Source organism: Biomphalaria glabrata, chromosome 12 (genome assembly GCF_947242115.1).
Source record: "Biomphalaria glabrata chromosome 12, xgBioGlab47.1, whole genome shotgun sequence".
Lineage (NCBI taxonomy): Eukaryota > Metazoa > Mollusca > Gastropoda > Planorbidae > Biomphalaria > Biomphalaria glabrata.
The window spans coordinates 7000108-7122388 of record NC_074722.1 but is presented as its reverse complement, the minus strand read 5'-3'; the positions used below and the strand labels follow the sequence as shown (position 1 = coordinate 7122388).

General features: G+C 36.6%; 8 protein-coding genes and 1 pseudogene across 15 annotated transcripts; 3 read left to right on the top strand and 6 right to left on the bottom strand.

The window, feature by feature from the left end:
• Positions 1-2145: 2145 nt before the first annotated feature.
• On the top strand, positions 2146-9066 carry LOC106076900 (sulfotransferase 1B1-like). The gene is made up of 6 exons (XM_056006259.1): positions 2146-2356; positions 3192-3388; positions 4602-4725; positions 5346-5449; positions 7866-8061; positions 8895-9066. The coding sequence occupies exons 1-6, from the start codon at positions 2179-2181 to the stop codon at positions 9008-9010; spliced, it is 915 nt and encodes a 304-aa protein (XP_055862234.1). The 5' UTR covers positions 2146-2178; the 3' UTR covers positions 9011-9066.
• Positions 9067-9092: 26 nt separating this feature from the next.
• Positions 9093-18163, bottom strand: LOC106076374 (sulfotransferase 1B1-like). Its single transcript, XM_056006256.1, has 7 exons — positions 17948-18163; positions 16579-16791; positions 15342-15538; positions 14604-14727; positions 12654-12757; positions 11592-11787; positions 9093-10249 (listed from the first exon to the last, which is right to left on the bottom strand). The coding sequence occupies exons 2-7, from the start codon at positions 16766-16768 to the stop codon at positions 10137-10139; spliced, it is 924 nt and encodes a 307-aa protein (XP_055862231.1). The 5' UTR covers positions 16769-16791; positions 17948-18163; the 3' UTR covers positions 9093-10136.
• Positions 18164-21816: 3653 nt separating this feature from the next.
• Positions 21817-29155, bottom strand: LOC106060255 (sulfotransferase 1A1-like). Its single transcript, XM_056006265.1, has 7 exons — positions 29001-29155; positions 27901-28104; positions 26774-26970; positions 24062-24179; positions 23656-23759; positions 23006-23201; positions 21817-22045 (listed from the first exon to the last, which is right to left on the bottom strand). Exons 2-7 carry the CDS (start codon positions 28079-28081, stop codon positions 21933-21935), a joined length of 909 nt encoding a protein of 302 aa, XP_055862240.1. The 5' UTR covers positions 28082-28104; positions 29001-29155; the 3' UTR covers positions 21817-21932.
• Positions 29156-30255: 1100 nt separating this feature from the next.
• On the bottom strand, positions 30256-35855 carry LOC106060254 (sulfotransferase 1B1-like). Its single transcript, XM_056006257.1, has 6 exons — positions 35335-35855; positions 33740-33936; positions 32438-32561; positions 31888-31991; positions 30759-30957; positions 30256-30384 (listed from the first exon to the last, which is right to left on the bottom strand). The coding sequence occupies exons 1-6, from the start codon at positions 35513-35515 to the stop codon at positions 30269-30271; spliced, it is 921 nt and encodes a 306-aa protein (XP_055862232.1). The 5' UTR covers positions 35516-35855; the 3' UTR covers positions 30256-30268.
• Positions 35856-38097: 2242 nt separating this feature from the next.
• Positions 38098-53889, bottom strand: LOC106065333 (sulfotransferase 1A3-like). 5 transcript variants are annotated; one of them, XM_056006251.1, is made up of 7 exons: positions 53730-53889; positions 46930-47142; positions 46137-46333; positions 42570-42690; positions 42230-42333; positions 41671-41866; positions 38098-40593 (listed from the first exon to the last, which is right to left on the bottom strand). In XM_056006251.1, the coding sequence occupies exons 2-7, from the start codon at positions 47117-47119 to the stop codon at positions 40478-40480; spliced, it is 924 nt and encodes a 307-aa protein (XP_055862226.1). In that variant the 5' UTR covers positions 47120-47142; positions 53730-53889; the 3' UTR covers positions 38098-40477. The 5 variants fall into 5 exon arrangements, with proteins under 5 accessions (XP_055862226.1, XP_055862227.1, XP_055862228.1 ...); XM_056006252.1 differs by having other exon boundaries at positions 46930-47135; positions 53730-53882; XM_056006253.1 differs by lacking the exon at positions 53730-53889 and adding an exon at positions 53305-53360.
• Positions 53890-59248: 5359 nt separating this feature from the next.
• On the bottom strand, positions 59249-69930 carry LOC106068767 (sulfotransferase 1A1-like). Of its 4 annotated transcripts, none has more exons than XM_056006261.1 (7): positions 69778-69930; positions 66837-67032; positions 64813-65009; positions 63929-64049; positions 62273-62376; positions 60909-61104; positions 59249-59591 (listed from the first exon to the last, which is right to left on the bottom strand). In XM_056006261.1, the coding sequence occupies exons 2-7, from the start codon at positions 67009-67011 to the stop codon at positions 59476-59478; spliced, it is 909 nt and encodes a 302-aa protein (XP_055862236.1). In that variant the 5' UTR covers positions 67012-67032; positions 69778-69930; the 3' UTR covers positions 59249-59475. The 4 variants fall into 4 exon arrangements, with proteins under 4 accessions (XP_055862236.1, XP_055862239.1, XP_055862237.1 ...); XM_056006264.1 differs by lacking the exon at positions 69778-69930 and adding an exon at positions 69661-69747; XM_056006262.1 differs by lacking the exon at positions 69778-69930 and adding an exon at positions 69460-69606.
• A 5358-nt stretch (positions 69931-75288) lies between these two features.
• Positions 75289-105244, top strand: LOC106068766 (sulfotransferase 1A1-like). The gene is made up of 7 exons (XM_056006266.1): positions 75289-75426; positions 99015-99224; positions 101101-101297; positions 102061-102181; positions 103039-103142; positions 104312-104507; positions 104986-105244. The coding sequence occupies exons 3-7, from the start codon at positions 101130-101132 to the stop codon at positions 105099-105101; spliced, it is 705 nt and encodes a 234-aa protein (XP_055862241.1). The 5' UTR covers positions 75289-75426; positions 99015-99224; positions 101101-101129; the 3' UTR covers positions 105102-105244.
• LOC106068765 (sulfotransferase 1A1-like) lies at positions 87404-89134 on the bottom strand. Its single transcript, XM_056006739.1, has 2 exons — positions 88945-89134; positions 87404-87606 (listed from the first exon to the last, which is right to left on the bottom strand). Exons 1-2 carry the CDS (start codon positions 89132-89134, stop codon positions 87404-87406), a joined length of 393 nt encoding a protein of 130 aa, XP_055862714.1.
• A 15642-nt stretch (positions 105245-120886) lies between the features above and the next one.
• LOC106077484 (mitochondrial sodium/calcium exchanger protein-like) overlaps positions 120887-122281 on the top strand; it is a 12262-nt pseudogene continuing 10867 nt past the window's right edge.

Sequence of the window (122281 nt, the reverse complement as noted above, 5' to 3'; positions counted from 1 at the left end):
TCTGTTTCCTAAGGTCAACAAACATAACAAGTGATGGATGGCCGTCACCAAAAAGAGATAACAAAAAAAATATCAAAATTACTTTTAAAAAGATAAAGCTTATATTAAATGCAATTTTATCAATTAGTTTGGATCAGTCATGAAATTAAATGTGTAATAGAGCTAGACTTGCAAATAATAAATCTGTGCGTTGTTGACTGTCGTTGACGTGTAGCACCAAACTGCTAAACTGGTAGACAACTAACCAGCTGTGTTTTAATATGTTAACGTGTAAAACTTGAAACAACTTGAAGAACCTCTTAGAAAACAAAACCGAATACAACTTTTATTACAATATAAACAAAAGTAACTTGAGATGCACTGAAGTAAATGTAGTAGGCTTTAGTCATAATATAAAAATTGGATTGCGAACAACAAATAACACGTCGTTTCACTCTGGCAATCTGGAATCATCTCTTCTTTCTAAAACAGCTGACGACAACGCCGCCTATCTTGCATCATTCACACTACATAGCCACCAACCAATCGCTAACCTTTTCTCACCGTCACCATAGAAGCACACACACAATACTCCATGACGAATATTTTTTACCATTTGTTTTTGTTTAGCGCAATTTCATGTTTTTAACTTTCTAAATTACGCTATGATATTATAACTTGTCTGGACCAGTCGGGAAAAAAAAAGCTGCGTGGGAAGGGGGTATCTGGGTGAATGTTTCCGTATTAGCTTTTGAAATGTATTTTATATAAAAACAAATTAAATTGTTATGCGACTTGAATTTGAACTCGAGGATTCAAGCCCCTCAAGCTGATACTTTAACCACTCTGCTGGTAAAGTGTTTATCAAAATAGAAGATTTATGGTTACCATTAGTTTCAAACTTTAAAGTGGTGATCTAATACTCTACACAAAGTATAAAGGGAACTAATTTAATCTATAGCATCACATACTTTTCTTATTCGATAGAAAACAAAATAATTAATCACCAATATTTAATTATAATTGTTTTTTTTTTCATTGATTCTTATTTTGTCATCTAGAAATATTTTTGCAAAGATTGGGTGTGGAAGAAATAACATGGTACAAACTTTTTACCAGACACACAGAGTTGATAAAAGCTGTGTAAATAACGGTTCGAGTTTGGCATACGCCATCGCGAGCAAAGTGAAAATCCTAAAAAGCAATATCAACTTCAAAGTATTTTTTTCTTTTTGGTGATTTAATTATATTTTACTTTTTTTGTGGTTTCAATACTATAACAAAGTTGTTGAAGTTGACACAGAACGCAGTGGCTGAAAAAAAAATCTAGCCTTTGAGAGTAAATGTTACAGAAAGCTGCTGGGTATCAGATACCAGGAAAAAAGACAAAAGAGTTTGTACTTTTACTAGTCAACTCTGGCTGGCAAAAAGAAGGAAATCCTCAATACGGCGGAGAATGCTGAGATGATTCGGTCATATTGTAAGACATGACTCATTTCCAAAAGTGACAAGGTACAGTGAAAGTAGCAGGAAGAACGTTTGTAGGAAGAAAAGATGACAAGACAATGTAAAAGAATGGACTGGCGGGTCTCTTACTATCCTACTAAGAACAGCTGCTGTCAGGGAAAAGTGTAAGGATTTAGTGACACGCACTGCCACTGCACCGCTACAATGAAGTCAAAGGACAGGCGCGAGATGAGACCTGATTGTCAAAGCAATAAGAGTCCGCCGGGGGAGGGGGTATTCATTGTCCATACATTCTCAACGGTGGCGAAGTGGTTAAGCGCTCGGTTTCCCAACCTGGGGTCCTGGGTTCGAATCTTGGTGAAGACTGGTATTTTGAATATCGAGATTTTTGTGACGACACAGAGTCCACCCAACTCTAATGGGTACCTGACTTCAGTTGGGGAAAGTAACGCGGTTGTTCGTTGTTCTGACCACATGACACCCTGCTCGTTAACCGTTGGCCATAGAAACAGATCATTTGCTCCCTAGATCGCGAGGTCTTTACTTTTACATTCTCAACTGGAAACAGTTTTATCTTCCAATACTTAAATCGGTTAACTTCGTAAAAATGTGTTTTTGTTATTCTGAAATATTTGCTTCCCTTTAATCTGCCATCAATGTTGCGTTACTATTTTTTTAACAGGATTAACAAGACAATATTTGCACTTCTTGCTGACATCGGTATCAATTAGAATGTCTCATAACACTATTGATGATCCAAAACCGACTATGCTATCAACAACCGTTAAGGCGTACGGCTGGAAAATTGTGCTTTTGCCCGGCATGGAAGATCCCCAGGGCCTGGTGGAGAAAATTCGAAATTTTAAAATACGAGACGACGATGTACTTGTAGCGGCGTATCCCAAGTGTGGTATGATTTCGCTTTGTTTGACTAAGTGAGGTTTTAAAGAATGTTTTATGTTTATTATTTAATGTTGTTCGTCGTTTTTTTATTTCTAAAATAATGTCTAATAGCCACTAAATTAACATTAATATCTATCTATATATAGTGTTGCAGATCTTTAAAGCGTTCTCTTGGGGCACCTCTAAGTCAACCACCTTTCAGCTTTACATCAATATCTATATCTATATCAATATCTTTATGTATCTATCTATCTATCTATCTATCTATCTATCTATCTTATTTTATTTTATTCTATTTTATTTTATTTTATTTTATTTTATTTTATCTTATCTATCTATCTATCTATCTATCTATCTATCTATCTATCTATCTATCTATCTATCTATCTATCTATCTATCTCTCTATCTATCTATCTATCTATCTATCTATCTTATTTTATTTTATTTCATTTTATTTTATTTTATCTATCTATCTATCTATCTATCTATCTATCTATCTATCTATCTATCTATCTATCTATCTATCTATCTATCTATCTATCTATCTATCTATCTATCTATCTATCTATCTATCTATCTATCTATCTTATCTTATCTACCTACTATCTATCCTTCTATCTATATCTATCTATCGCTCGCTCTCTCTCTCATATATATATATATAGAAAAGAGACAGAGGACTTAAATCGACCACCGGTAGAGTAAGTTTATCTCTGCTCTGAATGTGGTCAAATATGTAGATTAGATCTAGGACTGAGTAGCCACATGAAATATTCTATAAATATTAGAATTCTAGGGCAAGCTTTATATTAAGTTCATAATATATTTTTCTCCTTTTAAGGAACTCATTGGCTATGGGAGGTAACTCAAATGTTAATGAGGAGAACATTGACGTATGAAAAGAGAGCCAAGGAATACACAATGTTAGAGGCTGTCCAGGGGCTGGAAAGACTAGAACTGGAGCCGTCTCAGAGGATTCTCAACTCCCACAATGTCGTTGCCCATCTGCCTAAAGAGATCATTGCCAAAAAAACTAAGGTCAGTGTTTGGAAATGTTCCAGAGTGATAAGTATGCTTTTTTTTGGTCAGATTTTATTAATGATTTTTTTTTTTTGATAGTTGAAAACAAAATGGAAAGACTCATTTATTCTGAGATAGGTGACTGTAGATTGTACAATATTGTTTGACTATAGATAGTGTATGAAATTGGTATTGCCAACTACGCTTTGGCTGTACACAAACGTAAATCTGCCTCTCCTATTGCCTCTTAATACCATTTAGAGCAGTATGCTTATAATCGCAATATGCTTATAAGAAGTGCATACTATTAGAGGCACATCCTTGGGTTTTTGAGTTTCTTCAGAAAGACTGAGACTTTAAAATACTTTGTCAGTGTCCTAGGAAATTGTTTTTGACTTTGTATGCAGGTCTCTATGAAGTACTTTGACTTTTCTCTGACCTAGTCATGTCTCTTCATCTTGTAATAGTTTCATTTCTACCTATCTTCAACTATTAGACCCTTTTGACTTTATCTGTTGGTATCAAACTTTCTTTCAGGATTGAAGATTCTTTAACACAAACCTCCCGAAGGACAGCAATGGATTGCTGCGGGCAGGATTCCATGAAACCATCGTGACTATAGTTTAAAAAGCATCACACGTGACCAGGCCACACCTCAAATAGACATTGCTTTTTATTTCCATCCTTTTCTTGACTTTCTGAACATCTGATCCATTTCTTTCCCCGGTCACTTCTCTCTCGTGTATTGTTCTTGGAGGGACAGTCTGTACTAGTTTCGAAGATTTTATGGCATTTTGTTACTATTTGAATTTTCGTTTCTTTGGCAATGATTAGAAGTAATTTTGATCTTGTCCTGAGCTTCCGCACATGTGATGTGGTCTTCATAAGGGATAATTAATAATTTAATAATTTAATTTAATAATTAATAATTTCCTTAAGTATCACCTCTGTATGGTTGAAACTTTCCATAGCAGCTCTTCTTGTCAGTAAAGTTCAAAGCTCACAAGCATAAATTATTGATATTTTTACCCAGGAATTTATTAAGCGATATCAGCTCTAGAAAGTCACGTGCTCTTGACCTGTATGGTCAATGCAATGCACAAAACAGCAGGGTGTCTCTCTTTAAACGAGAAGGTCTGAGCTTCTCAAGCAGCTACTCACTTGAATTTTGTGGATGATGACGGTAATCATGTGATATAAATATTTACTACTGATCATCTTTTCATTTTAGATTATTCATGTCATTAGAAATTCTAAAGACGCACTTGTTTCGTGGTTCTGGCATTGTCAAATCACCGATGGTTTAAAAGATGTGAAATTTGCGGACATATTTGAAGCAGTGCTATCTGACAACAGTAAGTAACAAATCCTTAGTTCTTATATTATACTAGGAATACTTGTATTAAAATATTTATATATGTGCATTTAAAACTAATATTTAAAAGATATTTATGTCGAACGGAAGTAGCTAATACATTCATTTATAAAGTTTTGCCTCATTGCTTTTTAGTAAAAAAAAAAATTTAATGTTGTTTCTCCACGGTTAAATGTTAAGTTAATCATGCAGCCTACAAATTTTGATTTTGACTTAGGTGTTTTATACTTTATTAGAGCTGGTCAAAATCGAGTTAAAATCTGGTCTGGTACCTAAATAACATTTAATTAAACTATTGTCAATATCAAATGAAATCTGCTTCGGAATTTGCCATGAGAACTAATGACTTAGCATAGTTTAAGTTTATAATAATTATTATGCACGGTTTGACTAACACATGGATTCGTGTAGGACGTAATTATCTTTTCGTTTAAAGGAACGTCTGTAATCTATAAGATAAGAAAAAACAAACTTCTGAAAAACAGCATATGAGGGCTACATTTAAACACAGTTTTTCAACTTGCAGAAACTTCAAATACTTTTAACAAACTTCCAAACTTCTGGTTAATCTTACTTTCTTTACTTCTTATGACTGACCAGTATCGCTACCATCACACCTGGACTATTTGTATCAGTGGTCAGAGTTTGAACAAAATCATCCTGATCATCCAATCAAGCACATTTACTTTGAGGACATGAAAAAAGTAAGAGCTTACAGTATTTTGTCATGACGTAACTTTCATCTATTTATAGAAATGAATCATTCACCATTGGACAGATCAACATTTCTAGTAGCTGATATGTGATTGTTACATTGGAAAGGGTTATGAACTTATGGATAGTGTTAATCATCCTGTTTTAAATTGGTGATAGAACATCCAAGCGAAGCAGGGTATGCTTTGAATAAAAGGAATAGAAAGTGCCCCCTTTTTCAGACACGATGATATAAAGGTCATATGTTTCTGTGGCCCACGGTTAACGAGAGTGTCATGTGGCCAGCACAACGACCAGCCGCCTTTACATTTTCCCAATTAATGTGTGGTATCCATTAGAGCAGGGAGGATTCAGAGGCATTCCAACGATCTTGAAAACCGGCCACACCCAGCTCAGCAGATAATTGCCTTACCACTCTCCCACCGCGCCTCCGTGATTAGAAGGAAGTATTTTTGGAATATAATTTACCTGAACAAAATCTAAATTGAGATACCCTGCAGTACAATATAAAAACTTGTATTATAGATAAATATGTGCATATGTTATGTCAAATAATTTTTCAATATATAACTGAATTGACGAAGTCAACAAAGTAAATAAATCTTATAAAATACAGATGTTGCTACAACAAAGCAGACGATTACGTCCTGCGCGTGTTCCAAGGTCAATCTAATCATGCATGCTAAGCAATGATTTAAACTCTGCCAAGTCATTAGTTTTCCTGACTGGTTCAGGTAACACATTCCATGCTCTAATAGCACCATGGAAGAAGGAGCATTTGTACAAATTTGTCCTAGCATATGGAACCGGAGTATGCCTTTATCTTTGAGTCTTTCTGAGTATTTTATTAAATTTTGTTTTTGTATTTGAAAATTATGGTTTTGTGTTTTATGTATAATTGCGACTTAAAGGCGCTTGGTTTTTATGCTGGCCACATAACACACCCGTTAACCGTGGGCCACAGAAACATATGACCTTTACATCACCTGGTCTGAATCACGATATACAATTGACATCGATATTAATACTTTTCCAACTACGTTTAGATGAGAAAATGTATGAATCGCAGCTGAAAGTTCCCGCAGCGGGAACAGGTAAGCCCTAGCCATATGTTTTCCCCACATGCATTATCTATGCTGTAAAGCTCTTGGGGGTCCTGGATACGAATTCTGTGGCTGGGATTTTTAATTTCGGGATCTTTTGGAGCCTCTGAGTCCACCCAGCTCTAATGTGTACCTGCGAAAAAGTAAAAGCGGTCGGCCGTTGTGCTGGCCACTCGAGACCCACGTTAACCACAGACCACAGAAACAGATATCGGGGGGGGGGGGGCGATACTGAAATGCGAGCGCCATGCGCATTACATTTAATGCAATTCTATTTCTATAATGCTTTTAATAAAACTAGTCGACTGGCGGCGTAGCATACACCGCTATTTTGCAGGGCCGGTCTTAGGCCACTGCAACCTATGCAACCGAAGGATCCGCACTTCCATGTCACCCGCGCTAATTCAAGGTGTATAAATTATTAAACTAAACCATTTTATAACTTAAAACAGATTTCGATTTACCAGGAGATCCTGGAAATCTCTCGAAATTGCAAAATATACGAAAAAGTCCTTAAAATATACGGAATTATACATTATATAGAAAACAAATGGTCATTTTGGGGTGTCATTCAATATGGAAAACGCCAATCCTACGCACTATAAATAAAAACGGCATTATGCATTAGCCGTAATTGTGTAATCAGGTGAAAGAAGCTTCTCGCGCCTCAAACTAATGAAGAATTACTTGAGGTTTACAATTCTCAAAGATAGATTGAAACATTTGGTAATTCTTGCTATTGAGCGTGATCTATGTAGGAAACAGAATTATTATGATATACTGTATGACTTTGCTACACGCAAGGCTCGTAAAGTATTTCTGTACGTAGTAAAGAATGAATAAAATGCATAGACGAATTTATTTTCTAATACAAACTCTTAAATTTCACTTATTGTCCGCTTCTCTACCCCGCGAAATGCGTTTCGAAATGGGCCCCATAATGGTTAAGTCCGGCCCTGAGATTTAGTGTTTGTAAAATGTTTTACATGTTTCGGATGTTCCATCAGAGTGACGATAGTTTACTTCCTTGTCCAAACCTCCCGCAAGACGAAGGGGGATGGCAGCGGGCAGGGTTTGACAGTCCAGCGTGCAACCATCCGTAGCGAGCTGTGAAAACGTGTTCTCCCCCCACCCCTCTTGTTTTTTTTTTCGTGGGGTGACTATCCGCAGAAATAAGAGAGTGATCTTTCCTTTACTTCTCGTTTAAACTGTTGAGGGAAGAAGAGAATTATATATATATATAGATTCTGCCATGGAGATCTAGACATTTATCATTCATTTTATTTTCAATGATTGTTTTAAGCAACCCGTCAAAACGATCAAAGAACTAGCCACGTTTTTAAATGTCCAAGAAAGTGAAACATTTTTTGAACAAGTGGCAGAAGCTTGTAGCTTTGAAAACATGAAGACATTTGAAGAGAATAAAGAAAAGATGTATCCAGAGGAAGTGAGAGCTGTTATTGACAAAATTAACGGAGAGCTGAAATATATACGAAAAGGTAAATACCCTTTTTAAAATAGATTTTTATTTTGTAAATAAAGGATATGTTCGGAAAATCGGCAGCTATGCCATATTCATATAAGCATAAAGTTTCATATCTGAACACTCTAATACAGTGTGCTCATCAAAAAGCAGACGTCAGATCAGTGTTTGGCTGTCAGACACCAGTGTATAATTGTCAAAGTCTAAACAGACGATGAACCAGTGTCTGACTGACAAATTCCATGCAGACGATGAATATGTGCACAATAGTTATATCAGGTCTAAAACGCTGAGCTGCGACGTCAAAACCTGTAGGCAGTGGAGGCAGTCCAGGCCTGTGATGTTGCGACGAGCTATTGGTCTCCACAACATCACAAGTCTGTACTGCCTCCACCGCCCACCGGTTGCGACCTTGCAGGTCTGTGTTCAGGAATTCTATAACGATTAGTCTCAGTATGACTATCACAGCTCACACATATCAATCCAATGAGAAAATCATGGGAGCCCACTGCCATTAGTCTAGTGATAAAATGAGTCAATCTAAGATTCGATGAAGAATAGCTTCCCTTTATAATTATATATATAGTTTTATAAACTACCTTAAAAGTCACCACACTCATACTCACAGATTATAATCTGCTCGTAATGGATTCCTGAAAGAATAACATAATCGCGGCTTATAATAACAGATCCAAATGCTCAACTTAAAAAACTTAACTAACACAAGAAGGGGGTAGAAGGGTGCACTATTCTTGAAGAGCTATAGTTTTACCCAATTAATCCTTCAAAAGAACAAAAAATATATTGAGACTGAGATTTATAAACGTTTAATTATTTACTTACTTACAGGAGAGATAGGAGACTGGAAGAATCACTTCACAGTTGCCCAGAATGAGCGGTTTGAAGAACGCATCGCCACATTTTTGAAAAACAAGGATTTGAAGTTTACTTTTGTTTACGAATAAAAAGAAAATATAAGACTGAGGGGAAAAAAATAAATGAGAAAGAAAGAAAAAAAAGAAGATAAAACAAAAAGTAAAAATGGAATTGTGTATATAACGTTTATTTTATTTTTACAATAAATTGTGAATATTTATTCAGAAACATACAATAAATGGATAAGCTTGAAACATAGCAAGCAATGCATAGATCTTTGAACTTTTTGAAACCGTACTAGCATGAGACCAAGTAGTCAAGTCTTATGAGGTTTTTGTGACATGTCCTCCGACAAAAAGAAATACGCCTATCAAGAGTTGCGATGACATGGAGGCCAATGCAAGATAAGTGTCCGACCCAGCGCAGCTGTCGAATGGTAAGCTGGGCTTCTAGACTATTCACACCCGCCTCCAGCAAAACTTCGTCATCGGTAAGGTTAGTGCTGCCAGCCTATTAGCTCTTTATGAAAGGGAGGTAACTCTGATTGAATCGTTTGAGGAGTCCTAGATGCGGAATACTTCGCTTTACCTGCCTACAAAAATCTGTGTCTACCTTCTGGCCGGGCTGCTTTATAGGAATCCTTTAATTAGCAATAACACAATACTGTTTCTGATTCATTTGTTAAGTTTTTTACTTTTAAAAATTACAGAAGCATACAAGGAATACCAAACGCAAACAAGTTTATTTAGATTAGTAAATTTGTTCTGAAGACGTGGTCAATCCAGAATACAGCAATCCACAATATGGAACCGTAAAAGCAAACATTAAGGAAAGGACATTTTGAAGATCACTTTATTAAGTGTACATAACTCAATCCTTTGTGAAAATTATTTCTTGAGGTTTTGAAAATATTAATTTTGAAATAATGATCAATGTGGTTTAAGAGAATCGAAGTTTATTGTAGCATTATAGTATCGAATGTAACAAAGAGTTTATCTTGGTCTTAGAGTATCGAATGTAACAAAGAGGTTATCTTGGTTTTAGAGTATCGAAGATAACAAAAAGGTTTTACAGTGGTCTTAGAGTATCGAATGTGACAAAGAGTTTATCTTGGTTTTAGAGTATCGAATGTAACAAAAAGTTTATCTTGGTCTTAGAGTATCGAATGTAACAAAAATGTTATCTTGGTCTTGAGTATCACAGAGAAACAAACGTTTATTGGTAAATGAATTTAAACTTTAACCCTTTCTCTCCTGCTCTGTTTATGATCATATCATATCTTTCATTCTCAGACACCGTGAAGTGATTCTTCCAATCTCCAACTACACCTGTCAGAAGAAAACAAAAACATAGAGTCGAAGCTAGGTGCTGAAACAAATGTGATACATACATATATTAAACATAAATGAATAACAGCACCAGGGACCAAGTTTGTAAGAGAGAAAGTAGTGAATTAAAATGCTACGAAAATAAGGGCATGCGCCGACCGAGGCGCGAACCTGTGACTCCGGATTCCGGACTCCGGGGGTGGGGGAGGGGCTGGCTGGGGCTTGTGACCTTTGACCACTGGGGGTGGTAATTTGCATACGGGCGAAATGACTCTGGATCAGAAGAATGTTTTTTTTGACATTCCGATGGTCTAGAGGTTAATTTCGCTTGGAGCGTTATCGCTAGGCGGTGGTGTCGAATCCGAGCCTCGGTCGGCGCAGTCCCTTATTTTCGTAGCATTTTAATTCACTACTTTCTCTCTTAAAAACTTGGTCCCTGGTGCTGTTATTCATTTAATAATAATATATGTATGTATCACAGAAGAAAACAAACAAGTTTTTATTTTTAAGTCTCAGAATCACTTGATTAAACTCCTTTTACATTATAGCTTTAGAACAAAGCTATAGTGCAATAAAATCTATGGAGCAATCTTTAGCACAAAATGGAAAGTCAATGTAATAATGCAATCTGTATATCAAAAAATACAAATCGAGAGATTTATCTAAAGAGCAATCTACAGCCAGTGTAGACTTCCGCACATATATATAGCTTTTGTACAGAATATCTTCCTATTTAAACAACAATTGTTAATTTCATGTTTTGTATTCTATATTTAGTTATTTAAGCCTATTCAAACTATTTCTTTTCATCAGACACCTTTGATAACGCTTTAAAACTTTTCAGACAGTTGCAAAGAAACAACAAAAAAACTTCCACCTTTTCTTCAGTTAAAATACATAAATACAGACCCGCCTCCAGAGGAGTTTGGATAAACGGGGCTCTACTCCGAAGCCCTAACAGAATGGGGGCCCCTTTATCCTTTTCTCACTCTGTCTGTCTGGTACAATTTATTGACAAGTTATTCCTTCCGATTCCTATTCTCGGATATATAGTTGAAACCTTACACAATTAGTGACTGTGCCAAGCCAAAAAAAAAACAAAAAAAAAACTCAACCAATAAAACAATTAGTTAATTAATGAGAGGTAATTTCTTATTTTGTTTGACATTGAAAAGTTGAATTAAATCTTACAGTATTGAGAGAAATGTTTTTAGTTGATGAATTATTCCCCTTAGATAAGCTTTTTTTAAATTTTTTTTTTTTAAATTTTGCTTGTTTATTAATATTTGTATTTAATGAACTAACAGTTTTCGCTCAGCGAGGTGGTCGCATGTGGTCTTACCTTTTCGGTAAATTTCTGGGTTCTTATGACCTGGCCCTCGTGACACAGAGAATTCTGCAGGGAACATTTTCTGTCCTGATTGGTTGATTACTTTCATGTTTTCAAAACTACAGGCGTCTGCAACTTTTCGGCAAAATTCATCATCTGCTGGAACTTTCAAAAACCTGGCCAGTTCTTGGATTACTTTGATTGGTTCCTTTCATAATTAAAAATGATATAATACCTATTTAGACATAGATGAGTACAGTTTTTATTCATTAATAATTGTAGACATTGTAACAATGTTAATTTTAAATCTGTTTTATTTTCACTTATTGTCTTCGTTCTAAGGAAAAAAAATCGTTAGTGTGGAAAATGTATCATAACTATGTCATAGTCACGTGATTTGCACTTTTGCTCATTGTTGAAATCAGAATTTATTAGATTTAGAATCAACATTAAAAGCCTTCAGGAGAGAAGACTCAAAAATAACCAATTTAACATAAAACACTTAGAGATAGTCTTTAAATACAAAAACAAAATCTAATAAAATACTCAGAATGACACAAAGATAACGGCACATTCCTCGTTCCATAGGTTAGGACAAATTTGTACAAATGCTCCTTCTTCCCTAGTGCTATTAGAGCATGGAATGGGTTGCCTGAGTCAACTAGGAGATCCAGTGACTTGGCACAGTTAAGTCATTGGTTTACATGCATGACTAGATGCATGAGGCGTAGGACGTAATCATCTTCTTTTTGAGGTAACGTCTGTATTATATAAGATAAGATTAAAAGTAATCTTCTGCATCTTAAGTTTGGAACTGGTGGTTGGGTACTAAAGCTCTTGACTTCTGAATCGAGGAGTCTCGGGTTCGAATCATGGTGGAGATTTTTAGCATCGTGATTTTTAGGACTCTAATGGGTACCTGGCATTAGTTGGAGAAAGTAAAGACAGTTGGTCGTGAACTTTCAGACACTGAAACAGAATATCTTTACACCATTTGTGGTACGTGCTAGCCCTACAGACTACATCTTAAATCTCTTGTCAATGGCATGTACTGACCAGCAAATATGCTATTACCTTTTTCATTTCCTCATAACACAAGTGTATGATAGGGTGGTCTGGGTGGTCCTCCTCGAACTTTGACATTTGCTGGAGGTACTCGAACTGGGTGTGGATTGTAACTAGAGATACAAGAGAGCTCTATAAATGTAAACAATTATTATTTCAAGAAGATTACATTAGACAGAGAGAATTTGGAACAATGGAAAAGTTTGGAAAGAACAAACTATATGAAAAAAAAATCATACAATAAAAATCAATTTTCCAGCAGATAGGATACTTTGCTTCAATCATGTAGGATGCAAATTCCTTGCCTCAATCATGTAGGATGCAGATTCGTTGCCTCAATCATGTGTGATGCAGATTTCTTGCCTCAATCATGTAGGATGCAAATTCCTTGCCTCTATCATGTATGATGCAGATTCGTTGCCTCAATCATGTGTGATGCAGATTTCTTGCCTCAATCATGTAGGATGCAAATTCCAAGATTTAATCATGTATGATACAGATTACTTGCCTCAATCATGTGTGATGCAGATTCCTTGTCTAAATCATGTAGGATGCAAATTCGTTTTCTCAAGCATGTAAGATTCAAATTTCCTGTTTTAAGCATAAACTCTTCCTGGACTCAATCTCAATAGTGCGAGACTCCCAGGGCTGTTGGTTTGCAGTGGTGGAGGAGAGAAACAAAGAGAATTCTGGGTGGATTTTACTGTTTTTTTTATTTTTTATTTATTGACATTTTAAATCGGAATTCGAACTTGTGGCACACGCCTGCCCGAGCAGACATGCTAACCACTCTGCTAGTCAGATTCTTATGACTCGAGAAGATTGTATAGTTGTAGTTTGTTTGTTTCAATTTACAGCGACGACCTACAAAGGGAACTAATTAAGCTTATAACACCACTTCAGTCAAGTAAAATTTCTTTCCCTTGTTTGAGATACCAAACAAAATAATTAACTACCAATAGTTAATTAACTAATTGGTTAATTATTTTTATTGATTCTTGTGTTCTTAGGTAAAAGAAATAATTGTGCGAAATTTCAACTTAATTCCGAGAAATAACGTGTACAGTCTTTTTACTAAACAGACATACAAAGTGAGTTGAGATGAGCTTTGTTACAAGAATATTATTTTTTGCTGGGTTACATTTTACATTCGCAGATATTTTAAATTGTATATAGTTTAGTGTGGCCATATTACAAGATCTTCGAGGCTCGCAAAAGCTTTCATTCAGGGAACAGTACCAGGATAAAGAAGAAGAGGCAGACAGAAAAAGCGATGGGAGGACAGCATAAAAGAACGGACGGGCCTGCCACTGAAAGAGGTTCTAACTAAGGCTAAAGACAGAGAGGAATGGAGAAAGGTGCTTGACGAATCTTGCATGTGGCCCCAACAGTCTAACAGACTAAGGGATAGGAAAGGTAAAAAAAAAATAAAAAATTAAATATGCTTTTCTTTATTAATAGTGAAAATTTTTTTAATGTGATGTTAAATTGTGAAAGCATGTTTATTTTTTGGTTTCAAATCAACATTGACCAAACAACTCACTCTTCTTGGAGCCAAGATCGCGAGCCAGCCTCGGCGACTTGCTCCCAATGTCTGTATGTGTCGTTCACCAGAAAACGCCTAGCATACGACACACGCCCCTGCTAACACTACATGGCGCTGTGTCCCGACTGCCCCCAAAACTCTACTCTATATAGGCTGAGACCCTAACCCACGCCTAAACTAACGCTACTAAATCGTCCGTGTCTATCCCATCCTACGGATATCGAGTCGCCCTACCAGGTAATAAATCTAAGTGTCACACTATTCCTACGTTTTGTCTGTCTTTACTCTGTAAAGTCTGTCGATGAGCCGTGGAAACACCTTACAAAATAATTAACTTTGCTCACACACACACACACACATATCTGTGACAACTTACATAACGCTATACAAACACAATGTTAGTACCTACTTACATTTATCGGCCATCGACGTCTCTAGAACATCAGAGAAGGTAAATCTGGAGTCCACAATGACACTTTTGTAATGATAATAAAAAGAAACTAAAGTATCTTTAGGATTTCTCCAAACGTGAATTATCTGAGGAAAGACAGCAAAGTGTCAGTTAAAGCATGAGTCTATTTTAGACATCTAATGAATTGTGGGTTTCGCAATGAATGCTTTCTTTGAACGAAGTCATTAGTCGGTACGTAACGTTTTGGCGCAGCCCTTTTGGCGCGAGACGTTTCGACGCAGCCGTTTTTTTGGCGCAGGGTACGCCAAAACGTCTTCCTTCGATAATTAGTCGCTTTTGATTCAGGTTACATCCTTACCACCATGAAATATTAAATTAGTGAGCACCATCATAACTACTCTGGTTCACACTTTTATTGTCTCTTTTTTTAAAAAGAGTTCCTACTCTTGTCTGTTACAGCGTACATTGTTTCGACATGTTACTTGTGTTGAAGCGTTACTAGGGTTGGTGTCACACGTTGCGTTTAACTAATTTTGTCTTTCCACTTTCCCTTTCCCAGATTCCTCTTCCCAACCAAACACAAAAAAAACATACCAAATTTTCGGGTATTTTGTTAATATCACTGATTTAAAATATCATCTGTTTTTCTTTCATTTGTTTTCATCCATTATAAGTGTGTATAATGCTAAAAAGGAATGATGTATGACGCAAGTCTAGTTTAGAAAATCTTGTTTTATACCTTGGACTTTTTGGCTATGATCTCTTGTGGGAGGTGAGCAAACACGAAGTGGCTGTTGATGATCCTGGGCGATTCCTCTTTCTCGCACCTGGCTATCCCGCCATTAGATTCTAACATAACCTGTTCCTTGCATCGCTTCTCGTAGTCCGTCGTCTGCCTGAGCAGCATGTGAGTTATCTCCCACACCCAATGTGTACCTGTTGAGGGACAAGAACAAAATGACACTTTCAAGACAACACAACACAAAATATTTTAAAGGCGTTGTATGGAAACACACACACACTAACACACACACACACACACACACACATCATACATATATATATATGAATAAAAAATCATCAAGTGAGGATTTTGATGTGCACGAGGCTTATAGGGTCTTATTATTAAACATAAGGGTGCTTAGGCTGAGTGGTTAAGCTCTTGGCTTTCGAAGCTATAGGCCCTGGCTTCGAATCCTGGTGAAGACTTGGATTTTAAAATTTTGGAATTTTTTGGGCGCCCTTGAGTCCACCCTACTCTAATGGGTACCTGACTCGTTAACCGTTGGCCAAAGAAACAGATGACCTTAACACCATCTGCCCTAAAGACCCTTAAGGTCTGAAAGGGGAACTTTATTTTTTTTTTCCTATTTGTTTTTTTAGCATTTCTCAAGCAATAAAATAAAGGGACATAGAAAAAAGTAATCGATAAGTGAAAAGTAAAGTTCACAATGACCAGCTGCCTTTGCATTTCCCCCAACTAACGTCAGGTATCCATTAGAGCTGGGTGAACTCAGAGGAACCCAGAGATCCCGAAATAAAAAATCTCAGTCTTCATCAGGATTTGAACACGGGACGCCGGTTCGGAAAGCCAGGCGTTTTACCGCTCAGCCGTCACGCCTCAACGGAGAAGTATGCAGAAAACAATTAAGGAAATTTTAATGAAAAAAAAAGAAAGATTGGAAGAGAATTTGAAAAAAAAAGAAAAGAAAATGAACTAAACAATGTCAATGACGTCAAGTCGAAAGCTCGTTAGTGCTAACTAAAAGTAAAAATTAGATTTAACTCCTGCTACAAATGAAAGAGCTTAGAAATCTGATAATACAAGAGCTAAAAATGTAACAATATAATTAGCTTAGACTTTTTAAAATGTATTGATGTCCACACTTTTTTTTTAATATACACCGGATACACCAGTCATGACATTAATTAGTTACCCAGCAGACTTTCTGAAATGTGTACTTCCTCCGACTTACCACACTTTGGGTACGCTGCCAGAATGACGTCATCATCCCTGATCTTAAAGCCTCTAATGTTCTCGACATGCTGTAGCGGGTCGGACAAGTTGGTAGGTCCGACCACTCGCCATCCGTATGCCTCCGGGCAAGATTCTTTTCTGATTAAACTAGCCAGGCCAGTTTCAGGCTCCTTATCAATAGTGGCCATTATGTGACCAGAGTTGAATGGTCCTTTAAAGATAAAATATAAGATGAATTCCAATACTAGAGCCAGTTTTCATTTGATAAAGTTCAAATTGTAAAGTTTAAAGAGGAAGAAATAAGGCGATGATCTAAGGCATTGATTCCTAAACCACGTCACGCGAGCCAAATCTGGTCCCCGAGCTACGAGGCACTTCGCCGAACGGCCCAGTTTCTCGTCAGAGGACTACGGGAGGATTAGTCCCTCCTGCTCTTTTTTCCAATAGGAGTTCATCTAAGGTCCTCGAAACATCTGTCCAGAGAGCTGAAACCACCGATGCACATTTCCATTGGCCTTTTTTTTTTAAGGTGATGGGGCCGCATCTAGTCCCCGAAATCGAAAGATTCTAGCTTACAAAGCCTCGTCGTGACGACTACATGGTAACGTCCCGAAGTGAAAACTGGAAAGACGAATATCGGGCGGCGAAACAGTTTCCGAGGTGTTATTAATTGACTAATTCGTTAATTTTTCTTATTGCTTCATGTGCAAAGTTTCAACTTGATCCAAGAATGGTTATGGGAGAAATAATGTGTACACACTTTTTAACAGACGGACAGAGTGAGTTGATAATACTGTTTGTAATAAAAAAAAAAAAAAATAGTTGCTTCAAATAAAACCCAGATACACTCGATAATATGAAAATGCCGATATTAGTTTTTTTATCAAATAACAGTTGGGTTTTTTTAACACAGCATCTCGTTTCCCTTAGAGTTAAACCACCTCGACGTTAGATCCCCATTCAATCGCTACATAACAGGCTCTTATGTTCTAGAAATGTCTGGCCCCAAAAGCACCTCTTTCAAAGAGAGACTGTATTGAAATCTGCCTGATCTAGAAACCACTGCGAGGAATTGAAGCTGGTTATGTGAACCCTTCAACACAATAAGAACGCAGACAAATATCAATCTGTCTGCGAATAAATAATAAAACTACTCTTTTCTAGATCTAGAGAATGAAAAGCTTAATCTCATTGAATATTAAATTTGTCTTTTGCAGCGGATAAAGCTTAAGCGACCAACTTTCCCTATTGTGTCTCGCTACGAAATAGTAAATCCTAATTTACACGCATACACTTTACCAGGATTTGAACTAAAGCTCAGCCAGGCAGACCACAATAGTGTTTACTTGACTTAGTGTCCTACTTACCGGTTGAAATCTAGTCCACTCTGGGAATCCTTTTTGTGTTTTTAATGTCAACAATTTTTACTTTTATTCAAACGTCTAGATATTGTACCATTGTGATTCTTTGAAGAATGAAGCGTTGGTCAATGTCTTCTTAACGTTATACAGATCGCACACTATAATCCCAGTAGTTTATATTGCTGTTATTAACTAGAACATTAAATGGTATCAACCAGAGCGTAATATGGTCTACATTCCAGTGAGATAAGTCTATATCTGTACGTGCATGTTATATCAAACCATATAATGTATTTGTTCTTCTCTCAACATGTATTACAGTTATCTCTAAGTGTGTTCACTAATGATAACACTAATTGTGTTCGCTAATGATATCACTAAGTGTGTTCGCTAATGATACCACTAAGTGTGTTCGCTAATGATATCACTAAGTGTGTTCGCTAATGATATAGCTAAGTGTGTTCGCTAATGATATAGCTAAGTGTGTTCGCTAATGATATCAATGTGTTCGCTAATGATATCAATGTGTTCGCTAATGATATCAATGTGTTCGCTAATGATATCGTTTAAAAGTAGTTCAAAAGCTTTCTAAAGATCAACGTAAATGAAATTTAATTATCTAGTGTTCCACAGTCCTGTTTTTTTTTAAATTGTATTTACTAAGTCTTTCTTTGAAATAAAGGCTGAAATGTCACAGTCCTCGAGATGTTTGTCTGACAAGGGGGCTCGAACTCTAATCCTCTCCCCGCCACAGGACCATAGCTTCGAGCAAGCTTCATCTTCACCTTAGTCTGCTGAACCGTTTGGGCTTAACACATGATATATTAACCATCTTTATCCATTCCTTTTTGTCTCTTTCAATGACAGGCCGGTCCATTCTTTTATGTTGTCTTCCCATCGCTTTCTACGTCTGCCTCTTCTTCTTTTGCCTGGTTCTGTTCCTTCAATGAAGTTCTTTGAGAGCCATGAGAACCTGTGCTAAGGCCTTAAAGTTTTAGTTTGCTTTTTTGTTTTATAGTAGTTAGCTGATCATCGTGGTTTCACGGATTGATACTGTGACCTAACTCGATCTGTTTATAGAAACCGGGGTCAGATAAAAGAAGCCACAGAACTTATAATCATCCAATCAGGGAAAGAAGTCAGTGAAAAAGGTCGCAAACGTAAGTTTTTAGAAGGTGATAGTTAATTAAATATTTAGAATAGAAGTTTTTTATGATTCTGGAAAATACGGTTTAAAAAAATATAAATTAGGGTAAAGCTAGTTACTCGGGGTCCTTATATAATAACGGGTCCTTTGCATAGTAACTGTCTTGGCGTTGTAATGAGTTCTTAAACGACATAAGGTCCATTAGTTGAATTAAAGTTGTATCATAAAGTTGTTTCAGTAATAAGTCATATCAGTTAAAGTTGTGTTAGTAGAAAGTTTAATATTATCACGAGATTTAAGTCAAGTTGTGATTGAATTGAAAATCTATGTATATTTTTAATTTGAGGAAGTTTAATAACGAAGGAAGAAAATAACATATATGTTTCTTTAGTGTGTGGTCAAGTTATTTATAGACATCTCCGTCAAGGTGATTCTGTTTGTCTCCTTGTTAATATAAGAAGAAAAAAATACAGCTAATTTAGAAATAATAATAATAATACATCATCGATAAATATCAGGCAATAAATAAACAGAAATAATCACACGTGACACCAAGTTGCTGTTGTCATCTTGTTTCTAATCTCTTAATGCAATCTAGGGTCCTTCAGTCGTATCACAATTCCACTGCTAAGATCCCCCTCCTCCTTGTAGTCAAGGTCCGAAATATGCATGCATTTAAGAATGTGCTCATTATCATCAGTCTAATTTTAGTGTCGAGGGCTGTGAGTTTGTCTTTACATATTCTTTTAAGTTTTGCTTAGTGCTGCTTAGGTTTGTGGTAACTTCACCTGAAACGGTATCTCCAAGAAGCTAAGCAAACTATTGCAAGAAAAAAAAGTAAAAAGTAGTTCCCCTTTCAGACCTTGTGGTCTATTGGGCAGATGATGTAAAGGTCATCTATTTCTGTGGCCTACGGTTAACGAGGGTGTCATGTGGCCAGCACAACGACCAACCGCCTTTGCTTTTTCCCAAATAACTATAACGTCCGGTATCCATTGGAGGTGGGTGGATTCAGAAGCGCCCAAAGATCCCGAAATTAAAAATCCCAGTCTACACCAGGATTGGAACCCAAGACCCCCGGTTCGGAAGCCAAGCGCTTTACCACTCAGCCTCCGTACCTCTCTCTAAAAAGAAGTTTTTATAAAAATGTTGCTATTTGATGTGCTTTGGACGACGGTAAATCGAGAGGTAGTTTTGATTAACTACATACATTAGATGTGGTTACTCTCGAAAACTTCCGTTATAAAAACCGAAAATGATAAAACTCTTTTGCTAACTTCAAAGTATTGCTGTAACTCAAATACTGCTTTAGTACAGAAAGAAAGTTCAAGAAGTGATATGTAGTGTTCTTTTTACGACGCTTATATCAACTAACTCTGTCTGTCTGTCTGTCTTTATGTCTGGTCAAAAGTTTGTACATGTTATTTCTCCCACACCCAATCTGGGATCAAGTTGAAGTTTTGCACAACTATTTATATCACCTGACAACACAAGAATCAATGAAAACAATATTAAACAGTTAGTTAATTAACTGTTATTGTGTTTGGTATCTTGAACAAGGGAAAGAAATCATACTTGACAGATGTGGTGGTATAAGTTGAATTAGTCCCCTTGAGCACACTTGAGCCCTGGGTGAACTTTTTTTATGCATTAAAAAAAATACGATCATGTAAACATTCACCAAGATACCCCCCCCCCTTCTTCCCTCCTCCTTTCAGAACTGGTCCAGACAGTGACAGGATCATAGCGCATTGAGAAATCTAAAAGCTAAACAAAAATAGTAAAAATATTTCTAATATTTCGCACAGACTATTATTAGGTTGGCAGTATACATAATTACATGACAGATCCAAACTAATTTATACAATGACACTATAAACTTATACATTTCTTTTTCTGGTTTCTTCTTGAAACAAAGATTGGATAACACACAGTCGCACACTAGGTTGTACTGACCACGCCTTCACATCGTATCCGCCGTATTTTTGTTAAAGTTACCGGTATGTCCTTGGAATGTAAATAAGACAGAGAACAAATCAAAATGTAAAAAAAACCGAGCAGATCAAGAGTTAAATTTGTAAGAATCTCGATAAAAGGTCGTTAAAGTTTGTGTTAAAAGATGGCGATCTGCCTGAGCAGGCACGTTAGGCTCTAGGGCATTTTACGTCTCGAGAAATGATCTTTTCACTTTAAAACATTTTGTGTGACTAAAGAGGCCAATGCTTGATGCACAGCTGCGTTCACAGGTTGGGTATATGTCGTCATCATGCGCCGTTGCATTTTCACCCTTCTTTCTGGTACATGACTAATAAATTAACTAATTTGCAATAAAATAATAAAACAATTAACTTTCAAAATTACAGCAACAGGGAATACTAAACACTAAGCATTTTCTGTACAGGAGAGATATGTTGTGACCCAAGGAATACAAAAATAATTACCCCCCTTTTAGACCTTGCGATGTATAGGGCAGATGATGTAAAGATAATCTATATTTTTAGGACTAAAGTGAGACAAGAAATGTCACGTGGCCAGCACAACGACTATCCGCTTTTACTTTACCATACTTGTGTAAAAAAAAAAAAGAATTTAGTTGACTCAGGGGAGTCCTAAGAATCCTGAAATTGAAAATGCCACTCTTCTTTTTCTCTGCATTCTAACCACTCAACCACCATGAGGACAAATAAAGATGAACAGCTCAGGTACAGAACAAAAAATAATTCAACGCTTTTTGAGAGTTTTTTCTTCAAATATTTATTTTGATACAATGATCAGTGTGGTCTTAGAGTATCAAGTGTAACAAAAATTGTATCTGGTCTCAGAGTATGGAAGAGAATCAAAAGTTTATTGATATATAAATTTAAACTTTAACCCTTTCTCTTCTGCTCTGTTTATGACGTCATCATATCTTTCATTCTCGGACACCGTGAAGTGATTCTTCCAATCTCCAACTACACCTGTCAAAAAAAAAAAAAAATTGAAACTCTCGTGACATAGTAAGATTTCTAAATAGACTATTTTTCAAGAGAATTTGTTTCTACAATGCCTATTTTTTTGTATGAAAATAATACTAACTTTAATAATAATTACTATAATAAAAAATTAATAATATTAATAATAATATTAACAATAGTAATACAGAGTAGCCTAATACACAAATCTCTTTCGAATCGCAACACTTGCAGAGACTTTGGAGATAGAGAATGTACAAAGTTCAAAGGGCACCAACTGACTTCCCGTTTCAAAACATTTTGTTTTGCATGCGAGAGTATTTTTTCCTATGACACATTGTAGACCTACCAAGACTGGGTGTTGGAGATTGTGACGATAACCTTATCAATGTCAAGGGCGCTAAATTGAGCTTCCGTTTCGTCAACGAAAAAAAAATTGTGCCTTATTTTAAACAAAAATATTATTGCATGTCAGTTCAACTATGTATTATATCACTATAGTTACCGCTAGTAAGTTGCCCATCGTTGAGTGAAATTCTAATGTTTCCTATTTATTTACATTTATTTATCTTATAAATATACAGACGTTACGTCGTACGCGTCATGCATCTAGTCATGCATGTTAACCAATGTCAATAAATTAGACTATCTGAATCAGCTGTGCTAATTAAGTGCAAAACAATATTATCATAAGCTTTTTAACAACAAGTCAACATTTCCTGTATTTTGTACACCTGATACACTAAAAAACGAACTATTTTTATTTTTTTCCACCATGTATGAAAATGGCCAATTTATACACATTTCTCAGGCAAAGTGAATCAAGAATGACAACTTACATTTTCTATATCAAGAGTAAACATAGAGTTAGTTCTCTTTACTTCAACCCCCCCCCCCCCCCTTTTTCCCTTGTTTCAACCAACATTTTTTAAACAGTAATAGTTTCCGCTCATCTAAATGTCTGACCTTTTCGGTAGATTTCAGGGCTCTTGACACCTGGCTGTCGTGCCGCAGAGAATTCTGGAGGGAAAGTTTTCTGTCCTGACTGGCTCATCACTTTCATGTTCTCAAAACTACAGACGTCTGCAACTTTTTGGCAAAATTCTTCAGTGGCTGGAACGTTCAAAAACCTGGCCAGTTGTTGGATTACTTTGGCGGGTTCCTTTGAAAATTTTAAAATGTTGAAGTTTAAATTTTGGGCTTGAATGCATACACACACGCACACGTACGTCCAGTGGCGTTCCCAGAGTGCCAGGTGCCCTGGGGCGTAACATCTGTCGGTGCCTTACCCCACCTCCCAATGTGTATTATTTACGTTAGCCTTGAAATAGTGAAATATAATATTTATGGAGCGTTCTGATACCCAATTAGGCGCCCCCTCTATCCTCTGGCACCCTGAGCCGCCCCCACCTTCCCGTCGCTACGCTACTGTGTTCGTCCATTATAGAATTAGAAAGTAATTTTAAGGTACATTTTATACTTGCTTCAATTCATGTTAGTTATAGGTAATAGAAAATAAAAAAGATCTTGGTGTGAAATCTGTATGTTAGATAAGATTTGAAACCATCGTTCGAACTTTGACCCTGACAAGTTCTGATTGGTGGAAATACTTCTACCTTTCTCATTTCCTCATAACACATGTGCATGATGGGGTGGTCTGCGTGGTCCTCTTCAAACTTTGAAATTTGCTGGAGGTACTCGAACTGGGTGTGGAGTCGAACTGGAACAGAATTTAACGTAAAGCTAAGAAATGTATTAATATAATAATGTATTAAAAATACTTTTAAAAGTATTATCTAATGGGAAGAACCGCAAAATCACTGACACATCTCTCAATACTGCAAGGATTAACTCTTTTTCTATTTAAAATAAATTAATTTATCACCACTTATTAATTAGAAAATTATTTTTTTTAATTAAAGTAAAGAACTAAAGTTCCCCTTTCAGACCTTGCGATCTATAGGGCAGATAATATATGTATATATAATTATGATGCTATACAAAGGGACGTAACTGACTTACGTTTGTTGGCCATTGAAAGCTCTAGAATATCAGAGAATCTGAAGCTCGAGCCCATGCTCGTGAAATGATGATAAAAGGAGACTAGAGTATCTTTAGGGTTTCTCCACACATGGATTATCTGAGAACAACAGCAACAGAGTCAATGAAACATAGTCCTGTAAAAGTGAATTCTAAACATCAAATTGTGCTGTGAGTCTTTGCACTTCTGGAGGGGAATGTGAGTCTCTTGAAGATTTTCTTTACAATGAAGTCTGAAATGTGTGTCACGTATAAATGGCTGATGACCATTTCTTTATTGCTTGTAGATGTTTCTTATTTTATCCTTCTCACAACCTAATACCATAAACTTAAAAAAAATCCAGTTTGGGGACACATCGAATTTATGTATGTAAAACAATGAATTTATGTATGTAAAACAATGAATTTATGTATGTAAAACAATGAATTTGTGTATGTAAAGCAATGAATTTATGTATGTAAAACAATGAATTTGTGTATGTAAAACAATGAATTTGTGTATGTAAAGCAATGAATTTATATATGTAAAGCAATGAATTTGTGTATGTAAAGCAATGAATTTGTGTATGTAAAGCAATGAATTTATATATGTAAAACAATGAATTTGTGTATGTAAAGCAATGAATTTGTGTATGTAAAGCAATGAATTTATGTATGTAAAACAATGAAATTGTGTATGTAAAGCAATGAATTTGTGTATGTAAAGCAATGAATTTATGTATGTAAAACAATGAATTTATGTATGTAAAACAATGAATTTGTGTATGTAAAGCAATGTATTTGTGTATGTAAAACAATGAATTTGTGTATGTAAAGCAATGAATTTATATATGTAAAACAATGAATTTGTGTATGTAAAGCAATGAATTTATATATGTAAAACAATGTATTTGTGTATGTAAAGCAATGAATTTGTGTATGTAAAGCAATGAATTTATGTATGTAAAACAATGAATTTGTGTATGTAAAGCAATGAATTTATGTATGTAAAACAATGAATTTGTGTATGTAAAGCAATGAATTTGTGTATGTAAAGCAATGAATTTATATATGTAAAACAATGAATTTGTGTATGTAAAGCAATGAATTTATGTATGTAAAACAATGTATTTGTGTATGTAAAGCAATGAATTTGTGTATGTAAAGCAATGAATTTATGTATGTAAAACAATGTATTTGTGTATGTAAAGCAATGTATTTGTGTATATGTAAAACAATGAATTTGTGTATGTAAAGCAATGAATTTGTGTATGTAAAGCAATGAATTTATATATGTAAAACAATGAATTTGTGTATGTAAAACTATGAAATTATGTATGTAAAACAATGAATTTATATATGTAAAACAATGAATTTACGTAACTAAAACAATGAATTTATAAATGTAAAACATTGAATTAATGTATGTAAAACAATGAATTTATGTAAGTAAAACAATGAATTTATGTATGTAGAACAGTGAATTCAAGAAGGTCAGTGTCCTACACCACACAACTCAGACATTCTTGAATTTCCTGTATATACGTTCGGTAGTTTATTAAATTAAGTATCTCATTGAGTGAAGTATTCTTAAGGAGTATACTAGTGGCACTAGTGCTAGAGATTCCTTTCTTCCTGTAGCCAAAAGACTGAACTGGGGCTTGGAGTTGCTCTCTAGCGATGCAGACCCTAGACAACGATCTTCACAACCACCCAAGTACATAGAGGCCGGTTTGTGACACCAGTGATGATCGATGCCATATTGAAAACTTCACACACAGGACCAGGGGGTGAATAGCTCTCAGTCTACTCCTGTCTTCTGAGACAGATCCTTCCCAGTTGCCAAATAAATTAAGGGGCGTATTGTCGCTCCTGTAAACAATCATATTCGAAGTAAGATACAAAACCTTTCATAATAATCACAAGCAAACATGCTGTTAAGTGGTGCAGTGGGCGTGTCTATCAACTCTCCCTCATGGCACTGATACGATGGTTAAGTAGAAACTTCAGATTGTACACTGAAAATGATACTTTATGATAAATACTGTGTGATGACTTAAAAAGGAAGGATGTGCTAATATGTTTAAATTGCGTCATCGTTTGTTGTGGATGTTTTGTGAGAAAGTACTTGAAAGGACGTGACGTTTTAAAATCATTGTTTTCAATGTCTTCTTATCTTATCTTATACAATACAGACGTTACTTGAAAAAGAAGATGATTACGTGATTACGTCCTACGCGTCATGCATCTAGTCATGTATGTAAACCAATGACCTAAATTCTGTCAAGTCACTGGTTTTCCTGGCTAGCTCAGGCATCCCATGCTCTAATAACACTAGGGAAGAAGGAGAATTTTTACACATATGTCCTAGCATATGGGACGAGGAATGTGCCTTTATCTTTGTGTCTTTCAGAGTATTTTATTAAATTTTGTTATTGTATTTGAAGATTATGGTTCAGTGTTTTATGTATAGTTGCTACTTTACTTTTTTCTTTCCTGAAGGCTTTCTAAATTTAGTGATTTTACTTATATATCAGCACAAAGTCTCTGTTAATTAATAATGTTTCATTGTCTACAGTAATTTATTCTCTGTGAAAACAGAAGATACTGTGTAAATATCTGGTATAGCTTACCGGTCACCTCCCTAGTGGAACATCGTCTTTGTTGAAGGTATATATAAATGTACATGGCCTATTTAGAAAGCCTAGACCATACCTTGGTCTTTTTGGCTATGATCTCTTGAGGCAGATGAACAAATACGAAGTGGCTGTTGAGAATTCTGGGTGATTCCTCTTTCTCGCACCTGGCCAGACCTCCGGGAGCTTCTAACATGATTTGTTCCTTGCATCGCTTCTCGTAGTCTGTTGTCTGCCTGAGAAGCATGTGAGTTATCTCCCACACCCAATGTGTACCTGTAGAGACATGTCAAAATGAAACAATGAACTAATACATGATTTGAACTAATTGTTGTCGTTGCTAATTATTATATAATAGTCCAACGATTTTAAGCATTAAAAAGCATTAATAATGCTTACATTTTACTATCACAGATGTGGCAGAGAAGACGCCGATCATGAAAACAGAAACAGGAATTCTTTCGCTACCTTAAGCAACTAAATCATTTAGTATAATCAAACTATCTTCTGTAAACTTTTAGTGTAATGTCAAAGTGAAAATGTGATAAGAAAATATATTTTGATGGCTTGCGTTAATACTATTTTGTTTTGTATATGCACAATTGTAAGACGAATTTCCTCAAGAATAATAATCATAATAATAATAATATAGTTTGATCAATAAGGATAATCGATGTTACAAATATTTTCGAGTCTACTGATCACTTATTTTACTGGGATAGCCCCATTTTGGCTTACAAAATGTAGATTTTAATCTCTCTGATCTGCTGTTTATTGATAAAAAAAATAATTAAAAAAACGCTACCATTATTGACATCGACGTACTACTGTCTTATAATTTAAGAAAAGCTGAAATGGAAAAACAAAGAAAATATGAGTCAATAGGCTTGGAGATTAAGCGTTTACGGAATAACAATATACTCCATTGTTATTTCAGCCGAAGGGATAATGACAACTCAGCTCACGGATACACTCAAGGCCCTTAAAATTCCTAGGACGACTCCTGTTGCCTGTCCGAGGGCGGTACTGCTGCAGACCTGCCACTTCACCAGAAAATGTCTCAGTGGACACTGTTATAGGAACTCTCTAACGAAGCTCGTCCCAGAGAATGAATATTAGTTAGTTTTTCACAGCATAATAATAATTCTTGAAAGCTAAGTTTTTAAATTTGATTTTCAATGTCTCTAAATATTTCTTCCAACTTACCACATTTCGGATACGCCGTAATTAGGACGTCATCATTCCTGATCTTAAAAGATCTGATGTCTTCGATATATTGTAATGGGTCGGATACAGTGGTAGGTCCGACTACTCGCCATCCATATGCCTTCGGGCAAGAATCTTCGGTGTTTAAATTTATTAAGCCAAATCCTTTACTGGTGGTCATAATACTGTCATGTTCCTTGCGTTCTGTCAAAGAAAAAAATCTTAAATTAATCAATAAACAAGTTTCACTCACTTAGGGCTCATATACTAGGCCTTAGGTTCCATAGAGAAGGCCTGAAGTCTCATATAGTAGGCCCTAGGGTTTCAAATAGTAGAACTTTTTACAAAAACGAAAAGTTGATAATTCTAGCTCTAACCTATTTCAAAGCGGACCTTTCCTTTTGAACCATTCTTGATAGGTATCTTCTTATCTTATATTATATTACCTTATAATTTACAGACTTTAATTCAAAAGAGAAGATGATATCAAACGCGTGTCAGTGTGTCAGTCTAGTTTTGCATGTTAATTGGTGACTTAAACTTTGTTTTTCTTGGCTGATTCAAGCAACCGAGACCATACTGCAATGACACTAGGGAAAAAACAAGATTTGTATAAATTTATCCCAGCATTGGAATAAGAAATGTGCCTTTATCTTTGTTTCTTTCTGAGTTTTTTTTTAATTAGTTTTTCTTTTTGTATTTGAAGATTATGGTTCAGTGTTTTATGTCTAATTGCTACTTTACTTTTAAGTCTTCTAATCTGAAGGGTCTCTAAATTTAGTGATTTTACTAAAGGTGTTACTCTTATGAACTCTTATGGTCTTATGAAACAAATTAAACTTATTACCATTATCTAATTAAATAATTGGAATTTTTTAATTTGGTTCATGCTTTGTTAGGGACAACGGATAATTGTGAAAAGTTTCAACTTGATCCGAGAATGGGACGTGTGAGAAATAACGTGTTTAAAATGTGTACCAGACAGACAGAAAGACAGACAGACAGAGTTGATGTAAGCTTTGTAACAAGCACAGCCATTACCAGGAGTAGATCTTGGTGTTTTAAGACTCGTCAACTATCACTTTACATTACGTACTTACCTGTACCAATATGTTTCCCCTCTTGCCAACCTTTGTCTCTTTTAGCTGTTCAACTTTGTCAGTAACCGAATGTTTCTATATCAATGTTATGTAATACGTGCTATGGAATTCGAAATGAGCCATGGGTCAATGTAGCACAAGGTCACATTCAACATGCGTTTAAAATGAGGTGTCGTGACATTCCAAGTGGGTTAGAGATTATCTAGAGTAAAATATGTTTTATCATTTAGTCATGTCAGTCTTTATGTAGATGTTGTCAAACCGTCAGAGGCGTAGCGAGGGGGTGCATCATGCCCTGGCGCAACCCGAAAAGGGGCTTCAAAGGATTTCTAAAGAAATTTTTAAAAAAATATTTTAGCAGCCCCCGTAAGGGGAAAAGATGCTATTAGTTTTGTGTGGAACGTCCGTCCGTCCGTCCGTCCTGTTTAGATCTCGCAAACTAGATGAGATAGTGAAAATCCGACATCATGATATTTTAGACCTTTCAAAGTTCTGATGCAACGGCTACTTTTTTCTTTTCTTAAAGTGAAAAATCTAATTTTTTAAATCACTTATGCAAGCATATTTTTTCATAAAAATACACACCACTTTTACAACTATTCATTATTAAGAGTAACAAACACAGGAGGCTATTTAGCAAGAGAGATACTAATAAACATATTTTTGACACATTAAGCAAACGGATCTCGAAAACAGCTCTATTTTCCTAGAAATTTGACAGTTGATGCATACCATTGGGAAAAAAATTACTCGCTAAGGGAAAACTCTAGATAGACAGTTATAATTTTTCAAAGTATAAAAAGAAATTTTAATTTGGCTAAAGAACTAGAAAATATTTGGCATTTATTATTTATTAAGAGAAAAACCAATCGCTCTATTAGTGATATAAAGGAGGTATTGTCTTAGAAATTTATTTTTAAAGTATTTAAAATTTTTTCTTGTTAATAGTATATTCTAATTATTGACTACAATCTATTATTATATTACAGTATGTTGTTTCTGGATAGGAAGGGTGCCGCAGTAAATACTCGCTAACCTCTGCAAACCTTGTATTTTGTTTCTTCAATGTATGTTTTCTAGACGTTTGTAGGCTATAGGTTGTTAAAGCATGCAATGTGTTTGTTATATAGCTGTAACATTTACCCTCTGAAAACACTATGAGTTTGGAATAGTTCTTTTAACTCTAGACATGCTGACAGATACAGAAACAGAACTATAGAATGGAAATGTTGACGTCATGACTGTTTTTTTTTTGTGTATGCTGAACTTTATTCATAAATAAATGTGAACTTCAAGTCTTTCTTCTTTAAATACGCAGCAATGTACTTATCAAACTGTTCACTCTGAGCTACTGTCAAGTGATTCTTCCAGTCGCCAATGATTCCTGTAGAAAGAAAAAGTTTATTAGTTTTTTTTATCCTTACTGTAACCTGTATCTACTTTGTTCGTGAGCTGTATGTATATTGTTTCATGGTTTAAATGTGAAATCATTTAACTGAAGAAAAAATATCAGCACTGTGTCAATTCAGTGATTTTGTTTTAAGTTGTTTGACCTATAATTACGACACCTCCAAACCGCATAAGTCAGATGACTTTGGAAATAGTACAACTCAAGTCTCTCTCAAAGAGAAGAATGGCGATGAAAGAAATAAAGGAAAATGACGAGGAAGCGAAGAAAAAGAAAAACACAACAATGATAAACTTGTAAATGAGATTCAACTGCATTGAAATGTTTTGTTTTTTTAATCTTGACCAAACCTTTTCTGCAAAACTTCAACTCCCCATAATTCATTGCTTTATGGAACGCTTGAAATTCATCGGGTTGTACTTTGGCTCCAGTCTCTTCAAGTCTCTTCATTTGGTCAAAACTGCAAGCGTTGGCGACATCCTGACAGAAGTCATCACTGGCTGGTACATTGAGAAACTGAGCCAAGTCTTGAAGCGTCCTTAGTGGATCCTTGACATCAGGAAGTTATAAAAATAACTTTGTATAATCCATTCATAACAAAACGATAGCAATATAACTGATCACAAATTTATAACATATTATATAACAATATTTATACCATATTAGAACAAATGTCCATAACAAGTAAAGTTAAATAGACAAATTGTTCCATCGTTAAATTGTTGAAAGAATACTTTAAGTAGATATCATTAGACAGAACAAGAATAGAGAGTTCTTCTTTCTAACTATTTGTACTAAGCTTTTATCGACTCACTCTGTCCCTCTAAATGGTAAAAAGTTTGAACAAGTTATTTCTACCACACCCATTTTTGGATCAAGTTGAAACTTTGCATAATTAAACACAGGCTCATATAATTCAAGTATATAAAAAGTATCACCTAGTCAATTAATTACTGGTTATTAATTATTTTGTTTGATACCAAAAAGGGAAATTAATCCTTCAGTATTTACAGATACATTTAAATATGTCGGGTTTTGTCCGCGTAAAGAAATTATATAGGTTATGTCACACACACCCATTCAAGTTTCAACTTTTAACATTTATTTATTGTATCTAACAAAAAATGAATCTTTTTTTAGAAATTAAACAATAATTCTATTAATTATTGCTTATTAATTATTTGTTTGATACCGAAAAAGGGAAATAGCCTCTACATTATCATCGTTTTAAGTGTCGAGTTCTTCCTTAGATAAGCTTTGGGTTTTTTTTTTTGTTCATTTCAAAAGAAGTTTTTTTTTTCACTTGTTTTTTTTTATGTAGAGAAAATAATTTGTAACGTTTAGTATACTGCCCTTTATGTACAATATTATCATTGTTATTAATCTTATCTAAAAATCTTATGATGTCGTTTACCTACATTTTCTTTTTATTTTCTAGAAGAATTGTGCCAGGAGGAAGTGTTCCACATAGAGACGTACCTTTTTCATGGCTTCGTAGTAAATATGTTTGACTGGATGATTGGGATGACTTCGTTCAAACTCGGATATTTGCTGCAAGAACTCCAGCTGAGATGTTTGTATCTCTGACAATGTATGCCAAGACGAAAGAAAAGATTTAAACAAGCAAAATATATATTTACAAAATCCTTTTTAAAAAAAACAAAGCTTATCCAAGGGGAAGAACTCTGAGGTACAACTATATCTCTAAAAATGTAGAAGTTATTTCCCTTATTCTTTATCAAACAAAATAATTAATTACCAAAAATTAGTTGACTAATTGATTGATGTGTTTTTATTCATGTATTATCATTGAATTATTGTTTAAAAATTGTTGAAATTTTTCACAATTACTAACTGTCGATGACAAAAAAAGAGGAGATAAACTTGTAATATTGAGAGCTATGGCAGGGCTCCTTTAATTGCATATAAGACTTTTTTATTTAAAGTATTTCTTGTTATTTTTTTTTTTTTTTGAGTCTCAGATTTTTTTATAAGCAAAAGATTTGTAGCAAATGAGTAGCAGTCTTACTGACATCCGCAGTGGCAGCGTCCAGTAACGTCTGCAGCTGAACATCTTCCATGTTGTAGGTATTCTTTAAATGCCAGTAAGCGGAGACGATGGTATCCTTGGGATTTCTGATCACGTGAATTATCTAAAAGATAAAATACAATCAGGACACTTCTCAGGTTAACTTCCTGGTCTAGAACAGTAGAACTTAAGGTTGTCAAGCTACATTGGAATCATATTTCCTGCACTGCCGCTCTGCGAGTGATCTCCGATAAGGAATAGAGCAGGAAGGACAACTCCTCTAGCAGTGCTCTGTCAAGAAACTGGGCTGTATGTGATCAGTTCCACCGCTCCCATATGAATCTGGTGATCTTTAAGTGACCCCCAAATGCGTTCCATATTAGCTTACAGGGCTGACAAAACTCACTCAAGATATGCTAACATGCATCAAGATCTGCCAGTAGAGGTCATGATATGCTAGCAGACGTCAAGATATTCTAGCAGACGTCAAGATATGCTAACAGACCTCAAGATTTGCTAACAGACGTCAAGATATGCCAGCAGACGTCAAAATATGCTAGCAGAAGTAAAGATATGCTAGCAGACGTCAAGAGATGCGACAACGTTTCCTACGATTCCCTAAAGTGGCAAAACCGGAAATGCCTGGTTTAACACTGCGCTAAAATGGATCGTTCGGACCTGTTCAGTAGTAATAATGGGTTGTTTTTCTTCGCGCTACAAATGGTGCACGATACCACAAGCCTCATCTCAGTTTTTACCTAACTGTTCTGCTATGTTTGAATAGGTGTCCCACGAACTGTTGGAGTAACTATCAGTAGGCCAACTCGTAAAATCATTTCTATTTCATATTTCATATTACATAGCAACAAAGCCAAAGTCTAGAAACAGGCTTGACACCTTACCAAATTGTGACCAAATATTAAAATTCAGCTTATCAATATTATGCCAAATATCAAAGTGCGATATTAATCATGTATTGCGCACTGTAATGTTGCACATGTGTAAATATCTTATATTATAATTATATACAACTAAATAATAATGCTGTATATATGGTTGAAATATTTTTGTTTATTTTATTTAAACAAATATAAAATAACCCTATCCATAATAATAACCAAAGTGCCAAATTTTCCGTTTAAAAGTTTGGAAAACATGTAATTATATTCAATACAAGGACTTATACCGATATGAAGCTTAGATCAGAGCGAATTCTTTTTCGGAAGAGACAATTTAGCTTAACATAGACTCACTATTTAAAGTTAAAATTGTCAAAATGTGTATAAACCTGGACCTACTAACCTTGATTTTTTTAAGAATTATTTCTTGCGGGAGATGTACCATGACATTATGTGAGTTCAGAACCCTTGGAGAATGTTCCTTTTCAGCTCTTGCTAGTCCCTCCGGGTTATCGACCTGCACGTGCTCCTTGGTCCTCGTCTCGTGTTTTGTCGTCTGGCGAAGTAGCATCTGAGTTATCTCCCATAGCCAATGATTTCCTTGACAAAGGTTTTAAAAAAATATTCTAAAATAGCGGAATAATTAATACTTTTTTGGCTCTTTCTGTAAAGATGTGGAGGACCCAAGAGACTGGAAATAAAAAGGGTGAAAATTTGGTGTTTAAAGAATTGATTTTCGTTTGATAAAATATATTATATATTATTAATAACATATGCCTAAAAAATATAAAAGACAATTTATTCCTCACCGTATTAATTTATTCATTTCATGCATGTTTATTAGAAACTTAAACTCTGCTAAGACGTTGTCTTTTGTTATTGTTTTTTTTTTTTAGGGAGGGCTGATTCATACAACCCGTTCTTTGCTCTAATGTCGTAAGGAAAGAAGGAGCAGTTATTAGATTTGTCCTAGCATATTGATTAAGAAATAAACCATTATTTGTGAATATTAAACTAGGTTGTGTTTTGTAGTCCAGTGTTTTATGTTCAGTGGTTGACTTTTTATTCTTCTGTCCTGAAGTGTCTCCAAGTTTACTGATCGTGTTGCTCTAGTCAAATCTGAATATTTGGTTCTTCTAGTCGCCTAGTCTTTGTTTTTTGGCCTCCCCCTCCCCCCCTTTTATTTAGTACTTCACATTAATGAATGCTCTTACATGTGCCCTAAATAGAAGATTTGTACTGACACTAGTGAGTTGCGAAACCAGATATTGAGATACAAACAATGGCTACTAGTCGTCTGCTTTCTCCCTCTGACGTCATCGCTCGTTTACGTCAGCACGTTCAATGAAACACTGCGATGCATCGATCAACCAATGACAATGTAGACTACCTTTTGACCTTTACCTATCCCTTAGTCTGTGTGACCGTTGGGGCACCACGCAAGATTCTTTGACCGTCCTTCTCCATTCCTCTCTGTCCTTTGCCTTGGTTAGAACCTCATTCAATGGCAGGCCCGTCCATTCTTTTATGTTGCCCTCCCATCGTTTTCTCTGCCTCTTCTTCTTTTTCCTGGTGCTGTTCCCTGACTACATCAAGGGCAAACTCTTTTGAATGAAACTCGCTTTCAAAACAGTCAAGTATTCAAAACCTAATCGTTTAACTACCAGCAGAGGCGTAGTAAGCAAAACGAGCGCCTGGGGCAAGGTAGTTTACTGCCCCCCTCCTCCCCATTTATCATGAACATCACATGGAAATATAGCCTTATAAATCAAAACTATTTAACAATAGTATAATACAAAAAAACTTAGAATATATTACCTAACTACTAAAGTATCTACTTACAATATTTTTTTTTATCACCTCTCTTTGTGTAGCGTCCCCCATGAGGGTAGCGCCCGGAGCATCGTGCCCCTTTCCACCCCCTCTCACTAAACCTCTGACTACTACAGATATTTTGTATTTCCATAGTACCACAAATAAAAGAATGCTTACACTTACCACTTTTTGGGGCGCCGATAATTATTACATCGTCCTCCCTCATGCTGAACTTTCTCAAGTTTTCCACATGGGACACTGGGTCACCTACACCTGGATACAGAAACACTTTCGCTCCGTACAGCTCCGGCACCGAGTTTCTCAGAATCGCCAGGTCATCAAGCGATCCTCTTTGATCCCCCATGTGTGACGTTTTGCTTATGATACTACAAGTGTTTGAGCAAGCCCATGAAATGACTCAACAAGTACTAAGCGAAAGTAAGTAAAACTGATAAGTCGTCTTTGTGTCTGTATTTAATTCGTTGACAACAATCATAATCTCTAAGTCTCCTGTCTGTTAAGGTTACAATAGTCTATTCCGTTCACATTTAAAGGCATACCCATATAGATAATGACTGCCGCGCGTGATTCTAAATGTCGAAACAATGCGAGGATTACTTTAAGATAAAGGTCTTTGTTACTACGATATACAGACCTACCACTGACTTGACCTACGTAGCATTTAAGTTGACATTTACATAGCCGTCTACACTTTATCTTGGTTATTTATTTTCAGTGATGGATTTACCTATAGGCAACCACAAGCTTAAGGACCCACATTTGCTTTATGATCCACAATTGCTGGAGTCCCACAAAAAGTGTTTCAATGACATTTTTTCTTTTTTTTTTAAGAAAGAGCAAGGAAAACATTGTTTATTACGAGGGGCCCTGAAATAGTTTACGGTCTAATGAAGTGTAAATCCAGACTTATTAATTAAAGCAAAAAAAATGGGGGCGGGGTGTAACTAAAGGGTATAAAACTCTAGACTTCTGAACCAAAGCTGTCTGACAGTCAACCCAACCCACCAATCACTAAAAGTGTGTCTGAAACACTGCGCCTGTTAGTGTTGGAAAAGGTTTAACTTGTAAAGGTCACTCTCTTTGTCAGTGACATCCAGAAAGAGGCAGAGCGTGTAATGTGACACCAATCATTGGAATACCTGAGCATTATGTTGAGCCATTGGAAAAATCTTGGAAGAAACAGCCACCCGCTCCATCATAACTACATCAAGTCGTCGCAAGTGGGCGACTTCTATCTATCAGGACTAGAACCGAGCGGTAAAGAACTCGTTCGTTCCGGACTCGGTCAAAGATGTTGTGTCTGTCCTATTAACGTGAATGTTTCTGTTGTGTTGTCTTTATATGAGACAAGAGTCCTTGTAATCGCAACAAAACGGCGCAGACACACACACACACACAGTATATTATAAGGACTATATATAATCTAAGATTGGTTATTCTTTCCAGTTTGTCTGGTATGGCGATATAATTTTTTTCTCCAATGAAGTCCCGGGACAAATAATCTCCACCAGTTGACACCGAGAGCTCCCGGAGTTCTGTTAGAATCACCACAGACTGAAAAAATAAATATAGCATCTGTAAGTAATTTTTTTTCTCAGTCCCCAGTACCGATAAGGCTCCACGAGCCTCACCAACCTTCTTTTCTATGTAACACCTCCATTGGGTCAAACGCTTACTTTACAAAATTATAACAATAATAATAATAAAATTATAATTTAAAATCAAATATATACACCACTGTAATACCACATAACGATTGAAACCATTGGAGACAGAAAAATGTTACCAACAACTAAAGGATAACTAACCAAGAATAAAGGTAAACACACACCAATATTTACACACTAATACATGCATGACAGCACCCACATATCAAACATAGATATATCCACACAATCATCATAGATATATCCACACAATCATCATAGATATATCCACACAATCATCATAGATATATCCACACAATCATCATAGATATATCCACACAATCATCATGGATATATTCACACAATCATCATAGATATATCCACACAATTATCTTGTGCATGACCCAAAGGGCTACAAAACAAGGTGCCGAGAACTTCTGAGGGAGTCCAACACATTAAGTAGCCACTTAAGAACACATACAAATACATCCTAGATCCTAATACAAGCCCAACATTTATTTTATGTAAATAAATCCATAAGTCTTTTTTTTTCCACTTTATTATCAAAAAAATACATTTAAAAAAACAACGAATTTTATGGTATCACAACAAATGTAAAAGCTTTGTTCAGAAATTGTTCATAGTTCTTGCTTTCATTTGCTTGTCCTTTTTCCTGCCCTAGTCGCATGAAGGTCCGCATAATTTTAAGCCATACAATCCACATGGGCTTGCATCTCACACGAAATGCCTGATCTCCGAAGTTTTGAAGTTTTTGTCTTTATTTACTAGTAAAGTCCAACAGTTCTGGGACACATACACACACAGACGTTTTTATGGATGGTGTGTTGTCATTCTGAAACTGTGGGGGAGGCTTGTATATACAATATCCTATGGAAGCCCAAAGGTTCCAAGAAGTCTAAATGTTTTTGTTGGAGCGATTGAATTCCTGAAACTGTTGATATAAGAAAAACAAAGCAGACTAATCAACACAAAACATTGTTCGTGTACATCACTCAGTCATAAGTCCCACGCCATTGTATACAGGCTGAACTCTATTACTATGACCGCTTTCCCAAATCACTAGTAGAGAAACCTCCACAAGTTGACAGACCGGTACCGGTCTCCAGATGTTATTTTTTTTAAAGGAAACCTCAGAATTTGCGCTATTCAGGTTTAGCTTTATCATCATAGGAATCCTTGGGCTTTATGCCTCTTTTCTTTGCCTCTTTTTTGGGCTTTATATGCCTCTTTTATGGGCCATTTTGCCTCTTTTGTGGGCTTTTTTTTTTTTTTTTTTTTTTAATATGTTTTTATTTGTAAGTTATCATAATTCACAAGTATTAAATCATAAACAATTGAAAAGTGATTAACCTAAAAATATAATAACAGTAACAGAAATATTATTTAATATCAAAGACATACTACCTAACCAATGAACCCCCTAAAGACAGAAAAATGATACAAGTATACTCTACTCCAGAACAATCAACACAATATCAGATATCCCTGACCCCCAACACCCTATTTCTGGAAAACTACATGAGCATTATACAGGTATATGAAAATCAAACTAGATAATTCTCTACCCTAAAGTCCATTATTTTTCTAAATGTTATTTCCAAGTGATTAGGATCAAACACCTTATTATTATGTAGACATTTGAGCCAGGTAGCCCAAACAAGATTCCTGTATTCGGAAACAATAATCAAGTTAAAGTTATGTATCATTTTATTTTTTAGTTTTGGCAGCTTGTTTAAAATAATAGACAAGTTAACATTTACATAATTGCCACAGTTTGCTTCCAATAGGTCCATTACAGTACTTCTAACTTGAAGGAATAATGGACATTCCAAATACATGTGTTTTTCGTTATCAGAATTTTCAAGGTGGCATAATAGACATTCACGGTCATTTGCCCGTCTTCTAACCATAGGGGTCATCCCAAAGATAAGTCTATAACTAATCTCTCTAGCTTTTGGTGGGATATGTTTACTGTGTAGGTTTATGAATGTGTCCTTGAATTCTGTCACCCCAAGAACTCTCCCCCACTTAATCCTATTCACTAGGCTTTCCTGTAACAGCTTTTTAAGTGTTGTGTATGATTCTTTGGTTTTGTTGTGTATTAAATGTTCATTACCAGGTAAAACTCTTGAAATAGATCTGTAAAATGGATGAGTGACTGTACCAAAATAGTGAGGAGTATCATTGTGTATTGGAAGAAGACTACTTAATCTTAAACCATAATAGTAAATTGTCAAGGGAAAGTTTGTTGGGTTTCCAACTACTTGACCTACAAATTTTAGCCTTAGCGACTGTATTTTTGTTTTAACATCTTGCAAGTTTATCCCCCCATCCTCTTTGTTTTGAATGAGTGTAGTGTGCTTAATGCTCCTAATAGTGTTTTTAAATATAAAGCTTCTAATTAACTTGTTCAGCTTGTTTAAGAATTTAGGAGGTGGCTCTGTAATGTTAGCTAAATAGACAATCTTTGGAATGACCAAACTATTTATCAATACAGCTCTACCAAATATTGTAGAACCTGTGTGCTGATAAAGTTTAATTAAGTTTGAGGCTTTGACAAAAATATTCTCCCACTGGTCTTTACAATAGAACAAGGGATTACAGGTATAGACAATACCACAAATCTTGATTTTATCAACAATTCTGAAAGCGCAATTCTCTTTGAATTTCCATTTCCCTAGTCCCATTACAGAGGATTTATTTATATTTATTTTTGAACTACTAGCTTCTCCGAAAAGTGTAAATTTCTTTAGTATATTCTCAATATCTTGCTCTGAAGATGGAAAAAAGGTTGTATCATCCGCATAGGCTTTGACTTTGATGGTTGAGAAGGAACGACCCGGTATATTTATCCCAATAATGGATGGGTCAGATCTTACAGATTCCAAGAAGGGTTCCAAGCAAAGGATATACAAGAAGGGGGATAAGGGACAGCCCTGTCTGACAGACCTTTGTATGAGGATACTCCTACTGAGAGAATGATTAATTATCAATCTACTTGTTGCATTGGTATAGACAAGCTTTATATATCTGATTAACAGGGAACTTATTTTACATTTCTCAAGCTCCTTGAACAGGAAGCTATGGCTTTCTCGGTCAAAGGCTTTTTCTTGATCTACAGATAAAAGAGACACATTGAGGTTTTTATCCTTACTGTACATGATAAAATCCCGTAAAAAATGCGTCATGCCGTCAATTTGAACACCCCCTGAATGACAAGATTTACATTTACTGTCAACTTATAGCATAATTTTATGTATCTTAACGAGTAAGTTCATGCCTAAATAAACAAGCGAATAACAATAAAACAACAAGAAGAAAACATTAAAAAAAAAACTTTTTAAAAAAAAAAAGCTTATAATAAATGTTATATATGAAATTTAAGCCCAATGATTTGCAGTTCTTCCATAGCAATACGAGGATGACTACTATATATGCGACTTTGAAAAATCTTTCAAGTTGTAATATTTAACCACTTTAATAATTTGTTAAAATGTCACATTTCAGTATATGCGTATTGTATTGTGAAAATAAACAAATATTGATTCATTAATTCATTAAATGGTTTGTCTTTTTGTTTTCTGACCACTCAGAAATAAAACGTTTCCCAAGCATCAACATTAAAATACTTTAAAATTTTATTCAAAAATGAAAGCGTAGTTCAGTCCCTTGGTTTTGATGCAAGAATCAATGAAGGCGTCAAATGTTTCATTCTGTGCTACTGTGAACATATTTTTCCAATCTCCAATGATTCCTGTATAGAAAGGAACAATATATTTTAACACTCATTCTAATCACACTAAACGGCTGAATCGATGTGTATTTTTTACCTTTACCTATCCCTTAGTCTGTTAAACCGTTAGGGCACCATGCAAGATTCGTCGACTGTCTTTTTCCATTTCTCTCTGCCTTTTGCCTTAGAGCCTCTTTGAATGGCAGGCCTGTCCATTCTTTTGTGTTGTCCTCCCTTTGCTTTCTCTGTCTGCCTCTTCTTCTTTTTCCTGTTTCTGTTCCTTGAAGGAAGCTCTTTACGAGCCCCGAAGATCTTGTAATATGGCCATAGATTTTAAGCTTGCGTTTTTTTTTTCAGTAGTTGGAAGGTCATAATGGGGTCCAATTGCTGCAGTAACCCTGTCTCTAATCTCTTGGTTTCTGGTGCGGTCTTTGAATTCACATACTAATGTGTTTATATTGTTTATAAATATTCTTTTAATCTAAGCCAGTAAGATTTGGGCAGGAGGCGCTCGACAGCCTAGGCTGGCTACCCACCTAGGAAAAGGAAAGCTCCAAGTTCGAACCTCTGCTGCATTGAAGCTATACCCAAACATGCGAAAGGCTTTAATAGTGAACTCTGTGAAAAAATCAGGAGCCGGTGACCCTTTAGTAGCTTGCAGCACACGACTCTACGCCCTGGCAGAGTCTGCGAAGCCGCTAATCGGCATTTGCCGTTCGTTTAAATACATAGAGGGCTTATTCAACTTAACTTACACTTCAGTCAAGTACAATTTCTTTCCATTATTGAAGATACCAAACAAAAGAATTAATTACCAATAGTTAAATAACTTATTTTTTTTATTTTGATTGATTCTTGTTTTGTCGGTTACAAGAAACAATCCTGTAAACTTTCAGACTTGATTTGAGATGAGGGTGAGGGAGAAATAACGTGTACAAACTTTTACCAAACAAAAAATTAGTTTTTGTTTCATCAACTTACTACGAGACAAGTATAGATTGTCAATAAAGAAAACTTTATACATATTTTATTTTTTTTATAGATATAAATGAATTCCACTCCATAAAAGCGTCTACAAATGAAAATCTGTCAATTTACCTTTTCTATAAAATTTTAGACTGCCACCAGCACCTGTGATGGCATCATTGAGTTCCTTTGGAAAATCCTTGGCTCCAGTCTCTTCAATTTTCTTCATTTTATCAAAGCTGCAAGCGTTGGCCACATCCTGACAGAACTCATCACTGGATGGTACATTGAGAAACTGAGCCAAGTCTTTGATTATCTTAACGGGCTCCTGTATAAATTAAAGGTTTTTGAGAAGATTTAGTAATTAGAAAAAAATAAGATATTGCACCAGAGTTGCTAGTTCTAAATGATCATTAGGTCGGACTTTAAATATCTTTTCTAGTTTTTGTGATCAAAACGTGACAGACGGACGGACAGACTAACTACACAAACTCTGAGACATCCAACCAAACACAGATTTTTTGCAAATAAAAGATTGCAAAAAGAGGAGACTGTGAAGCGTCCACCCAAAGATCATAAATAACATTCCTATTTTCAAATATGTATTTAACAAAATATAAGCCCTAGGAGGTAATTAATTAATGACGTTTTATAATAAGATAATATCGAAAGAATATCCCAGCGTCCTTGCCTTCTTCATGTCCTCATAGTAAATGTGTTTGATTGGATGATCTGTATGTGTTCGTTCAAACTCTGACATCTGCTGTAAGTAGTCAAACTGAGTTGGCAGCTGTGCTGGTAAGATAAAAAAAAACAACATGTTTTTAGAAACAACGAAACAAATAAAAAAAATATTTGTTAAAACGTATTTGATCACGCAAGACAGTTAAAAAAAAAGAAGTCTTCAAGAAAGTTAGGTCAAACCTGTACACGACCATAGATACACTCACACAAACACAGTAATATTTATTATGAAAGAGAGATATGACCATAATGGTCATCCATGCACAACAAGGTCAATGTTAACTCACACTTTCCCATCACGGCATCTAAGAGGTCCTGAAACTGAAGATCTTTTGCGTTGAAGATAGTCTGAGTGTGCCAAAACATGGAGACAGCAGTGTCTTTGGGATTTCTTATGACATGGATTATCTGGGAGGAAAAAAAAAGTTTTTAAAAAGATTAGCTTGACTAGAAATGGACCTTGGTCATTCAGTGTTGGACCAAGCATTCTACTTCTTTGCAGAACCAGCCTTAGGCATAAAATAACTAGGCAGCCGACAGGGCCTCTCACGTGACTTTAAAAAGTATTTGGATAAAAATAGCAAAACTTGGATGAAATCTCTAACATAGAAGAGCTCTTTGGCACTCAGTCTACTGACCTAGCTCTGTCTCTTTCAAATCTCAAATAGAAGCTATCTTTGGCTCTATGTCTACTGACCTAGCTCTGTCTCTTTCAAATCTCAAATAGCAGCTATCTTTGGCACTCTGTCTACTGACCTAGCTCTATGTCTCTTTCAAATCTCAAATAGAAGCTATCTTTGGCTCTATGTCTACTGACCTAGCTCTGTCTCTTTCAAATCTCAAATAGCAGCTATCTTTGGCTCTATGTCTACTGACCTAGCTCTGTCTCTTTCAAATCTCAAATAGAAGCTATCTTTGGCTCTATGTCTACTGACCTAGCTCTGTCTCTTTCAAATCTCAAATAGAAGCTATCTTTGGCTCTATGTCTACTGACCTAGCTATGTCTCTTTCAAATCTCAAATAGAAGCTATCTTTGGCTCTATGTCTACTGACCTATCTCTGTCTCTTTCAAATCTCAAATAGCATCTATCTTTGGCTCTATGTCTACTGACCTAGCTCTGTCTCTTTTAAATCTGAAATAGAAGCTATCTTTGGCTCTATGTCTACTGACCTAGCTCTGTCTCTTTCAAATCTCAAATAGAAGCTATTTTTGGCTCTATGTCTACTGACCTAGCTCTGTCTCTTTCAAATCTCAAATAGAAGCTATCTTTGGCTCTATGTCTACTGACCTAGCTCTGTCTCTTTCAAATCTCAAATAGAAGCTATCTTTGGCTCTATGTCTACTGACCTAGCTCTGTCTCTTTCAAATCTCAAATAGCAGCTATCTTTGGCTCTATGTCTACTGACCTAGCTCTGTCTCTTTCAAATCTCAAATAGAAGCTATCTTTGGCTCTATGTCTACTGACCTAGCTCTGTCTCTTTCAAATCTCAAATAGAAGCTATCTTTGGCTCTATGTCTACTGACCTAGCTCTGTCTCTTTCAAATCTCAAATAGAAGCTATCTTTGGCTCTATGTCTACTGACCTAGCTCTGTCTCTTTCAAATCTCAAATAGCAGCTATCTTTGGCTCTGTGTCTACTGACCTAGCTCTGTCTCTTTCAAATCTCAAATAGAAGCTATCTTTGGCTCTATGTCTACTGACCTAGCTCTGTCTCTTTCAAATCTCAAATAGAAGCTATCTTTGGCTCTATGTCTACTGACCTAGCTCTGTCTCTTTCAAATCTCAAATAGCAGCTATCTTTGGCTCTATGTCTACTGACCTAGCTCTGTCTCTTTCAAATCTCAAATACCAGCTATCTTTGGCTCTGTGTCTACTGACCTAGCTCTGTCTCTTTCAAATTTCAAATAGCAGCTATCTTTGGCTCTATGTCTACTGACCTAGCTCTGTCTCTTTCAAATTTCAAATAGCAGCTATGTTTGGCTCTTTGTCTACTGACCCAGCTCTGTCTCTTTCAAATCTCAAATAGAAGCTATCTTTGGCTCTATGTCTACTGACCCAGCTCTGCCTCTATCAAATCTCAAATAGAAGCTATCTTTGGCTCTATGTCTACTGACCTAGCTCTGTCTCTTTCAAATTTCAAATAGAAGCTATTTTTGGCTCTATGTCTACTGACCTAGCTCTGTCTCTTTCAAATCTCAAATAGAAGCTATCTTTGGCTCTATGTCTACTGACAAAGCTCTGTCTCTTTCAAATCTCAAATAGAAGCTATCTTTGGCTCTATGTCTACTGACCTAGCTCTGTCTCTTTCAAATCTCAAATAGAAGCTATCTTTGGCTCTATGTCTACTGACCTAGCTCTGTCTCTTTCAAATCTCAAATAGAAGCTATCTTTGGCTCTATGTTTACTGACCTAGCTCTGTCTCTTTCAAATCTCAAATAGCAGCTATGTTTGGCTCTATGTCTACTGACCTAGCTCTGTCTCTTTCAAATCTCAAATAGAAGCTATCTTTGGCTCTATGTCTACTGACCTAGCTCTGTCTCTTTCAAATCTCAAATAGAAGCTATCTTTGGCTCTATGTCTACTGACCTAGCTCTGTCTCTTTTAAATCTCAAATAGAAGCTATCTTTGGCTCTGTGTCTACTGACCTAGCTCTGTCTCTTTTAAATCTCAAATAGCAGCTATCTTTGGCTCTATGTCCACTAGTCTAGCTCTAAGCTATAGAATACTCTAGATCAGTGATGCCTAAAATACGGCCCGCGGGCCACATCCGAACTTCTCTCCAAAATACAATAAATGGGAATGTAAAATAGATGATACAAAAATAACCGAACCGTGTCCTAGCCATTTTTAGTTGACTTCTTTTGGTAGCAACGTGATTGGTAGCTTGTTGGTCGACATTTGAGTGTTGAATAAATGGGAATGATGAATAAAAAACTTGGCTTTGAGTGAACACAATAAATAGAAAAATAGACACATTTTGTTTTGTCTGCTCTATTGCTTTTCCATTTTCGCAATGATGTGGCCCGCGACAAGAGTGTGGGAAATTTATTTGGCCCGCGGGCTGAAGAAGGTTGGACATCACTGCTCTAGATCATACAGGTATGTTTTTAATAAATTGCGTAATTTTTTGTTTTCAGTTTTAATTTTATATATTTTCGGTTTGGATTGATTTTATCATTCCTTTGGGGCCACGAAATTCACTTCGCCTAGGGTGTCCATTTACCTCATGCAGGCCCTGTTCATTGAGCTAGCTAATTAACTCATAGCGAATTATAATAGGACAACAATTTGAACATTGACTGATTGCTGCTAAATGTATATCTGTGTGTATGTAGATGACCACAGAGTCGAATTCCACAGGATATAGTGCATGGTGGTGTAACAAATAGGGAGTGAGCGGAAGAACGTCCTTACTGATGTATAGAAGCTTAACATGAAGCTTCTCAAGATTGACACCAACGGTTGATTAAAACAAAGAACAGGGTATGACCTCATGGACAGCAAACATAATGAAGGAAGTCCTGGATCAAAGATGTAAACACATCAGAAGCGGAAAAAAAGCGGAAAACTTTGCAGAGTCTGGTAATTACCAATCCCTAACATGTGACCATAGATGTGTTTCAGTTTAAAGGATTGGCCTCTTTAGTCTAACAAGATCCTAGAATAAAGGATAATAAAGAATTTCACTTATATTACACAAATACGAAAAGACACAAGGGGAGCATATCTATGTTAAAAAAACTCTCTGAATATCATTGTACTTCTTTAGTTTACTATCTTGGTTGTGGCTCACTATCTGGTAACTAATTTATCAAAACGCATTTATAAATCTACATAAATCGTGACCTCTAACCTTTGTCTTCTTTGAAATAATTTCTTGTGGCAGATGTACAAATGGATAATGGGAATTCAAAATTCTAGGCGAAGGCTCCTGTTCAGCTCTTTCCAGCCCGCCAGGAGATTCAAGCATGACTTGTTCTTTGGTTCTTTTCTCGTAGTCCGTCGTCTGCCGAAGCAACATTTGAGTTACCTCCCATAGCCAGTGAGTACCTGAAAGACAAAATCAAAGAATAGTTCTGAGTTTTATTTGGATTGTTTTTACCTTCATCAGTCCCCTAGCCCGTTGCGTTAAAGAATACATATGTTATGGCCACACACAAAAAAAAACTGTGGCCAGATCGCCAACTGGCCAAGAATTTTCCGAAAATGTGTAGGGTTTCGTCCCCTTAGATAACTGAACACGCTATTTCTCCAACACCCATTAAAGTTGAAGCTTTAAACATTTATGTATTTGTACCTAACAAAACACAAATCAATTAAAAGATTAACAAATAAGTCAAATAATCATTGGTTATTAATTGTATCGTTTGATATCGAATAAGGAAAATAACCTAGATTAATAAGACATATGGTTGTAAGTGCGGAGTTCTTTCTTTTTTATTTAATTTTTTTTTTAGTATTAGTATTTTTTTTTTAGTTTGATTGTTAATTTGACAGGTTTCAACATGAGTATTGTTCCTCGGCTCGTGGGAAGCAGAACGTTATGGCGCCGGACAGCTCTAAACTCATTGTCACAGTTCTAAACTGAATATCATTTATCTTTCAAGTTGAGCATACATGAAGCCCCTAAAAGCGCATTCACTTACCACATTTAGGAAATGCCGCTACCAGCACATCGTCGTCCCTGATGCGTAATTTTCGAGTGGCCTCCACGTGGGCGACTTGGTCTTTGACTCCCGGAAACGGACGCATCTTCCAGCCGTAAGCTTCTAGTAGAGGTTTATTGAAGAGTGAAGGCGTCCCAAAAGGAGGGACTTCTCCGGAGTCTGACGACATTCCTACCAATAGGATCCTGAAATCTAACAGCGATTGATATCAATAATAGCGTAGAAGCTAATTTTCTCTAAGATCTAGATTCTAGCCATTTCAGACGTGTTCAAAGTAATATTCTAATTTGGTTTTAATTAAATTTATGATTAATCATTAAACAATGTGTTTAAAGATCTATTACTATATAAAAATACCCTTTTAAAAAGACAACTTATAGAGCGTCTGTTTTTCTCTGAATAACTTATGAATGTTAGATTAAAAAACAATGAAACCTCCCCCTCCTCCCGAGAAAGAATCCTGGATAAGCGAATGTATAAATCTACTAGACTTTATAATATTTCAAAGTTAGGCCTTTAGATCAAGACTTACAAGTCGAGGCGCGAAAATTTTCTGAACATTCATTTTTTTAAACTCTTGAATCAATAATGCCTAATTTTCGGAAATTCCCGAACGCTATAGTCCTTTCAAAGCCGATGTTTGATCTAGACCTAGATCTAGTTCTCTAGTCAAATTTAAATGTATTTCGTTATTTTTACTTGAAAAATGATAAATGTCAAACTAGAGTTTTTGGCCGTGTTGCAGACGAACTAGTAATTCTTTTCTCAGCATATATATCAACTGTAAAATTTCTAGAAAAATCGTTAGAGCCGTTTTTAAGATCTGTGTCCAAGTCCACCCTTCGCCCACCCACTCACCCTCTCTAAAGTTTTGACTCCTGTAGAGTATTGTAATAACAACACGCTAATGATGTATTACTTATTTCTGTAACTGGACACGGCTTCAAAAGATTTTGTCGTCTTTCAGTTATACAATAAATTTAATAAATACAACACTTGTGGCCTACTAAATACAACACTTGTGGTCTACTAAATACAACACATGTGGCCTACTAAATACAACACTTGTGGCCTACTAAATACAACACTTGTGGCCTACTAAATACAACACTTGTGGCCTACTAAATACAACACTTGTGGCCTACTAAATACAACACTTGTGGCCTACTAAATACAACACTTGTGGCCTACTAAATACAACACTTGTGGTCTACTAAATACAACACTTGTGGTCTACTAAATACAACACTTGTGGTCTACTTAATACAACACTTGTGGCCTACTAAATACAACACTTGTGGTCTACTAAATACAACACATGTGGCCTACTAAATACAACACTTGTGGCCTACTAAATACAACACTTGTGGTCTACTAAATACAACACATGTGGCCTACTAAATACAACACTTGTGGTCTACTAAATACAACACTTGTGGCCTACTAAATACAACACTTGTGGCCTACTAAATACAACACTTGTGGCCTACTAAATACAACACTTGTGGCCTACTAAATACAACACTTGTGGCCTACTAAATACAACACATGTGGCCTACTAAATACAACACTTGTGGCCTACTAAATACAACACTTGTGGTCTACTAAATACAACACATGTGGCCTACTAAATACAACACTTGTGGTCTACTAAATACAACACATGTGGCCTACTAAATACAACACTTGTGGCCTACTAAATACAACACTTGTGGCCTACTAAATACAACACTTGTGGCCTACTAAATACAACACTTGTGGCCTACTAAATACAACACATGTGGTCTACTAAATACAACACATGTGGTCTACTAAATACAACACTTGTGGTCTACTAAATACAACACATGTGGCCTACTAAATACAACACTTGTGGCCTACTAAATACAACACTTGTGGCCTACTAAATACAACACTTGTGGCCTACTAAATACAACACTTGTGGCCTACTAAATACAACACTTGTGGCCTACTAAATACAACACTTGTGGCCTACTAAATACAACACATGTGGCCTACTAAATACAACACTTGTGGCCTACTAAATACAACACATGTGGCCTACTAAATACAACACTTGTGGCCTACTAAATACAACACATGTGGTCTACTAAATACAACACATGTGGTCTACTAAATACAACACTTGTGGCCTACTAAATACAACACTTGTGGCCTACTAAATACAACACTTGTGGCCTACTAAATACAACACATGTGGCCTACTAAATACAACACTTGTGGCCTACTAAATACAACACTTGTGGCCTACTAAATACAACACTTGTGGCCTACTAAATACAACACTTGTGGCCTACTAAATACAACACTTGTGGCCTACTAAATACAACACATGTGGCCTACTAAATACAACACTTGTGGCCTACTAAATACAACACTTGTGGCCTACTAAATACAACACTTGTGGCCTACTAAATACAACACTTGTGGTCTACTAAATACAACACTTGTGGCCTACTAAATACAACACATGTGGCCTACTAAATACAACACTTGTGGTCTACTAAATACAACACTTGTGGCCTACTAAATACAACACTTGTGGCCTACTAAATACAACACATGTGGTCTACTAAATACAACACATGTGGTCTACTAAATACAACACTTGTGGCCTACTAAATACAACACATGTGGTCTACTAAATACAACACATGTGGTCTACTAAATACAACACTTGTGGCCTACTAAATACAACACTTGTGGTCTACTAAATACAACACATGTGGTCTACTAAATACAACACATGTGGCCTACTAAATACAACACTTGTGGCCTACTAAATACAACACATGTGGTCTACTAAATACAACACATGTGGTCTACTAAATACAACACATGTGGCCTACTAAATACAACACTTGTGGCCTACTAAATACAACACATGTGGTCTACTAAATACAACACTTGTGGCCTACTAAATACAACACTTGTGGCCTACTAAATACACCCAAGTTGACAGCACTCGTAATATGCAGCCTAATACAGAGAAACAAATTGATTAATACCTGCTATGTTTTTGAGTCAAGAACTGTTTAACGCTGTATGCAATGAGAAACAGACCAATTTTCTCTTAAATCTTGTCAAAATATATCTGACTAGGTCCTAGAACCTTCAACTGAGACAACAGCATATGTTACATTTCAAAGTATGGGGGGGGAGGGGTGCGCTGAAAGTACATGTGACTGAGAGATAGAATTGTTGCCTAATACTCGTTAATCGAATCAGAACATTTTTAAATGTTTTTTTTTTTAATAAAATAAATAATATTTGCGTATGGAACTAAAGAGCCGCATCTTAACATCCAAAGAGCCGCATGTGGCTCGCGAGTCGCAGGTTGCCGACCCCTGGACTAGGGAAAGAATATTATTAGACCTATACGCCAGTGTCATTCAACGATGATTGACGCGTTCTGGATGTGGACCGCTGTGTCAACGTTTCAAAGCGCATATCAGTTTCACATTATCTTTGCAGTAACTCACTGAATCAAGAGGGTATATGATTATTTAACACAGGGAGTCAGTCAACTAACAGACCTACCCCAATCCTAGAGCAGGGCCGGCTTTAGGTTATTGGCGCCCCAGGCTAAGTCAATGGGGTGGCACCAGATGAAATAGAAAAACAAAAATGAAGACCGAAAAATACGCCATGAATTAGAAACCTTCACGTATCAATATCTAAATCAACAAATAGGCCTAAACTAAATAGCGCCGATAGCATGAATGTACTTTATGGTCACTAGACTAAAAAAACGTTTCGACATTTCACTAAAAGAAAGAAACAATGGTCTTCTAAGGTATATAGTCTAACAAGTAGATCTAAACATTAGCGAACAAACCTTGAATCAACGTAGAGACTTCTATGGCCTCCTTTAGTCACGAAGCGACTATGGATCATCTCATGGAAATGAGATGAATGCCTGGGCATTATCTGTGGTCGGAACGATGTCGCCCTCACATCAGTTCCCCCCACGCAGCTGATGTATCCAAAAGAATGGCAGTGCCTATACAGTTTGGGGGTCAGCGGCGTCGCAGAGGTTTTAATTCAGAGTTTTCCTTCTCTTAGATGGGTAGCCAGCCATGGCTAACTAGCCCCTCCTGCCCGAAGCTTATTGGTTAAGGCGCCAGTTACTCGCCTGTTAGTGAGAACAATTCCGCCGGAGTCAATATTTGAGCCACACGTGAAGGCCAGGAATTGAACTGGTTGTCAGAGGCTATTTGAGACGCAAACCAATAGGTAACATTTTATAAGTATTGGAGTGCTTACATCTATTACCACTTCCGGCAATGACAACCTTGCGGAACCAACGTCGAGACTTAGAGCTAAGTAAGCAGACATAGAGCAGACATAGAGCAGACATAGAGCAGACATAGAGCAGACATAGAGCAGACATAGAGCAGACATAGAGCAGACATAGAGCAGACACAGAGCCAGAGAGTTCTTCTATATTTGAGATTTGATCCATGTTTATACATTTTTCTAAAAACAAAATTCTATGAGTCTTGTCTAATCATAGGCCTTGGGCGGCTGCCTAGTTTGTCTATGTCTAAGGCCGGCCCTGATTGTAGACTTTCGCTCGCCGTTCAAAAATATGTTCATGTTTAGTTGAAGTAGTATGTTATCCTTTCAAATGTCCTACACATTTTGGTTGTTTCAAGGCGCGGGCAATGTGCTGGCGCCTGTGTTTATTGGTCGTTGTCTAAGGTAAATGATAGAGGCCTCGCAGTTCAGCTTGGAACTAGAGGGATTCAACTCTCAATTCGCGATTGTACAGCTCTACTTGTAGCCCCAGTGTGTTTTGTATAAGTAGATCTTAATCACGTACACTAATATCACAGAACACCAGAGTAAAATGGACAAATGTTTAGCGTAGAACTTTAATAGACTTTGTTTTAATCATCCACATAACAAACAAAGAAAAATACGAATTTAAAAAATGAAAACTTACACATCCAGGAGACTACGCTCAAACAAGAAAAATATTCAAAACAATCTTTTTTTTAAACAAAGCTTATCTAAAGAGAATAACAACAAAATCACTGCCATGAATCTAAATTCTGCAGGAATAAGCTCTCTTTTTCTATATAAACCAATATTTATGAATTACCTAAAATTAATTGATTAGTTGTTTTTCTTTCAATTGATTTATGTCTTGTCATCGACTATGAATAATTATGCAAAATTTCAACTTGATCTGAGACTTGTGGGAAGTGGGAGAAAAAATAGAACCAGACAAAAGTAATAAGGGAATTAACTCGCCATACAGCCACATCTTTCAATAAGTAGCATTTATTTCCCCTTTTCAATGCCAAATATAATAATTAATTACCTAATAAATAATAAACTAATTGTTTAACCCTTAAAACGCGTGTGGTAGTTTAGTCTCTAAACATCAGAATTGTAATTCCATGTTGTATGAACTCATTGTAAAACAGCTCAGCACTGTAAGGGTTAATATTTGTTTTTGTTTCTTTTGTTAGGTGCAACATTGTGCGAAATTTCAACCTGATCCGAGAAAGTGTATTGGAGAAACTACTTGTACAGAAATTGTACCAGACAGACAGAGAGACAGACAGTGTCTATATAAGCTTTGTGATAAATGGGTAGTGCCTAAACTTTGCCGTCAGCGGAGAACCAGATCAAAATATTATAAAGAGCAAAGCAAAAAAATACAAACATGAGAAGAAAAAAAACAACAATAAGCGGGGATTGCAAACTTCCACTTCACGAGAGACTTCTTGTCTCCACAGAACCTAGGTCAACTCGCCCCGTTCAAGATCAGGTCACGTGATCACGTGACAACAAAAGAAAGATTTAAAAAAAAAATAGGTTATTTTCCCCTTCCCCAGCAGTTCAATAAATCTAATTTAATAAATGAATATGAATTAAAAACAGAAATAATGAAATTAAACCAGAAACAAGAATTTCGAAAAAATTAAATAAAGTCAGAACCGTAGTTGAGTGTTTTGTTACAACACGCACACACACACACACACTATTAACTGATTGACTATTAATTAGTTTATAAAAATTAGGCATGCCAATTTTTAGTAGGAGGCTGGGGGGGGGGCTGTAGAAGAAATATAAAGATAGCATTTCTTATTCCATACGCTAGAACAAATTCGTACAAGTGCCACTTCTTCCCTGTTGCCAATAGAGAATGGAATGGGTTGCCTGAATCAGCCCTGAAAACCAAAGACTTAGATTGACACATGAAATTCGTAAGACGTAATTATCTTCTTTTTTTTTTTAAGAAACGTCTGTAATCTATAAGATAAGATGAGTGCTAACAAGTGCTAACAAGTGCTACAAGTGCTAACTTTGTTTTCTTACCGTGAAGACGAAATGTTTACCAGCTTTAGATTTGTTTCCTGGCTTCTAGACAACAAATAGAAGACCTTATGTTAAACACAACTCTATTGAGTTCAGTTCACTTCCGTGTTGTAGAGAAATATTTAGCGTTGAGTGTTGAAAGTTGAAAAAAAAACAATAATAATAATACATCTCAGTGGCGTAACAAGGGTGGGGAATGGGGGTCCAAATATGAAAAAAAAAACGGGACCCCCCCCCCTTAAGGGGGGGACCAAGTGAGTATACGAAATTAGTGTTTATATTAAATATTAAATATTACACCATCACCTCATGTCATATTGTCGAATGTCAAATTGCAGCGGCCCTAAAAGAGGTCAAGCCCCCAGGGCCCCCAAATCCCTAGCTACGCCCCTGATACACATTTAATAAAGTGTAGGAAAACCTACCTTAAAACTGCTACTGCCCAGGCTTGTCGATAGTCAACCTACAGTGACATAGTAACTCAAACTTGCCTGGGTTAACATAGTGCTGTGTTAAAACACTATCTGTGAGCCATTCCTACCTTACCCTTACAAACTCTGGTCCGGTTTAAAAGGGAAAAAGTTTAACCATTTTTTTAGTTGGCTTACTTTCATTTTTATCAGAGTTCAACCCAGAGAGCAGTGGCGTTCTAAGGTTGGCGTCAACCAGAGCGGTAGGCCCATTTATCAGAGGTTTTGTTTTAACTAAGACCTAAAGAAACAACAACAAAAAAAGCAACAAAATTATGTCCTTCTGGAAACAACTTTTAGAAATAAAGGATAGACTAGAGAAGGTATAACCGAGGGTTTAAGGCTCAAATCCTTTTCAAAGCTGGTTACCTCTAAACTATATTATATATTGTAGGCGAAAAACCAAAACCCATTTGGGCAGCTGTTTGAGACAAACATCTATAAAAAAAGCTAACAAGATCCTCGAAATAAAGAATCACCCTTTGAGTCAGGTTTTCGTGATTTTACCATCCCAAAAGAGATACAAGACACCGATAGCAAAGACAAACAGACACAAAAACTTATTATCTTCTTATCTTATATAATACAGACGTTACTTCAAAAAAGAAGATGATTACGTCCTACGCGTCATGCATCTATTCATGCATATTAACCAATGACTTAAATTCAACCAAGTCACTGGTTTTCCTGGCTAGCTCAGGCAACCCATTCCAAGCTCTAATAGCGCTAGGGAAGAAGGAGCATCTGTACAATTATGTCCTAGCATATGGGACGAGGAATGTGCCTTTATTGTTGTGTCTTTCAGAGTATTTTATTAAATTTTGTTTTTGTATTTGAAGATTATGGTTCAGTGTTTTATGTATAGTTGCTACTTTACTTTTGAGTCTTCTGTCCTGAAGACTTTCTAAATTTAGTGATTTTACTAAAGGTGTTATTCTGGTTAAGTGTGAATATTCGTTTGTTATTATTCTCACTGGTCTATTTTGTGTCTGTTCCAGTTTCTTAATGTTATCTTGAGTTGAGGGGTCCCAAACGGAGGATGCATATTCTATTATTGGCCTAACCAAGGTATTTGTTTCCATGGCAATCTAATCATTAAATAGAAACTATCAGATATGAACTTTTCGCATGTAAATTATTAGTGAGTCTGGTGTGAATGTAATGCGCTAATTGTAATACAAATTTCCTTATGGATAATACAGATTATTATTATTAATATTATTATTATTGTTAGAAAAGAACGAGTATTCATTCTCTGGCGCAGCCAGGGTCGAGTTTCGTTAAAGAGAAACAAAATTCATCGTAGTCCCTTTATTAGTTTCCACCGAGGAATTTTCTGATGATGTTGCAGGTCTGCAGCAGTACCGCCCTCTGACAGGCAACGAGAATGTTCCTAGGAATGCCAAGGGCCACCGTGTTTTATTATAAAGAGATTAGGGTCTATACTCTATACTTGTCAAATAAAGGCTGTAAATGTAGTCAAGTGACATATTCACAAACTTTGATCTTATTTGCAATCTATGTTTTATAGATAATGTCTGCTTTAATTATTTATGCAAGAGTGTAAAAACTAATTTTAGTCAAGTATTAAAAAGCATATATTGCTGTTAGATCACCTTTTATTTTTATAACAGCAAAAGAAACTGAAAATACATACAACGCAGTTCTAGATGGCATCAAACTTCAAGATGTAGAAACAAATCAGCAATGCGGCCAATGGGCAGCCAGTCTAGGAGACGGAAACTCCGATATAATCACAGCCGTCTCAGACTTAAGTGCCACTGTGGACTGCATTTAGTTTAAAGAGTGGTATTGGTCTGCGCGAGGGAATTATCACTTTAAAAATACTCTGCGCAAGCTGGAGGCAACGCAGTAATTAGTTCTGTAGTATATCTTTGTTTTAAGAGTATAATTTTTTATTATTATTATTTTAATTTTGTAAAGTAAGGGTTTGATGCAATGGAGGTCTTACAAGGCAAAGAAGTGTTGTTTTTTTTAATGTTCCTTTGTGTGAGATTTATAATCAAGGTTGGAGAGGCTCGTGAAGCCGTATTTGTACTGGGGACTAGTTAACAAAATAATAATAAATAAATAAATAAAAATTACTCACAGATACTATGTTTTATCTTTTCAGTCTGTGGTGATTGTAACAGAACTCCAGGACCTCTCGGTGACAACTGGTGGAGATTAGTTGTCTCGGGACTTCATTGCGGAAAAAATTATCACCAGACCAGACATACTGGAATGTATAATTAATCTTAGATTATATAACTTGTCCTCCAAGTTCCTCATGAACTCACTGCAATGCTGTGTGTCCTCAATCTTGGGTTGACGACAAGTTGACATCTGGAAACCGGTACCGGTCTGTCAACTTGTGGAGGTTTCTCTACTAGTGATTTGGGAAAGCGGTCATAGTAATAGAGTTCCTTTTGGACGTTTCAGCCTCTACACAATGGCGTGGGACTTAATGACTGAGTGATGTGCAGTAACTTTTTTTTTGCTTTGATCAGCCCACTTTGTGGACGTAAAAACAATCACAATAGATATTCAAGAATGTCGACTGGTAAACGCACCAACAAAAGCATTTATGTTTTTTTAACCTTTGGGCTTCCATAGGAAATAAAGAAAGATCCTTCCGAAAGATTCCCAATGTCAAGGACTTTGTTCGTGTACGCACATGTGTCTACGACAGAGGACAATGGACAGCCTAGTGGTCGTCAGGTTTGGACAGTTTCGGAACAATGTTAACCTTAATTGTTGTGTAAACCAGGAACTTCCGCTTTTGTCTTATGTGTTGTTAACAATGTAATCTCTTCTCACTGCCATACAGTAGCGCGATAACAACGACATATATCATTATCATTAGATGACAAAAACCGGAGATCAATCTTCACAAGACGGATCAAGAATTCGTTCAATTAATCTCCAACAAGTTACTATCTACTGTTTATGTATAAGTCAATCATGTTTTATACTTTTGTTTTAACATATACATGTGTTGTTCTAAGCACGTTGCTGTACGGCAGTGTGTCGTGGACTACCTACACACAAAACAAGAGAAAAGACTCCCTCCACTTGCGCTGCCTTCGAAGGATCTTAAAAATAACATGGAAAGAAAGTGTGTGTAATACTGAGATCCTCCTAAGAACGGGCCTTCTCAGCATATTTACAGTCTTCAGGCAACGCCGCCTGCGCTGGCTAGGACATGTTCGCCGGATGGAGGACAATCGCATCCCGAAAATTGATGGATATTTGATGCATATAAAACTTTAATAAAAAGCTTAAAATTTGTAAAGATATAATTGAATGTCCATACATTTGTCAACAATATGTGACCTTTAAGATACAAAGTATTAGACGTGGCCACGTGGCCGTAGACATAAAACTGTTCACATACGCCGGTACTTTATAACTCAATCAGACCCCTGTAGATCTTAACGGTAAAGGACAACAATCCTATACCTCAGGATATCAAAAGGAAAAAAATGTGACATTTAAAAGAACCCGATAATTTCAAATAGTAATAGCTTCATTGTATTAACTGTAGTACCACAAATTAAAAGTCATTGGTTATTATTTTTTTTTTTAAAACCGCAGAGAATCATTAAAAGAGAAAACTTAAACTGTTATTTGTATTAGACTTTCTTCACATTGGCTCTATGTACATCACTTAAACTATTATTTGTATTAGACTTTCTACACATTGACTCTAAGTACATCACTTAAACTATTATTTGTATTAGACTTTCTACACATTGACCATAAGTACATCATTAGATGACAAAGACCGGAGATCAATCACAAGACGGATCAAGAATTAGTTCAATTAATCTCCAACAAGTTACTATCTACAATTTATGTATAAGTCAATCATGTTTTATACTTTCGTTATAATTCATTTCATTGTGATCTATGTAAAATGTGGAATGTTTTAAATAAAAGGGAAAAAAAAGAGCCCATAAAAGCAGAGGCCCAAAAAGAGGCAAAGAAAGAAAGCCCACAAAAGAGGCAAAGAAAGAAAGCCCACAAAAGAGGCCAAGAAAAGAGACATTGAGCCCAAAGATACACCATGATGAAAAGGCTTGATAAAAAGCCCAAATACTGAGGTTTCATTTTAAAAAAGTATTACCTCAGCAAAATTATTTGTAATTTGTATATAAAGTGTTGGTATGGAATGTAAATGACCTATTTCCGATTAAAGCTTTTTAATCAAAGTGATTTTTTTACGATTTTAAGTTTATATTACATTTCAATAGAGTTTCTAGTTTACGAGATCTAAACGGGAAGGACGGACAGACAGACAGACACAAAACTAATAGCTGCTATTCCCCTTTCGTGGGCCGCTAAAAAAATTAAATTAAAATGACAAAGCAAAAAAAATATATATTTGGGTTAGGTCAACTGGGTTAGGTCAACTGGGTCTCTGGTGTGTAGAAACTAGGAAACGGGGGAAAGTTCTCTGTGACCTACACGGGAGCAGACTTTGTTATCACGTGCTATGTGACATACTTTTTTAACTTAAACAAGTCATTGTTACGTTTTGTAACCCGGCGAACTACTTCTCATAGGTAGACCTTTCTAAAAGGGACTATTGTATGAAAGTAATGTAGGTATACCTAGAATAATGGACTGTGCTAAATCTCTGTGTTAGTAGCGTCTTAACCCTAACCTCTTTTTTCAAAATGTCAAATTCTGTCATGTCATAAAAGTTTTCTGGCTGACTCAGGCAACCCATTCCATGCTCTAATAGCACTAGGGAAGAAGGAGCATTTTTACACATTTTGGAACGAGGAGGGGTTATTGATCAGTCTAAATTTAGAATCTATTTTTAGCAATATTCACATATTCAGAACCTTAATCTTCTTAGAAAACATTACAAAATATGTCCAAAGTATGTTTAGGGTCCATAATGTCCACAGCTGAGACAATGTATTGAGTGCATATGTATATGTATTAAACACATTCAATTAACATTAGGAATGGCAGATGGCTAGCTTACCATGTGCTGACTTTGAGAGATTTTTTCTTGTTGTCTTGTTCACTGCCAAAACTTTTAATGTTTTTAAATATGTAATTATACAATTTTATTTATACATTTATACTATACATTCATACTGATACAATAACATTTATACCATTTATTCATACCGACATAAACAGGGAAATTACTCTAATTAATCTTGGCATGAGAATCCAAAATCGGAGATTTTGTTCAATGGAAAAAAATATAGGAAGTTTTCTTATCGTTGGTGTATCCGGTGCACAGAATATGGAAGTATATATCTGTCTTTGTGCAGTTGTCTTTATTTGGCGTTCGATTGATCTGTGTATAGGGTATAGCACCCTGCGGTATATATAGTATAATCTAACTTTCATGCAAGTGTGACACTTCAGTTGAAAATGGTAACATGGTTTATGTATTTACCGTTCATTATATTAACTTGGTATTTCTTGTGTACATACAACACTGTGAGTCATTCGTTAACTGTTTTTTATTTTGAGCAGTCATTTAAAACAATTTGATTGCTCCAGCATCGTGTGTTTTTATTTATAAATAGAAATGTAGTTTACTCCCTTGTTTGCATGGTATGTAAATTCATGGTATTCATAAATAAAATTGGAGTTCATTCCCTTGTTTGCATCGTATGTTTTCATTCATAAATAAAAGTGTAGTTCAGTCCCTTGTTTGCATCGTATGTTTTCATTCATAAATAAAAGTGTAGTTCAGTCCCTTGTTTTTAATACAAGAATCGATGTAGGCGTCAAATATTTCATTCTGTGCTACTGTGAACATATTTTTCCAATCTCCGATGATTCCTGTGTAGACAAATAAACAAATCTAAACAAACATGTTCAATACACTATGACGCTGAATTGATTTGTACTTATTGGTTATTGGTGCGCCAAGTCAACATCATACTAGCAGTTTGTGACCAATATGGTGAGGGATGATCTCGTGTTAATGGTGTGGAGCAGTGTTTCCCAAACTCTGCTCCGAGAAGCCCCAGGGTTCCGCGAGGCCTGAATCGGTGTTCCACGAACTACTGAAATTATTAGTAAGCCATCACGTGAATTAATCTCTATAAATATAAGCAAAATTTTCCGCTAAATGTTCAGAATGTATGAAGTGTTCCGTTAAGAACGAATATATGGCTATTAGAATTAGGCCTATATTTCTACTGGACAATTCAAATGTTTGAAATCATTCTGATTTAATGGTCTTTGACATCCATAAAAAAAAACAGTTAAAGCAAAAAATTACCGCCAAACTAGACAGCCGTCTATGGCCTGCGATCGGTGGGGGCCTCCACGGCCCTGAGGCAACCCCTGGCGAGTCGTCAATCGACTCCCAAGATGGTCACCACACTCTGGCGGACAGCGGCTACCTTAATACGTGATAAATTAACAATATAAAAACACAACCTAAATTTGGTTTCATGATTGTTAATAATGAGTGTTAAGCCTCGCTACTTTGCCTGACACCTAAAAGTTAAGATTCATTTTGTTTTGTGTATTACGGGTTACGTTTTATAGGTTTCTATAGCGTCAAAATAAAAAACTGAGAATAGGATTGATTATGGAATAAAAATGGTTAATATATTAGCGTCCTTGAAGACAGTCCACTTTCTTTAGTCGAGAAGTTTTCGGACTTATTTGGTTAGTGACAGCGACGCCATATTCCATTCAGTGCCGGATTAAATGTTTGAGCCGTCACCACTATTGCCAGGCTCACTTCATTGTTGGCCATTTGCCAACTCAAGACACAGCGAAGAGCGGGGAACAAAGAGAAGCAGAAAAGTCTAAAGAAGAGGCAGCCCGCTTAGAGAGAGAGAGAGGAAAGAGAAGAGGCAGTCCGCTCAGAGAGTGAGAGAGAGAGAGAGAGGAAAGAGAAGAGGCAGTCCGCTCAGAGAGAGAGAGAGAGAGAGAGGAAAGAGAAGAGGCAGACAGGAAAGTAATACAATTGAAACAAAATAATAGTTAAATTTTAAGGACCAAATTTCTTATAGTAAACTAGCGAGTTGTAACAGTGGAGATATATACTCAAATTTGTTTTTACACATGTATCAAAATGTAGAACTCTTCTATGTATTCAAAACTGAGTGCGCTTGCATATGAAACAACCAATCTGTTTACCTTTCCTATAAAAATGCATTTTCCCGCCTAATTCATTGAGCACATGGGCGAATTCCGTTGGGAAATTCTTGGCGCCAGCCTCCTCAAGTTTCTTCAATTTTTCAAAGCTGCAAGCGTTGGCGACATCTTGACAAAACTCATCACTGGCTGGTACATTGAGAAACTGAGCCAATTCTTTGATTATCTTAATGGGTTCCTGTATAAAGAAAATGTTTATGAGGAGATTCTGCGGCTTGTACAGTGACCCTAATGACAGCATACACCCATTAAACGTTTTAATATCCAACATCGGGACAGCATTTAAGGCAGGGGTTCTCAACCTGTGGGTCGCGACCCCCTTGGGGGTCGATTGACGATTTGCCAGGGGTCGCCAAAGACCATCGAAAAAATGGATTGTGTTTGTCCATTCTTCTATTGCTGTATGTGTGTGCGTGTGGGGGGGGGTCGCGGTAGAGTGGGGGATTGCAAAATGGGGTCGCCGAGCATAAAAGGTTGAGAACCGTAGATTTAAGGCTTATAAATAGTAATGATAATTTTAACCTTGTGAATATTTACGTAAGAACAAACAAATATTTTTGCTTTTTTTTTATTTTAGAAATAATAAGGCATTATCTTATCTTCTTATCTTATAAAGTAGAGACGTTACTTCAAAAGAAGATGATGACGTCCTTAGCGTTTCATGTACCAATTTAGTTTTGCATGTTACTCAGAGTTAAAATCTGCGAAGTAGTTGATTTTCCTGGCTGATGCCGGCAAAACCATTTCATGCTCCAGTGGCAATAGGGAAAAAAGGAGCACTTGTATAAATTTGTTCAAGCATATGGCATAAGAAATGTATCTTTATCTTTGTGTCTTTCAAAGTTTACTTTTTATTCCCTTGTCTTCGGATCAAGGATGATTCAAGGATGAATCATGGATGGATCAAGGATGAATCAAGGGTGAATCAAGGATGAATCAAGGGTGAATCAAGGATGAATTAAGTATTTTACGTGCCTACGCAGACTAGATTTGACCTACATATTTTGCTGCATCTGATCGTGATCTCCGTGACCTATGTCGAAGGTGCCGATCTGATGCGGTCAGAGCTGTTCTTTGGGTCTCACGTGAGTGTCTAGCGACAATTGTAAGAGTTCTCCAGATATATACATCAGAAACGTAGTGACAGGAGGGGGGGGGGGTCCTAATGCCCCTGGCGCCACTCTCAAATATTTTAAACCTGTTACAACCGTTGGACCTTATTTTGCTGCATAAACTCCTCCTGACTCTTTCATTGCAATGTATTATGGTAAGACCTCTAGTACCTAAGATGATTTGTTTTCCTAGATAAGTAATAATCAGCACAAAAAATATCACAGGGTCCTTGCCTTCTTCATGTCCTCATAGTAAACGTGTTTGATTGGATGACCTGGATGTGTTCGTTCAAACTCTGACATCTGCTGTAAGTAGTCAAACTGAGTTGGCAGCTGTGCTGGTAAGATAAAAAAAACATGTTTAATAAATTAAGAAACAAACCGATAGAAAATGGCGTGAAGCAGGGCTGTGTTCTTGCCCCTCTTCTGTTCGCTATATTCTGTGACGTAATTAGGAAGCGACTGCAACAAGGCATCAACGTAAGGTTTCGCTAATACGGCAATGTGTTCAATCTTCAGCATCTACTGTCCCATACAAAAACAAAGGAAATGATCAGAACAGAGCTTCTGTACGCCTTACTGGCTCACAAAGAACATGATCTCAGTTTACGGTCAACGAATTTGAGCACGCTGCAGCCTCTTTTGGTTTAAGCATAAACCTAGTGAAAAAAGAAGTCATTCCCTAGAAGTCACTCGATAAAATCTACTCAGCCCCAAGGATGACCGTGAATGGACAGCCCCTTAACCTGGCAGATCACTTAACCTATCTAAAAAGCATAATATCAAAAGACGCTTCGCTTTCAAGGAAAGTTTATTACCGTCTGGTCTGGGCCACTTGTGCTTTTTTGACGCTTCCAAGCGAGAATGTAGCGTTATAAACCTCTCTGCCTGTCCACAAAATCAGTGTCTACCTAGCAGTGGTTCTCGCAATACTTCTACATGGGTACTTTAAATAAAAGCCACTAAGGCTTCTAAAATGTTTTCCCCTAAGATGTTTGCGCACCATCATGGACATACGGTGGCAAGACCGCACTACAGACAGTGATATTCTTGCAAATGCCGGTATGGACACTTTTGAACAGTATAGACAATAGAGGGACTGTTTATGGTCCGACAGTTACGCTGAGCAGGGCACGTATCCCGTAAGGGAGACAAAATTATTCCAAAGGCAGTCTTTTTTGGTGAGCTAAAATGTGGTCGACGTCACAAGCGACATTTTTCCTTGGCTGACATAGAAGAGAGCACCTGGTTGCATGCGGCCTCAGAACGAGAGAGCTGGAGGTCATTCACGAAGGCCGCAGGATACACATTTGAGACCAAAAGAAAATCTGCCGCCGAGGACAAACGCAGACGGTGAAAAGAAAATCTAAATCGACCACCTGCGGACAATGGTTATGCTTGCCTTGAATGTGGCAAAATATGTAGGTCACAGCTGGGACTGCGCAGCCACGGGAAATACTGCATTCCTCACTAATCTTCGGACTCAAAGACTAGCCATATTATTATTAATCTGTGAGCACACCTGATTTCTGTAGGTGTCCGCGGACTGCATAAAACACTCCGGCGGGCAGCATGTCTAAACCATTGGGCGCGACCGAATGTTTCTGTCCGCGGCTTTTGCAAGAGAGGATTTGAGTCTCAAGGACCTCCTTACCTGGAGGTTTTCAAATATAGTATTGGTGCTCTATTGTAATATTTGTACCTTTCTGAGTAACTTTTGTATTATGTTTTTCATTTGCAATTTATGGTTTATTTCTTTATGCATTTATTGTCACTCCATTAATATTGTCCTGAAATAAGCTAGTTAGACGAAGCCTATAAGAACCAATGGTCCTGTGACACTTCTATTGCTCTAATCAATGTTGGCAAACAAAGTGTCATGACACTTACACTTTCCCATCATCACGTTCAAGTGTTGTTGGAATTGAAGATCTTGAACATTGTGTATGTTCTTTAAATGCCAGTAGTTGGAAACCGCGGCGTCTTTAGGATTTCTGATGACATGAATGATCTGAGAAAAAAATTCATTAAAAATACATTTCCTTATGTGTGATAAAGAATTTAACTCAGGTCAGCCAGTCTGACCGAGACCAACGTCATAGTAGGCCTGAACCTAACCCGTGACGCGGCAGCCTGTGGTCAGGGGAAAATAGCTTATGACCACGTCACAGATCTGAAATATAGTCGTGTAACACGGCAACGAGTTTTCGGTCTCCACTACCCACATGTTGAGGCGCGTTGGCTGAGTGGTCAAGCGCTTGGCTTCCGAACCGGGGACCGGGGTTCGAATCCTGGTGAAGACTGGGATTTTTAATTTCGGGATCTTCGGGCGCCTCTGAGTCCACCCAGCTCTAATGGGTACCTGACATTAGTTAGGGAAAAGTAAAGGCGGTTGGTCGTTGTGCTGGCCACATGACACCCTCGTTAACCGTAGGCCACAGAAACAGATAACCTTTACATCATTTGCCACAAGGTCTGAAAGGGGAACTTTACTTTTTTTCTTTACAACCCACATGTTACAACGTCGCAGGTCAGTGTTGAGGCTTGCTATAAAGATTGGTCTCGGTTTGACCAAGCATTCTATCTAGTTCAACTGGCTAATTTATTCAAAGCGAATTTAAATAAGGCAACAAGTCGAAGCAATTATAAAGTACATAAGTGGTGATGAAGTGATTTCTTTTCTTGTTTTGTGGTCAAAGACCTGTCTTGCTGTGGACTAAAAGGAACTATTTCGCAGTAAATATTTTTTAAATGCCTAATTAGTGACCTCTAACCTTTGTCTTCTTGGAAATAATTTCTTGAGGCAGATGTACAAAAGGATTATGGGAGTTTAAAATTCTAGGTGATGGCTCCTGTTCAGCTCTTTCCAGCCCGCCAGGAGATTCAAGCATGACTTGTTCTTTGGTTCTTTTCTCGTAATCTGTCGTCTGCCGAAGCAGCATTTGAGTTACCTCCCATAGCCAGTGAGTTCCTGAAAGGCAAAGTCAAAAATAGTTCTGGGTCTAGTGTCAAGAATAATCTCTAAATTAAAATATGAGCTTGTTTCTTGCTTTTAATAGTATACTGGGGAGAGAATTTAAAAATTGACTTAGCAAAAAAGTTTTTTTTAATTTGAAAACAAGGTTTATTTTACATCTTTTTATGCCATCTTCTTGTCCCTTGACTTTCATAGTAGAGCTAAGTGACAGCATAACCAAATCCCTACACTTTTCCCGGTCAGCAGCTCTTCTTAACAGGAGATCGAGAGAGAGGCCGGTCCATTCTTCTACGTTGTCCAGCCAACTTTTCTTCGGACGTCCCTTTCTTTGTGCTCCCTCCACTGTACCTTGAAGAATGACTTTTGATAGTGACTCATGTCTTACAATAGGACCGAACCAGCTCAGCTTTTGTCTCTTTACAGTATTGAGTTCTTCCTTCTGGCCAGCCTTTTGTCTCCCTTCTTTTCCCGGTATCTGACGCCTAGCAGGTGTCTGTAGCATTTACTCTCAAAGACTAGGATTCTTCTTTCAGCCTCGGCGTTCAGTGTCCTACTGAGTCAGCGGTTCTCAACCTTTTAAGCTCGGCGACCCCTTTTTACAATTCCCCCATTCTGCCTCGACGCTCCCCCCCCCCCACACACACACACACAGCAATAGAAGAATAGACAATAACAATCCATATTTTCTATGGTCTTAGGCGATCCCTGGCAAATCGTCAATCGATCCCCAAGGGGGGCGCGACCCACAGGTTAAGAACCACTGTACTAAGTAGACGTGGTTTAAATATAACTATTTGGTGTAATAATATCAGGCAGCTGTCTCTATACTGTGGCCCAAGAAGTGTCTACACACAGTTTAGCATATTAATAGTGACATGCTTTATTTGTAACGCTTTATAAAGTCAGTAAGAATGTGTATATGAAAATGTGTATTTGAAAATGTGTATAAACTGTAGAATGTGGAGATACAATATTTCCCTAGTTGCTTCTTTTCTGATCCTTGCAGCTGTTGGCGGACGTAGAGTTTCAGGAAAATGTTTACGGGTTTTATATTGTTTAAAGCGTAAGTCCCCTTGGGGTTCGTAAGGATCGAGTCCATTGCACTTGCAGGGATGGAAGAAAGCCCTAACAAAAAAGTCACTAACTTCCACCGTTTCACAGCCATTTTTGTATGCCGGGCGCCGGATGTGATACAGAGAAGGAATAATGGCCTTGAATTCGAGTGACTTGAGATATCGAACCGTCAGTAATAGGGATGTGACGAGTTTATATCTGCTTGGATCTCTCCTAGACAGAACATTTTGTTCACCTAGGCTAATGGAGACTAGCTTTTAGAGTTCCCATAGTCTTGGACTGAACTTATTTGGACGAAAACGAAGAAAAAGAAGAGACAATATGTAATTAATATTGTTAGTCAGTGTTGAATGATATTATTGTGTAGAGATTTCTTGAGTACAAGTGTATTTAATGTAAAAACATCATGTCTCTAAATGTAAACACATCAAAAATTTTAGCCTCTCAACAAATTAAGCCTCGTAAATTATTCAACCTCATATCAAATTTAATTTCATCATAAATGTAAACATTTACCTCATCACAAATTTAACCTCATCACAAATTTAACCTCTTTACAAATTTAACCTCTTTACAAATTTAACCTCTTTACAAATTTAGCCTCTTTACAAACTTAACCTTATCACAAATATAACCTCTTTACAAATTTAACCTTACCAAAAATATAACCTCATCACAAATACAACTTCATTGTCTTATCTCGTATATTTATACAAATATGGAGCCCGCTAAAAAAAATTAACATACCACATTTGGGATACGCCGCTACTAGCACATCGTCGTCTCTGATGGAAAGTTTCCGAGTGGCCTCCACGTGGGCGACGTGGTCTTTGATTCCAGGAAACATAAATATTTTCCAGCCATAAGCTTCAGGTAGCTGTTCCACCTCAGAAGGAGGATCCTCTCCGGAGTCTGCCGACATCTCAATAATAGGTCCTCAAATCTAAAAAAGTTGATAATAATATGTCGTCACTAAGGACACACGTAGTCCAGTAGCAGTCCAGAAAACAGGTCAAGTAGGTCAAAAGAATATTACGTTCAATATGTCCAGCCAAGCTTCAGGTCAAGAATTCGACCATTTTGATGAGTAAATAAGCCCACTGGTCAGCAGAAAAAAAGATAATAAGATAATAATACCAAGGGGGATGAATCATTGTAGTCTCCAGAAAGGTCTTTATAAATGTCTATCACTTTAGTTCCTTATTGTTTGTTATTTCTGTTATGTGTGAATGTTGTTCGTATTTGCATCTATATTGTTATTGTACAGTAGTTACGTTGAGATGGTCAATTGTAGTCAAACTGAATTTCCATTGGATTGGATCAATAAAAATTATCTTATCTTTATTGTTGTTTACTGTTACTCACCTAGTCACTTTATACTGGTCGATCAAACTACATTATTGTATTAATGCTTATACAATTTACAGATGTAGTTTTTAGCTTCTCCCGAAAGGGGAAAAGCCGCAAATAGTTTTGTATTGTCCATCCATCTGTCATGCTTTAATTATTTGTTTTAAAGTTATTTGAAACCAGAGTCCATGATATTTTATATCTTGCAGGCTGCGCCATAATGAATCGATCATATCTCGGCTTTGTTTCTCATTACTAAAAGCTTCGGCTGAGTGACCACGAAACTAAATCAAGTTTCACCAAATATAAACCACTTACCAATACGCTGTACCATCAGCACTTACCAATACACTGTACCATCAGAGCTTAGCAATACACTGTACCATCAGCATTTACCAACAGGGCCGGTCCTACTAGTTGCGAAGCCCTATGCGAAACGGATTGCGCGGGGCCTAATTTTGGGTTGTGATAAGGATAATAAGTGAATATATTAAGATTTTGTATTAGAAAATAAATTCGTATTTGCATTTTATTCATAATTTACTAAGTACTAAATCAGTCAACTTAACTTTACGAGCCATCTACAGTAGATAGTAGTTTTCCCAACTAAAAAAAGCCGATAAACATTCAAATCTGCCTTTTAGATTTACTATCAACTAGCAAAAATTCGCTTTTATTGTTTTTTTTTTTTTTTCTAAGAGGTCAAGATAAATTTAGATCTATATTTGTATGCCAATAACTATTAACGTAAATTAAGTATTTGAACTTCCTGTTTTGGTTACAATTCGCCTTATTATTACATTTTTATTAAATGAAAAAGACAATGCCGTTTTTTTTTAATCCCGAGTGGGATTGGCGTTTTCCATATTAAAAGACACCCCCAAATGACAATTTTGTCTGTTATAAAGAGATTTGCATCAGTTTCCAGAAGATTTTAATAATTTAATTAATTTTCATGACTTTTTCGTATATTTTATTATTTCAGGAGAATTCAAGGAACCCTTTAATAATAAGTTAAAATTGTTTAATTTAATAATTTACACATAGAATTCGCATCGCGCGGGGCCTATGAAAGTGCGGGGCCCACTGCGGCCGCATAGGTTGCAGTGGCCTAAGACCGGCCCTGCTTACCAATACAGTGTACCATCAGCACTTACTAATACACTGTACCATCAGCACTTACCAATACACTGTACCATCAGCACTTACCAATACACTGTACCATCAGCACTTACCAATACACTGTACCACCAGCACTTACCAATACACTGTACCATCAGCACTTACCAATACACTGTACCATCAGGGAAGTTGAAGTCATCGATATTGTTTAGTTTATCGGGGAAATTTTCTATAGTATTCATGAAAACGTGATCCTACTATCTGTGACCCGGATTAAATGTGCATGCAAACTGGTGAAAGCGGTACTATAATCCAAATCTATTGTGTACATCAGAGCTATTCTAATTTCTTTATAATGCAAACAAACGCGAACAGAAGTTGGTATTCATTGGGTATTTACCGCATTTCCTTAGTGACGCGACAGTACATTTAAAATCTAAAACGGAAATAGATTAGACACGTTGAAGGACAAGAAGGAGACTGCTTGTAGCAAATAGAACTTAGAGACGGCGTAAACTGTGCCCTTATGTCGTAAATAAACTGTTGTTGATTAAAAAGGTATTCCTTCATTCAATGCTGTTTTGTTCTGTTGGAGATTGGTATTTAGTTCTACGAACTCGCGAACATCATTTACATTGAATCTACACGGGACCACTATATAATATATTAGATCTCTCTATATATAATACTATATTATATATTTCTTTAGCTTACATAATTATGAATAATAATTATAATATTAGATCTATAATCTATAAGTATAAGTATAATTATTACAATAATTTAAGATTTAGAATTCTTCTGAATTTTAGAATGAATCATCAATGATCATTTACATTAAATCTACACTTAACTAGACTAACAACTAGTAACAACCACTAGAATCACTGCATCATACATGTATAAATTTCATATAGTGGCTCAAAAATAACGCAATTTAATTTCAAATCTGGAAGTTACGCATGTCTTTTTTTTTGTTCAAAATGAGGTCCACTTGGACAGGTGATCACGTCCACATGTATGGTAACCGAGATGTTTATCTTCTGGAGACTTTAATTTCATCTTCCCGAAAACTAAACCCAAAAAAAATGAGATATACTTTATTTTAAAAAAATGTCAGACTTGCAAAGCGAAACAAATGTGGACTTCTCACGCGTTTCATAGATCCTTACTATCTCAGGAAAACATATATGGCAGAAAAAGTGGTGACACCTACCTTAATACAAACACTGCCGACGTATAGATAGTATGGTCACGAATATGAACAAACTTTGCAGAGTTGAACTGGGTGTTATAGAACAGAACAATCTGTGTTAAAATCTTGTTGTTTTTTTTTCAATACTCTGGTCTGCTTTTTTTTAATGAAACAGTCCCTGATAACACTTTTATTTCATTAAAACTAGACTCGACCTGCAAGCAGTGGCGTAACTAAGGTTGGTGTCAACTAGAGAAGTTCAGCTTAAGTCTGGAAAAAGGTAAAAAGAGAAATAAGTCATAGATCTAGTTAATGAAAGTGGAAAGTGAGTTCTCTTGGATGAAAGGCTTAGAAGTAATAGTTGCACTCTGGAAGTAATAAATGGAAGGTCTAAAAATATTTTTTTTAAATGGAGCCTCAATATAGAAATACTTCTTTTAGTCTGTGTACTTAAGATCTTTTGGTAAAGTAAAAGATGTTTCCTGACATATTTTAAACCTGTTCTACAGACCTTAAGCTATTTAACGAAAACTGTTATTTTGAAAGAGAAATGAATTTTTGTTTTCAATAGCTATTATAATGTATTTTATGCTTACAGAATGCTCACCGCGTTAAGATCAAATCTCTTTTGTGAGCCGATGGGGGTAAGAGGCATCTCGGAGGTTTCCATGCTGCCTTTAGTCTTTCAGCAGCACAGCTCTTTTTGATTCGGGTTTCGAACTCAAGCCTTCTTGATAGGTGGCCAAGTGGTTGATACTTTCGTTTATGTTGACGTTTTCCCCCACCATAACTTTGAAACAAATTTTACACAGAGTGTAAAGAAAAAACATGCTCAGAGAAGATGAGGCGGTCAGTACGCGGGGCTCTGGATCTGTGTCATATGTGGAGCCTAGAGGCGGTCAGTACGCGAGGCTCTAGATCTGTGCCATATGTGGAGCCTAGAGGCGGTCAGTACGCGGGCTCTGGATCTGTGTCATATGTGGAACCTAGAGGCGGCCAGTACGCGGGGCTCTAGATCTGTGTCATATGTGGAGCCTAGAGGCGGTCAGTACGTGGGGCTCTGGATCTGTGTCATATGTGGAGCCTAGAGGCGGCCAGTACGCGGGGCTCTAGATCTGTGTCATATGTGGAGCCTAGAGGCGGTCAGTACGCGGGGCTCTGGATCTGTGTCATATGTGGAACCTAGAAGCCGTCAGTACGCGGGACTCTAGATCTGTGTCATATGTGGAGCCTAGTAGCGGTCAGTACGCGGGGCTCTGGATCTGTGTCATATGTGGAGCCTAGAGGCTGTCAGTACGCGGGGCTCTAGATCTGTGTCAAATGTGGAGCCTAGAGGCGGCCAGTACGGGGGCTCTGGATCTGTGTCATAATCATAACTCGTGCTCGAAGTTTCAAGAGTGTTCATGTTATTTTCTATATAGACCAGAAAGGCTTAGACAAGATTTAGTAACAAGCAGAATTTTGTATTTGAATGAATCAGCCAGAACGTAACTGTGTCCATAGAGTCTGGGAACTAAAACAGTAAATTAGAAATTCAATATCACGAGCCCCTCTCAGGCCCAAGGGCGTTTACCCACGTTCGCCAAAGCCCGCAGTTTCCTTAAGTATATTTACAATAGAGCGACAACTTGTGTTGTTTTTACTTTTTTTTTTTACATGTTTCTGACGTTATTCGGAATAAAAATTGCATCCTAAGCAAAACTTCCCGCACGATGTCAGGGGATGGTGGCGTGCAGGGTTCGAACCCAGGACAATCAAAATGACAGTCCAGAGCTCATGCCAAACGACCGGGCAACCATCGATTCATCAACTCTTGAGCTTTCAACGAGTGACCACTTCCTACTTAATTAATATCCATACATCTTAAGTAACAACCTTTTTCTTTGAGCGTACATTTATTAAGTTATCTTCTGTAATAATAATAAGGCTTGTCTTCGAGTCCGAAGATTAGTGAGGAATGCAGTATTTCCCGTGGTTACGTAGCCCCTTCTGCGACCTATATATTTTGCCACATCCAGGGCAAACATAGACATACAACATAGACATTATATGTATGGTAACTATGTGGTCGAATGGTTAAGCGCTTGGCTTCCGAACCTGAGGTGCTTGGTTCGAATCCCGGATTTTTAGGGCGCCCCTGTGTCAACCCAACTCTAATGGATATCTGACTTTAGTTGGGGAAAGTAGAGGCGGTTGGTCGTTGTGCTGGCCACATGACACCCTGCTCGTTAACCGTTGGCCAAAGAAACAGATGACCTTAACATAATCTGCCCCATAGATAGCAAGGTGTGAAAGGGGAAACTTTACGGGGTTTTTTTTAGTAACAAAAATAGAAACAAGTGTATTTTTTCATTGTCCAATTCACAGTGAGCCGCCGGCGACATACAGGGGAGGTAAACAGCTGCTGGTTAAATAAAATGGAAAGGGAAATTAGAAAAACTAATTACCTAATAATGTCTGCTACAAACTACTTTTAATTCACGTGTCACAAATCATTATATAATCCAGGTGAACACGTAATTAGATCTATGATCGTGCAAAAAAAAAACAACAATTTCGGTCAAGGTCTGTTTCACGGGTCTAGCTAGGGGAGGATCTAATGAACCAGGCTCCCCACCTCATCAGGCTAACAGGTTAATTAAAGAACAACAGCAAACCAAGTTGTATAATAACCGAACTGTAGATAAGTGGTCAACGATCGGTGAACAATAACAATATTATACTACTAAATACAAATAGTTAATTTTCAGAAAATGTAAAAATCATGGGATAAAAAGTTAATGCAGTATTTAATGTACAAATGAACACACCTCACGCACGCACACTTAGTTCCGGCCACGCGGCCCGGTAGCTTCAAACACTACAACACGGGTCAAACTAATCAAGGGCCAGTCCAAGGGCGAGCTCAACATCTCACACTCCATCATAGCCCCAGGACTAACACCCTGACACAAAGAATAACTTGGATCTAGCTATGCAGCTTAATCACAGAACTTTCTTAAACGACACCCGTACAGAAATATCAACCTGATTGACACATTTATGACCTTACGTACCGTTAAAACGGGGAAACAGGGAAAACTGTAGCGCAGAAAGAATCTGCTGCCTGAACGCCATCTCCGCTAAAAGAACACTACAGGAAACTAAGCGTGACTTAAAACACACACACACAATATTCTTGACAACAAAACACACGCCCAATGCAAACTAATTTATATACGTCACAACATTACTATAAGATAAGAATGAAAACTTCACGCGCAAGACTATAAGACTAACAATTAATACTCCTTTTCTTCATCATCACCTTGGAAACACACACACACACCCTTCATAACACCAATTGAGTCAAAGCCTTCAGAGTGTACAAGCTTTCAATTTGTATCAGACATCTGGGAGAACAAACTCACAATTAAATATTGCACTCTATTCAGAAGAAATGAAGAAACTAATATTAAATAAAATAAATGAGAAATGGACAGGCTCTCATCCGAATCACAAGAAAGATGATGCCTAGTATAAGCTATCCCGACAAGATCAACGTCTAATCTTTCGACTCAGGACCGGACACAACAGAATGAGACAAAACATGTACCGGAAGCTCAAAATTGGAACCAGTGAAATCTGCCCAAGTGGAATGTCACCAGAAAATGCTAACCAAAACTCTTCTCTTTACCAAGAGGCCCGTACAAGACCCTGGCCCCAATAGAAAGAAAAACTAGGAGCACAACTTCCGGATTTGGAAACCACTGCGCAGTTCATCTCATGTATTGGTCTAGTCATCTGAACACTCCAACAGTTCATCTCATGTATTGGTCTGGTCATCTGAACACTCCAACAGTTCATCTCATGTAATGGTCTGGTCATCTGAACACTCCAACAGTTCATCTCAAGTATTGGTCTGGTCATCTGAACACTCCAACAGTTCATCTCATGTATTGGTCTGGTCATCTGAACACTCCAACAGTTCATCTCATGTATTGGTCTGGTCATCTGAACACTCCAACAGTTCATCTCATGTATTGGTCTGGTCATCTGAACACTCCAACAGTTCATCTCATGTATTGGTCTGGTCATCTGAACACTCCAACAGTTCATCTCATGTATTGGTCTGGTCATCTGAACACTCCAACAGTTCATCTCATGTATTGGTCTGGTCATCTGAACACTCCAACAGTTCATCTCATGTATTGGTCTGGTCATCTGAACACTCTAACAGTTCGTCTCATGTATTGGTCTGGTCATCTGAACACTCCAACAGTTCATCTCATGTATTGGTCTGGTCATCTGAACACTCCAACAGTTCATCTCATGTATTGGTCTGGTCATCTGAACACTCCAACAGTTCATCTCATGTATTGGTCTGGTCATCTGAACACTCCAACAGTTCATCTCATGTATTGGTCTAGTCATCTGAACACTCCAACAGTTCATCTCATGTATTGGTCTGGTCATCTGAACACTCCAACAGTTCGTCTCATGTATTGGTCTAGTCATCTGAACACTCCAACAGTTCATCTCATGTATTGGTCTAGTCATCTGAACGCTTCAACATAAAAATGAGAACGAGGAAGAAGAAGAAGTATCCGACGTCGCCCTTTGATCTACTTTCTAAAGATAAGAAAAAAATATGGCTAAGTCATCCGTCGTGAGGCCTATCGTCAGTCCAGACAGGAAATGATCGAAAGAATATTAAAATGTAATTTTATTTTTGGTCTTTTACATCAGTACCTTTAAAAAAAAAAACAGTAACAATATTATGAAGTCTTTCTACTTGTATTTAATAAGCCCAGACATATGACAAAGAAAATAAATACATAATACTAAATGTATACTAACACATGTATAATTAAAGCGTTTATAGTAACAAAAAGATTTACTCAACGCTGTAAATCTGTTTCTCATTAAGTTGTTTATTACATAACTACTATGGGTTTGAGCTTTATTGCAGTGTTTCTCAAATGTTTACCTGTGGTGCAAGACTAAATGAAGCAAATTGCATTCGCACTACCCTAGCCACCTGAGGATATGGGGCGCTGTCAGCCCCAACAGTTTTGTCCCTGAGAGTTTTAATACAGTAAGGAACAAAACAACAAACAACTTAGAGCCCTAAAATTATAACATTAAGTTTTTTATCTTCTATAAAAAAACAATCTCTCCTAAGATAATTCTGGAGATGCATCAGTTCCCCATCCTTCTAGAAAGGGGTCAAGGAGAGTGGTGAAAACTCCCCCAGTAGGTCAAGGTCAGAACCCGAGCTCCAAGCATTTTCCTTCGTTTCGTTCAAAACTTCAGAAATTCTTTCTCGTGTGGTCTACAACGCCTTTTCGTTGCAATAAGAATAAACAGCTGCTTTATCGTTTTGTCTGGCCTTATCCGCTTCTATGTTCATCAAGGTCATAGAAACCCAGGGAACATTCTTTAAAAAAAAAACCACATGAATGATAAATACAAAAAAAAAACATGTGAACCCAAAACGTGCCTGGTGTGTAGATACGAAAGAAAAGTAACCACACAAACAAAAGTTGTGTGACCTACACCAGAATAGACTTTACTATCACATGCTGAGTGACCTACTTTGTCGACATCATAGGCGGATTGTTACGTCTTGTAACCCGGCGAACTACTTTTACGTAGACCTACCAAACAGGAACTACAAAATTCTATAAGGTATGTAAACCTAGGGAATATTAATTTTTTATCAGTCTCTGTAAACTCTCAGTTTTTCTTGAGTCTTTTCCTGTCTAAATTTAGAATCTACATTTACCCAGATTTCTAAATAATATCAAACCATAGACTTATATATACTACTAGTCGACCGGCGGCATAGCATACGCCGCTATTTTGCAGGGCCGGTCTTAGGCCACTGCAACCTATGTGACCGATGGATCCGCACTTTCATGGAACCCGCGCTAATTCAAGGTGTATAAATGATTAAATTAAACCATTTTATAACTTAAAACAGATTTCCCGCGCACTCCTGACGATTTACCAGGAGCTCCAGGAAATCTCCCGAAATTGCAAAATAAACGAAAAAGGCCTTAAAATATACCGAAATACATAGAAAAAAATGACATTTTGGGGTGTCATTCAATATGGAAAACGTCAATCCTACGCGCTATTAACAAAAACGGCATTATGCATTAGCCGTAATTGTGTAATCAGGTGAAAGAAGCTTCTCGCGCCTCAAACTAATGAAGAATTACTTGATGTCAGCAATTCTCAAAGATATATTGAAACATTTGGTAATTATTGCTATTGAGCGGGATCTATGTGGGAAACAGAATTATTATGATATAGTGTATGACTTTGCTATACGCAAGGCTCGTAAAGTAATTCTGTACGTAGTAAAGAATGAATAAAATGCAAAAACGAATTTATTTTCTAATACAAACTCCTAAATTTGACTTATTGTCCGCTTCCCTACCCAAACTTGGCCCCGCGAAATCCGTTTGTAAAATGTTTTACATGTTTCAGATGTTCCTTCAGAGTTGACGATAGTTTACTTCCTAGTCCAAACCTCCCGCATGGAATGGGAGCGGGCAGGGATTGACAGTCCAGCGCGCAGCCAACCGTAGCGAGCTGTGAAAACGTGTTCTCCCCCCCCCCCCCTCTTGTTTTTTTTTTCGTGGGTGACTATCCGCAGAAATAAAAGAGTGATCTTCCCTTTACTTCTTGTTTGACCTGATTAGGGAAGAAGAGAATTATATATAGAGATATCTAGACTGGACATGGAAATTTTTTAACACTACGAAAAATGTCATGAAATTTTTAAAAAAACTTAAAACAAGGCGTTGTCTTGTAAAGTAGTTATAAGAAGTAGTTTTGTTTTCAACCCTAACCTATGTAACATATAAAATTTAATTTTTAGATCTAGATCTAGTAATTGAACATCACAAATAAGAGTAAGAGTACTCTCGTCTCATAATTATTATTTTGCAATTTTCAGATACATAATCTAGAAAGATCTAGGTAATCAATCTATTTAAATGTACATAACATGATTTAAATCAACAGACACGAATTATTTCGATCTAGGATTTTTGAAACATTATCTCAATGGAAACTAACAGGCAATGGCTTTGTTTCATATATTAGCGTGAATATATAGTTCTGTGATTAATAGCCCATTCTAAAGAAAATCAGAGAAATGATTTTGTATTATTTCTAAACTTTGAAAACTAAAGATCATTACTTTTCTAAGACAGAAAGATTGATAGGTGCGACTTCCCTTAGAGCTTGAAAAAGAGCTACGTACATACAAATCTATACATATAGGTCTTTGAATCGATCAATCGCGGATAAGAATTTGTTTCCGGTTTCCAGTCTAGATATAATATATAAGTCTATGTATCAAACATTTCATTCGTTGGTACATTTTGGTCTCTTAAAAAAAAATGTGCGTCTTTAATACACATCTTGAGATAAGGAAAACTTACGAAGTTCAGAAAACACTTTCTAATTTAAAAAAAAAATTCTTTAAAAAAAGGTTATTTAAGGGGAGAACTATACATTTAAAGCCATATCTGTCAGTTCTGCAATATTTATTCTCTTAATCAATATCAAACTAATTTTATTAATTACAAATTATTTATTAATTAATTGTTTAATTTTTTATTGATTCATACCTTGTTAAGAACAAAAGAATAATTGTGTTAATTTAAACTTGATTCGAGAATAAGATTCGAGAAATAACGTGCACAAACATTGTACCAGACAGACAGACAGACAGACAGTGAGTTGATATAAGTTTTTTTATTCAAAATGGCATGTAGCCATCTATACGTGTACCGTAGATGTGTACAGTGTGGGCTTATTTATATTTACAGAGTTCTATTTGTACAATTATATTTTGCATTTATACATATATATGTATGCACTTATACCCTTGGCTGACATTGGTTTTCCAGAAGGACTCGCTATTAACAAAAATTCTTAACCACACAATTCCTTTTTTTTTTTTTTTTTCGTGATTATTTGCTCATCTTCTATATAAAAATTAATATAAACTATCGTTTTTTGTTTTTTTTTTGGGGGGGGGGGGGGGGGGCTCTGGGTCTGTTTGTCTTAAGACCATGCGGGTTGATATGGGCGTTATGAATAGTTAATGAGTGAATTTGCAGTTGTCTTTTTTTTTTCTAGAAATTGGTTATTGTTTTTTGTTATTTTGCTTTTTTTTTATAGTGCGCCACCTGTAATCGTTCAATGTGCCACTTTTGGCGCATCTACCATCCACCCCTGGTTGAGACTTTCAGTAAATGTTATGAGTTAGAAGCCTGAGTGCTCCAACAGAAGATAGTGGAACACGATATGCAACAGATCACTAGCGGATCCAGAACCTTGGAGTGGGGGGGGCGATTTTTTTCCAAACCCTAACCCTAACGCCCAGTAAACCCTAACCTTACGCATAAACGTGCATACAGCGCGCGCGCACGCACACACACACACAAACACAAACATATATATATATATATATATATATATATATATATATATATATATATATATATATAAATATGAGAATAAAAAAAGCAGCATTTCTCAACCTTCGGCGAAAAACAAAACAACTGGGGCAGCGCTATAAGGTTTTCTGGTGAAGTTCGGGGCGAAGCCCCGACGACAAAAGCGTTTCCTTGCTTTTTTCACTGTAGAAACGTATTCTCCTGACATCTGCAGCTCATTATTCATCAATGGAGTTCGGGGCGAAGCCCCGACGCCAAAAGCATTTTCTAGCATTCTTCATTGCAGAAACGCATTCTCCTGACATCTACAGCTCATTATTCATCAATGGAGTTCGGGGCGAAGCCCCGACGCCAAAAGCATTTTCTTGCATTCTTCATTGCAGAAACGCATTCTCCTGACAAGTACAGCTCATTATTCACCAATGGAGTTCGGGGCTAAGCCCCGACGAAAAAAGCGTTTTCTTGCTTTTTTCACTGTAGAAACGTATTCTCCTGACATCTGAAGCTCATTATTCATCAATGGAGTTCGGGGCGAAGCCCCGACGCCAAAAGCATTTCCTAGAATTCTTCATTGCAGAAACGCATTCTCCTGACATCTACAGCTCATTATTTATTAATGGACAAAAGCGTTTCCTAGAATTCTTCATTGCAGAAACGCATTCTCCTGACATCTACAGCTCATTATTTATTAATGGAGTTCGGGGCGAAGCCCCGACGACAAAAGCGTTTTCTTGCTTTTTTCACTGCAGAAACGCATTCTCCTGACAAGTACAGCTCATTCTTCACAATGTAGTTCGGGGCGAAGCCCCGACGCCAAAAGCGTTTTCTTGCATTCTTCTCTGCAGTAACGCATTCTCCTGACATCTACAACTCATTACATAAATGGAGTTCGGGGCGAAGCACCGACGCCAAAAGCGTTTTCTTGCATTCTTCACTGCAGAAACGCATTCTCCTGACCTGAAGCTCATTATTCATACTATTAAAAAACGACCTTTCGAATAATGTTGTACTTGAAAAATATTCTAATTTGAATTTATAGGCCCATAATACATTGCAAATAAAACCGATTTGTTACTTGAAAAGATAGGATACCCCACGTATTTAGATTTTTGCTTTGTGGATCGCCGCCGAAAAAAAAACTTATTCGATAAATAGTATTCAAATTGTGAGTAATAGTTCCAAATTTATTTAGCTAGAAAATTATCAGATTGAGTAAAGGTTGGGAAAAGGCGACTATGAAAACGTTATTTGAGTTTAGAACTCATCTCAATCATGACTCTTATACTGAAAAATTTCGTTTGAATTCTAACTTTTCCAATGCAAAGTCTTTCTTAAAATACTTATGATAACTTCATGTGAAATTACAAAAACTCTGTCTGGAAATGGGAATGGCGGTAGAGTGAAAACGATTAATCCTCGCTCCTATACTAATTTCTGCTAAAGATTGCATTTGGCATTAAAGAATGGGTATGGGGCGACTCGATATAAGAATTTAATTTATAGTATATATAAATTATATTAGTGACAGATTTTTTTAATTTTGTAATTTCTTAACTATAATACAAAAAGAAAAAGTATTGATTTGTCCGATGGGGGAAATGCGATTGCATGTATCGCCCCTCCCACCTGCTACAACCCTTTTTCATTTAAATTTACTAATGATACAATTTGAGATTAGAGTGTGGTACGACATATTTACAATGGGTCACATATCAATACGTAGTTTATATTATATAGATATTCAACTAATTTTATTCACAAACTATGATTCTCCACAAAAGTAGGACGGCCCCCCCAAGCACTCAGAGGGCTAGAGTGGGGAGGGCAGTACATGCAATCGCCCCCCCCCCTCACCCCACCGAATCGGCCAAAATACCAGAAAGGGAGCGACATAATATAAAATGTATATATTAATTCAACTAATTTTGTTCACAAACTATGATTTCTCCATAAAAACGGACCGCCCCCCCCCCACTCAAAGGGTTTAGGTGGGAAGGGCAGAATAGGTATTCGTCCCCCCCCCCACCCACCAATCGGCAAACAGGGAACGACATAATATAAAGATTGGTTAAAATATCAATAACAAGTTATAAGAATATATATATTTAATTGATTTTGTTAGCAGGCTGTGATTTCTACCAATGAATTGGACCGCCCCCCCCCACTCGAAAGTGTGGGGGGGGGGCGGGATTGATACCATCGCCCCCTCCCGACCCCACCAAATCGGCCAACATGCTAGAGGGGGGGGGGCGAAATAATCTAAAAATAGGTTGAAATATAAATAATTAGTATATATTTTTAACATAAGTAATAAATTCGTATACAAATTGTGTGAATCCTATACTAAAGTTCGTCCGCCCCCCCCCCCTTCGGGGGGGGTCGGCCGAGTGGGGGGGGCGATCGCCCCTACCGCCCCCCCCCTGGATCCGCCAGTGCAACAGATAGGCCAGTGATATGCGGATTACGGCATACTACGACTTCTGCTTCTTACAGCCAATTTTTAGCTGCTGGGCTGTGAGCTCTTATGCAGACTGTGCCAAGGAGTTGTTCAGCACTGTCACTAGAGAGTGTTGGTTTACTTGGTTAACTTGGGGTTTAGTGGTAGTAGGTTCTGTCGTTTTCCTAAGTGTGGACGCAGTGTCTACAAGGGGGTAGGTGTGTGGGGTTTATTTAGTTATGGGGGTAATTTAAAGGCGTGCGTCCTGTTCTTAGTTTGAATATAGTAAATTGCTCTTTGGGTGGGGGGGGGGGGATTGTTACAGTCCAGTTTGTTTGGCGTGGTCATTTCTTTGTACATAGCTTTGCCTGCGCTTTTTGAGTGATGGACAAACTAGGACCAGTTCCTGCCCATAGGAGTGTTTGTATCAGGAGCTGTCTCTGTTGGCTCATCACTGATGTCGTCTAATACCAGCCCTGAGACATGAAGGTGGAAGATGAAGAAAGTATGGTCAAACATTAGCTCCAACGAGGATACGAACCTCCGAACCAGCCTCTTCGATCAGGGTAACATCTGACTTGGATATCCAGCCACCCTACCTCCAGAAGTAAATCGCGCTTACTATGCTATCTAGACTTCCACAGATTATCAGTCTGTCTACGTTACTCTTATTTAGGGTATTATTAAATTTGTTTGTTAATAGTGAAACCGCTACTTCGTGCTCAGCTGCTGTTATTCATTAGCAGTTTCTATTATTTACAGTATCTGCGAAGTGAAACTATCTCATAGCCCAACTGATTAATATTTTTAATGACCAGTCAATAAAACTAAAATTACATTTTACTATAGTATCGTGTACATTTATAAAATAAAAGTGCAGTTCAGTCCCTTGTTTCTATCTGTTTTCATTCATAAATAAAAGTGCAGTTCAGTCCCTTGTTTCTATCTGTTTTCATTCATAAATAAAAGTGCAGTTTAGTCCCTTGTTTCTATCTGTTTTCATTCATAAATAAAAGTGCAGTTCAGTCCCTTGTTTCTATCTGTTTTCATTCATAAATAAAAGTGTAGTTCAGTCCCTTGTTTCTGATGCAAGAATCAACGAAGGCGTCAAATATTTCATTCTGTGCTACTGTGAACATATTTTTCCAATCTCCGATGATTCCTGTGAGAAAGAATACACAACTCTTAGTCATGCTAATGACATATAAAGACAAAAAACAAATATTTACTGCTGCAGGGGTAAACAACTGTATACAAAATACGGTACCCCTTTTTTCCCATTCATCTTTGCCTGACATCTCCACCCCCTTCCGTTTTCTCGCGCTATTACATCAGCGTAGCTCATTTCTTTTCTGCCTCGATAGAGAACAACATCGGACACTAGATATAAAGCAATAATACATTTTATAGCAAAGAATAAAAATGTACGTATATACAAACGTAGACTTCACATATAGCTTGAAGCGTATAAATTGAACAGACTGGTTTGCGGACCCTGATTTTAGCTTGTCTCCCCTATTTATAGGTTTTCAAGCCAAAATTTCTCAGTGCAGCATGCACACCTTTCATTTCTAATAAACTCCCTTTACATGTTCACTCTTCTGTGTAGAATCTCGAATCTTTAAGAAGGTAATGTGTAGATAAACTTCCTGTTTACACATTTCTCAAGACATAAAGAACAACCTAAATTCCTATCCTTTTAGGGAGCTCAAGATACGTCTATTAAAATGTACATATAACGTATATATGTGTATTTGTTATATTAGAGCGATTACAGCAGAAATGTGTCTACTTACCTTTTCTATAAAAATTCAGTTTCCCGCCTATTTCTTTCAGCACATCTGCAAATTCCGTTGGGAAATCCTTGGCTCCAGTCTCTTCAATTTTCTTCATTTTATCAAAACTGCAAGCGTTGGCCACATCCTGACAGAACTCATTACTGGCTGGTACATTAAGAAATTGAGCCAATTCTTTGATTATTTTAACAGGCGTCTGTATACATGAATAGATACAGACACTTTACATAGAGAATTGGAAAAATTACAGAAATGGAAGTCCAATTGGAACTTGTCTTTTCACATAGAAAAAAAGCCAATTATTAGGATTGACTAAACTGCTAAAACACAAAAATAACTATTTTATTTTATTAAACGTAAAAACGGATAATATCTATAGGTGTTATAATAAATGAAAAATTATCAGCATATACCAATATTGACGAAATTATTAAATCAAACAAAGCATTGGAATTTATTTAACGAATTTTTTACAAATCAAACAAGAAAATAAAACTAAAATGTTATTTAACCTTGATTAGGCCAATATTAGAATATGCATCCTCTGTTTGGGGACGCCTCAACTCAAGTAAACATTAAGAAACTAGAAAAGACGCAAAATAGAGCAGTGAGATAATTAACAAACGAATAACATTTAACATTAGTTAAAATCACTAAATATAGAGATACTTCTGCACAGAGGACTAAAAAGTAAAGTAACAATAATACATAAAACATTGAACCCTAATTTACAAACACCTAATAAAATGCTCTGAAAGACACAAAGATAAAGGCACATTTCTTATTCCATACGCTAGGACAAACTTCTTCTACAAGTGCTCATTCTTCCCTAGGTAGTGAATTAGGCCACCTGAATCAGCCAATCAACGACTTTATACATTTTAAGCCACAAAGCAACAAATAGGACTAGATTGACACAGGGAATACTTTTATGGCGTAATTATCTTTTCGTTTGAAGTGACGTCTATAATTGAATAGACAAAATAAGATATATGTTTATGAAGAGATTGTACCACACGCTCAATTAACCTAATAACAATTCTAATTGATTAATATTTATCAGCGTTACGAGAATTAAAGCAGTTATTAATTAGCTAATTTTCTAATAATCTAAACCTTCGGTCTCAGAACTACGAGTTCCATCGGAATATATTTTAAAAAGTCTGTTTGGCCTTAACTTCAATGTCTGCGACCCCAAGTACGTAGTTATCTTAATGTCCATAGGTTAGAATGAAATTAGAAAGAATATCACAGCGTCCTTGCCTTCTTCATGTCCTCATAGTAAACGTGTTTGATTGGATGACCTGGATGTGTTCGTTCAAACTCTGACATCTGCTGTAAGTAGTCAAACTGAGTTGGCAGCTGTGCTGGTAAGATAAAAAAAAAGATAGAAGCTATGAAATGAAATGTATTCTTAATAAGTGTTCTCATTATTATCAGCATTTTCCCTATCTGACATGCGGACACTTTCACGGATCTATTTGGCAATATTGTATAAGAAGACATACGCTTTATTTCTTTCATTAAATATACAATCTATCTGGTATAGACATTACACTTGATATAGGCCTAAAGTTTTGTACAGAAAGGTATTGAACGCATCTAAAGGAGGCAACCGATGAGGGGGAGGGGGGGGGGGGGCAAGGCAAAAGACGAATGATATTTATGACATGTGATCAAAGATGTGAGAAGATAACAATCAACATAAAATGTCACTCCCGGTGATCAGTTCAGTCCTTGCTTGCAGGATTCAAAGACCATGCCGTTTTCTAGCTTTCAGATTCTCTTAAGATCTTTGGCTTTCATGATCAGCAAGAAAGTCTATGAAACAAAACTTTCACAGTTGTCTCTCTCTTTCTCTCTCTCTTTCTTTTATCTTTCTCTTTCTCTCTCTCTCTTTCTCTCTCTCTCTTTCTTTCCTCTCTCTCTTTCTTTTATCTCTCTCTCTTTTTCTCTCTCTCTCTCTTTCTTCTCTCTCTTTCTGTTATCTCTCTTTCTTTCTCTCTCTGTTTCTTTCTCTCACTTTCTCTCTCTATCTTTCTCTCTCTTTCTTCTCTCTCTTTCTTTCTCTCCTTCTCTCTCTCAAACACTTTGTCTCTCTCTTTCTCTCTCTTTTTCTCTCTTTCTGTCTCTCTTTCTCTCTTCCTGTCTCTCTGTGTCTTAAGATCATGAGCCACTAGAGTCTTGTTGTTTTTTAAACTATCAAGGGACAAGCCTAGCGCATCATTTAGTAACATATTAATTAAACACGTAGATAGACATGTAACTAGACCCATGATTAATTGTTTAAAAAAATTGTATGTAATAAAATGTTATGTGCTTTCTGAGTTAGTGTCATAACTTCGTACACCAAAAAAAAAAAAAAAACGGCGCCACAAGAAAAGTCGCTTTCACAAACATTGTGTTTCAACTCACCTTCTCCCATGACGGCCTCCAAGAGATTCTGAAATATAAGATTTGTATCATCGAAAACAATTTTGATATGTCAGAAGTAGGAAACTGACGTGTCTTCGGGATTTCTTATTACATGGATAATCTGTTGAAAAAAAATATCACAGCACTCAACTCTGGTCATTCAGAGCGGACCAAGCATTCTGCTTCATTAAATAAGCTAATTAATTCATATGGTATTTTTTAAAGGTCACAACAGAAAATTTGACAGTTTTGATAATAAAAAAAAACAAGAAAAATAATATATATATAAAAAAAAAAAACAGCTTATCTAAGGGAAAGAACTCCGCTTTAATAACTATATTTGTCAATAATGAAGAGGTTATTTCTCTTCTTAAATAATTATATTACCAATAATAAATTGACTAATTGGTTAATGTTTTAATTGATTCATGTATTCTTAGGTTCAATAACTGTTTCAAATCTCAACTTGATCCGAGAATGGGTTGGGGAGAAATAACGTGTACAATTCTCTAAGGGGACAGAACCCTAAATATTTAGCCATATAGCTGAATGTGGAAAAATTAATTTCCCTTGTCAGATAAAAAGAAATACCAGTAATTAATTAACTCATTTGTTAATATTTTTTATTCATGTACCGTATTATCTTCACAAATGAATAATTACGCTAAGTTTAAACAGAAAGAGTGAATTAATATTAGTGATGGGCAAAAGTTAACTAAAAAGTTGCTAACTTTTAGTTTAACTAAAAAAAAATTAGTTAAGGCCAAAGTTATATTTTAAAAAAAAGTTTAGTTAAAATCCTAGTTTAATTATTTTTTTTAGTTACAAACTAAAAAGTTTAATTACAAATTTTACAAACTTTTTAATATACATACCAATAAATATTTAGATCTATGTAATTTGGAGAATATATATGATGAATAATAGAGAGGAGAATAAACTAGAGGGTGCACAGGTCACTAGAAAGCCTTTTGACCTTTACCCTATAATGGTCGCTATTCCCGCCAATTCAAGGTATTTGAAAGGCGAGAAAAATAAACGTGTTCATTATATTTCTAGCAAGTTTCGCTGCTTGATAAATCCTGATAATTCCTTGCTTCTATAGATTTAATAGATCTACATTTTGCTGCTTTTTATTAAACACCAGTGTGTTCCTGCAAAGAATTTTGCTTTACTATAGATCTAAAAGAAATGTCGACTCTTTTAATTTTAAAACTTTTTACTAGATCTAGAGCAGCGGTTCTTAACCCCATTTTGCAATCCACCACTTTGCTGCGACCCCCCCCCCCCCCGCACACATACAGCAATAGAAGAGCTCTTAGTAGTCTTAGTCTTAGATCTAGATGTATTAAAATTATAAGTCAATAATATAGATCTATATCTATTAATTAAATCTATATTACTTTACTTTATTAGACTAGATACTAGATCTATTAGTTTAGAGATTCTACTATTCTAGAATTTGAGTCTAGATTAGATCTAGATATATCTAGATTACTTATTATAGGCTACTAAGACCTAAGATGCATAGATGATAGCTCTATAATACTAATAATAATCGTCACTATACTAGATCTAATACTAAATTAACTAGATCTACATCTACTTCTATTATAATTATACTTATAGTTAGATCTATATCTACTATCTAGAATCTAGATCTATTAGATCTAGATCTAGTATTATCTACTAGTACTAGAGTATATAGATCTAAATACCCATATCTAGTTATAATCATAATTATAATAATCTAAAATCATTAGATCTAGAACTAGAGTTACTAAGATATCTACTAGACACTATCTAGATTTTAGATCTAGATCTAGTACTTAGTAGTAGTAGACTAAGTAGTAGTAGTAACTAGTATTTCTTAGATTATTTTTAGAGTAAAATATTAATTATTTGATCTAGGTCTAGTAGCTAGATCTAGATCTAATTCTAGTCTAGATCCAGATTATATTTCTGATCATTTCGTTTGTAGAAGATATTAGATCCAGAATATTCTAGAATCTAGAGTTAGTTAGAGAGTCAACATGCAGTTTTATCATTACTTCTAAAGGTAAATTTATATTAGAACTTGGACAATTACTTCTAATTTCTTTCTATAGTAGTATCATTCTAGTGATTCTATTAAGATCTAGATCTATTCCATAAAGACATTTAAATCTTTTTTCATGTGCACAAATAAATGTTTATTACATTTTGCTAAAGAGATTGGTTGTGCTCTATATTTTTCATGTTTGGCTGTTTCGTCCTTAAAAAAGGTCAAAATAGTTAGTAAAAGTTTAACTAAAGTTTCTTAGTTTAGTTTAACTAATTTTTTCAATTTGTGATTAACTAAAAGTTTAATTACTTTTTTTTTAGTTCAAACTTAGTTTTAGTTTAACTAAAAAATTTTAGTTTAGTTCCCATCACTAATTAATATAAGCTTTGTAGAAAGAAAATATTCAGATCTAGCGGTGATATATTTTATTCATTTTGTTTGTTGTTTTGTGGTTTAAAAAAAAAGCTTGCAATAAATATTGATAGAATCTATTTCATTCGTGACCTCTTACCTTTGTCTTCTTGGAAATAATTTCTTGTGGCAGATAATGGGAGTTTAAAATTCTAGGCGACGGTTCCTGTTCAGCTCTTTCCAGCCCGCCAGGCGACTCAAGCATGACTTGTTCTTTGGTTCTTTTCTCGTAGTCCGTCGTCTGCCGAAGCAACATTTGAGTTACCTCCCATAGCCAGTGAGTTCCTGAAAGGCAAAGTCAAAGAATAGCTCTGAGTTCTATATGCATTTCAAGTCTAAAGTCAAGAATACTCTTTATATAAATAAAAGAACTTGCCTTTTTGCTTTAAATAGTTAAGGGGAAAAGAATTCTTTAAATTACCTTAGCAACCAAAATTTAAATATGAAACATTGAAAACAAAATTTATCACAGGCGTTTATTTCAATGGGAAGAGTTCATATTATTAGTTTCAATATTTGGTCACTATTATGTACATTGTGGTCAATGCAGAGTCTCTCCAGAACTGAGTCTCTAAATAGAACATGTTTTTATATTTCTTCTGTTAGCCTGGCACTCATGTCATATTAGAAAAACAAAATTTGAATCATTTATTTTGACGTTTCATTTTTCGTGTTGAGACAAAATTTCATATATCGTGCTGCAAAACAGCACATTTGATTGCAATTAAAGGAAGACAACTCCATTAATGGTAGAATACAGTGAAATGTTTTATTTACCGTTAATAATCTATGAGACTCAAGGGAACTAACAATTATAATGTATTTTTTCTTATTACTGAGTATCAGTAACATCCCTTTTGCATGTGACTGGCTCTTGCAAAAGTAAGATAGATTGGATGTATTTTTTGAAAGTAGGAATTCATTACAATTTTTATTTACCACTACTTATATAGAGTTATTTTCGAAATAGAATATGTAAATATTGACATTGATATTGTTCTCATCTGTATCTTTATATTGAAAACCTCACATTGGTTTGTAGCCTGTACGCAGTGCAGACTGTTTATTGACTTGATTCGCCAACAAATGTTTGTACTTTGTATAATGTTTTATGGTTTATGTGTTCATGCATATTGTATGCAGTTTCTCACTTCAAATTTTCTTCATAGTCATAAGGGGGACGGTGGTGAAAAGAACAAGTAAAAAAATGCATTAAAAATTGAATCATGTGCAGATAAAGGTTTTCTGTTTGTGTGTTGCACGGTTAAGAAAGGGTGTCATGTGGTCATGACGCTTGTATCCTTCTCCCTGGTCGTTTGGTTTGCGCGCTTGACTGTCGTTCAGAGTTTTCGATGGTCACAACAACCAAGCTGATATATGAGGAGTCGTGGGTTCGATCCCCATGCTTGGCATCTTTTTCTTTATTTTTCAACGGCAGATAAAATATGATTTTTAGTTAATTAAATCATTTCAACATAAAAGTAAGAATTAATTTTTTTTTTTAATATTTCTTTTTTTTTTGTTTAGCACAGAATTTTTTTAATACAAGCCCGTGGCTTTGGGTCACAAACTTAAATCTTATTCATTGTCACATCGTATATTGATTGTAAATAAATCACTTACCACTTTTGGTATACGCCGCTACCAGCACATCGTCGTCTCTGATGGGAAAGTTTCGAGTGGCCTCTACGTGGGCGATGAGGTCTTTGATTCCCGGAAATGGAAATATCTTACGGCCGTAAGCTTCAAGGAGCGGTGTCTTAAAGATTGAAGGCATCCCAGAAGAAGGGGCCTGCTCGGAGTCAGCTGACATCTCTTGACATATATTCTATTACATAACTTTTTAATAAACAGAAAGAGAGAAGGGAAGCGTCCAGTATCATAAAAAAGAATGCCGCATTATTTAGGACCAGATCACATTCAAGTTCATTGGCGTAGCAAAGTTCAAGGTTCAAGGGTATGATAGCAGACTTCACCTCTAACCAAAAATCTAAAAAATCTTAAGAACAAATCTGTTAAACAAAAAAGCCGAGTGCGCCAAAAGTTAAATTAAAAGACATCCTGTGTGTATTAATACATTTACAAAAAGATGTTCCTATGTCTGTATAGCATGTGTACTAGTAATTATCTATCAATGCTCCATGGGAGCCCTTATTAGCCATGGGCTCTGGCTCTACAAGCCGCCTTTAGCCATGGGTCATTAAGTTATAACGCTTAAAACGTAACCTCCTCCATCACCGTATTGAAATGGTGCTGGTGTTTTTTTTTCTTTATAAATCTCTCTATATATATATTTATCATTTCAATGATGAGGTCTAGGTCAGGCTAACCTCCAACACTTAACACTGGCCAAGCTGTTGAATGGAAATAGCTGCCTGGGGCATATCGTCTGCAATACTCCGCATGTTTACATTTAGCGCTTGAAGTTCTGACTCTGCATTATATTTTTATATCATCCAATCATCCAACGATATCTTTCAAGATTTAGAATGACAAGATTTAATATCAATAAGTTGTTTATTTTAATGACTGGTCTCACTATAAAGTGCCTATTAGATGTACACATTGAACAAGACACACTTAACCTACTACACACTCGCTACACTTGTAATAGTCAAGTCACAAATGTATTTATTTTCTTTAAAGTGGACTGTCTTTACACAGTGTAAAGTAAACAATCCCTAACTACAAGTTTGTAAAATAGATCTACAGTTACAACAGGTAAAATACATTTTTAAAAAAGTTTATATGAATGTAATTGTTTCATTATTTTAAATCAATCATGTAAGTAGTATGAAATGCATCTAGACTTACAATAATACATCTGTGCAATTGGAAATATTTTTATTATTCGTTTATCGCAATTTCATGCTTTTAGCTTTTTTCTGGTCCAAGCATTCGTGTGGACTATTAGGGAGGGAGTTGTGGAGAAGGGGGGTGTCTTGGACAAGGTCTCAGTGCTGGCTTTTTAAAATCCATTTAATGAAAAAAAAAGTTCTTGAATAATTTCTTACTATTTTCTGAAAATGTTTAATAAAAATAGTACAACCAAAATAATGCTCGCGACTCCTACCTTTATACAAACACTGCTCAGACGTGATGGTAACATAAACTCCTGAGACTGTGACTAAACTTGCTGGGGCTAACTTCTGCGTATTTTAAGCAGAACAATATGTGTCCATTTGATATCTTATTTTGTTAAAAAAAAATCTTGTCTGTTTTTTTTTATATGTTTACATTTTTTGTTTCATTTTTTTTTAAATCCGAGCTGTGAGCAGTGGAGTCACTTGGGTTGGTGTCAAACAGTGCGATCCCTTGTCTTCAAAAAAAATTTTTTTTTAATTTAAGACATATATCTAATATATAAAAGACAAAAAGGTTCCCTAAACAATGTTATGAAATAATTGATATAGTCTACTCTGGCAGTGATAGTCGAAGATTTGAAGCTCAAATCAACTTTTTAATATATCTGTTCAACTAAATGTATTTCTGATCTAAACCAAAAATCTATGAATCACTGATCACTTACCTAACCATAAATCATGAAATGAAAGATCACTTCACCAACCACAGTTCAGAAATACAAAACCGAATATCAGGAAACCAGAGATCACTGACCTAAACACTGATGAATAAAGCAAAGTTTATTGACCTGACAGATTAGTAAACCAAGTATCAATTATCAAAACACAGATTATTGAACCCAAGATCACTAAACAAAAAAAAAACAGATTAATTAAATATTACTTAAATATAACTGACCAAAACACAGATACGCAAACCAAGGATCACTGACCAAAATACAGATTAGTCAAGCAGTGATTAAGCTTAATGTGATTGTTCTTAAATAAGAAATGTGTGATCAGTATCACTGCACTGTGACAATGAACTAGTTAAAATTCACGTTTCTATCAGCCAAACTAAGTAACCAAAGTATTTGTGTCAAGATTATAAGTACATTAATATAAAACTTATCAAACATTCGGGTCTCTACCAGGATTGAGCTAGTTAGTAAAAAGTCTTCAGTGGTAAACAGGGGACGTCATTCTTCTACGCCGGACATTCCCGTTTCCCATTTGTGCCAACTTGTTCCTATTATTATTATTATTATTATTATTATTATTATAGCTTTTATATAGCGCTATTTTCATGCTTACAGCATGCTCAGAGCGCTTTGATCCAATTTCATTTGTGGACCAGTGGGGGGAAGGGGTATCTAGGAGTTGGTTTTCCGTGCTGCCTTTAGGCGCTCAGTAAACACAACTCTGCCCGAGTCGGGTGTCAAACCTCAAGCCCCCTTCTAGGTAGCCAAGCCAAATTCAAGCGCACTTGGCCTCTCGACCACGCTTCCCACCATTCTAATACTGCTTGTAATCTAATTTTTTTACAAAGCTTATATCAACTCTGTCTGGTAAAAAGTTTGAACACGTTATTTCTCCCACACCCAATCTCAGATCAAGCTGAAATTTTGCAAAAGTATTTCTAATGCATGCTTACACATGAATCAATTTAAAAAAAAATAACCAATTTATTAACTCTTGGTAATTTATAATTTTGTTTCGGTATTTTGAACAAGGGAAAGAAATTTTACTTGACTTATGAGGTGGTAAACGTTGAATTAGTCCCCTTTATTGTTTTAGAAAGAAAAGGTTTGTAAATAACTATGAAACCTATTTTCATAAGCAGGTCACTGGCACAGTTGTTAGCGCATTGGTTTGAGGAGGCTGGGGATGGCCTTAGCCCTCGAGTTCCAATTCAGGTGGCTCATTTAAAAAGCGATCACCCAGTTGCCCCCTTCTTTCCCTCCCTACGCCTTTTCGACTGGTCCAGACAAGTGATAGGATCATAGTGTAGTAAGAAAGTGATAGGATCATAGCGTAGTGAGAAAGTGATAGGATCATAGCGTAGTGAGAAAGTGATAGGATCATAGCGTAGTGAGAAAGTGATAGGATCATAGCGTAGTGAGAAAGTGATAGGATCATAGCGTAGTGAGAAAGTGATAGGATCATAGCGTAGTGAGAAAGTGATAGGATCATAGTGTAGTGAGAAAGTGATAGGATCATAGCGTAGTGAGAAAGTGATAGGATCATAGCGTAGTGAGAAAGTGATAGGATCATAGCGTAGTGAGAAAGTGATAGGATCATAGTGTAGTGAGAAAGTGATAGGATCATAGTGTAGTGAGAAAGTAATAGGATCATAGCGTAGTGAGAAAGTGATAGGATCATAGCGTAGTGAGAAAGTGATAGGAACGTAGTGTAGTGAGAAAGTAAGAGGATCATAGTGTAGTGAGAAAGTGATAGGATCATAGTGTAGTGAGAAAGTGATAGGATCATAGCGTAGTGAGAAAGTGATAGGATCATAGCGTAGTGAGAAAGTGATAGGATCATAGCGTAGTGAGAAAGTGATAGGATCATAGCGTAGTGAGAAAGTGATAGGATCATAGTGTAGTAAGAAAGTGATAGGATCATAGTGTAGTAAGAAAGTGATAGGATCATAGCGTAGTGAGAAAGTGATAGGATCATAGTGTAGTGAGAAAGTGATAGGATCATAGTGTAGTGAGAAAGTGATAGGATCATAGCGTAGTGAGAAAGTGATAGGATCATAGCGTAGTGAGAAAGTGATAGGATCATAGTGTAGTGAGAAAGTGATAGGATCATAGCGTAGTGAGAAAGTGATAGGATCATAGTGTAGTGAGAAAGTGATAGGATCATAGTGTAGTGAGAAAGTAATAGGATCATAGCGTAGTGAGAAAGTGATAGGATCATAGCGTAGTGAGAAAGTGATAGGAACGTAGTGTAGTGAGAAAGTAAGAGGATCATAGTGTAGTGAGAAAGTGATAGGATCATAGTGTAGTGAGAAAGTGATAGGATCATAGCGTAGTGAGAAAGTGATAGGATCATAGCGTAGTGAGAAAGTGATAGGATCATAGCGTAGTGAGAAAGTGATAGGATCATAGCGTAGTGATAAAGTGATAGGATCATAGTGTAGTAAGAAAGTGATAGGATCATAGTGTAGTAAGAAAGTGATAGGATCATAGCGTAGTGAGAAAGTGATAGGATCATAGTGTAGTGAGAAAGTGATAGGATCATAGTGTAGTGAGAAAGTGATAGGATCATAGCGTAGTGAGAAAGTGATAGGATCATAGCGTAGTGAGAAAGTGATAGGATCATAGTGTAGTGAGAAAGTGATAGGATCATAGTGTAGTGAGAAAGTGATAGGATCATAGCGTAGTGAGAAAGTGATAGGATCATAGCGTAGTGAGAAAGTGATAGGATCATAGCGTAGTGAGAAAGTGATAGGATCATAGCGTAGTGAGAAAGTGATAGGATCATAGCGTAGTGAGAAAGTGATAGGATCATAGTGTAGTGAGAAAGTGATAGGATCATAGTGTAGTGAGAAAGTGATAGGATCATAGCGTAGTGAGAAAGTGATAGGATCATAGCGTAGTGAGAAAGTGATAGGATCATAGTGTAGTGAGAAAGTGATAGGATCTTAGTGTAGTGAGAAAGCTAAAATTATGAGATTGCGCTAAACAAAAACAATTGGTAGAAATATTTCTAATCGCACAGATTTATTATTGTTCAGTCTATATCTATTACAAATTTAATTACATCACTGGTCCAAACTAATTGATACAATTACTGGTAATATATGCTTTGTTTTTTAAGGTGGTTTTTTTTAAATATTTATATCTAATAAACACTTAAAAGATTTGTAAACCTTCATAGTCAACAAGTGTTATTTTAATGTGTATGGTGAAGTATGGTGTCAGAATGAGCCCGAACGGAGTCAAAATGTGTCAATCTTAAAAAAGGAAACCAATAACAAGGGAGACAACTAAATAAACTCGTAAAATGGTTAACGTTATACACAAGTATATTGGGAGTATTTTGTTTCGGAGGTTATTGACTTTCTTAGACCTTGACAAACCAATTCACGTGATGCCGCTGAGCCAAAACTATATCGTCACTTGCTGATCCTTTGGACAAATCAGCTGCGTGGGCGACAATGTTCTGACCATAACTAATGCCCAGGCATTCATCAAAGTTCCGCAGCTTCAGCTCTGGTGTTATTGTTACCTAAAGAAATCATCTATACATCAATACATTTATCGAACTAAATATGGTGTAGTTGTTTTTGTTTCGAAATGTTTTTATTCATTTAGCGACATCATCAATGTGCTCTATATCTAGATCCTGAGTAAATAAACCTAAACATCTTTTCCCTGTTTAAGTTTGAGAGAATGCGAGAAGTCTAATAATGGATTGTCATGTCCACACGGGCTTATCAGTTGTTTCAGATACCCGATAATTAGTTTTATTGACATGTTAATTACATTTAAATGTGTCCTGCGGATAAAATCCATTAACTCTGGACATGTCATCTATGCACTGTTTATATTGTGTGAAAAGTTATATTTAGCACTTTGTTTTATCAGTGGATAGTGCATTGAGTCAGTTATAGAGTTTCCTTCTAAATTAATTTTTGATAATAGTGAATGCTAATTATAAAGAAACAATTTGCTTTTAAATTATTTTGTTGTGAATTAGGAATTAAATTGTGAATTAATTGTGAATTAAAATTGTTAATACTTGTTTAGAATGTGTCAATCGGAATGAAAGACGAGACAGTTTTCCATAAGACTCAGACTCGGGCAGTGGTGTCTTGGAGCAGACAAGTCAATCTCCCGTCCCTCTTCTCAGAGACATGTTTCGGTGTTCAACTTCTGAGACATGTGTTGCATCATTCTGCTGTCTCTTCCTACAGGAAACAGTACCAGGGAAATTAAGAAGAGGCAGACAGAGAAAGTGATGGGAAGACAACATCAAAGAATGTATAGTCTATTATTGAAATATCCGTTAATGACGATTGCATTAATAAATCTATTAGTGACTTTGCATTCTTTTTTTTTTGGGAGGGAGGGGGAACTTTGGTTAGTTTGGGGGGGGGGGGGGACTTAGGTTGGTTGGTAGGGGGTTTAGGTTTTGTTGGTGGGGGACTTAGGTTGGTTGGTGGGGGATAGAGTGACGATGGAGTGGAATATCTATACTTTTTGAAAATTAATAGCTGATATTGCAGTTGGCATCGCAACTGATTACTAAATGTAATCTAGGTCAGAAATGTTCTTGATATGCGGATAACTTTGACGTCACACATAAAGGGGCGTGGCTACTGTTGTCATATACTGTGTGATCCCACAATGCCTTTAAGTTACTCATTACGACGACTGGTGTCATTGTTGCTAGGGTTAGTAGAATTTTATGTTTTAATGTCTTTTTTTTTTCATCTGACCTTAATCATACTTAATGTTTCTACTTACATCGAGCTGTAGTTCTATATAGTGCTATACGGAGAGGCGACTGCCTCTAGCGTTCTTTTCATCCCAACCCCGAGTGAGAGAAAAAAAAAAAAAGCTCACCCAGGGAAGCCCGGCCGGGCCTGGTTATCGAGACTTTATCGGAGCATACTTGACTAACACAATTGTTATGGAGTGTGTGTGTGTGTGTTTCTATGGTGACGTTGAGAAGAAGTTAACGATTGGTTGGTGGCTATGCAGGGTGAATGATGACATGTGACCAGATGTGGTAATGCAGATGTCGAGAGAGGAAGCCTATCTAGTGGTTGAAACAGTTTAGGACTTGTTGTTTTTGTACAGAGTTTAAAATACCATTTTATATTCTTACTAAGTAGTCGACCCACGGCGAACTCAGTGGGCCTCGCACTTTCATAGGACCCGCGCTAATTCTAGGTGTATAAATTATTAAATTAAACCATTTTATAACTTATAACAGATTTTCCGCGGCCTCCTGATTTACCAGGAGCTCCTTGAAATCTCCTGAAATTGAAAAATATATGAAAAAGTCTTGCAAATCTCGGGAAATTATTAAAATCTTTTGAAAACTCATAAAAAATCTCCTGAAATATGTAGACAAAAATTGGCATTTTGGGGAGTCATTCAATATGGAAAACGCCACTCCTACGCTCGATTAAAAAAAACGCATTATGCAATTCTCGTAATTGTGGAATCTGGTTAAAGAAGCTTCATGCGCCTCAAACTAATTGTTCAACAATTCTCGTAGATATATTAAAACGTTTGTTAATTCTTGCTATTGAGCGTGATCTATGTAGGAAACAGAATTTTTATGATATACTGTATGACTTTGCTACACGCAAGGCTCGTAAAGTTATTCTGCAAGTAGTAAAGAATGAATAAAATGCAAATACGAATTTATTTTCTAATACAAACTCTTAATTTTCACTTATTATCCGTATCCCTACCCAAACTGGGCCCCGCAAAGTCCATTTCGCATAGGGCCCCACAATGTTTAAGTTCGGCCCTGCTATTTAGTAAAGGGTGAATACTACTTGTTCCCTTCTTTTTTTAGCCGCTAAAGCTACGTGGGGTAACTCTAGTTCGACTTGCAGAAATAAAAGAGTGATCTTTCGATGACTTCTTGGCGGTGTCAGGAATGGTTGAGCCACGAAGATATAGATATAGATAGATTTCCAATTTGTACCCATTTCTATTCTGATACACTGAAGCAGTCAAATTACACAAAAACAAAAAAACTTTAAGTTCATTGGCTTTTAATGTTTTATCAATTTAAAATAAATATATATCTATACATTTAAACGAGGAAATAGGTTACAATGGAAATGATCAAATACCATAGAAGCTATACTGGTATTAGTACAATAAACTGTGATAACTAGAAAGCTCGAGTGACAGCACCAGACAGTTAAAACGACCAACAATGACCTCCTATGTACTGGTCGTGTGGTATTCGTTCCGGACGGTCGTCTCTGTGATCCCGGGTTCGATTCCTGCCCGCTGCAGGTTTGGGCTCTTAATTGAATACAAAGAAACGTTTTAGTCGACTGCCAGTTTTTTTTGTTCACTTAAGCCGTGTACTTTAAAAAAAAGGAAGCCAAATTTAATTTTAAGATATTTTGAAAAATTATAACGGCCTGGCCAGAGTTTTGAATTGTGTCTCCAATTAGGTGTTGTTTTTATTCCAATCTGTCAAATTTCTAGGAAAATCGTTAGAGTCGTTTTTGAACTACCCAGTCAACTGTACAATTTTAACACATGAAGAGTTTGCAAGCTAATAGGAGGAATTATTAATAATAAAAAAAATATATAGCGTCTAAAAAAACAAAATTGCGGAAATTAATTTGGCGCAAAAAGAAAAAGACTTTCTACAAACGGATGTAGATGAAGATCTAGTAGAATGGCTTACACATTAGGAACACCAAAGTATATACAAAGTGTTGCCAGATTCAGAAACCTTCTTATATGAGCTAAATTAATGGATAGGATTGAAGCAGGCCATAGATGTCCATGGGCTCTTGCGCCACTGGGTTGGATGGATTGATGGACGGACGTTTAATGTGTTTCAATCAACGTTTAACAGGCAGCTGTGTAGCGATGTCACTAAATGGGTTGCCTGAGCTATCCAGGAAAACCAGTGACTTGGCAGAATTTAAGTCATTGGTTAATATGCATGACTAAATGCATGACGCTTAGGATGTAATCATCTTCTTTTTTGAAGTAACGTCTGTATTATATAAGATAATCCATTGAATGAAAGCTGCTCAATACAGTAGCTCAGAGCTGCAGAGTTTGATCTCTAATTTTGTGACGAAAGAAGGGCCGTGTAAAAATACTTGTCGACAAATTTATTCTCACAGTTTGGCACCTGTTCTACTGACAATGATTTTCTCTCCACCACTCTAACCAGACCGATCTCGTAAGTGCCAATAGATATCGTCAGTCATTGATCGGTCGTTGGCTTTTAGCTCCAGCTAATAAAACTAAAACGATCAGCCCGATTATAAATCTTAATAAAAGAAAACCTTGAACATAATTAATGATATTAATTAATAATATTATATACATTTTACCTTTACATATCCTTCAGTCTGTTGGACCGGTGGGGCACCAAGCAAGATTTGACGACAGTCTTTCTCCATTCCTCCCTGTCCTTTGCCTTGTTCAAAACCTCCATCAATTGCAGGCCCGTCCCTAGCCTTTTGCCTGGCACTGTTCCCTGAAGGAAGGTCTTTGCGAGCCCCGTGGATCTTGTAATATGGCCATATATTTTAAGCTTGCGTTTCTTTACAATAGTTAGCAGGCCATCATGGGGTCCGATCGCTGCAGTAACCCTGTCTCTAATCTCTTGGTTTGATGCGGTCTTTGAAAGTGATGCCTAGGATCCTTCTGTAACATCTCAACTCCATTGCTAGGATCCTCCTCTCTAGCTCTGCAGTCAGCGTACAAGACTGGCAAGCATATAAAAATGTGGCCATGACCAGGGAGCGCATCAGTCTGATTTTGGTGCCGAGGGCCCAGCCCCTGTCTTTCCAAATTTTTTTTCAGTTTTGAAGTGATTGTTATTATACCTGAGCCAAGAAGATCAAGGTGCTTCCGAAGCTAGGTAAGAATTATGAACAACAGCCAGATTGTGCAGAATGATAGAAATAGAACCTATTCATTATTTAAGCAAGGTTGATTTATTTTCTTTTTGGTCTTTTGTCTTTGCATTTTTTTAAAAACCTCCATCTGATTGAATATTATAAATTATATTGTTAGTTATGCAAAAATTAAACGTTTGGTAAGAGAACAGAGATCTATAATCAGTATTTGAACCATTCATTACTTCCAATTATAGTTACTAGTTTTACTTTAATAGACGTCTTTGGTACCTGACAAAATGGCCGAGGAAAGTGATTCGACGCGTGTTCAAGGCTTGCCAACCTTCATGACAAAGTCTTCCCTCGAAGCTTACGGCTGGAGAGTTCTAGTGGTTCCAGGGGAAGACTCCCACTAATACAGTTGGAGAGAACCCGGAAGTTTCATATCAGAGACGACGATGTTCTTTTGGTGGCGTATCCCAAATGTGGTATGTACATGATTTTTGTTTCAGAATGTTCTTCTGGCCTACTACAAATAATCTACCTAGCTATTCAATATACGAACAGTCACATTAGAAACATGTGATATGAATCTATTTAGTAGCGAATTTGGTATGGGAGGTAACTGGTATGTGATAAGAATCTATTTAGTAGTGAATTGGGAGGTAACTGACATGTGATATGAATCTATTTAGTAGTGAATTGGGAGGTAACTGATATGTGATATGAATCTATTTAGTAGCAAATTATTGGGAGGTAACTGACATGTGATATGAATCTATTTAGTAGCAAATTATTGGGAGGTAACTAACATGTGATATGAATCTATTTAGTAGCGAATCGGGAGGTAACTGACATGTGATATGAATCAATGTTTAGCGAATCGGGAGGTAACTGACATGTGATATGAATCTATTTAGTAGCGAATCGGGAGGTAACTGACATGTGATATGAATCAATGTTTAGCGAATCGGGAGGTAACTGACATGTGATATGAATCAATTTAGTAGCAAATTATTGGGAGGTAACTAACATGTGATATGAATCTATTTAGTAGCAAATTATTGGGAGGTAACTAACATGTGATATGAATCTATTTAGTAGCGAATCGGGAGGTAACTGACATGTGATATGAATCTATTTAGTAGCAAATTATTGGGAGGTAACTAACATGTGATATGAATCTATTTAGTAGCAAATAATTGGGAGGTAACTGACATGTGATATGAATCTATTTAGTAGCAAATAATTGGGAGGTAACTAACATGTGATATGAATCAATTTAGTAGCGAATCGGGAGGTAACTGACATGTGATATGAATCAATTTAGTAGCGAATCGGGAGGTAACTGACATGTGATATGAATCAATTTAGTAGCAAATAATCGGGAGGTAACTGACATGTGATATGAATCAATTTAGTAGCAAATAATCGGGAGGTAACTGACATGTGATATGAATCAATTTAGTAGCAAATAATCGGGAGTTAACTGACATGTGATATGAATCTATTTAGTAGCAAATAATTGGGAGGTAACTAACATGTGATATGAATCAATTTAGTAGCGAATCGGGAGGTAACTGACATGTGATATGAATCAATTTAGTAGCGAATCGGGAGGTAACTGACATGTGATATGAATCAATTTAGTAGCAAATAATCGGGAGGTAACTGACATGTGATATGAATCAATTTAGTAGCAAATAATCGGGAGGTAACTGACATGTGATATGAATCAATTTAGTAGCAAATAATCGGGAGTTAACTGACATGTGATATGAATCAATTTAGAAGCGAATAATCTGGAGGTAACTGACATGTGATATGAATCAATTTAGTAGCGAATAATCGGGAGGTAACTGACATGTGATATGAATCTATTTAGTAGCGAATCGGGAGGTAACTGACATGTGATATGAATCAATGTAGTAGCGAATAATTGGGAGGTAACTGACATGTGATATGAATCTATTTAGTAGCGAATCGGGAGGTAACTGACATGTGATATGAATCTATTTAGTAGCGAATGATCGGGAGGTAACTAACATGTGATATGAATCTATTTAGTAGCGAATGATCGGGAGGTAACTGACATGTTATATGAATCTATCAAGGGACTCACTGGCTATGGAAGGTAACTCACATTTTATATGAATCTATTCAGGGACACATTGGCTATGGGAGGTAACTAATAAGTGATATGAATCTATTCAGTGACACATTGGCTATGGGAGGTAACTGTTAAGTGATATGAATCTATTAAGGGACTCACTGGCTATGGAAGGTAACTCACATTTTATATGAATCTATTCAGGGACTCATTGGCTATGGGAGGTAACTGATAAGTGATATGAATCTATTCAGGGACACATTGGCTATGGGAGGTAACTCACATGTTACTTCACCAGACGACTGAACACGAGAAAAGATCCAAAGCTCAAGTCATGCTGGAATCTCCTGGTGGCCTTGATAGAGCGGACAAAGAACCTTCTCCAAGAATTCTCAACTCCCACAATGTCATCGCCCACCTTCCTCAGGAGCTCATTGCCAAGAAGACAAAAGTAAGATTTCTTGACGGCTGTATAGCAGAACGTCAATTATCCGGATTAATTGGGAAAAGGGGTTTGTCCGGATGCTCGATCGTCCGGACAATCGAACGCGGAATATTGTTTCATTTCACAGACAATTTGGTGACTTGTACTTGTTCGACATTGTGGATGTAAGATGTGCAGCTTCGATTCCATTGTCAGTACGTTACGTTTTTTTTGTTTTCAACTTGGATAAAGTCACGTGATATGAGAAAAATAGAACTAGGTCAGGAAGCAATGCTCATCATCAGCTAGAGTTAGAGCACTTAGATACCGAAATGTGAATCAAAAAAACAATGGTAGGATATTTGACGTCCGTATAAACGACATTATTCTGTATATTGAGTCGCACTAATCCATTCATTATGGCCCTGGAAGGTGGATGTGGGAAGGCATTTTTTTTGTTCTCAGTCAATTTATGTATGTATTTATCTTTTATTAACATTAGTATTCAAAACTTTGTAAACAAAAAGAAATAAAAAGATAAATGAGAGAATAACATTGAACTAGTCTTTAGCTGTTCAGCAGGATTCAGTACATGGTGCTTAGTGATTGAAGACCAAAGTGCATATCCAAATATCAAACCAGCCTTAAGATCTTCCCGTTAAAGTCTAATGTTTAGCCTTCTTGTGTTAAAAAGTTTATTTTTTATACTATTTACTTTTAAAAAACATTGTTTTAAATTTTTATCTTTGTGCTGCGAATTGATTAGATAATAATGTTCTTTGACTTGCAGATCATTCACGTGATCAGAAATCCAAAAGATGCTCTTGTTTCACTCTACTGGCATTCAAAAACTATAGCTGGAGACGATCTGTCATTTTCAGCGCTGTTGGAAGCAGTCATGGGGGATAATTGTAAGGAGACGCCGAGAGTTGTATCCCTTGTAGGAAGTATCGTATAATTATTTTGTGTGTATTGGACATTTTCAGGATAAGATAAGCTAAACAATGTCAAGGATGCTAAATTGAAATTCAATGTTGTCATCTAAATAAAGGAGAATGGTGACATATTTTTAACAATATCCCATGACCGATGTACTGATTTTTATCAAATCTTCTTTATTACTTCTATGTTGTTCATTTAGTTTTTAAATCAGTTTTTCAGTCATTGAATAAAAGTCGTATGCGTTCTTTCTACTACTACTACTTTCTACTACTACTACTTTCTACTACTACTACTTTCTACTACTACTGCTTTCTACTACTACAGCTTTCTACTACTACAGCTTTCTACTACTACAGCTTTCTACTACTACAGCTTTCTACTACTACTGCTTTCTACTACTACTGCTTTCTACTACTACTGCTTTCTACTACTACAGCTTTCTACTACTACAGCTTTCTACTACTACTGCTTTCTACTACTACTGCTTTCTACTACTACTACTTTCTACTACTACTACTTTCTACTACTACTACTTTCTACTACTACTACTTTCTACTACTACTACTTTCTACTACTACTACTTTCTACTACGAGACTATTTGTTAAAGTAGGCCTGAACACTGAATCAATCAAAAACATTAACCAATTAGAATTAGTAGTAATTAATTATTATGTATAATGTAAGAATAAAGGCAATAAACTTCAAATTATTAAGATATATGGCTTTAAATTTGGAGTTCTTTTCCGTAGATTTGGTTTTTATCGTTTTTTGTTTTTTTTTTTATTATTTTGCTTGTAAACTGGCTAAGCTACAATCTGTCTACAGTAAACTGGCCATCTCAATTTGACTATTTGCAACAGATATCTGAGTTTGAAGACACTCACCCAGGTCATCCAATCAAACACGTTTACTACGAGGAGATGAAGAAGGTAGGTGCCTCTTAAGAGTCATTTTTACACTTCAAGGAATCGTTTTAAAAAAAAAATGCATTTTACTCCAATGTAAATAAATCTCAATAAATCTTCATTAAATATTTTACGTTCCGGCACAGTCAGAAGGCTTATCCCTAGGAATGCGTGGTCGAGAGGCTAAGTATGTTTGTACTTGGCTTTTTTTTGGCTACCTATGAACGGCGCTCGAGGTTCGACACCCGACTCGAGCAGAGTTGTGTTTACTGAGCGCCTAAAGGCAGCACGAAAAACCTTCTCCCAAATACCCCCTCTCTCCACTGGTCCACACATGAGATTGGACCATAGCGCCGTGTATAAGCATAAAAGTAGCGCTATATAAAAGCTAAATTTATCATTTATATATTAATGAATTGATTGTACTTACTTGAATGTTAATTACAATATGAGTGCATTTTATTTTAGTTAGAATGTGTATTTGTCAACACTCTATTACGGGGATCTATAATTGTGTACTGCACATCTGAGCATTGTTGACATTGCAATATTGTGGGATTGAAATGCTCTAGATTTTGAAACAATATTAAAATAACTTATTTGGGTAAGGATATGTTAAAAGGGACGAGTGGCTGAGTGACATAAACCGTTTGTCTACCTATCAAGAGGCTTGAGTTTGAATCTCGACTCGGACTGAGTTTTGTTTGCAGAGCTCCTAAAGGCAGCATAGAAACCTTCTCCCAGATACCTGCTCCCCCCCCCCCCATGGGAGAAATTGAAAGTTGTGCTATTATGAAGTAATTTTGTTTAAAGTTTAAACAAGCAAAATATTGGCAATTAGGAGGCGCGGTGGCTGAGAAGTAAAGCGTTTGGCTTTTAAACCAGGAGTCCCGGGTTCGAATCCTGAAGCAGACTAGGATTTTTAATTTCAGGATCTTTGAGAGCCTTTGAGTCCACATTAGTTGGAGAAAAGTAACGGCGGTTGGTCGTTGAGCTGACCACATGGCACCCTCGTTAACCGTGGGACACAGAAACAGATGACCTTTAAATCATCTGCCCTATAGATCACAAGGTCTGAAAGGGGGAACTTTACTTTATGTTTATCTGCAAATAACTCATTAAACCATAATTCTGTGTTAAGCTAGGTAAAAAAAAATCAAAATGAATTAAATTTTTATTTACTTTCCCACTAGGACTGCGTCAAGACCATCAAAGAACTGGCAGAATTTCTGAATGTCCCAGCAAGTGACGAGTTCTATCGAAATGTAACCAGCGCCTGCAGCTTTGAACGCATGACGAAAATAGAGGAAGAACATGGAAAACAGTATCCTGAAGAAATTGACGCTGCCATGAAACAAATGAACAAAGAATTCAAAATATTCAGAAAAGGTTAAAATACGATATGGCTGCATTTTTTGTTCTTTTCTAATAAATATCTAGTACAAACTTGTAGACTACCTAATGCAAATACAGTTTTTTTTAATGTGGTAAAAAAAAGAACTCTTAAAAAAAAACGAATACTATTATATGTTATCTCTTTGATTAATGGTACACAGTACACAATTACGTTGTATTATAAATGTATATAGATCTACTTACTGCCAATATTATTTGTACTCTTAAGATGAATTATCTTTTTTTCCTTCTATTTGAATTTTAAATTCTGAAGATCTCGATTTCTTCATTATAAAAGACAACATTTCAATATATTCATTTAAATACAAAATGGCTCCTACAACAATCTGATGGTCGCCTACAAGTTATTATGAAAAATGACCAGACATTACGAAATATTTCTGTTTGACATCAATTTTTTTTTTTAAGTTTTAGTGTTATGCATTGACAATGTGTTTAATTTGATTTACAGGAACGATCGGTGATTGGAGGAACCACTTCACAGTTGCCCAGAATGAGCGGTTTGAGGAATACATTACTGCAGAGACGACTAATAAACAACTCAAATTTAAGTTTATTTATGAATAGGACTTGAACAAGAAATCACTAAATAAAATTATATGAATACCATACATTTGTAAGAAAGCAAAGATACTTTAAGAATGTGTTTGTTTTTTTTTTTAACTAGAATCACTTTGGGTTCAGTATAAATAAAAGTAATAAATATGTTATTGTGTTTTAGCCTTCTATATATTATGTCTATCATATCGGCAGAATATGTTTCAAAAGATTACCATAACACTGTGCTTGCCCAGAGCTCTACCGTTATACAGATGTCCTTCAAAGCTACACACTATATCAAGAGGCCCGAACAAGACTCTGGCCCCAAAACACTCCTATAGAACAAAAACTAAACGGAGAACTGCTTGATCTGGAAACCACTGCGTGGTTCATCTCATTTATAGGATTACTAATCTGAACCCTCTGACATTTAAAATGAGAACGAAGAAGAAAAAAAGTCGAGAGATTAGAAAGACAAAATATCTGCAAGTGTATATAGAGAAGTCAATTAAGGAAAAAAAAAATCAGGACATATTAATTCTGAAACTAATACTAACTTTTTAAATTTAAACCGAAGACCAGAAGTCATAATGTATCTGTATCACCTAAATGAGTATTTTATAAATCAATAATGACTTTACATTTTTTTTTTCACAAAATTGATTTACTAATATTATATATATATTATTATTATCTATACTATAAAGTAGAATGTGAGGTTATGTATGTGACTTATAGACATCAAAACTGCTTAACCAATCTTGATAAAACTTTGCAGGAATGTTTCTTGGGTACCAACTTAGACCGTAGTGTATGTATTGTAGCCCTAAAACAAACTTAAGACCCTAAAAAAAATAAAGTTGTCCGACTCTGTTACAGCTATAGTATTTTATGGATCTAGGCCATGTTTATAATGTTGACATGAGAAAAGATCGAAAGGATTTAGAATAATTTAGATCTAATTTTAAGAAATACACTTTGTTTTTTATTTTGACACATGAAAATACAAAATATAGTTTATTGATTTCATTATTTAATAAAATTAAACTTCAAATTTGTGTTTCAAAAGCATTTTTACTTTAATTCGTTATTTATATCTGCGAATTTAGATATCCCGATGCACACTCTTTCATTAGACATTACCAAATGGTTACACATTAACACATCTCTCTACTGAGTCTATTCCTAGGTCTAAAACTCTAATTCAACTCTAAGATGATAAAACTCTACTTCGCACAGATAGTTTTATACTTTAACACATAAACATACTAATTATAGTCCATTCATTTCATATTTTGATCAAATTAACATTCAAATTTGGTTTTCTAAAGCATTTTTAATAGACTGATTGATGATTTTTCAAAAGGTTTAGATAATAGTGAACAAATAGATGCTATCTTACTAGATTTTTCTAAGGCTTTTGACAAAGTTCACTACCATAGTTTGCTTAAAAAATTAAAATATTTCGGCATTAATGGTCCACTGCATCAGTGGATTAAAGATTTTCTGATAGGGAGAGAACAAACTGTAATAATAAATGGCTCTAAATCAACACCGATAACAGTAAACTCAGGTGTACTTAAGGAACAGTCTTGGGTCCACTACTATTTTTAATTTACATAAATGATTTACCAAATTGCATTACTTCAGGAACAAAAGTCAGATTATTTGCAGACGATTGCATAATATATAGAACAATAAAAACAACACAAGACTCAGATATTTTACAAAGAGAATTAGCTGAATTACAGAAATGGGAATCAAATTGGAGCATGTCTTTCCACCCAGAAAAATGTCAGTTGTTAAGAGTAACAAAAAAACTAAAACAAATTAATTCCACTTATCTTTTTCATGGCAAACCAGTAACACAGACTAAAAACGCAAAATACCTAGGTGTTATAATAAATGAAAAACTGTCATGGAATCCCCATATTGATGAAACTACAAAAAAAAATCAAACAAAGCATTAGGATTTATTAAAAGAAATTTCTATAAATCAAATAAGAACATAAAACTAAAATGTTATTTAACCTTGGTTAGGCCAATAATAGAATATGCATCCTCCGTTTGGGACCCCTCAACCCAAGAAAACATTAAGAAACAAGAACAGACACAAAATAGAGCAGTGAGATTCATAACAAACGAATATTCACATTTGACTAGAGTAACACCTTTAGTAAAATCACTAAATTTAGAAAGCCTTCAGGACAGAAGGCTCAAAAGTAAAATAGCAATCATACATAAAACACTAAACCATAATCTTCAAATACAAAATCAAATTTAATAAAATACTTTGAAAGACACAAAGATAAAGGCACATTCCTCGTCCCATATGCTACGACAAATTTGTACAAATACTCCTTCTTCCCTAGTGCTATTAGAGCATGGAATGGGTTGCCTGAGCTAGCCAGGAAAACCAGTGACTTGACTGAATTTAAGTCATTGGTTAATATGCATGACTAAATTCATGGCGCGTAGGACGTAATCATCTTCTTTTTTGAAGTAACGTCTGTATTAGATAAGATAAGACTACATTCGTTTACGAAAGCTGCGAAGCCGAGTTGAGATAGGCCTAGATCAGTGATTCCCAAAGTGGTCTATATAGACCCCCAGGGGTCTACGAGGACTTCCAAGGTGTCTACGGAAGTGAAAAAATAAATTGGGGGTCTATGGCATGTTAATGGGGGTCTACGAAGGCGGATCTCATTGAAGCATGACCATTCATGAAATTGACTCGTTCACACACGATTTGTACCTTAGTTAATCCTTTGAATTTCAACCCTGTTAGTGGAATGTTTTTTTTTTTTATTTAAAAATTTTAACGTATTATTTTAAATACCTTAATTGTGTCTACATGAAAGTAATAATTTACATGGCCGAGTCTATAAAATAAAATGTTGACCGTAAATTGTTGGTTATTAAAATTTTGGCTTCATTCTTTCTTTGTTGAACAACTATTGCATTTGTTCTTTATTTTTATGTAGCAAAGTTTGAAGCCATGTCGCTATGAAACCATCGAAGCTGGAACATCGAGAAAAGTCAACATGAAATAAAATAGATTAAGATTTGAAATACTTATGAAAAATTTTAAATTCAGAATTAAGCCAAAGTAGAAAAATGTTGATTAAACATTATAGAAGAGAATAGGTTTGTGAGCGTCTTACAATATATTTACTTAGGCTTATATCAAACTCTAAAAAACTGCACACTATAAGCAAAATATTGACTTTGCAAACCATTGAAGAGGTTTTACAATCTGTTTTACACAATCCTATATTTGATATCATTAAAATTCCTTTAAGCAACAATACAGTTCAAAGGTGTAATGGTGAAATGAGTTTTGGACAATGAATGGTTATCGTGTTATTACGATTTACTTTTTTAAAAAGCTGGACTAGTTAACCTTGCCTGATAATGTAGTGGTAGGCCTATTATTATATTTTTGTTATGAATAAAGAAATTCATAAAGAATTGCTTTTGCCTGAAATTTTGATCAATACACTTTTGTCTTGTACTTCATTTTTGACACTGTCGTTCAATGTATTGACATTTTGGTTCTTTGCTTAGCGAAAATTTGGTCCACAAGTACACGCATGCGCAATTCAGTTCCCGATTAGCTTAATAACACCAGAACTAATCATGTAATCACCAATATCTGTACACAGAATATATAAACATTCACTATGCATTGTGGGCCCAATCTAAGAGCTTTGGATTCCTTAAAGATTAATTATCAATACAATCAGTGCTAGTTTAAATGATGTCAAAAAGTTTTTCTAATGCCTAGTACTGCATGATGCTTTAAACTATTTCAAATTAGTGAAGAAATAAATGATTTGAACTCAGGGACAAATACTTCACAGCTTCAACATGTTACCAATATCAACTTTGTTGGATGGGTGCTTGGTCGTGCGGTATGCGCGCTGGACTGTCGTTAGGACTTGTCGATGGTCCCGGGTTCATACTTTGCCCGCTGCCCCCCCCCCCTCCCGTCGTCCTGCGGGAGGTTTGGACTAGGAAGTAGATAATCGTCCTCTGAAGGAACATCCGCAACATGTCAAACATTTTAAATAAACCAGAAGGCCCCACTGATCTCAAGCAGAAATTCAGTAATATGTAAATTTGGGGAAAATAAACTGAGATGGATGTTTATCCTCCACTGAAGTCAACTGTAGATGTTTGTTAGATTTCAATCAATTACTCAGCAAGCGTTTGGGTTTCTTGTTCGGGTGTATTCAATGTAGTTAAACAACAGCACAAAGATAACACACATCTATTTTAACAAGTGAAAAGATGTGGTCAACACTGATGAACAATGAATAATAAGTTTAATCCAATAAAAGACCACAGTCAGAGTCTCTGTCAAATAAAACACGTCTTTACCCAAGAGAATCCTATCGCTAACTGATTTTCCAGTCTCTAACCCAAAATATCCCAAGCGTCACTAGTACCGTTCAATATACGTCTTCTATGGTGCGGCTCTTACTAACTAATAATATAAACTAGGTGCCTAACAAAACCTAGGCTTGCTTTAATCTACGTATGTTTTACGTACTCTATATTTCCCATTGATACATTGAAGGATATGAGCTTAGACCAATTACCAGTCACCGGAGGTAAAAACAAGAAAAAAATACTTTTTAAGAAAATAAAGCTTATATCAAGTGTTATTGTCTCCGTTAGTTTGGATCAGTTATGAAATTAAATTTGTAATAGATCTAGATCCTGGGCCGGATTTAAGAAAGGGCAGACAGGGCAAATAATCTATTCTATACTTATAGAGACATACAGTGACAATACATACACTGCAGACACTCTACTGACACACCACAGACACAATACAGAAACAATCACAGAACCACAACCGATAAACTTCAGACACAATTTTTACACTCACTCTAGGCACACTACAGACAAAATTGAGATACCACAGTCACACTATAGACAAAAATTGTACACACTCCATACACACCACAGACAAAATTGAGATACCACAATCACACTATAGACAAAAATTGTACACACTCCATACACACCACAGACAAAATTGAGATACCACAGTCACACTATAGACAACAATTGTACACACTCCATACACACCACAGACAAAATAGAGCTACCACAGTCACACTGTAGACAAAATGTGTACACACTCTAGACACACCACAGACAAAATTGAGATACAACAGTCACACTATACACAAACATTGTACACACTCCATACACACCACAGACAAAATTGAGATACCACAGTCACACTATAGACAAACATTGTAAACACTCTAGACACACCACAGACAGAATTGAGATACCGCAGTCACACCATAGTTAAAATGTGTACACACTCCAGACACACCACAGACAAAATTGAGATACAACAGTCACACTATAGACAAACATTGTACACACTCTAGACACACCACAGACAAAATTGAGATACAACAGTCACACTATAGACAAAAATTGTACACACTCCAAGCACACCACAGACAAAAATTGAGATAACACAGTCACACTATAGACAAACATTGTACACACTCCAGACACACCACAGACAGAATTGAGATACCACAGTCACACTATAGACAAAATTGAGATACCACAGTCACACTATAGACAAACATTGTACACACTCTAGACACACCACAGACAAAATTGAGATACTACAGTCACACTATAGACAAAATTGAGATACTAAAGTCACACTATAGACAAAATTGAGATACCGCAGTCACACTATAGACAAAATTGAGATACCGCAGTCACACTAGAGACAAACATTGTACACACTCTAGACACACCACAGACAAAATTGAGATACCACAGTCACACTATAGACAAAATTGAGATACCACAGTCACACTATAGACAAACATTGTACACACTCTAGACACACCACAGACAGAATTGAGATACCACAGTCACACTACAGACAAAAAATGAGATACAACAGTCACACTATAGACAAACATTGTACACACTCCAGTCACACCACAGACAGAATTGAGATACCACAGTCACACTATAGACAAAATTGAGATACCACAGTCACACTATAGACAAACATTGTACACACTCTAGACACACCGCAGACAAAAATTGAGATACCACAGTCACACTATAGACAAAATTGAGATACCACAGTCACACTATAGACAAAATTGAGATACCACAGTCACACTATAGACAAACATTGTACACACTCTAGACACACCACAGACAGAATTGAGATACCACAGTCACACTATAGACAAAATTGAGATACTACAGTCACACTATAGACAAAATTGAGATACCACAGTCACACTATAGACAAAATTGAGATACTACAGTCACACTATAGACACACATTGTACACACCCTAGACACACTACAGACAAAATTGAGATACCACAGTCACACTATAGACAAACATTGTACACACTCCAGACACACCACAGACAAAATTGAGATACCACAGTCACATTATAGACAAAATTGAGATACCACAGTCACACTATAGACAAAATTGAGATACTACAGTCACACTATAGACAAAATTGAGATACCACAGTCACACTATAGACAAAATTGAGATACCACAGTCACATTATAGACAAAATTGAGATACCACAGTCACACTATAGACAAATTGAGATACCACAGTCACACTATAGACAAAATTGAGATACCACAGTCACACTATAGACAAACATTGTACACACTCTAGACACACCACAGACAAAATTGAGATACCACAGTCACACTATAGACAAACATTGTACACACTCTAGACACAATATAGACGAAATAGATACACACTACAGAAACCTGCAATGACAGCTACTAAACATGCGTAAGTATCAGTAACATTTTATGATCTCTGGTTGCTGTAAACTTTTCTCACCAGAACTATCGCGTTGTTTTGGTTTTCTTTTTTTTTTTGTATTATGACGTTTTTCTAATGTGTGCACAATGTTTTTTTAATCTTGAGTCTTTTTGTTTCGCAGTTGTTGTCCAGCTTTGGCGGTCATTTCCCAGAACTTAAAGTTGAGTCACAATGTGGCAATATCCTTTTGACTTTATCAACATGCTTGATTGATATTTAAGTAACAGCAACTAATTCATTGGGTCGACTTCTTACCGTGACTGACTCCCCTCTCTCTCTCCCCAGAAAAATATAAGCCTACAGAGTCATACAATTATGAAATAAGCAAAATTTAAACAAGGGGAAGAGCTCCACACTTACATCTATATATCTTACGCTTACCTATATCTCAATAATGTAGAAGTTATTTTTCTTTTTTCGATATCAAACTAAATAATTAATAATCAATAATTAATTGATTGATTGGTTAATTTTTTTAATTTGATTTTGTTAGGTACAATAAATAATGGTTTAAAGTTTCAACTTGATCCGAGAATGGGTGTGGGTGAAAGAATTCAATTGTCTTGGGGCAAAAAAAAGCGTACATATTTATCTATATATGTGGATACTGAATGATTAATTTCCTTTGCTGGTATCTGTGACAAGTCAAAAACTCGCTGTCAGAGTCACTCTAAATTATCACAGCATTAATTATATATTTTCATTATTTATTTATTTTATTTTAATTATTTCCCCATCCTACCCATAAATTATTCACCCGCCACACCTTTTCCGCTCCAGGCTAGACTTAGTTGACCACATTGGAGATAGTTAAGGCGCGTCCTTTCACATATCTTCCCTTGACCGGGGCAAAGATACGTACAGACTCTTTGATCTTATCGGCAGGATGTCTGACAGCCGCAGTGGACACCACCTTGTGTGGAATGCAAGTCACTCCTCCCCCACCCCTTCTTTCCTACGTCTCTCTTTGATCTAAGAGATTACCCTGGTCAACACACCGCGTGATATTCCAAGGTGCGGCTCCCACCTCGAGTCAAATCCACCCACGTGTAAGATAATTCTTAGCCTAGGACATTTCCTGTGTCCGCCCACATTCTCCAGGCCTGTATATAAGTAGATTCAAATCAAGCCAGACCCTTTCACTCCTCTATCGCTGTCGATCGAGTCTGGACTATATCATTTATTCTCCCTCCTAGAGGAATACCTGGTGGTAAGCCGAACTTAATCACAAGTTCCATCTTAATTACTTTTGTGCTATTTCCATTCGATTTTATCATGTGTATTTTGCCTAGTTCATTTATATTTAATTAGTGCATTGTGTATTTCTCACTGGCGTAAGTAGAAAACATAAACATGTCCTATGTATTTATTTATGAATTGCATTAATCTATTAATGCTACGTTGCTCAATTGATCGTTGATGCAACCATGTATATATTTGTATATCTTGTTTTATCTCCTTTATCTCGGTTGGCCGCCTTGACAATTTTACTAGCGCACTGATACTGCGTCTAGAGAAGAGATATGAATTATCTCCCCTTTACTAATCTTACTCTTATGAGAGTTACCCCGCTTGAACGGACACACTCTCCATTCAAGCGCGCTCCATTGTTCTCGATCGACGGTCATATGTAAACATACCGTCAGGATCGCTGACCACCGCCTAATTCACCCCCCCCCCTTTTTTCTTTCTCTATCCACCTGTGTTGTTTATTTGAGACTATTATTTCCCCTTCTATGTACATTCTTATATTATTATTTCCCCTTTTATGTACATTTTGATATTGCTACTATCAGTCATCTATTTTTCCAAATCCCATTTGTCATCACCTCCCCCTTGTGCTCTAAAGCAATTTTACCAATCTGACGAATGCACCTCAGTCGAGGGCATCGATAAGATGTATAAGAGACATGTCCTAACTTGTCTTTATTTATCCGCAGCCTCCCTCAGGTGTCTGCCTATTGCCTATTTACCTGCCTATCTATTAATTGGATCCACGATCTATTTACCTGCATTTGTGCTCAGTGCTATTCAGCACTGCACTTGCCTACTGAGATCTACTCAACTCTGCCACTTGGCGCTATCGGCATTGCCCGCCTATTCGACAGCCCACCTGTCATCTTATTAGGTGCGACGTCCCTATGGACTCAGGTCTGTGCGAGACGTCATAGCTACGCCAACCCTCTGCAACTCACTGGACATATCCTGTCAACTACGCTGCCCACGGCAGATCAGCTCTGCCCGCAGTAACCTTGTGCCCACGGTAGCCGGCCACCCGCCCTACTGTGCCCACTACCGATACTAGAACTTGTGATTGAGACTCCACAAGAACTATATCACCGGCGTCCCTCTATCCGCTAGAGCGCCACCTCCAGCTGCAGAACCTCAAGCCAGGACACAGCCAGCTGCGACATCAACAGGAATACCAGCTAAGTCAGAGGACAAAGTGACATACTCTCTTATTAGGTGCAAGAGTGATGATTAAACATATTATTCACTAGAGATAGATGCAAACCCTCCCCCCTTTTATTCTTATATGTATATTTATGTAAATAAACATTCTTCATTTTTAACTTTTGTATCTATCTTTCATTGCTTTGTCTCGTTGCGTGTCTGCTCCCGTTTCATATGCTGATAAGTGGGGGTGTGATAGCATTAAAAATAATCATCCCCTAGACATTAAACGCGCCAAACACACGTCACATTTCCCCACCTGTCACAGTATCAAACAAAAAAAATTACCAGTAATTATTATTTTTTCTGTTTATTCGTGTCAGAAGCGGCCCTAGGTGGTGGCAAGAGGAGCAACCTCCCCCCCCCCCGCCACCCTCAGGCCCCGCGCTTGAGGGGGCCCCGCGATTGGAGACTCCATTGTCATCGTCAACTTCGAAAACCAGATCAGTTTTGATAGACTAGGATATTTGATACGATATGATTTGAAATGATTATTATTATGTAAGTTCTAAACATGGTATTTCTGGTTTTCTGTTTCGGTAAAGACAGGTTTTTAATACTTCCGTGGGAGTATTGTTTTTTTAAAACCTTTCCGCGAAAGTCTGATCTGCGAAAGTCAATGAACTACTGTAGCTTCACACTATGTTCTTGTTCTATACCAAAGACCAAAGACCAGAGTTTTGTGTTTTTCTTGTACATTGTTTGCCACGATATCTACTGGAGGCCACTTAGCAAACAAAAACTACTGCCATTGGAAGCATCTTGGCAATACACTTGGGCAGCAAGATGTTTTTGTGAATCACGCTAAGTGTGTGTCAGCGTGGTTGGATTGAGTTCTGAGAATGTCCAATGGTAGCACAATGAATACTATAAGGCTATAATAAGGCTTGTTCGAGTCCGAAGATTAGTGAGGAATACAGTATTTTCCGTGGCTGCGCAGCCCCAGCTGTGACTTACATATTTTGCCACATCCAAGGCAAACATAACCATTTTCCGCAGGTGGTCGAATTAGATTTTGTTTTCGGCGTATGCGTCTGTCCTCGGCAGCGGATTTTCTTTTGGTCTCAAATGTGTATGGCCCGGCCTTTGTGAGTGACCCCAGCTGTCTCGTTCTGAGGCCGCATGCAACCAGGTGCATATTTCTATGTCAGCCAAGGCAATATGGCACCTAAACTGGTTTTTGAAGCGTTTCCGTGGGGCACCTCTGTTACGTCGACCACCTTTTAGCTCACCAAAAGAGACTGCTTTTGGCACACGTTCGTCTCCCATACGGGACACGTGCCCTGCCCAGCGTAACTGTCGGACCATAAGAAGTCCATCTATACTTTCCATACTGGCGTTCGCAAAGAAATCGCTGTTTGTAGTGCGGTCTAGCCACCGTATGTCCATGATGGAGCGCAAGCATCTTAGGTGAAAGCGCTCAAGTAGTCTTAGTTGCTTTCTGTATAGTGTCCATGTCTCAGATCCATATAGAAGGGTTGAGAAAACCACCGCCTTGTAGGCATTGATTTTTATAGGGAGGCGGAGCGATAATGGATACTATAACGCTAGAACATGTTACAAAAGAATAGCTGCATTGTCGCGCAGTCTTGACAGCAAGCTTTGCTTGGGAGAACAGTTAAGTTTTATGCGTCAAACAGCGGTCAATTTTAGGCTTGATTGAGAATAACCTGAGTTGCTGGCCCATTCGACTCAACCGTCTTCAACTAATTAAGTACGTCGAGGCTCATGACCATTAAATCGGGAATAGGATTCAAAACGAGCTTATGGACCTGATGGCATCGGAAGTAAAAGAGAAAGTTAGTGATCAAATCAAACTTGCTAAATATCTTTTTTGTCATCCTGGACTGCAAGTCACAAGGAGCAGATGTCTCTTATATTTCATTGTGTGGTGGACATATTAGAGAGAAATTCAAGGAACAAAGAGTCAGACAAAGTCAGACAAAGAGTCAGACAAAGAGTCAGACAAAGAGTCAGACGGAAAAAAATAGAAACAACTTGATTTGGGAGTACAGACGAAGCAACATTTTCGCCAACAGCGTTAGAGGCGCGCAAGCCCGTTAGCGTGATGTGATACGATATATATAGGGCCCCGCATATGACACTTGTCAAGGGCCCACGCACTAGGCCGCCTCCTATTCGTTTATTGTCGTCTACACTGAATAATTATCAAGGTTTCAACTGATCCAAGAAGACAGACAAAGTGAGTTTTATATCCAACAATATGAAACTCAACTGAAACCAATATAAAAACAATAAAAAAAATTATAAAAGCACAATTTCGACCCCTTTTTCATTGATTGAATGCTGGTTTCTTTTTCTGTAAAATTTCTATATTCGAAACTTAATTTTAATTTCATACATTTGTTGAAATCATAATGGAAAAACGATGGGATTCCGTATTACAGGAAATATAGTAGCAGACCGGAAGGTTCTCTAGTGTTTTTCTTAAAGGGACTCTAACAGAACCTTGTGTCGACTTGCTAACATTGGATGGAGATTCTTTGTTTTAAGTTTTTTTACAGTCAACAAATTATTGCCAATGACAAGGGAGACTATTTCAACGCCTTCCTATCTACCACTTGTCTGACCTCCATCAGGCCAAAACACGGCCACGTGTTGTTATTAAACATTCTTATCTCCCATATTTGTCTGTCGTCTGCTATATCGGTAGATACTCGTGATTTAAATAGACCACACTGCCATGTTCAACTATTTGGTGAGTCGAATAGAAGGACACTGGTGAAATAGGAGATATGTTATTAGTGAACTGACGAATTGAGGGAAACAGCTATCAAGAGACGCCAGCGGGATACAGATTGTTAAAAAAGGATTGTTTATTTTTTTAATTTAATTGTTTTTTTCTTTTTGATGATTTAATTGCGTCTTTAGTAAATGCATGGAGGCGCGGTGGCAGAGGGACAAAGCGCTTGGCTACCGAACCGGGGTCCGGGGTTTGAATCCTGGTGAGACTGGGATTTTTAATTTCAGGATCTTCGGGCGCCTCTGAGTCCACCCAGCTCTAATGGGTACCTGACGTTAGTTGGGGAAAAGTAAAGGCGGTTGGTCGTTGAGCTGGCCACATGACACCCTCGTTAACCGTAGGCCACAGAAACAGATGACCTTTACATCATCTGCCCTATAGACCACAAGGTCTGAAAGGGGGAACTTTACTTTTTTTTTTTTTTTTTAGGAAATTCATTAAATTCATAATAATATACATTTAAAAAGTCTAAATACTTTTTTTATTTAGTCCTTTAGTAACTCCGACCATTTCAATGGAGCCATTCTCTGTTTTCGCTTCCCCCATTGACTTAATAAGTCGCTCTTAAGAACATTTTCAGCCAGGCGCCATTATGAGTGACTTTATCCGGGTTTATTGGTTTATTTTTTGAAACCTAACACAAATAAAACTAAGTTTGAAACAAAGAGCATGAATTCAAAATCTAAATATACAAAATTCAAACAGAAATTCTTATAACGAATACTAGTTGTTCTCCCCCTCCCTCTTTTTTTTTCGCCTCTAAAGTTACATGGGGTAACTCTAGTCCAACTTGCAGAAATAAAAGAGTGATATTTTCTTTACTTCTTGTTGTTCAGACTGTTGAGCCGTGAAGAGAATTAAATATATATATAGATGGTTCATCTCGTAACTAGTGAGATAAAATCCTTAGCATTATCAAAATGTCGGAAAGATATCGCCCATACAGTTGAAACCCTACACACAGGCAATGATTATATCGACCATACAGTTGAAACCCTACACACACAGGCAATGATTATATCGGCCTTACAGTTGAAACCCTACACACTGGCAATGATTATATCGGCCATACAATTGAAACCCTAAACACAGTCAATGATTATATCGGCCATACAGTTGAAATCCTACACACAGGCAATGATTATATCTACCATACAGTTGAAACCCTACACACAGGCAATGATTATATCGACCATACAGTTGAAACCCTACACACAGGCAATGATTATATCGGCCATACAGTTGAAACCCTACACACAGGCAATGATTATATCGGCCATACAGTTGAAACCCTACACACAGGCAATGATTATATCGGCCATACAGTTGAAACCCTACACACAGGCAATGATTATATCGGCCATACAGTTGAAACCCTACACACAGGCAATGATTATATCGGCCATACAGTTGAAACCCTACACACAGGCAATGATTATATCGACCATACAGTTGAAACCCTACACACAGGCAATGATTATATCGGCCATACAATTGAAACCCTACACACAGGCAATGATTATATCGGCCATACAGTTGAAACCCTACACACAGGCAATGATTATAACGGCCATACAGTTGAAACCCTACACACAGGCAATGATTATATCGGCCATACAGTTGAAACCCTACACACAGGCAATGATTATATCGGCCATACAGTTGAAACCCTACACACAGGCAATGATTATATCGGCCATACAGTTGAAACCCTACACACAGGCAATGATTATATCGGCCATACAGTTGAAACCCTACACACAGGCAATGATTATATCGGCCATACAGTTGAAACCCTACACACAGGCAATGATTATATCGACCATACAGTTGAAACCCTACACACAGGCAATGATTATATCGGCCATACAATTGAAACCCTACACACAGGCAATGATTATATCGGCCATACAGTTGAAACCCTACACACAGGCAATGATTATAACGGCCATACAGTTGAAACCCTACACACAGGCAATGATTATATCGGCCATACAGTTGAAACCCTACACACAGGCAATGATTATATCGACCTTTCAGTTGAAACCCTACACACAGGCAATGATTATATCGGCCATACAATTGAAACCCTACACACAGGCAATGATTATATCGGCCATACAGTTGAAACCCTACACACAGGCAATGATTATATCGACCATGCAGTTGAAACCCTACACACAGGCAATGATTATATCGACCATACAGTTGAAACCCTACACACAGGCAATGATTATATCGACCATACAGTTGAAACCCTACACACAGGCAATGATTATATCGGCCATTCAGTTGAAACCCTACACACAGGCAATGATTATATCGGCCATACAGTTGAAACCCTACACACAGGCAATGATTATATCGGCCATACAGTTGAAACCCTACACACAGGCAATGATTATATCGGCCATATGGTTGAAACCCTACACACAGGCAATGATTATATCGGCCATACAGTTGAAACCCTACACACAGGCAATGATTATATCGGCCATACAGTTGAAACCCTACACACAGGCAATGATTATATCGGCCATACAGTTGAAACCCTACACACAGGCAATGATTCCAAAGCAACTTCAACTACCTGATGTCGCTGGTTGTACCAAGGTGTAGCACTGTGTGCTGCAAGCTGCCCAACGGTCACCAAGACCTAATTTTCCTTCAGGGTTGACCCCAAAAGACTTTCCCATGTTTGGGTATAGCTGCAAGGCAGCAGAGGTTTGGATTCTTTTGAGTGGGTAGGCTAACGAGCCCTTCCTGTCTGAACGAAGGATATAGTTTACTTACCAGTATTGTCCTGCAATCAGAAATAGTTATGTAATCAGTCAGGGCCGGATTTAAGGCAGGGCAGGCGGGGCTACAGCTCAGGTAGTCCACTAGTAAGGGGCCTTCACAAAAGAGAAACATATATCGGAGGCTCGACGTTTCAGAAACGTTGATGGTATTTTTCGCATTTTTACCGCTAACACATTAAATCTTACGTCGGGTGGTAACAATGTCAAGTGATTAAGAAGTATCCACTTGTAGTTGTAGCATGCTCGGCATAAGTAAATACCGGTAAAACTCCAGATTTACGGCCAAGGGCATTAACCTCCACAAACTCAAACACATATACTTTTCGTTACCTCTTTCTCTCCTAATCGACGATACCATCGTTGATTTGACCACATGAAATGAAATTTAATTTTAAAAACTTTACTTTATGTTGCATAGAAGGAGTATGCATTCCCCTTTAATTCTATACTAAATAAAACATTTTCTAATCCTAAAGAACAAAGCTATTGAAGCTTACTCATGATATGGTAGTGAAATAGTAATGAGCAAAATGAAGAATTCAGTCTGAATGTGCAAAAATAATTACGGAGGGAAAGAGTTAAAAACTAAAATATACATATTAAATATTTATGAACATATAACGCTTGCTTTCAGATATAAATATATATATATTACTCATTAGTGTATTTTCAAGAACGTTTTCGAAAGAGTGTAGAGACCTCCACAAAAATATTGCCCCGGGGCCTCCGCATACTTAAATCCGGCCCTGTAATCACTAATAGAAATTTGATCAATATTAGCTATGTAATCAATAACTGCTATAGAATAAGTAATTGGTGTGTAGGCTACTACGTATTCAGTAATAGTTTTGTATTCCGAAGTTCTGTCCCACTTTCTGTACTCTACTGTTTTACATGATTGTAAATGTTACATTATAGAACAAATATGTCTAAAAGTTCCTTAACTGAGATAAAGGTGTTACTTTTTTTGGCGTTTGGAAACGGAGCCCCAGACATTTTCTCTGCTATAGCCGCCATCGGAAATGCCAAAGAAGGTGACGCTGGGCTGGCCGTTGGAGCATTGTTTGGTAATATGATAATTAATAATGTCGTCTGCTTTGAGCATCTAAGCCTATATCTCTATTTCTCAAAGTTATCTACCTTAACATTCCAGGGCCCAATCACAAAAATATTCAATTACTTTCTATAATGATGACAATTTTTTTTTTGCCTTATGGCCTGATTATGTAGAACTATATAGTTATAGGGAGGGGCTTTGGCTGAGTGAAAGCGCTTGGCTTCCGGACAGGGGCTCCTGGGTTCAAATCTCGGATTTTCAATTTTGGGATCTTCAGGGTGTTTCTTAGTCCACCCAGCTGGGTATCTGGCATTAATTAGAGAAAAGTAAAGGTGGTTGGTATTTGTGCTGGTCACATCACACCCTCATTAATTGAGGGCCACAGAAACAGATGAACATTACATCATCTGCCTTATAATTCGCAAGGTCTGAAAGGGAAACTTATTTACTTCTGGACTTGTATGTTCCAGTTTTACCCACACAGGTTTGAAACCTCACGGGAAAGTTCAAAGAATCTGGTAATCTTTAACATAACAGGTCAAGATAGCGAAAATCCACGCTATTTTAATAAACTACACATAATTAGCTTCAACAAGGCGTTAAGCCATTAATCTTTAGTTCGTACATACTTTATTATCTATAGTTTAATTGTCATAATTGTGGATACAAAACTAGGGCCTCGAAGGTACAGGTGGTACAGCTATTTGTTCTGAATAATGCGATGTTAAGGCTACGACCACACATTTCATTGCTCTGTCTATATATGATTACAGGCGCTGGTGTTTTTGTGACAGCTGTTGTGGCCGGCTCTATTTCAATCATTAAAACTTTTAAATGTATGGAACGGCCTTTTATAAGAGACGTCATCTTCTATCTGGCCGCCTGCTACTGGGCCTGGGTCGTTCTCTGGGACAAGAAGATTACTCAGTTGGAAGCCGCTGGTGAGTTTCTGTATATTAGTGTCAAAGTACCTAACAAGATTAATTATACAGTAGTGTAGCCCTCATAGCACATAGCTACATTACATGTAGCATACGTTTTATATGCTGTTATAATCTATGCTTCACTATGATGTTATACTCTATGTTTCATTATAATCTTAAACTCCATGTATCACTAAGATTTTATATTCTATGTTTCACTATGATGTTATATTCTATGTTTCACTGTGATGTTATACTCCATGTTTCACTATATTGTTACAATCTATGTTTCACTTTGATGTCACACTCTAAGTTTCACTATATTGTTACACTCTATGTT

What these genes read in the sequence shown, in the direction of transcription:
- LOC106060254 (XM_056006257.1), bottom strand. Translation starts at nt 35,515, where the DNA reads ATGGGGGATCAAAGAGGATCGCTTGATGACCTGGCGATTCTGAGAAAC. An exon ending in TATCGGCGCCCCAAAAAGTG is followed by an intron (nt 33,937 to 35,334) that starts GTAAGTGTAAGC and finishes ACCTTTGTCAAG; the next exon opens with GAAATCATTGGCTATGGGAG. An exon ending in TAATTCTTAAAAAAATCAAG is followed by an intron (nt 32,562 to 33,739) that starts GTTAGTAGGTCC and finishes TTTATCTTTTAG; the next exon opens with ATAATTCACGTGATCAGAAA.
- LOC106068766 (XM_056006266.1), top strand. Translation starts at nt 101,130, where the DNA reads ATGTTACTTCACCAGACGACTGAACACGAGAAAAGATCCAAAGCTCAA. An exon ending in AGCAGTCATGGGGGATAATT is followed by an intron (nt 102,182 to 103,038) that starts GTAAGGAGACGC and finishes ATCTGTCTACAG; the next exon opens with TAAACTGGCCATCTCAATTT. An exon ending in ATTCAAAATATTCAGAAAAG is followed by an intron (nt 104,508 to 104,985) that starts GTTAAAATACGA and finishes TTTGATTTACAG; the next exon opens with GAACGATCGGTGATTGGAGG.
- LOC106068767 (XM_056006261.1), bottom strand. Translation starts at nt 67,011, where the DNA reads ATGTCGGCAGACTCCGGAGAGGATCCTCCTTCTGAGGTGGAACAGCTA. An exon ending in GAACGTGATGATGGGAAAGT is followed by an intron (nt 62,377 to 63,928) that starts GTAAGTGTCATG and finishes TTATCTTACCAG; the next exon opens with CACAGCTGCCAACTCAGTTT. An exon ending in ACTATGAGGACATGAAGAAG is followed by an intron (nt 61,105 to 62,272) that starts GCAAGGACCCTG and finishes TTCTTTATACAG; the next exon opens with GAACCCATTAAGATAATCAA.
- LOC106068765 (XM_056006739.1), bottom strand. Translation starts at nt 89,134, where the DNA reads ATGTCAGCTGACTCCGAGCAGGCCCCTTCTTCTGGGATGCCTTCAATC. An exon ending in AGCGGCGTATACCAAAAGTG is followed by an intron (nt 87,607 to 88,944) that starts GTAAGTGATTTA and finishes TTTGCCTTTCAG; the next exon opens with GAACTCACTGGCTATGGGAG.
- LOC106076900 (XM_056006259.1), top strand. Translation starts at nt 2,179, where the DNA reads ATGTCTCATAACACTATTGATGATCCAAAACCGACTATGCTATCAACA. An exon ending in TCATTGCCAAAAAAACTAAG is followed by an intron (nt 3,389 to 4,601) that starts GTCAGTGTTTGG and finishes TTTTCATTTTAG; the next exon opens with ATTATTCATGTCATTAGAAA. An exon ending in GCTGAAATATATACGAAAAG is followed by an intron (nt 8,062 to 8,894) that starts GTAAATACCCTT and finishes ACTTACTTACAG; the next exon opens with GAGAGATAGGAGACTGGAAG.
- LOC106065333 (XM_056006251.1), bottom strand. Translation starts at nt 47,119, where the DNA reads ATGTCGTCAGACTCCGGAGAAGTCCCTCCTTTTGGGACGCCTTCACTC. An exon ending in TTATTTCAAAGAAGACAAAG is followed by an intron (nt 42,691 to 46,136) that starts GTTAGAGGTCAC and finishes TTTTCCTCCCAG; the next exon opens with ATAATCCATGTCATAAGAAA. An exon ending in AGATGCCGTGATGGGAAAGT is followed by an intron (nt 42,334 to 42,569) that starts GTGAGTTAACAT and finishes TTATCTTACCAG; the next exon opens with CACAGCTGCCAACTCAGTTT.
- LOC106076374 (XM_056006256.1), bottom strand. Translation starts at nt 16,768, where the DNA reads ATGGCCACTATTGATAAGGAGCCTGAAACTGGCCTGGCTAGTTTAATC. An exon ending in GTTATGAGGAAATGAAAAAG is followed by an intron (nt 11,788 to 12,653) that starts GTAATAGCATAT and finishes TAATTATGAAAG; the next exon opens with GAACCAATCAAAGTAATCCA. An exon ending in CCCAGAAATTTACCGAAAAG is followed by an intron (nt 10,250 to 11,591) that starts GTAAGACCACAT and finishes TTCTTCTGACAG; the next exon opens with GTGTAGTTGGAGATTGGAAG.
- LOC106060255 (XM_056006265.1), bottom strand. Translation starts at nt 28,081, where the DNA reads ATGACCACCAGTAAAGGATTTGGCTTAATAAATTTAAACACCGAAGAT. An exon ending in GTTATGAGGAAATGAGAAAG is followed by an intron (nt 23,202 to 23,655) that starts GTAGAAGTATTT and finishes AAATTTTCAAAG; the next exon opens with GAACCCGCCAAAGTAATCCA. An exon ending in CCCTGAAATCTACCGAAAAG is followed by an intron (nt 22,046 to 23,005) that starts GTCAGACATTTA and finishes TTTTTTTGACAG; the next exon opens with GTGTAGTTGGAGATTGGAAG.